Raw genomic sequence first — 142093 nt, 5'->3', positions numbered from 1 at the left:
CTTCGCTCTTGATCAACAAAAAGACAGTTTGGTTTCAGAAAGATGGGATGGTGCTCATTGTGTATGGAGTTGGAGACGTGATCTACCAACTACACTGGATCCGTTGCTTCTACTACAACACATCGATTCTTTAAAGATATCTCACCAAAAACGCAGATTACTTGATACTGCTATCATTGTCACTTGGTGGAACATTTGGACACGTTATAATTGTAACAAAGTTATGCAAGTACTTTTTTAGTTTTGTATACTAGATTTTAAACACGTGTCCAGCACTGGACACGAGACTTACGACATTATTAATATTAGATATTAATACATGTAACTCATAAAAGCTTATAGTCGAAGATATAAATAGATAATAAGTTTTCAATTTAAATGTCAAAAACGTTAAGCTAATAAAAAGAAACTAATGTAATAAAAAAACATTGGAAACATATACCCTCCTTCATCATTTGAAAGACTTCTTTATAGACGAAATTTGTTTAAGGTGTCAAATATTAACACCTTAAAGCCATTTCTCGACTTAACTCGAGATATTGCAATGTACAATTGTTCGTGTGTGAAAACCGGATTTTGTAGATGGAAACCAATTTTAATAACATTGTAAAAATAATTATTTTAATTATTTGTTTTTTATTAATTAAATAAAATTATGTAAAAAACTAAATAATGACATCAGCGAAAATCAATTTGATAAAATCGAACGATATGATTGGTTAATAAATCATTAGTTCAACTGTCTTTTAGTATATACTAAAATTAAATTAAATAGTACAATTACTATTAAAATCTTAATATATTTACATTAAATTTAATTTATTTATAATTAATTATATATATATATATATAATAGAACATATTATTGGATATATATTAGTTATTATTTAATTGGATATATATTAACTATTATTATTTATTTATTATATTAAAATTAGTAGGTAAAAAGTGTAAATTTGTGATGGAAAACAAATAAGTGTAAACTAAAATCAAAATTGAAAACAAAAGTCAACATTAAGAAATCGAGAGTTGTGATTGGTCAATAAGTTATTAGAGTTCCTGTGTTTTTGTATAATAAAAGATATATATAGTAAAAATCGAAAATGCACTACTTACAATTGTCAGTCTTAAACAATTGTCAGTTTTTTTAGTAAGCTATATAGCTTAATTAAACTAACGGATGTTACATAAACATATATATTCTGAAAATTAAAGCAAGGAAAGTTGAACTATAATAAAAAGAAGAACATGTAGATGCATGCGAGAGAAACACTCGAGAGCAACAAAAGTCTACTTTGCTAAAAGTAGTTATTAGTAATAAAATTTGATAGAAAGAAGATATAGTGTATGAGCTGGTAACGTATTTTTTTAAATTTTATTCTTTATAGCTTGTATAAACAATCATTTTGCTACTAGTGTTATTATATATATTTTTTTATTTTCTTAACGAAGTGTTAGTTGGTTAGTAGTTCAAACCCTATCAGTGATATCCAAGCAGACAATATGCTAGCGGTTGGAACCCGAAGGCACCCTTGGAGACCAAGGGTGCGATAACACGGTCCACACGCGTCTGAAATGGTAAATGTCCGAAATCATGGGGAATTGTGTATTGAGATTCGATCTCTGGTCTCCAAGTCAACATCGTCTCCCATAGCTAAAAGCCTAAAACCCCCAAAGAGGGCCCCAGGTGGCCAATACCTAAAACCAAGTGGTTACTAGTGTTATTATATACATTATATATTATCTAAACGATCCTATAAATCTTATTTACAAATCTTGGAACTGAGAGTTTCAAGCATGTTTTGTGACTTTTATGCGTGCTGATTTGCAGGTATGATTTTACCTTAATAATTACGTACAAAGAAGATTGTTTAAGGTGAAAGACTCTTATATATGGTGTATTTTAAGTTTTGTATTTTCTTAGTTATAAACAGTAAAATAAAAGTTTTAGATTTGAGTTAAATTGTTAAAATTTAAGTTAGACTTATACAATAACATTCGACAACTATCATATCGAGTTTAATTGAACCATTAGTTTTTTATATTATTTTAGGGTCTACTCATTTCGATACTCACATCCAACCTTCAAATTATCACAAGTTTCGACTACTAAACCCTGTGAAGTAATGATATATCAACCTAAAGATCAACCTAATAATCAACATAAAGTTTTTATCACATAACATGTGTAATCTACTCATTATCATTCTCAATTTTTTCTATTGATTATGCCAAGTGTCTTCATCATATTATTAGGTTGTTTTGGTTAGGTTGATTAATCATTTTCCTTGTAAATATACATTCATAGAGATATAAAAATAAAACTAGACAAATAGAATAGGTAGCGTATATACAATTTGAGCTTTGAATAGTTAAATGAAATGGAATTGATGGAGAAGTGCTTTTAAGGAAAAGTCTAATCTGAAACCGTATGCATACCCAATCATCAAAAAGTCTTGTCCGCTTCTATTAATTTTAAAAAGGTCCTCTTTTTTTCCTTCATTATTTTGTTACTCGTAGTATTTAAATTTAAAAGTGACTTTTTCTCAATGGTAATTTCAGTAATCCAGTTTTTTTTTTTTTTTAGAAAGGCAGTAATCCAGTTGGAAAGACGGCTTTGTCTTTCTCTTTTTCACTTTTCACTTTTCAAATATATATTGGCAAATAATATGCACTCCAAGATCCATCTCACAGCTTTCACCATGAATCCCATTTCATTAATAAATTCACTAATTCCGCGAAACAATGAATCCAAAACACACTTATGATCTTGTTACAGACCCTTTTGCTTTGTAATATTTTTAAGACATATTTTAAGTATCCTTAACCTTAACTAAGTGCTAATAGTTTGAAAAGAAATTTAAAAATTGTGGACATCTTGTGTGCCACTTTAATTGTCTCATAACTAGGATCAAATTATATAGTCACTTGGCCCCCATTATGTAGGACATAACTTCTCTTGATTAAAGTGGCATTTCTTGCATCCACCACAAAGTGAATATGGGGTAATATCACACTAAAGTAGATATGTGATTGTAATCTATGTAACCTTAGTTATATATTACCTCTCACATACTAATTTTTTAATATTTACTTTATAATGAAACTAATTTTTTAATATTTACCTTATAATGAATAAATAATTGTGTCTCATACTTTTTATGGATTGAAATACTTAAACGTTAGGGGTTCTAACCCCAAATATATAGAGTATTGAAAATATAAAGCAGTCAAACACCTAAGTTTACATATGTAACCTCTTACATATTAATATTTTAATTAATTCATAAAAAACATGAGGATTTATTCATTATACAATATTTATATTAAAATATTACGAGTAGTATTAGTATATGAGAGATTTTATACTACATAAGTTTAAGTACATGACAACTGCACATTTACATTTACTTTTTATACGTGCAATTGTTTTCCGAAATATATATCAAAGATGAAGGAATTCGTTACGTCAATTATAACTGATGGTTGAGAGAGACCCGAAAAATTAAGTTGGTGACAAGTATTTGTCTCATGGATGGTGCACTAAAATTCATGAAAAAAAAGGCCATACTTTTAAGTAAATTAAAGTTGGAGCATGGTAGTTGAGATTTTCGATATCTTCCTTTAATGTAATGTGCAAGCAAATATTAGGGGCTAGTGTAAAAAAAAAAAAAATTTGGTAAATCGACAAGTTTTGGAAAGTTTCGGCCAATGACAAATCGACACGTGACATTGTAAAAAACTAGCCAGAACTAGTGATATAGCAAACAAAAATAGCCAAAACTTGTCAATTTGATAACATAGCAAAGGTAACCGGAATATAAATCAAACTTGCCGGAAATATAAAAAAAGTGACTATTTTTTGTATTAAAAAAAACTTGGGCTCAGAATTTGGGGGTCGAGAATTTCGGAAGTCGGAGACTCCATGGCTACTAACCCGAAGGTTTACCCCGCCTCAGTGGCGGAGCTATGTGATGACCACGGGTTGCCATGGCAACCCTCCAATATATATAAAACTCTATATTTTTAGTATTTTTATGTATTTATTTAATTTAAAGGTAATTGGCAACCCAGACAGGTATAAATTAATTTTATAGTACAACTTTTACGCTTGTTATTATTATGAAAACTATTCGGCGACCCCAGACTAGAATTCCTTGCTCCACCACTGCCCCGCCAAGATACGTCTCGGATCATCCGAGTCCCATTTTTACGAACATTTGTATCATCATTGCCCATTTAACCGGCTAAAAACTACTTTTTCCGGCTACCTTTTTCTTTAATGGAACAAAATCCGGCAACGCTACCAAGGAAAAATCCGGCAACAATACCAAGCTAATCACAAACAAGCAATTAATGACAATGTAAAAAAAAATATACATAAATATACGTATAAGCAACAGCAGTATAACTGGAAACCCAATAAAGAGTTCGCCGGAAAACAAACCGCCGTAAGTAGCAGAACCAGCAGTAGCAGCGACAGTTAACCATAAACCCAAGAAAGGGCTCGTCGGAAAACCACAGCCGCCATAGCAACAACAGCAACAACAGTAGTCTCATCGGAAAACCCAAAAAAAGGGCTCGCTGGAAAACCGATGCAACATGCAGCAGCACCAGCAGTTCACCGGAAACCCAAGAAAAGGCTCGCCGGAAAACCAAACCAACAAAAGCAACAAGAACCATATCGATTAAACCTGAAACCCCAAAAAAGGATCGTCGAAAAACCGAACCAACAAGTAGTCACATAGCCAACTACACCCTTGCACAAGCCAAAAAAAGTTTTGGCCGTAAAAAGTGAATGTTTATGGCCAGCAACGACCAGAAACCCCAAAAAGGAGTTTCAGATCTCACTGGAAAAGGTGATATATAACGTTAGGAGCATCAACAAGTTTTATCGGCATGTATTCCGGCAATAGAAGCCAAGAAAAACATAGATCTAGCCTCAAAATCGAAAACCCCCCCCCCAAAAAAAAAAAAAAAATTTAGGTTTCCGGCGAGTCAAAGAAGATTGACACAAGAACCCAAAAAAACGGTCACAAGTACACGCTACCAACGTTCACAATGATTGGCCAAAACATCCCGATATATATAGCCAAAACTAGCCAATTAAACTTGCCAAAACTAGCCGATACATGTGCTATATAGCCGATGAGCCGATGTTTGCCGATGGTTTTTGCCGATAAAACAATTCGACTACACCCTTGGGTGTAGTGCCAATACTTTGGCAAGTTTTTAACCAATATGGGAGCGCCACAGATTTACCAAAATGTAGCAAATTCTTGCCAAATGTTTTTTAAAGTATGTGGTGTAATGTCATTTCTTGCCAAAACTTGTTAAAAAAAAAGACAAAGCAAGTAAAAACAAACAAACAAAAAAGAATCTTTACTCTTGCCAATGTTTGCCACAATTGGCCAAAACTAGCCGATCAAACTTGCTGATTGATTTGACAAAACTTGTCAATGCATGTGCTATAGTGTTGCTAAATCGCAAAAACTTGCCAAAACAATTTGTCGATGTTTTTGCCGACTACACCCTTGCTGCTTATATAATTCTATCTTAAAGAGTTATTCCTTAAATAGTAACAACAAAATTAGTATAAAACTGAATCTATATATTTATATACACTTTTGGCAAGACGTCGTATAATTACAACATATATTACATCATATATAATCAGGCTTAATTAGCCAAGAATGCCACAATAAAAAAAACCTTTTTTACAACGACTAAGTAACGCTCGAACTTACATGTTTAATTCAACTTCAGACACATTGATGCTTATAAAGAAAACGAAAGAAAGTAGTACTCGAAGCCTATGGTCATAGCGGTGTTTGGTATAGTTGCAGAAATATGGTGATGCACTAAAGTGATCAATCATACTGGTTTGATAAAATGAATGATCTAGTACAAGTAGATGTCACATCTACGAAATCTTTAGCACCCTACAAAGTGGCAAGTATGTCATTTAACCAATAACTTGAAAGTAGACCAGATGACCATTCAATAGTTAACCAGTCGAACTAGATGAACCGAGGTTATACAACGAATCAAAACCCACATGGAAAATGATATATTTCTTTATTTCTTTTTTAAAAATAAAAAAATTATGAGAGAGAATATGAATTAATTACATTAATTTGTTATATTATAAAAATTTTAAAAAGATTATTAGACTAATTTTTAAGATGATATATAATTTCCCTTCATGCATTTAGCATAATAGTGCCAAAAATTTTTTATCTGAACACAACATAAACTCAATAATATTATATTCTAATTAATATCAACTATTCAGTTATAACCAAATTATTATAGTATAATAATTCATAAGCTAAACAATATTGAAAAAATAAATGCATTCAATGTTATACAAAAATTTTAACACTTTCACATAATATAAAGTTGTGTAGAAACCAAAGGAAAAACAAAAACAAATGAAATTGACCATGTGCCCCCTAGATACAGTTTGGTTCGGCTTGCTCTCATCTTAAACCGCCATCACTGAACCGGTAATATGAAAGAGTCTGAATGAACTAACCATCCAATTCAAAAACATTGCATTTAACATATCATGATGGTTGCATGACATATACTATGCATCTACATTACATATGTCCCGCACATAATAACACATAAACACTATGGGGTGGATTAATATGAGTTTTTCTTTAAAGTTTTTGGTTTCATTTCATGCATTCGTATAATGTAAAAGTATGAATAGAATAACAATAATTATTCTCATACATTATAGGCGAGCTTCTTTCTGAAAATTGTTTCTTTATTGACGGGAGTAATAAACTATTTACTTTTTTTTCCCTCTTATCTTTTCTATTGTTGAGCTGACTAATCTTTTCTTTTTCATTTTTTGTTTGACATTCAATTATTGTTAACATTCATCACACTTTTCCAATAAATTCATGATAGTAATAATTACATAAAGAAACCCTATTTCTTCGACGGCCGAGCCGTTCAATTCATTCCAATTGTCCCTATGTTCATATTGGGACAGCCGTTCAAAAAAAAAATGTTCATTTTGAGACAAATGTCACCGTAAAAGTTACATGGAAAACTCATAATAGAGCCTCCAAACAACAAAACAACTGATTAGGGTTGAAACCTTCATTATCTTAGATTTGAATCTAAATCTCCTCGAGCCAAACCTTTATTTCTAAATGAGTAACGGACTAATGGGAGTAATGATGTGTTTATGATCGTCTCCAACTAAGCTAAATCTTTCTTCTTTCTTTTATAAAAATAAAGTCAAGTAAGGGCAAAAGCCCAAAGGCCAGAGGACGGGTGTGGGGCATCTCATACTCTCTCATTCACACCTAACCATTACAAAGGACAATCCATTGACTGTTTTCCGGCCCGATCACGACTAGAACCAAAAGTCTAAAACATTATTATATTAAAAAAAAAACAAAGTTCGATTGTTTGGAAGAAATACGTTGTTAAAAGAAGTCCCATCAAATGATTTTTTTTTTAGCCGTTCTGATGAATTGTTATTAATACTCACAAAATAGGGCCCAATAACATACTATGAGTCAATGACATTTCGTATAGTCTTAAAAGGAGTCTTGTATGTCATTTGAGAGTCTTGAACATCGAGTAACTATATTTGGTGGTTCTTTTTCCCTGGATTGGCTAGGTGATGATTTTCCTGCAATCATAAATCATTATTAGTTTGGACTAGCATGGTACCCGCGCGTTGCGGCGGATACCATGGTTCAGGCTTCTCATGTCGTGATTACCAAAAAACGTAGGCGTGGACAATTAATTACGCAACATCATACAATAATGTATATATTGTTTATGGTAATTACTGCCAGATTTCTCAAGTGACTATCAAAACAATGAAAAAATATTTTAAAAAAATTTGGTCGTTCATATAATTTGATAAGAATGTAAGAGAAAATAGGCATTAGTTTACATGGTATTTTGTTTTCTTTAATTTGTGCGAGGGCATTTCTGACATTCCCCTTTGTGTAACTTTCAACAAATGGCTATAATTTTTAATATGTAGTATAGATAACCGAGTTATTGAAATTCTTTCATTGGGCGATCATACTACCAACACAAAAAAGGTAAGCCGTGGAACATTACGGCTAGTCTTAATGGGACAATGGGTAGTGTAACATTTTTTTTGAAATGTAATGGGTAGTGTAACATCAAACTCAATTTTCGCTTATGTTGAATGTACTTCACAATTAGGCTACTATTACAAGGACAAATCATTATCATTATTTTGATCAAATGTAAATTTCAAAATCACCGTCTTTTTAAACACATGTTTTGGAGAGAAAAATGTCACTTTATGTATTACTCATTTTTTTTGAATTTAAACATATGGGTTTTGTTACTGACAGCCCTTAGGGTTGTCAGTAAAAACTAATTGGGTGCATTAAAATTTGTACCTTGCTGTTAGAAAAATCAGTGGACGGTTTTTAATATATAATGTACAAGTTTTTAAGCATGTAATATGTTGTTAGTGACAACCCTTAGGGCTGTCATTATCATTTTCCTAAATATATTTACTTTCCGTTTCTATCAACGTAAAGTTAATTTGAATCTTATTTCCGAAAAATTCATGCTGCAGTAATAATTAGCACATTTTAAATGAAGTTATTGTACTTTGAGAAACCTTTTCTAGACTTTTCTTTTAAAAAGCAAGATTTTATTTGATTATCGATCTAAAAGTTTAAAACATATTTTCAAAGGAAATGGGGTTAATAATGTGCATGGATGTGTTCATAGACAATATGATGACGCTTATATTGTGGTCCACTCTATAAACAAGCACAATTCTATTTTATTTGGCTTCACTCCTTCAAAGAATAATTAGTTTACTTGTATTATTATTTTCTTGAAAACATATGATTTTTGAAAATGGGTTAAGAAAGCAAACCCGTTTAGACGTTTAGCCCAACCCGTGTCTGTAATCTATAATGACCCTAAGCATTTCACTCTCTTCATTTCCCAAATTCGTGTCTAATCTATCTCTTCTTATTATTTACTGTATCATTTTAGACATATTGACTTGAAATACATATGATACATCTATTAAATTATTATTATTATAACTTATATTTTATAGCTTATAATAATGAAAAACAATATATATATATATATATATCATTGGAACATTATCTTCTAGAACTTGCGTGAGTATTATATTATTATTTTCTTACACAAGTGTTTAGTTTGAAATTAATATCATCATGATACCTCACATACTGTCTATTCTCCGCCACCTCACCACTTACATGGGCATTTATCTGGTACAACATATATAATCCTCCAATTTCTCACATTACATTGTTGACGTATCAAGGTGCATCATCATCAATTTTTTATTTTGAACAATCTTACTTGATAAACCTATAATATCTCTATTAACTTATTAATTATATTTCTCTTATTAGTTTAGCCAACCCTCTATTATTATACAGTTATCTTAATTACCAATTTAATTTATTTTGAAAAATTATAAGGTTTTTATTTAATTTATATGAGCATTATATTTTATATTTTGCGCATGTGCTATGTATTAATTTCTTATACAAGTGTTTGGGGTGAAATTAATTTTGTCATTACACCTCGCATGACCGTAACGTTTGTTATGCATGGTGCGAACATCCACCTAATCATGTCAAATGTTTGTTATGCATGGTGCGAGTTGCCACCACCAACCAAAAGGAATTGTAAAATAGTACGAGTACATTCTAACAAAGTTACTTCACATCTAACTAGAAATTCACTTATGAATAAAAGGAGAATCGATAGGCCAAAAATTGTAATTTATTTTCAGATTTTCGCGAAAGGAAAAATGTCAAGGGCTAAAATATGAATTAGATCAATATATTAAATGTTATGGTTATGGTTATAATTCAACATTTTAACCTTAAGAAGCCTAAAAATATATAAGGGGTTTTTTAAATTTATATAAATGTATAATTTAGATTTAACATTTTTTGTAATTGTATCTAATAATTAGACATGCAAATAGAAAGTAATAACACTAAAACATAAGATAAATCGTCAGAATGATTTGGGCTCGAACTTGAAAACTGGGTGTAAAGTACTAAAGTGTAAACCAGTTATTGCTAAACTCAACTCTATCTAATTTATGTACACAAATCATTTATGATCATTCCTTATTTATCAGCGAAAATAAAATATGCAGTTTATTTTAAAAGCTAATATTTGATATACTCGTGAACAAAACAACTTAAGGTAGCTCTTGATATTCACTCAGTGACATATTTTTTTTGCCAGTACAAATAATAACTGTCGTGTGGGTGGCCTAGAAAATAGCGACAGATTGTAACATGTCAGCTTCTTGAAAAAAATATGGGGATGTAGCATCCTAATGGAAGTAATGGTTTAATGGATGGATGAGGGATAGATGATCTATACAAGACTTTAATTCTAAGTTTATATGATAGTTCTCTATGATCAATGTGTTCCTCACTCGCTAAATTCTATCCACTTAATCCTTACTATTAAAATCGATCGCATACAATGTCTAATACAACAGCCATGTGTTCCAATGACCAAAAAGTATTCTTAGCTCAAACAAAGGGGGGGAAGAGAGAGAAATAATACTACCATCATGAGGTTTTCTAAAACAAGATAAACCCATAAATCTGAAATTAAAAAATCAGTGGCTACAATCCTGTAAGTTATTTTATCTTCTTCATTGCAGTAGATGTTCTAAATTCAGCATCGTCCTTGATGAAACTCCACCATAAATATGTGAGAGGTATGGTTGTCGCATGCCAAGCAGCATGTGCATCCACAAATCCTTCATATGGAGGGAAATCATATATTTCTAACAGCATGGCTAGTGCACCGGCCACTATTACAAACCATAGTTTCCAACGGGAAGGATGACCACTCACTCCACCCCATACTGCCCAGATCAATAGTTGTGCAACCCCCATGGCAACACACACTTTCATGTTCCATCCTAACAATTTTCATATATAAGAAGCTAATAAGGTCATGATAAGGTAAAACGGGACAATAAAGGGAAATATAATTACAGATTGACAGTAATATCAGTTATAAATAGACGGAAAAGATACCATAATCCAATTTGTAGTTATTGAGGTACAAAATGTGAGTGGTAACAAATGCAAGCAATGGAGCAGAAACCATTACTCTCGCAGCCTCCAGCCTCACATTAAAGCTTCTTAAAATGGCTACAATGAGCGAGTATCCAAGCAATGCAATTGCAGAGAAGTAGTCTAGCTTTTCCGTCATCTCCACATCTCTACATATTACAAAAATTTAAAAATTATATAAGATCAGTTTCATATGTACTACACAGTTCTACCCAAGACCACAAATCTTGAGTTGATTTAGAATTTATTTTGTTATTTGTGAAAGGCTAAGATTTACTACCACACCTATGACCACCTAAATTACACCAAAGGACATTTAGAAGTTGATTTAGAACTTTATCTTATATATTTTTTAATGTACCCATCTTCTTTGTTCATCTATACTTTACAAAATTTGTCCACATATGTCTTAGACTTTTAAACAGCTAATCACAACCTGACAAATACATATAAATGTATCATTTTTGCAAAATCAACCCCAAATTCTCATTTACCAAAAAGCTAATATTGATGCTACCCAACGTCGTCCATGCTCACTCCGATGAATTACATAAAGTTCATTCACAGTTGTAACTCAAATATACAAATCTACTTTCTGAACCAATACTTTTAACAGTTGGAATAATTTGACGACCCCCCATCATCGAGACAAGCACACACCTCTATATGCATCTGTACATATGTATGAGAACATACAGATCTATTTACTGATATAATTGAGAAAAGATTGGATTGGACTTGTGGTGCCAATGTATGAGGTGTCGTGGCAGAAACGCATGACTACTTGCTTGCTTTGAATTTTTTACTTACTGAACTAGAAGGGTTGGGGGAAAGATCAACAATTTAGGTTATTTTAATCAAACTATATATATGGTTGCATTAGAAGATCAAGTTTTCCTTAAATTAGAAATATACTATGTTTAATCTAACCACAGAGTATTCTAACTTAGCAATACCTGGTCTTGTAATGACACTATATATATAGTTTGAATTTAATCATCTAAATTGTTAATATTTCCACGAAACTAATACATTGTTCTACACATGAATTCGATAAACAGTTCTAGCTCCAATAAACTTTTATCAAAATTCCAAATGCAACTATATAATTAAGAATAAGGGCTATAACCTAGTCCTTTAAATGTCTTAATCATGTGATATATTTCTGTTACGATTGTTAGGTTTAGTAGGGGAAATCCATTAACTGACCGACTATGAAAAACAGCGCTCCAAAACCACGAGTTTAATGCTAACAGCGCGTATAGATGCCATAAACCAGCATAATCATAGTAAGGCTTTTTATCTGATTTCGTAGGCAGCTTGTAATGCAAAAGAATGAAGAAGGATAGCCACCCGTGAAAATGCATTGCCAGGTTGAGTGCAGAAAATACAACAGAAGCAGGCTCCTGGACAAAATAGAAGTTATTGCTTGAGTCACTTCTCAATTGAAGACCAAATAAGGTGGCATAGTCAAAACTGAACTCCACTATAAAGGTATTATGATGTGTTAGATTGATAATAACAAACCTGAATTCCAAATACTCGCTTGAAAGGCCATTTACCATGATACTTGACAGGCTCGTGACCAGATGCGGCTCTATCTTTCTCCCTATTGAGCATGCAATGGTACCGGCAATCGCTATGACAATCCCATTGTTTCCACCTCAAATACAGAGGTTCTTGCATGTACCAAGGACCATTAAGTGAGGCACCATCAGACGAGAAGTTGCAGTGGGGAAAGCATATATCACCTACACATCCTGATGCCTCGCAGTCTTTTAGGCAAGACCTAGATCAGCAAAATAATAGTTTCTTTTAATTTCCATAGCTTCTGTATTTCCATGGCTTTAACAGGGAAGATACCATAAACTTCAAGTATTTAAAAACACACTATGATTCACAATTTGTAAAAATTCATTAACTAACGGCATAAATTTATAAAACGGGTAAAAAGAGAGGGATCCTTGATCAGGCTACTCGGGGAAAGTCGAGACTTTGGGTTCTGAAGTACAATTCCTAACTGGTGTTCCTATACATTTTCCTTGCCATCTGAAGATGTTTCCCTAGTGAGCTTTAAACCCGTTTCTCTTGTAAATAAAACTTTGTGTTAAAGACACATGTGTTCGCCAAACGCATGCTGAAATCTTTGCAGAAAAAGATGATATCAACCAGACAAACACTGAACATAAACTATGAGTTTTTCCAACATACTCTGGAAGTAGAAAAATGATAACTCGTAAAAAAAAAAAAAAAAAAACCAACAGGTGCAGTCTTTCACATAATTACCAGGATTGCAGCAAGGCCTTAGAAAATTAATATCAAGAGTTCAAGATGACAAGCCTTCCATCAGCCAAAGAGAATAAGAATAGAAAAGAAGGGAACGAAATTCCAACATAGTTAAAATAGAAACATCATCAAGCTGGTCAAAACAAGCTGTACCTGTACGAGGGATCAGCATCACCTACACTTGCATGAAGAATCCCCACAAAACAAGAAAATGACAAAAATAAGCTGATCCAGTAGCAACCTACCATCTGCTGAGAAAGTGATATTTTTTCATAGTGTTAGAAGGAATAACACATCATTAAATAGTCAATGAATTATAGATATGAAACACCAAAAAGAATGTTATCCAACATGATAAATCCCAATTCAAATAGCCCACCCGTGTTATATTATATACACAGGTGGAGTACAGCCTACATCCCGCCTAAACTAAGGGCAAAAACAAATTTATAGTGCATTGATGAAGTAAGATTGTAAGCATCTCATGTGCTTCATATCCATCACATGTCATGACAATAGCTAAGATTGTACATTCTCGACCTGGACCTTTAAATCTTCTGATGACTTCCCACGGTTTCTGGTGGTAGTCAACAGTGGTTAACGAGCACAGAAAAAGGGGAGGGGGGCTGTCACATGTTGTCTTTGCAAAATTAATCAAGCACAAATGCACAATAATGATAAATCATGAATAGCAATCAAAATTTCAAATCGCTTGAGTCATAAATTACTAGGAGATCATAATATTTTGACTAAATGCATTATATAACAGTATTAAGTATAGCCTATAGGTACTACAAAAAGACTAACGGAACAAATCGTAATATCACACTTAGAAATCCTACCCATCACATGTATTTATAGGAAATCAAAAAAAAAAAAGATGTGGTTGTCTTGATTCATAAGTAAACATCTTGAGACTTACTCCGATGATTATACAATATCCTAATCAACTGATTTGACCTGAAAAACAAATTAAATTAAAAAACTAAACACACACTCACTCGGTACAAACTTTCCAGACCTTGTCATATATGAATAATATATATTAAATTTACAAATATCTATATCTATATATTGGACTTGATCTGATGATGGTGATGAATGGAACAAGACCTGATTTGGATCATATAACAGCTGTAGTGCGGACCTACTAGCCCTAACTAATTATTAACTGAGATTAAAGAGAAAATAACGGTGCGCAAAGGCTAATTTGCGAGTTGAAGTGATTCCAAAATACAATAAATCGCCTAATAAGGAGAGACAGGTGCAGGAATATTATATATATATCTATCTAAATATACAAACTGTATGAAGATAAAGTGTAGAGAAAGAATAAAAATGAAGAAGAGATCTGAAGGGAGGGAATACCTGATTAAGAAGAAGCAAGTTCCGGGGGAAAAAGAGACTCCTTGTCAATGCTATCTGTGTGTGTATATTTTTTTAGCAGTTCAAACAACACAACTTACTTCTGATCTGTTAAAACTTACCTCTTTTTCTTTTCTATCACCTTTTTATATACTATTTTTTTATGGAAAAAATAATCCGTAAATTTTACCTAAGTTTAGGTAATGTCACTTTAAAAAAGTTATAAATTAAACCTTTAAATTTAATAAACATACATAGCCCCTTGAATTTTACATAATCTCCCCTGAATTTTACATAATCTCCGATGTTTTACCTAAGATACGTACTGCATATTTTACCTAATCTTCCCCATTTTTATTTAGTTTCTTTATTTTTTTTTTGAACCGTTAGTCGATATTCGAAATTAAGAAACAACTCACCGTATAATTATCTTTTATTACTTCATAAAAAAAATTCCACCCCCAATTTTTAAAAATATTCTGTAAGAAACTAATTTTTATGATATAGTTGGTCTTAATGAAATTCTTTTAAGAAATAGTTATACGAAATTAAACTTTTATTTTATTGATTTACACCTACATTCTTATTTTTGCTAAATCTGTTTTCACTTTCATGGTTACATTTACATCAATCTACACCATTTTATGTCGTCACCACTAGTAACAATCGTAGTAACCACTAGACTGTCATCAACGTCACTACACCGCATTATTCGGTACCGTGCTAGTAAATTAAAATTAACCTTTCTAATCTAAAAAAACCTAGCCACTCAAAAACAAAAATACCAAATACAAGAGTATATTGGCAATGTTATAATATTATCGGACGAGTAAAAAAAGTTAGTTTCACAACAATTGGTTCACTTATCTTCTTAGACTCAACATGTGGGTAATAAATCGAGCTAATTAAACGACAAGGCTTTAACAGTGTGAAGTTAACTCACTTGGTAGGATTGTTTGCCCCTTGAGTAAAGACCAAGGTCAATCTTTAACAATGATATAATTTACGATTATTTGGTTCATTTAATCTCTATATAGGCTAAATTATTACATTTAAAAAAAAATTCTAAAAAAGGAAAAGACATTGTTTTAGAAGAATTGGGCGCACATATCACTTTTCTTATAAAAAAACTTTTGCTTTATTATTTCACAAATACTACTGTATATCAATTTATGTTCTGCGGGTATTATGTTATCATTTTCTTACATAAGTGTTGTCACGACATCTTGCATTTTGTGTTTTGTCGTTCCATATCTCACCTCTATCCATCTAGTAACGTACATTAGTCTAGGGTTAATAGTGGATTGATATCTTGATCTAAGCAATTTCATTTTTTGATGCTACGTTTGGTTGTGGAAAATATTTTTTAGCTTTCCATTTTTAATTTTTTAAAAAATGAAAAGGGTTTTTATTTTCTAAAAACAAATAAAAAAATTTGAAAACGTGTTATAACTAGAAAACTATAAAACATGTTTATGTGAGGGGATGGGGAGGGAGGAAATGAAAATGGAAAACAAGAAAAAAAATGTTTTCGAGTTTTCTATGAAAAATTATAAAACATTGTTTTTTGTCTTTTTGGGAAACGTTCTTATAAAACTATTATTAGAACACGTTTTCTTAGAAAACAAAAATGGAAAACAATGAGTGTTTTCTACAACCAAATGCACCCTAAATTTTTCTTTTTTAAATGATTTAGTGTTAATAGTTAACCATTCAAATGGTTAACCAACTCACTTAGCTGGATTAGCAAGGGGTATCTTCTAAATCCATTATGTGAACCCCGAGGTGAATTCTTCACAAGGTCTCGGGTTCGAGTGTTGGGTTTCTCGTCTCAAGGTATTTTTTATGAGGAGTGAGTTGAATTTTCAGCAAACCGCTGGTTAAAATTGTTTTTAGCACGTCTGAATCGAAACTAAATTTTTTTTTTTAAAAAAATCTCTTTAAAAGGTTAAACCTATCAAAATTTTGGAGGATTAGAGATTAAACCAGATAACTTAAAAAGACAAAATCTTTGCAAATGATCGTTTAACTTTTATAACTTAAAGGTTAAATCACGTGAGGAAAAACTTAAAAGGTCAAAATATCAAAAACTAAAACTTAAATTAACCCATAAGGCCATAAACATCCGATTCCAACTCTCCTTTTTCCCTTCTACGTAATCAATACTCAATAGTTAGGTTTATCGATTCAATAGAAAATGAATGATTTCTGTCAAATAGTTTGGCTTTTCAAAAGTTATACTAATTGATATACACGATTGTTTGAATTTACCTAATACATCAGATACTAAAAATTGATACATGAACAATTTCAAGTGCGATAATTTTAAGGTATTGAAACCAATCAAATATATATAATACCTTATAAAGCAAATTGGATTCCTCCCTTAACTTAATTAAGAACCTGATAAGACAAAAATGCTCTTAAATAATTTTCCATGCTAAGCACCCTCTCACGTGATATACCAACTATGCCCTTCAACCATTTCGTCTCTAGCAAAATAAAACCCTATCAACGCCACCACCAGATTGTCTTCCCCACCACCGCCGCATTGCGCGGATACTATGCTCGTATATCTAATATAAATATCCCCTTAAAATCACGTGAACCAATTTATTTTGTCTATGATTCACTGAAAACTTGAATTATCCAACCCACTTTTATATCATGCCTAGTTTTAAACGGATCTCTTAGCTTGACCAGAATTAGGCTACGCAAAGGAGTAGGACTTGAGCCATGTGACACCATATAAGCATGTAAGAAATTCTTTACAGAAACTAGAGTGAGACAAGGACTTCCACTTTTCGAATTTTTGGGCAAAAGGAGCAGTTGGTACCTAGAAAGAGGCGTTGGGCTCCAAAGTTTTTAGAGAAAATGAGGGGTTTTCTTTTGTCGGTGAGGAGGAAATAGAAGTCCAAGTAGTGGGTCAATGTAGATAGCAACTCAAGGATTTAATAGGGGGTGACTAAGGGGTGAGGTCGACTCACTCTCGGCCTAGCAGTTTAGTCTTAGGGTGTGTTTGATAAATCAGAATGATTTAGTACTAAATGATTCAAAGTCCTAAATGATTCAATAACTCTTAATGAATATGATTCTGAGTGTTAAAATGTTGTTTGATAACAGTTTTGGATGAACACTACGAATAACATAAAATTATCATATTGCCCTTCAATCGAATAACATAAATGCTACAACTTAAAAGTAAAATACAATATCACAAACATAGATTCAACAATCTAGTTTAATATATTATCAACTCCATCAATGCAGTTTGATATATTATCAAAATATCTTCATTATATTGTTAATTATTAATACCAAAGTTCTTTCCAAAATATTGGTCATATGAACAATCAGTAAGAAAAATAAAGTGTATATCAAACATATAAAAAACCCCTCCACAAGTACCAATCTATATTATATTTATAGTATATATTATACTGAGTATATATTACATTCTTACTTTATAAAAAAAATAAAAAAATTGTAATTATTCATTACAAAAAGATATAAGAACAACAAGATGATAATGATGTGAAAAATCCCATCTTCATTATTTATTATTACTCGTATTGTAAAAAAAATAAAATCACAACATTTTGCTGTTAATTTCTTCTATTATCATTCTCAATCATCAATTGCCCTTTCTTATTATTATCAGATATAGATGCAAGATTTTTTTGGGTTTACAAGGAAATAGTTATTTATTATTTTGTTATTATTGTAATTAAGAAGAGAAAAAATATTTTGTTAGAAATAGAGTAAAAAACAGAGAAATGATTGTTGAGATGAAAGAAGAAAAATCCCACTTTATGTGAAATCATGATGAAGAAAAAGCCATAGAGAACCAAATTGTAGTGGGCAATAAAGGAGTTAGAGGAAAAGAAGGGATGTTGATAAGGGTATTAGAGACAAATGAGGCTGCTGAATGGGTTTAGGGAGTGTTTTAAGAATGAACTATTCAGCATAATTTAAGTTTCGTTCAGCACCATTATATCATTTAGAGGTGTAAAACAAACGATCTGGATGCTGACCGAATCAGCATTCCATGCGGAATGATTCCATTACGTACGGATCAAACACAACCTTAGCGTTTATGTGAACTTTCCCATTAGGGTTTGATCTTTGATAGCTTAATCATGTATTGAGATTCGATCAATGAATTTGAGTTCACATAAACATGTACTAGAATGGAACTGGGCCACTCTAGCACGTTTAAGCATTTGACAGCCTGCTGCCACTTAAAGCCCAATAATAAATTGTATGGTTCAAAGTACATCCCAAAATTACTTACTCAACTTGTCCACATTTCACACAATCTACGTGATGCGATCATCGATTTCCGAGTGTTTTTATTATTATTATTATTATTTTTTTTTTAAATCTTTGAATCAACTTCTAATCGTCATATTTAGCTTGTTCGGGAAATATTACGCTTGCCTCGAACTTTGATATTCCAAATATTAGAAGCATAAGACCAATAACCTCAAGGTATAATATTCATTTAAGATTACGAGCATAGTGTCTGCACGTTACGGCGGCTAGAAGGTGATAACAATATAAAAGGGAGGCAGTGGTGGAGATCGAGGGAGGCAATGGAGATCAAGGGAGGCAACGGAGGGTGATAGAAGGTCCGAGGTCGATGAGAGTATAATGATTAGAGAGAATGGGAGAAATGTGGTATATATATAAGGGTTTTGTATTTAATTAGGGTATTTTGGGAAGAAAAAAAGTGTTGAATTCAAGAGATTCAATACTCTTTATAAGGGAATATAGATAGTGGTGATCAAATGTTGAATATTAACTAAGCCAATAAATAACTCTATTCGGTGCGGTTTCCAATTAAAAGTCATCGTTTTGAACTTGAGACATTCAATGATTTCATCAACTACTAATTAGAATTAGGATTCTCGTGTAAACTTTTATAAATAGGTTGACACTATAGGATTTTAACAAGCCAAAGTTTTGATTGTATAAAATGTAGTTATGAATGAAATAAAAAAGTTTTACGACATGCACTTTATAAAATTTACTTTTTTAATCTCACAATAATCATCCACATGTAAAAGAATGTTCTTTTTAGAGCTTTTGGATGATAAAATGTCAATTTTATACATGAACTTAATCTATACACATTTAACTATAGAATAAATAATAAATGTGATTAATTAAGTACAAACTACAAAATAAATAAATGACAGGGAAGTGATAAATTCATTATAATGTCTAGTCATTCACAACAATGCATGTTTTATACTATACAATGCATGTTTTATACTATTGTATATTGTGTCATATAATATGTACTGAATTACCAAAAGATGTTATAAATTTATCACTATTATAAATGATTAAAAGGAGTTTTATGGAAATACATATATTATTTTAAAACAAACAAACATAAAAATAAAAATACTTTGAATACTAGAATTGTGACAAGGGAATAATTGTTTTTGTGATATATATGTTCATTTGTTAAAACAGATCAATAGAAAATCAACTACCTAAATTAATTTACCAATTTTTTTTCTTTTCTTTTAGACCTTTTTAACAAAAAATACTAATGCTTGTCACACTTAACCTTTGAAAGCTAGCCGGTGGCAATATAAGGCTGATCTCATAAACCGTTCCATTGTTCAAAGGTGCCCAAAAAAAAAGAGAGGCTAATCTCATTAAGAATTAGCCAGTCAATCATAAGTACACAGATTTTGTAATCTAAAAGTTACAGAGACACTCCCGGTTTTACTTAATTAAGGGTTTGAGTGTTATCCTTAGGGATAGCAAAACCCTGGGGTTAATTTTCCCTCTGAATATTTGTAATGGCTTATGATAAATATTTCGTTGTCTAAAATACGTACAAGACTTCACCATTATATGACGAGGTTTTTCCGATATCTTATCTCATATGTGAAGATTAATCACATCTAATTTTTACTATTAGATGTGATTAATTGAGTTAACTAGCTTGCACAGTCCAGATAGACAAAGACCAATCAATTATCTAAATATCACATTTCAACATCAATTTGATTTATAAAATAAATTAAGCAAGATCCACAAATAAAAAACCAATTTTTTTTTTAAAAAAAATAGTATTATTTAGATAAGTAAAGTTGAATCTAAGGGTTGACTAGGAATATTTGGATACATACAACACCAACTCCCAACAACTTTTGGTGATAAACTTGATAGATATTTGCATGCCATATGATATGATCCATAGATTAGCAAGCTTCACAACATGAAAGCATCATTAATTTGGTGGACCATTTCGCCCCTTTACTCTCTTTCGAAGAAACAAAATAATTAAACAAATGTAATTAAACCCGTGAATGGTTGTTAGTAGCAGCTAGCTGTAATTATTTTATGCTGCCATCTGCATGTATTAAAATGACCTGACAGAACTTTTAATAGTTTTAAAGAAAATACTAAACCCAACCCTTAACTAACTTTAATTTGCACATATAATAACGCTAGTACGTAATTTTCAACCTTTTGATGAAACCACAACCTGATATATTTTTGTGTTCTAATAATTTTGCTACATATTACCGAGGGTTAATTTGATGTTTATATAATGCATGGAGAATTTTGACATGTGTAATAATGGGGCGATCTATTAGGATTTCTGACTCGAAGAACCCATTTTAGAGACCCTAGCTTTATTGTTCGTATACCACCAATCCACCACATAACTTCTGAAAGAACTTTTTAAAAACTAAAGTCGATCATAAAAGTCACAATGTTATAAGCAGAGAGTTATTGAATTGAGAGTCGTGTTATATAATGCATGGAGAAATGATAGGAACCACAAAATTAAGATCTAGAAATTAAATTTTTTTTTATCTAGCTATTTTGTCTCTTGAAATTTATTAAATATAAATATTCCCGGTCTGTAACATCCGGAGGCCGGAGTCAAGCCGCCCCAATCTTGTACTCCCTCCGTCCTATTAAATGTGTCCAGTTTTGAATACTCAAAGTCTATTTTTTATAAGTTTGACCTTAAATATTTTTTATTGGATTATATAATACTTGACAAAAGTTATACCCAATGAAAACATATCTAAACCTCAACCTATTCATATAACCTTCATCAAGTATTATGCAATACAAATTAAAATATATTTGATCAAAGTTGTAGAAAAAAGACTTTGAAAATTCAAAACTAGACCTTATTAATGGGACAGAGGAGTACTTACTAAAACATTTGTACATAGTAATATATGTTATAAACTACCGTCGGTGGTAATTTGTACATAGATATTTAATTTGTCTCGTCCAAAATTTAAAACATTGCATGGTATGCATGTACGATTATTTAATTTTTAGCGTATATCAATCGATCTATAGAACATAATTAAACCAGTGTATTATTAATCAGTAGATTTGTGCTTGTATATTATATATGCTGGCTAATCAAGAGGATGCCTTACGTACCACTATTTTTATTATTTCCTTTGTCTTCTGCTATTCTTTAAAAGGATTTGATAAGAATTTCATGTGTAAACGAATATAAACTATATCGATCATTAGACATTAAAGTTTAATTATGATCAAATGAAGAGATTTATATATTGAAAAAATAAAAAATATTGTTATAAATAAATAGAGGAATAAGTTGGGAAAATTGGTGTTCATTTAGCCTTTTGTAACTTTTGTACTTGTACTCCCCCTAATTGGCGGATGTAATTGTGAACCTTTAAAAAAAAAAAGTCCTAAAAATGATTAAAATACCAAGTTGATCTATATCTCATTCATTGCGTGCAAATAATGTCCAATACCCACATTAAGGGATGAAAGGGCTTGATGCCAACCTCAATAAATCTATCAAGTCCCACAAAGCATGCCTCGTGATATTTTATCAAACCCTACATGTCGATTAACTGCCACTTAATTTTTTCTGTAAATTATTTGATTATCTTTATTTTTTCTATTCATTGCCATGTCACGACAATGAAATCTTATAAAACCAAAGGTGCTTTACTGAATTATATACGGAATATAAAACACATTTAGTGTAACACATTGAATGATGTGTTATTAAAAATTAAAATTAAGTTTATGTTATACAGATCACTAAGATTCGCGCACTGCATTCTAGTTATCTTTGGGAAGGAAAAAAAATACACATTAAAACTACAAAATAAGTTAAAGAATGATAATATAAAACGAAATCCCACATGCACGTTGAAGTTATAAGAAATATATAAATATATATATATTGTTAATTATATGAGTTTGTGGGCTTTATTGTAATTATCAACTGACTTTAAAATTCTGTACAAGTGACGTCACGTACGGGCGAGTTAATATTGCACCTATATATCAAACTATGATATGTATATATTATTACATGGTTATTTTATTATTTTTTTTAAACTAGACTTTTGCCCGCGCAATGTTGTGTGACGGTGAGGGTAGTAATGGCGGAGATGGTGGCGGTGGCGGTGACGATGGTGGTAAATGTAAAAGTAATTGATGTTAAAAGTGGTACTGTAGTTATTTTATGTGTTAACGGATCTATACTGTAAATTATTTCATTAAGGGTTTTGTAGGTATATAAGATAAAGATATTTAAATTGATGAATAAGGGAGAAGGGTATTTTTGATTTTCAAAGGCAGAAAGTTTTTTTTTTTTTCAAAAAAGTGGTTAATTTGTTTTATTAGATAGATATAGATGATCTTGAATAAAATGTTGAAACGAATAATAGTAGCGAATTAATTTTCACAACTTATATAATTTGTATGTAGAGTATTTACAAAACAATACAACTTAAATCTAAAATATAAATAAGTTAAGTTAATTAATTTATACTGTAATTGAAAAGTCTAGTGGCCAAAAAGCGATTGCATCGATTAGTTGCAGCTGGAGCTACCTTATGTCGAGAGGGTCTAACTCACGGAAGAAAATTCATATAGTTCCGACCTTTGAGAGGTGTTGAGAGGGGTAATAAAATAGAGGGTTTTGATCATTTGAAAACTAAAATTTTCGTGAAAACTATAAAACTGTCAAAACACATTGTGATCTGAATTTAACACAATGTGTTTTTAATATGTTTTTCGAAAACACATTGTGTTAAGCTCATATCACAGTGTGTTTGAACAATTTTCCGATTTACAACGCTATCAAAAACACACCGTGATTTAAAACTTAACACAACGTATTTTAGGTTACACAATAAAAACACATTGTCTTTTATAAAAACACATTGTGTTAAATTCATATCACAGTGTGTTTTGGTCAGTTTTATAGTTTTCCAAAAAGGAATTAGTTTCAAATGAAAATTTCACATAAGACAGATTTTAAAATAATAAGAATGAAAGTCAAGGAAATTGATATGCATAAAAACATGCACGGAAGAAACTTTGTAGGTTGGATGATGTAATGCATAATGTGACATATTATATGATAAACTTTGCGTGATTAATTTTTTTTTCCACATATATATGTCATGAGTTATTATGTTTATAACAAACAAAATCTCTTATCTATAATATACTGGTTTTCAGGCCCGTCTATTGGATGGGTAGTCTCAAAATATAAAATTTTATAATAATTATGAAACAATAAGTGTTCGACCAATATCACAACTTAATGAATACGAAAGCTAACGAATAAACATATGAAAATTACCTTTATATAAATATTGATTCCAGTTTACTTTTTTTTTCCAACTTTAGTTAGATAAAAAGAGAAACAAAAAGTGTATGATCAATATCACAATTTAATTAATACGAAAGTTAAAGAAAAAACATATGAAAATTAACTCCATATTAATATTGATTCTAGTTTATCTTTTTTTTCAAATTTAGTTAAATAAAAAAGAAAACAAAAAGTGTAGAATATATAACTTGAAAAATACATACCAATTCATCAACAAAGACCATCTTGAACATTTTGATTTTCTTCTGATAATAATAACAATAACATAAGAATTTAATAATAATAATGATTAAATATGAACAAATTATATAAGTAAAAAAACTTTTTTGGTAGTTGATCATAGTTTTTTGCCGTAGATTTTTTCTTAAAGTTGAGAATATTGGAGGATTTTTTTTTCTAAGTGATATATATAAAACTAATAATAATAAAGATATTTTTATAAGTTTTTTGTATTAAATTTTGGCCATTTTTCTTAAATAAATATTAAAAAATAGATGATTAATAAGGAGACAGTATTAGACTAAAGGAGGGGGATTAGGGTGTCAAGTGTACCCAACCTCCTCTTTTAGTTATAATAGATTATAAAGTAAAAACCTCTAGATTTTCAACATTAAACTTAATATTTTCAATATTAATTTTAAGTAATTCCCCAAAATGTTCATCCTATCTATTTTATATTTACCTAAAATAACTATAATACTATTTATTTCTCCTTAAATCTCAACCAATAATTTTTTCTCTCACCTCCATAAATCATTTATTGCTCCAATTTATTCAAAAAATTTTATCTAAAAAACCTTACATCGATAAATTATAAGAATTATATGAGTGTTTTTTAAATTTCATGCTCTTTCATTAGAGATGTCATTCCATATACTTTTGACGAATTTTTAAATCTGAGGCGGAGCCCGTACGGCTAAAGCATTTGACTATCATATTATATGACATATCACACTCTATGACCTAGCTATCACCCCACCATCTCACCGCCGCAATGCATTGGTACTTACTCTCGTATATATAAATAAAATAAGATTGTGATGACATCTATTTTTTAAGAAAATCTTATTTGGCATCATTAGGCTTTTTCATATTAACTATTTATTTTTTATCTAACTAATTTATGTTCCCATGGGGCCGGAAAAATCACAGAGACGTACTGACATCATCTTTAAAATTTAATTTTTAGTCTCTCCATTTGAAAGTTTTAAAACTATCAAGCCTATGGTAAAATAAGCCTAATGTATAATAATATTTTTTTTTATAATATAGTAAAAGTTTAATCTTCTCTTTTTATTCTAGCAACATTGATAATTTGCCACTAAAAATATAGACATTTTTATCTTTCGGGTTTTTCTATGCTTCATTATGATAATAAACATGTATTTACAAAACTTGTTTAAAATACCCGGGTTGAACCCGGGTTAATTAGTTAATACATAAATAATTTGATGATATGTTTATTTATTAATATTACATGGCAACAAATTCATGTAAATTTACATATATGTTGTTTTGTTATATCATAACAAAATAAAAATATTAGAATATATAAAACTACACATGACTTAATATTTATATATCAATGGTACATGAACAAATTTATCAATAAATTCACATCAAGCTCTAGTTTCAATCTATTCGGATAATGATATGATGTGTACATGACGACAAGAAGTTCGTTTAGTTAAATGAACAAATATATTTTTCATAAAACTATTCAAGTTTTTTATTTTCATAATGAAAAGATCTATTTTAAAATTAATGTCTTGATAACCAATGACTTTCAGAAAATACACTTATGACAACAAGCATGGTGCCTGCGCAATGCGGCGGCGAGCCGACAATGACAGTGGCGGCGACATCTATTGGCGTAGGTAAAAGTATTTGATTTGAAGGGGTTAGTGAGATATTTTATAATATAATAGACTAATGGTGTAATTTAATATTATGAGTTGATGGTGATTTAATTCATTAAGGGTATTATGGTCAATTCACATGTCTCATTTATGTAAACTTTCAACATAAGGGTTATAGTTTTTATATAGTAGTACGAGCATGGTACCCGCGCAATGCGGCGGCGGTAATGGCAACGACGTTATAGTGGTGTTGGTGACGCGTGGTGATAACATCGACAATTGGTGTCAAGTGGTGTAAATTGATGTTAATTAAGATAATAGAAATATTTTATAAAATAAGGACCTAGAATGTAAATTTGCAAGATAAAGGTTTAGGATATAAATTAGTTCATGAAAAATTTGGTAATTTAAAAAACCCTTCCATAGTAGGGTGTTTATTAACGGCAGTTCAGTAATTTCGCATGTAACTTTCTTGTAACACTTTCTATTTTGAAGGGTGGATAATTTTTAATAAGAAGTATAGATAGATAAAGATAATATTTGTATGTATTATTTATTAATTTTTTTATTTTTAAAAGAAAATTAAAAATATACGATCCATATTTTTACCCCTTATAAAAGAATTAGCCTCTTTTTATTTTAAGTAATTCTACATATGAATTACCAGAATTACCCTTTATTTTTTATGTTTTGCCCTTAATAAATTACGAGAGCAAGTACCCGCGCGTTGCGGCGTGAGATGGTGGGGTGATACCTAGGTCATAGAGTATGATAGGTTATAGGAGTTGATATGTCATAGAGTATGATAATCAAATGCGTTAGCCATACGGACTCCGCCCTCGGATTTAAAAATTTGTCGAAAGTATATCGAATGACATTTCTAATTAAAGAGCATGAAATTTTAAGAACACCCATACAATTTTTATAATTTATCGATGTACGGTTTTTGAGATAAAAGATTTTGAATGAATTGGGGGAATAAATGTTATGGAGGAGAGAGAAAAAAAATGATTGGTTGAGATTTGAGGAGAGAAAAAGGGTATTATAGTTTTAGATAAATATAGAATAGATAGGAGAGACATTTTGGAGAAGTACTTAAAATCAATATTGAAAATTTCAAGTTAAATGTTGAAAATTTAAAGAAAATCTGCTTTATAATATAGTATAGATAATTTACACTCTAAACTTTTATTTTAATAATAATCACGTTGTACCAAAATTAAAATAGGACCACATTGTAAATGGATCTGTCCTTGTTAAAAATTTTGATCTTTACACAATACGTAAATCACCGACCTAATTAAGAGACCTAAAATCATGCATATATATCTATTTAAGAGCTACGTAACTTTTAATCGTGGTTTATCGACTTTAAAGTGTTAAGCAGATTTAGTTCCTTTAATTTTAGGCCTAATCTCGTGACTGGAAAAATAAAATATCTTCAACTTTCTTAAAACCAGAGACAATAACGTAATGATAATGAATATTATATGATAAGGAATAATTATTGATACGTCATATTTGTAATTGACTTAAATAACTCAAGTATTTATTTTAGTTAACTACAATTATAACAATAACAATTTTATACTATAAAACCGACATATTTTCCACATATTCTCACATATACTATTTATTTTTATTATATTCGTACGTGGCGTTTAATAATATATAGCAACTTTAGTTTTAAATAATTCATAACTCTCAACTATAAAAGCTCCAGCCCTGTGGTTACACCTCTGCATTAGCTTTTAATATTTTCCAAATTCAAAAATTAACCTCTCACAAGCAAATAACAAAAACGGATGAATCAAGCGTTTCGTGATGCAAGCCCCTCCATGTTTATAAACGTTTTCACACATTCAATTCAAAAAAAATTATATAACATTATTCTTGTGTTTTTATATCTTATAATTAGTGACAGAAACTCAAATCAAAGAGATATTTATATTCAGCAAGTAATTAATTAGTTTTGGTCATGAGGAAAAAACTAAGAGGAAGATCTGCAGGAGGAACAATTGGATCTGATGTGTTTGACTCGTTGCCGGATGATCTTGTTATATCTATTCTTTGCAAGCTCAGTTCTACGGCCTCTTCTCCATCAGAATTGATTGTTGTTCTTCTTACGTACGTACGTCTAATTAATTACGTCTTAATTCGCATTTGTTTTTTTTTTTGTGTCAAGTGTTTTCTAGCTGGAAGAGTTTGAACTAATTGAGTTTGTATTTTTGTGATGTATATACAGATGCAAACGCCTAAATAAATTAGGCTTAGATCCCTTAGTTTTATCAAAAGCATGTTCAAAAACGCTCTCTATCAGAGCTAATAAGTGGTGTGACGGGGCACACCGGTTTTTGAAACTCTGTGTAAAGGCCGGCAACATCGAGGCATATTATACACTTGGAATGGTAAGTAAATAAAATAGTACTCTATTTAATTAGTTATTTTTTTAGTTTTTACTTAACATACATTAAATTAAATATAGGGGCGGTGCTTGTATAAAGCGTCGTGTCTTTTGTTTTTTGGTATATCTAAAAAAATTTGTTTTTTTCTGTTAATTAGATCCGATTTTATTGCTTGGAAAGTCGAGGAAATGGGGCGTCATTGATAGCAAGAGCTGCGATTAAATCACACGCTCTTGCGTTTTACTCGCTAGCGTTGATTCAATTCAACGGTAGCGGAGCGTTGAAAAATGACGACAAGGACCTTCGTGCAGGGGTTGCTCTGTGTGCCAGATCAGCATACCTTGGCCACGTCGATGCTCTACGAGAGCTCGGCCACTGTCTCCAAGACGGTTACGGCGTACAAAAGAACATTACCGAGGGCCGTCGCCTTCTTGTCCAAGCCAATGTTCGTGAACTCGCCTCTCCTCTACAAATCTTCAACAAGACCCAACCACGGCCCATGGTTAAAAATAAGACCGATTTTAATAATTATGATTTATTTACCGACTATGGGTTCCATCTAACAGGACAAGAAATACACCCGGCTAATAACTTCATGGTAGAATGGTTCGGGTCTAGAGAAGATTCGACCCTGGGTCCCCAAGGTCTTAAGATGTGTTCATACAAGGGTTGTGGGCGACCCGAAACTCGAAAAAATGAGTTTCGAACATGTTCGGGTTGCGGGAAAGTCAAGTACTGTTCGCGCGGGTGTCAAGCACATGACTGGAGGGTGTGTCACAAGGTTGATTGTGCACCCATGGAGGAATGGGTTGGTCATGCCATTAATGACCTCGCCGATGAGGAAGATATTATAAACGATGATAATGTCGCTATTGACGATCAAACAAACGAGACTCGACAAGAAGCCGTTGAAGAGATCCTTGTCTAAATGTATCATGATTAGTTAGCTAGATTTTTTTTTCTTATGTTACGAAACTTACGATATTATCACATCTTTATAATTCCTTGGTACATATGTTTATGGTGAATATGAAAGAAACAAGGAAACAGAAATAATTTAACCTTTTTAATCTTTTTTTCGAGTCTATGTGCAAAGTAGATATGTCGCGGTCTTGTGTTTCAAGTTTCGATTACTAAACAATTTACAGAGCCACACTGTTGTCTTTAAAACTTAAGACTATACCTATACGTAGCAGATGCGTTCATAAGAATTTAAGAGTTCAGGTTGGGTTATAACTAAAAAAAATTTTCCTTAGCTTCTAGCAAATTCATACAGTATATATATATATATAAATTTTATCAGCACGTCTTCAATAGAGCTTTTTACAAATACTTTTATAAAACATTTTTACTACTTCATAAAATTTTTGCATAAGCTTTTTGTCATTAAAGTTAAAACCTTTTAGCGACAGGTTGAATAATTTCAAGTCTTTACAAGAATTTGACACTTATTCTTCTTTGTTTTATAATTTAAAATGACTTTTTTTTTTAACGCAACAATCTTATTAAATAACGACCATCTAACAAGATACTAGAGGCCAAAAAATACAAATAAAAATTGAGAAGACAACAAGCTAAGAATCTTAAGATACAAGGAAACTAGAAACCTTTTTTTTAAGATTTAACTATTGTAACAATAATTTGATAGCTTTTAAAAAAAAATATTTAACCAATAACTTAACTATTGAAGATGCTCTTGTAAATATTGGCTAAACATTAAGAAAAATATTAAATCTTGTGTTAAAAAAAGAATGGCCCGGGTTTAACCCTCCCCAAGGACCCCAAGGCCTCCCTTGAGCTGAAAAAATATATCCTAACTCTAGAAAAACAACAACACGGGAATAGTTTTTTGTTTTGTGAATAACAAATTTGGGATCTTCTTTACATACTCAATTCTAACTCTAGAGAAAACTTATTTTAAAAATCTATATTTTCATTTTTGGGAACAGTTGCTTACATTAAGATTTTAATTCAAGTCTTAAATTGTTTTTTTGAATAACAATTCGTCTATTGATAGTTCTATTAGGCGCGTATTTTGAGATAAACCTGAGCCGGAAGAACGGCTTGAAATTCTTAAAAAACTTATATCTGTTAATGAATACAAATATTTGTAACAAGTAGGTCTATTATTTCTATTAATATTTTAATTAATGGAAAACTATTACGTGGTTAAATTATAGCCTTTTATCACCAGACCAAAAAAAAAGATCATATCGCACTTGCTTTTCGGCTATTTTCGCTTGTTTTTAAGTGCATTTGGAGTAGACCGAAAACACCTTTATTTCCAAAATATCATTTCCAAAATATCAACTAGCGTGTAAATTTTGTCAACCCAACATAAGTCTTTGCACTCTATCTCCAAAATAAACGAACTTTTCATGAATATCACTTTCTTTTCGTTCAAGCAACATGATTGATTGAGTTAAAAATGTGTATCTTTCTTACTAAATAGGTAAATGTGTCAAATCAACCTTATCTTTTGTTTCTAGCTAGTCTCCGCCTTGACATTATTTTAAAATTATTAAAAGTAAAGTAACTCCCAATGTCGTTTTTCACGGGTTTTGGGTCTCAATTATCGTCTTCGACGGTGTATGGAGAAGGTTGAGATGTAAAGCTTCCAGGTTCTACCAAAGGTAAAAAAGAACCTCCAGCCTTGATGGACAAGAGGATCAAATATAGATCACTACTATAAGGATAGCTGGAAGCCCACCCATACTCAACCCCGAAAACAAGATCTGAGTCAACCTTAGAGTCGGAAGGTGCGCCAAATGGAAAATGCCCGAACAAAACGACTGAGACCACTGGCCGATATGCCTAGGATAGCTGGCAAGTAAGTACAGGAACACCTCTGAAAATAGAGACAAGAGCTCCAACTAGGGATGAGCAAAAGACCCGGAAACCCGCACCCGACCCGGAACGAAACCCTAACGGTCCGGGTCACGGGTTGGACGGATCAGGGCGGGTGAAACCAAAAACCAAAAAATTGTGAAAGAAACCCGCGACCCGCCCGAACCCGACCCGACCTGAACCTTCACGGGCCGGGTCACGGTTCCATTTTTCATGCTCTCGCGGGTCACGGGTTATCCTGGTTCAGGCCGGATCGGACCGGGTTTTGATTCGTGCATATCCCTAAATTTAACAACTAATTCAACCCAATTGGTTTTTTATTATTTTAAAACTATTATTTAACTATATTCGTAAATCAAGAAAATAAAATAAAGTAAGATCAGCAACACATGTACATTAAAAAAATATATCTAAAAATACAAATATCTAAAGAATTGAAAGATTCTAGATGAAAATTGATACGATGCAAATCAGCCTAACTTAGATCTAAAATCCGCGAATTGCCAAAAAGCGAATCGTAAGTCTCAATTACTAGAAGATTTTAGTTTATTCTATAAAGTATAATACTCGTACAGTCGTACAACATTTATTTTGCTATGATTTTTGCTGCTATGTAACAAAGAAAGTACGTGGAATATAATTTTAATATCCTTCTAATCAATCAAATAGTCGATCCGATGTATATATACAAAAAGTATCTATTTAATGTTGAATAGATATATAAGATGTAAAGTTGAAAAAAAGGCACAAATGACCAATCGTTAGAGGGTTTGTAGTATAAGTAATCAAATAGTATGAAATTCTGGCTGGGGTGCATATTCTAGTTGTCGGCCTTATTGTTGGCTTGTTACCTATTTCATGTCAACGACTTTTATTTCGACTACAAGCAACATATATGTATCTCTCAAATGTGTAAGTCTGAAAATAATAAATAAGAATTAGAAAACAATAAATAACATACAAGTTTCACACATAGTTACAAATTTTTACCTTTTGAGTTTCAGCCACAAGAAAGATGAATTGTGCACTTTTTTTTTATTAGATTTTAACCTCTTCGTTTGTCTTTTTTCTTTCATTTTGGTTATGGAGTACCCGGAGCTACCCATTGGTTCCCAACATTGTTACTACCATCATGAGCCGATAAAGGCTAGAAATCACATGTTCAAAACTTATCAAAGACAAATAAAAAAACTATATCTTGTGATCCATGTGTGGAGATAGTAATTTACCGGACATGACTCTATATGGTGTGTATTCTGGTACTAAAAGGGTATATGAGACAGAGTCTTTTCTATGGGTGTTCACAGTCTAAGAACCGGACCGGACCGGACATGTGCATGGACCGAAAATCGAGAACCGTTTTAGGAAAAACTTGGAACCGAGGATCGGACCGATGTCTTCGGTCCGGTTCGTGCTCGGTTTATAGTCGGTTTTTCGGTTTAAAGGTTTGGACCGAGACCCGAGTCAATTTAACATAAAAATCGATTTCTAAACAAGAAAATTTGATAGAAAACCGGAACAAGAACCAAATCTAGATCCACCTTTCACAATCGTGTCCATGTGTTGGGGTAAATAATTTTGGTGTCATAGAAAATTGAGTTCTGAATGAGTAATGACAACACTTAGGGTAAATAAATAAATAATGTCTAATGAACAAGTATATCAGTATACTACCAATAAAGAGAAAGAATTGAGTAAATCTTAGGAAATTGCAAAAGAAACATATATATAAACTTAAACTATATACGTGCAGCAAGTACATATGACAAATACAAATTGCTCAACACTATTTTAATAATGATTGTAGCACCTCAATAAACTCAGCCTAACTCACATGAACGAATTGTTTAACTTATGAACTTATCATAGACAAATTAATGTCAAACACACGTACTACTATAATTGAGCATGCAAACTTAATTAGTAGAATGACTAATATCCAGATCCCATTTTTCGGTTCGGTTCGAACCGAATGTTTTCTCGGGTTAAACATGGATCGAACCGAAAACCGAGTAACATGAAATAAAGAACCGTGGACCGGACCGATGACCTCGGTTCTATTCGGTTTTGGTCCAAAGTCGGTTCGGTTTCTTGATTTTTTCGGTTTGGACCGAGATATGAACGGCCCTAGTCTTTTCACCCCAAAATAATGAATAATATAAGATATAACACATGATTATTATGTATTAAATGGTAAAGTATCGTATCTATTTAAAAGTAATATAAATGCAAAATATAATATTTCATTATTTCTATATACTTTTGTAATGAAGCTTATCTTAAAAAATTATACATATCAATATTAGATAGTTAAATATTAAATTAATTTAATTAACAAGCTGAGCTCATAAAAAACCATACCCACCGAGTTGGACCGACTATGTACTACTCCAGCTTGAGCTTGCTCGAATGTAACTGATCTACATATAGGCCCGTTTACTTTTTTTACTTTTATGTTTTTATTTTTTACTTAATAAACAAAAATAATCATCATGATCGTTTTCCATAATATTAGCGTGCGTATGTGCCTGATTTGAGAACTTGACACTTGCGTCTATTAAAACTGCTACAATGAAGAATTAGAGTTGACAATAATAACAAAAAATTCCGGATTCATAATTAAATTGTGTATTTCATTATTATAATTTATGAGATGGATCGACTTTAGTATGGATGGCAGCGCAAAATCGAAAGTATGTGAGATCGATCTCTACCTTTTCATTGTTCGAAAAGTATAAGATGAAGTGTAGGTTAATACCTGTATATCTGGACGAACGTTTTATTGTTCTGAGCCATGATCACCTGGCCGGTGTCAAGAATATATGGTTACCTTTTGTTGTATCTTTTCTTTATTCTTTTCTTCAATGTAGTTTCACATGAACATTTTGCACTACTTAGATGCTAAGGAATAGTTTGATTAATATCTTTTGATCTGTTCACTGCAAGCATAATGCAAAAATTAAATATGATTATCTTATTTATTCCATAATTTGCCCATGAACTAGAAGTAAAAAAATGTGCCTATTGATCACTGCGATCAAATCTCATATATGTTTCTTGTATAAATATTACACCATAGTTCTACACATCTATTCAAGTCTAATATTAATTTTTTCATTCAACATTATGCACATAATTGACATTATTGGAATTTTTGGTTACTTTTTTGTGCCATTTTTAGCTTCATTTGCTGCCATTCCATGTACCCATGCTTCATCTCACCATTACAAAACACTGATTGGGGGAGGTTTCACCAAGCCTAATGAACAAGCACTCTCCGATATTGCAATCTATGAGGCGGTTTTAGCCCTCCATGAAAATGCCTCTATTAAAGCTTCACCTGATGTTCTTGGCATTAAGGTGTACATATCATCTCTTTAGGCCGCATCCTCGATATAATTAAGTTGATACTTTGATTTATCTTCTTGTGATCTAAAATAGTACCATCAGTCAATTATATATTGATTTTTTTTGTTGTTTTACTTTGAAGGGTGAAGATACTGAATGGGTTAGAATTGAAGTTGACCATCCTGAACCCTCTGCTGATGATTGGGTTGCTGTTTTTTCCCCAGCTAAGTTCAAGTAATATTTCAGCTTTTGGTTCTAATTATGTCTTTGGGAATAATAAGCCTACAAATGCTAGTATATGCATGTTTCTATGGCAGTGGATCATTTTGTGCTTTTGAAGACTACACAAGAATACAGTCTCCTTATATATGCACTTCTCCTATAAAGGTGACAATTCTTGCAATCCATTTTTGATCTACATTGAAACATAGCCATTTTCTCTTATTAGGACCGGAACTAAAATGTAAATCATGTTCATCACAGTTCATGTTTGCAAATTACACAAATCCAAGCTACACAAAAACGGGCAAAAGTACACTAAATTTGCAGATTATAAACCAACGTGCAGATTTCTCCTTTGCATTGTTCTCCGGTGGCTTGTCAAAGGTCCGTACTTATAGTCATTGTTGTCGGCCTACTAATAAGATTCCATTTTCATAAATTACTAACTCCTTATCAAATAACTGGCAGCCGAAGTTAACAGCAGTCTCGAATACTATAACATTCAGAAACCCGAAAGCACCTCTTTACCCACGTCTTGCTCATGGAAAGTCTTGGGATGAAGTGAGTTTTGACCTTGAATAAAGAAGAGTGAAAAAAGAAACATTTATAATTTGGATATATAATCTATGTCTAAATGACAGTTTCGTGTTTGAAAAAGATGACAGTGACATGGTCCAGTGGCTACCATATAGACGAAGCAGTGCCATTCGTCGAATGGGGCATGAAGGGTCTGCGTAAAACGCGTTCGCCCGCCGGAACACTAACATTCACTCAAAAGGATATGTGTGGTAATTACTTTTCCTTCTTTAATTTGGATCATATATCATTTTAAGATGTGTTATATGTTACTATATACATTGATGAGTTGATGACTAATGACTTGTATGCATACAATCCTAATTATCACCCTATCGTTATACAGGAGGAGCTGCACGTGGTGTTGGATGGCGCGATCCAGGATTCATACACACCAGTTTCTTGAAAGACCTTTGGCCCAACATGGTGTATGTTATTTACTTGTTATTTCAGAATGTTGAAACTTAGACTAAGCTAAGAAAACCAGTTGGATCTATTGGATGGCCGGTTCAAGTTGGATCAGTCCCAAAATGTTTTCAGCCAAAACAAATCTATTTTTATTTATACCTTTTGCGATTTAAGTGGAAAAAAAATCAAATCAGACAATTAATTTTTATGTGGATGTCCTCTAGACTTGTACAAGTTTAATTTGAAGTTGTTTTGCAGGTACACATACCAAATGGGGCACTTGTTGAAGAATGGTGGTTTCGTTTGGAGCAAAATTTACTCATTCAAAGCATCACCCTATCCTGGCCAGGATTCGTTACAGCGGGTAGTTATATTTGGAGATATGGGAAAAGGAGAGCGGGATGGTGCTAACGCGTATAGCAACAAGCACCCTGGTGCACTTAATACTACTGATACACTCATAAAAGATCTGGATAATATCGACATCGTTATGCACATAGGAGATATGTCGTATGCCAACGGATACATTTCTCAGTGGGATCAGTTTTTGGCTCAAATGGAACCCATTACTTCAAAAGTCCCTTATATGGTTGCCAGGTCTCTATTTTCGTCATGTTTAAAGAATTTCAACTAATGTCGCCTTCTAGTATATGTTGAAAAAGGTACTCAAAATACCTACATTAATTTGGTTTTCCAGTGGAAATCATGAACGGGATTGGCCAAACAGTGGATCGTTTTATAACACCGATGATTCAGGTGGTGAATGTGGTGTGCCGGCTGAGACTTTGTTCTACGTTCCAGCTGAGAACCGAGCTAAATTTTGGTATGACGTTAAACTGTCTTTTGTAAAATAAATTTGGTGTGACGTTGATCATATTATGGCTGAGAACGGTGATTTTTGTAGGTACTCAACGGATTATGGAATGTTTCATTTTTGTGTAGCCGATACAGAACACGATTGGAGGATTGGTACAGAACAGTATGCTTTCATTGAAAAATGCCTGGCGTCTGCCAATAGACATAAACAACCGTGGCTAATATTTATAGCTCATCGTGTTCTCGGCTATTCATCTAACGACTGGTACGGAATGGAAGGCTCCTTCGAAGAGCCCATGGGTCGAGAGCACTTGCAACATCTATGGCAAAAATACAAGGTTGACATTGCCTTTTTCGGCCATGTACACAACTACGAAAGAGTTTGCCCCATTTATCAGGTACGTATTGCTCAAAGTATACTTCATTATTATTTGCCTATCAAGTGGAGAAATATAACCCATACATTAAGGAAGAGATGATATTTGTACCACGAATTTTGATAACGAGCAGCTAAATTTAAATGCACCCTCCATCCCACTAAACTTATCCACTAGTTAATTTTCAAAGTCAAACTTTACAAACTTTGACCATAAATATTTTTGTTTGTATTATATAATACTTGATGAAAGTTATATGAATTGATTGCGTTTTAGATGTGTGTTGCGTTGGTAGGATTTTCATCAACTATTATATAACACAAATAAATATATTCATGGTCAAGTTGGTAAAGATTGACTTTGAAATATTAATTGGATGCTACTGTTAGAATAATGACTCATTAGACAAATAATTGCTTTTCATTATTGTCATCTTAATATATATAATGAACTTTTCTTGTATATATATTCTGTATTTGCATAGAATCAATGTGTGAACGATGAAAAATCTCACTATTCTGGAATGGTGAATGGGACAATTCATGTGGTTGTCGGAGGTGGAGGGAGTCATTTATCCGATTACACAACGCTGGATACAGTGTGGAGCATTTACAAGGATCGTGATTTTGGGTTTGTGAAATTAACGGCATTTAATCAGTCTTCGCTACTTATGGAATACAAAAAAAGTAGTGACGGGGAAGTTTATGACTCCTTCACTATCACAAGAGAATATAAAGATGTTTTAGCTTGTGTTCATGATGGCTGTGAAGCCACTACACTCGCAACTTAATTAATTAGGCAATTTCAATTGTTCAAATATAAGTATTTTTGTGTTGTGCTGATAATGCAGTACTATCATGAGATGAATAAACATGTTTTTTCATGTAAATTGAGCTCTACATTTTGAAAAAGATATCATATTAAGGTCGAATATATGACGGCGATAGATTGAGCTAATATGTGAATCGACTTGCTTTTAACAAAACTAAACAAATTTGTGTTGACCAACATTTGGACCCTAGCAAGGATTTGTTTACCATTCAAGTTGAAAGTTTGACACCACCAGTTGTACAACACTACAACTTGTAGTCGTCATGGTATAATAACCAAAAGTGTACCTAACTTGTCATTCTCTTCAAAGTAAAGTGGCAAACTGGCAACACACTCTTCAGCAATATTTCTGGATATAACCAAAAAAAAAAAGAAAAAGAATACAAATAATTGGTGATATATAGGCATAAGTTTACCTTTCTTTTTTTTTTTGAACGGCAGAAAAAACCTTATTCTCTTGCATAAGTTTACTTTTAGACACAACAATTGAATTGGTCATATAATTTGTATTATTAAGCACATACTCCCAGCAAAAGTCATATTCAAAAAGATTTATACATCGATCATACCTCAGATTAATACAATATGATACGGATTGGGGAGGGGATCACCCTATCCAAACTTGCAAGCAAATACACGTTACATATTAATTATAACTCATTACGCACGAATATATATGTTAGCTCGTTTTTAGCATATATCGTTGAATTAGTGGAACCTGACTAATTTTATAATCCTCTAATTATAGAAACTTTGTGAACTTCTAGGTATTTCTTTGGATCCATTAATTATCGACCTCTGCAAGTACATCGTGATATATTAACCATCGTATTGCATTAATGAGTAGCAATAATAATCAAACGGGACAATACATATTATAACCATATGTTTATGCTTGTTAGTTAAGATTTAACGGAAAATATAAATAAATAAAAATACGCAAATATATAATCAAATTGATCAGTTATACAAAGATAAGCCAACGGAAATATTGAATATAACTTACGTAAATAGTAGTCTTTTCATTTTTTTTTCTTCGTTTGATCAAGTATAACTGTATAAGTTATACAATTTGATTCAATCTAGTTATTACATGTATTTATGTACACATGGGTGGTTTTGAAAAGAAATAAAAAACTGGGTTGACCTGCACCGACCCGTTTGGACCCGCACCCGTTTGACTCCCATTTGTGGAATGACCCATTTAGACCCGCACCCGTTTCGACCCATTACTTAAACACGCCCGACCCACCCATTTTGCCAGTTATAAAATAACTATATATCTTATTGCAACACTCACACACACATGCATTAATATATACATAATACTGCTTATAACATGGAATTAATATGGTTCTCCTTTATAATAATGTTAATGTTAATGTTATTCCCCATGAACCTGTAATTATTATCTATAAGTAGATTATGAAGTCTTCTTTTTTCGATATTATGCATGAAAGAGTTTGGCAAAATGTCAGCAATGAACCATTTGGTCATCACATTGTTCTTCTTGTTGATATCAAATGCTTTTATTCATAGATCAGTTTGTCATGCTTCATCATCTTACTCTCAAGCCGAAAGCAGTTATTTTGATAGTCATCTGCATGTTCTTACCAGTGAACAACCACTCGCCAAAATCGCCATTCAGAAAACTGTTCTTGCTCTCCATGAATCTGCTTTCATAAGTGCTAAACCTTCGGTTTTGGGATTGAAGGTAACAAGTGTTTCACATTATATATGTGTTGTACATTTAACTTAGATACTTAGAATTAGCACTCTAGTAAGCTTGATTTTTTACATTAATAATTATATAATGTAGGGCAAGGACACTGATTGGGTGAATGTTACACTTGAGTACCCTGAGCCATCTGTAGAAGATTGGGTTGGAGTCTTTTCGCCAGCAAAGTTTAAGTAATATCCCCCTCCGTCCCATTTTAAGTGTCTTTTTGAGTCTTTTTGCTTTAACTTTGACTGTAAATATTTTTGTTTGTATTATATAATACTTCACGAAAGCTATACCATTGAAAAATTCGTTTAAAATCCAATTTATTCATATATTTTTTTTTATCAAGTGTTATAAATTATAAGCACAAATATTTGCGGTCAAAGTTGAAGCAAAAAGACTTCAAAAGGTCAAACTAAGTGACTTAACATAGGGGTAATCTATCAATGCCTTAAAAATATACTTGCATTTTAATAGGTGAATGTTATATTTTCTGAATAACTAAATGAATGTGGCAGTGAATCAAATTGTTACTCTGAAGCTGGTAAATCACCTGAGGCTCCATACATATGTACAGCGCCAATTAAGGTACAATCTGGACCAGTCTTGAAACCAGTTGAACGTTTTAATCTTACTAAATATATATGATATGTCTTATGACAGTATATGTTTGCAAACCATGCCACCGCCGATTACGTCAAAACTGGAAAAGGTTCTCTGAGATTCCAATTAATTAACCAGCGTGCAGATTTCTCCTTTGCATTATTTACAGGCGGATTGGCAAATGTCAGTGAAATCACCCTTTTCCTTTACATTTCTGATTCTATAAGTTAGTACTGAATTATTTCTAAAACTTACGTATTTTGAAAACTCGCAATTAATACATGGGAGTAATTATGTTTTTGGATTGCAGCCAAGGCTGGTGGCAGTTTCAGATCCTATAACATTTAAAAACCCAAAAGCCCCTCTGTACCCGCGTCTTGCTCATGGAAAGGCTTGGGATGAGGTGCATTTCTTTCTAATGTATCGTACTGCTTTGCATCAAATTTTATTCTTTATAACACGTTTTATGTTGGGTGCTTGTCCAGATGACAGTAACCTGGACCAGTGGCTACAACATTGATGAAGCTACTCCACTTGTTGAGTGGGGATGGAAGGGCCGTAGCAAGAAGCTTTCTCCTGCAGGAACATTGACCTTCACACGTAGCAGCATGTGTGGTACGATGTCTAATTTTGATCGATAAAATGCATTCAACCATTGACCATGTACTTTTTTAAAAAGCGGAAATATTACAGAAAAGATTAACATATGGACATATTTTTACTTCTCTACAGGTCCACCTGCACGTACTGTTGGATGGCGTGACCCTGGTTTTATTCACACTAGTTTCTTGAAGGAATTGTGGCCAAACATGATGTATGTTTGTGACCTTTGTACTTTAATACACCTTAGTATGACATGTTCTAATGTTGAGAGCTGTATAATATTATACAATCACAATTTCTCTTATTGTCATCTTAATATAGTTTCTCTGGTTGTGACAATACTTTTGCAGGTATGAATACAGAATGGGGCATCTAATAGCCAATGGGTCAACTGTTTGGAGTAAAAAGTATTCATTTAAATCGTCTCCATATCCAGGACAAGACTCGTTGCAACGTGTTATTATATTCGGAGACATGGGGAAGGTACTAATTAAGTAAAAAAATTAATTATAAAAGTCTTACTTGTTAGTATCAATGTTAGCTGATTTTGATAAACAATAATCATTACTACATATGACTAATAATCATCTGCATAAATCTGCTATGATAATGTCTTTTAGGCAGAACGCGATGGGTCAAATGAGTATGCCAATTATCAGCCAGGATCGCTCATTACTACAGACCAATTAGTCAAAGACCTCGACAACTATGATATAGTTTTCCATATAGGAGATATACCATATGCAAATGGATTTCTTTCACAATGGGATCAGTTCACGGCACAAGTCCAGCCCATTTCGTCAACAAAGCCCTATATGATTGCAAGGTTCAGTCTCCATAAGTGTAATCATATCATTAATGTCCAGTTTTAAACAAAGAATTTGAAAATGACCATGGTTCTCATATCATTAATCCTGCAGTGGCAACCATGAACGCGATTATCCCAATTCTGGATCGTTCTATAACACTGCTGATTCAGGTGGAGAGTGTGGAGTTCCTGCTGAGACCATGTACTATGTTCCTGCAGATAACCGAGCTAAGTTCTGGTAAAAAAAAATGTGTATATGAATACAAATGATATAGATATAGATATAGATTGTTATCAAAAATCCTGACGTGGCTTCAATATTTATACTTTTTAAAGGTACGCAACAGATTATGGAATGTTCCACTTTTGCATAGCAGACTCAGAGCATGACTGGAGGCAAGGTTCAGAGCAATATGAATGGTTAGAGAAATGTCTGGCATCGGTCGACAGGCAAAAACAACCATGGCTGATCTTTGCTTCTCACCGTGTTCTTGGCTATTCTTCTAACAATTGGTTAGCCTATGAGGGTGCCTTTGAAGAGCCCATGGGTCGAGCAAACTTGCAGAAGCTATGGCAGAAATATAAAGTGGACATTGCATTATACGGGCATGTCCATAATTATGAAAGAACATGCCCTGTATATCAGGTACTACTCTTCCTTTTTTAACTTTTATTCTCTTGATGAAGTGAAAATCATATTTATAACTTTATTGTTTGTTCCACCTTGTGGTGCGTGTGTAGAACCAATGTGTCAAGCCGGGATTGTCACACTATTCTGGTACAGTGAATGGAACAATTCACGTGGTAGTCGGAGGAGGAGGGAGCCATTTGTCAGATTTCACGACAATTGCTACAGCTTGGAGTTTATTTAAAGATAAGGATTGGGGATTTGTCAAACTAACGGCGTTTAACCATTCTTCACTTCTTCTCGAGTACAAGAAGAGTAGTGATGGTCTAGTTTATGATAACTTCACAATCTCAAGGGATTATAGAGATGTCTTGGCATGTGTACATGATGGTTGTGAAGCGACCACTTTGGCACTTTAGTAAGTTCATTGTAAGTTAAGAACTTCAACAGCACTATTAGGCCAGAGTCTTTTAGTTTAAAAGAATAAAAGCTTGTTGTTTGTAGGTGTTTTTTCACTTGTAATTCTAACTTTATTGCTGAATAATGAAGTTCCATATGTTAGTTTGGTAGTATATGATCTTGTTACTACAATATACTCGTATCAATTTGTGGGCCTGTTTCAATTATTTTCAAATTTCATCACATCAAGATGCGGTGCAGTGCCGGCTCTCGGGGTAGCCTAGGGCCCGTTTATCATTGGGGCCCAAAAAAGATGAAATTGGCATGTGAATTGATCACCTGACTGAAGCCATTCCTGTTTTATGCCTAAAAAAAGTTACTGTCATAGCAGAGCACATAAGTTTCATGACTTAATCACCTACAACAACATAGGCCCAAAAAATTGGGATTTATCTTTATTGACAGAAGAAATTGGGATTGTAGTTTAAGACTCCAAAACAATTTATTTTATTTCATTGTTTCCAGGTATAATATGTTTATTTAAAATTATTGTTGAATTGTAATGATACAAAGAATGAATGAATGTGTGTCTTGCTATTTTTTTTTCCACATAGATTGCTATGAAAACCTTAGGGGTAAAGGTGTAGTGCCAAATTTTGGCTCTTTGACAAGTTTTTAGCCAATAGAAAGATGTCATGTGGATGTGTCAAAATATTGCCAATTCTTGCCAAGAAGAAGCCAAAAGTGAAGGTATAACTTGTCAATTTGTCAATGTTTGCCAATTTAGCCATGTGCCATGCCCCTAGTTCACATGGAGAGAGCCAATACATGCCACAATTGGCTAAAATTAGTCGATGTAACTTGCCGATGCATGTGCTATAAGCTTGCCAAAGAGCTGATACTAGCCGATCCTTTTTGCCGATAAAACTTGCTGACTACACCCTTGCCCCTTAGTTTAATCTTTAAAATATACAGAAACTTTACTGTGAAAAATTCGAGGAAAGCTTCACGTTTTCTTTTATATGTGGCGGCAGCGATTAGTGGTGGTAGCGGGACGATGGTGGTGGCTACAACGATTGGTGGTGGTGGCAGCGACGGCGGCGAATAGTGTAGGTTATTGGTGTAATGTGACTTTAATGAATTATTGAAAATCAAAATTCAAATAAAAAGTAATTTGCTTTATAATATTGATATTGTACAGATTATGCTCTCAGTTCATTTTAATATTATTGGATTTTTCTATAATAAGATTAGTTTATGGTTTTATAATCATTTTAATTTTAGAGTAAGTTACATTTTTCGTCTCTGAAGTTGGCACATTTTTCACTTTTCATCCCTAAAGTTTAAAAATTACAGTTTTGACCTTAAACTTAGCCAATTTTTTCAATAATCGTCCTTTGGCCATACGGTGTTAAAAAATGGCTGTTAACTTGTGCATGTGCAAAACACGTGAGGGTAGAATGGTCTTTTCCCCTTAAGAAAAAAATAATAAAAATTTGTTAATGATATGTAGTGACAACTAGACAAACATCATCATCACCACCCATTGTATTTTGAAAAACCCCACATTTTGGATCTCTTCATCGAAAAATCCGATCATTTAGAAAATCAAAATTCTCCATGAATGGAATACTCCATAATCATCATCAAACTATTTAAAAATTCTCATTGTCCCATTCGTATAAGAAGATAACACCAAAACACCACAATATAAAATTCATTGAATACCATAATGCATATTAAACGAAAACAAAATCATAGTACAAATAGTATATATATATATGTGTGTGTGTGTGTGTGTGTAAATTAAACGAATACCATCACAACCCTTACGAATACCATCACAACCCTTCTTCCTTGCGGCAGATCTGACCGTAAAGTCGTCAACCCTAACTCCAGATCGCTGCCACAATCATCAGCCACACCACCCATATATAAGTCAGCCGGAATAATCGTGGTTGGGGTAAGTGGCGATCCCGTCTTTTTCCGTATTATCTTTTTGAAATCACAACCATAACGATAGGATTCATATGGCCATTTCCATTTCAGACAGAGGTATAAGTAGCCAGATCCATCATGTGAGAGTTTTCCGGCAATGGTCAGTTTTTCGGCAGCGACTTACATTTTCAATTTTATGGGTTTTCATGAACGTGGATTACGGTTATAAATTATGCTTCAATAACCGTCAACATCTTCACCTCCGTCCACCCTATCTTCACCGCCGTCTCGCACATTGTGCTCTTCCACCATCACCATTTTTGTTGCTTTTGTTTGATTTTGTTTCAGGATCCGTATATTTTCAAGATCTATGTGGTGGTGGGTGGCGGTTGTGGCCTAAGTTTAGTGAAGTCAATATCATTTTAATCAATTTTATGAATAATAATATGTATAAATATATAGTGAGCATCTAGATATAGACATAGTTAGATTTGGGAAATAAGTGTTTTGTATATGATATGAATCTGGGTTTTGTGTGGTTGGATGAGGGAGAAGATGAAAAAATTGAAAGTGAAAGGCATGAAAACATGAGGGACGAAAATTGTGATTCACTCAATATACTAGGATGTTGTTAAGGGAAAAAGACCATTCTACCCTCACGTGTTTGGCACAAGCGCTCGTTAACGGCCATTTTTTAACACCGTATGGCCAAAGGACGATTATTGAAAAAATTTGTTAAGTTTAAGGTTAAAATTGTAATTTTTAAACTTTAGAGATGAAAAGTAAAAAACGTGTCAACTTCAGGGACGAAAAATGTAATTCACTCTTAATTTTAATATAATTGGATATGGTTATATTCTTGTGACACAAAACGGAATTTAAGATATAAATGAAGAACAATATATTTTCTACAAACCCGTCATGTACCATTCGGATGGCCGATACGACATATAGGGTGGTACATTTTCTTTATGTGGTCCTTTACCGGCCACGTGTTTCATAATCTTTGACAATCCGATTAATATTTTCAATTACTATTTTATTGCAGTATCTGTTTATACGATGAAATTTGGATTCTTCGGGCGAGTACGTGTGACTTTTTTTTTTTTTTTTACTTCTTGTTACTCATCTACCATTCTTTTTATAATGGAATATTTGATATATTATATTATTCTACAGTATTAAAGAATTCATTGTGTGACATACACATACTATTAACAGTTATAAATAGGCAAAAAGCAAGTCTCTAGCTAATTAAACAAATTAATATGGCAACAATAATAGTATTGCATAATTTGTTGATAGCAGTAATAGTGTGGTTGTTGTTTTTGGTATCAAATAATAATGTAGGTCATGCTTCATCATTATCCTCATCTTACTACTACTACTCTCGTCTTGAAAGCAGCGGTGGTGTTGACCTTGATCATCCTCATTATGTTGCTCCCACCGATGAACAACCACTGTCCAAAATCGCTATTCATAAGGCGGTTCTTGCTCTCCATGAATCAGCTTCCATTCGTGCTGACCAGTTCCTTTTGGGACTTAAGGTAGTAACTACGTACGTACTTATATAAAAAAAAAAAAAAATCTATAGACTGTAGCTAAATATATATACTTTTATTACTTTGTGTCTATAGAGAGAACATCCAAAAAGAGAGTCATTTTGATGAACCTACCCATAACAAAAAATTTACATGATTAAAAAAAATGCAGTGCAAAAGAGATACTCGTATATATATAACAATTTTTTTGAACTTTTTACCAGCATCCCACTTAACCTTCTCGATGGCTGGAGCCTGGAGGCTAGCCTATATCATATCATTGCCAGCATTGAGACCTTACTAATTTGTAAAAAAGGATAACCAACCATTGTCATTAAAATGCATGAACATTAACACAACCTTAAATTATAAGCATTATTTAAGTTCCTTTTATTTCTGGTGATATATATATAGGGTGAGGATACCGAATGGATCAACGTAGAGTTTGAGTACCCTGAAGCGACTAACGATGACTGGGTGGGAGTTTTTTCACCAGCCAACTTCAAGTAATGTTACTGTCTATTATTTCTATTAGACGTGTATATTATTATTATTATTATTGTAATGTATATCTATTATGTAATAGTCCGAGGTAGTCAAGTGTAACTTGTAATCTTATATATTCTTATCAATGAGAAGGGGAAACCCAAGCAATTAGTTATCTTACATTTCACATTAATTAATTTAGAATAACTACATTGATGCATCTAACATCTTTATGTATATTTTGTGCATAAATAATGTTTGTTACTAATCGATCAATTGAATATTTATACGACAGTGCATCATCGAATTGTGAACCTGAAAGCGGTGCCTGGCCAGAACCTCTATCCTTATGCACAGCCCCAATTAAGGTATGTTTATGATACCTTAATTAATTAGCTTGGAATCTTGAAAGAAATATATATGCAACTATTATTTAGTAATATATTTGTTCTACTAAGATTCAATTATATGAATGTTGTTTTTGTTGTTGTTACAGTACAAGTTTGCAAACCATTCCACTGCCAATAATTATGTTCAAACAGGAAAAGCTACACTGAACTTCCGGCTTATTAATCAACGTGCAGATTTTGCCTTTGCATTATTCACAGGCGGGATGGAAAATGTGCGTGAAGTGATCTTATTAAGATACAGTAGTATATATGATATTTGGACTTTGTTGATCCTGCATAAGTGCCTAATTATGTTTTCTTATTTACAGCCAAAAATAGTGGCTGTTTCAGATCCTATATCCTTTGCAAATCCAAAGGCCCCTCTATACCCTCGTCTTTCTCATGGGAAGGCTTGGGATGAGGTACATTGCTACTTGATCAATAAATGTGTCATGTATATGATGATGACGATGATGTTTTATGTTGGACGCTTGTGTAGATGGCGGTAACCTGGACTAGTGGCTACAACATTGATGAAGCAATTCCGCTGGTTGAGTGGGGTTGGAAGGGTCATCCCAAAAAACTTTCTCCAGCAGGAACATTAACCTTTACTCGTCACAGCATGTGTGGTATGATGTCATATTTTATACAATATAATGTATAAGACCATCTAATTTATATCAAGTCGTGGAAATATAACCTCAAAAATAAGCATGTATGTATTTTTATGGCCCTGCAGGTGCACCTGCACGTACAATTGGATGGCGTGATCCTGGATTTATCCACACTAGTTTCTTAAAAGAATTGTGGCCCAACACCATGTATATTGTAACCTAAAACTCTTTAGGAAATATTACTGGAGTACTATTTTCTCGACTTTTTTTTTTTTCTAACTTTCTGACTCAACAACATTTTTCCAGGTATGAATACAGACTGGGGCATCAGCTGTCCAATGGATCAACTGTTTGGAGTAAAACATATTCATTCAAATCATCTCCATATCCTGGACAGAACTCGGTGCAGCGAGTCATCATATTTGGTGACATGGGAAAGGTACTAACAGCAATAATATATTCAATAAAATTTCACTACATTGACAATCAATCTCATAACACTGTGTCTTTTAGGCAGAACGCGATGGGTCAAATGAGTATGCCAGTTATCAGCCCGGATCCTCATTACCACAGACCAATTAATAAGTGACCTTGACAACTATGATATAGTTTTCCATATAGGAGACTTGCCTTATGCAAATGGATATCTCTCACAATGGGATCAGTTCACAGAACAAGTTGCGCCCATTTCATCTGCAAAACCATATATGATTGCAAGGTTTGTAGCTCCAAGTATTAAGCTGTACTTTATATGTCTAGTTTGAAAGAAAGTTTAAATTAATAACCTACGTTTTTATTCTGCAGTGGCAACCATGAACGTGATTTTCCTAATTCTGGATCCTTTTATGAAACTCGTGATTCTGGCGGTGAGTGTGGTGTGCCCGCTGAGACCATGTACTATGTTCCTGCAGATAACAGGGCTAAGTTCTGGTAATATTACCATACTACATAACCATTTAACCTTTTATAGATTTTTTAAAAAAACTAATGCACGAACTCAAATTTCTATGCGTATTATATTTAGGTACTCAACAGATTATGGAATGTTTCATTTCTGCATAGCAGATTCGGAGCATGATTGGAGGGAGGGCTCAGAACAGTATGCATGGATAGAGAAATGTTTTGCATCGGTCGATAGGCAAAAACAACCATGGTTGATCTTTTCTGCTCATCGTGTTCTCGGTTATTCTTCAAACAGTTTGTTAGCCAATGAAGGTGCCTTTGAAGACCCCATGGGCCGAGCACATCTACAGAAGCTATGGCAGAAATACAAGGTGGACATTGCCTTCTACGGGCATGTCCATAATTATGAGAGAACCTGTCCTATATATCAAGTATTACTCTTCCTCTATCTTTATAAGTCACGACTCAAGAATTTTGATTCAAAGATTAAAATGCACATAACTTATTTTTCTTTCTTTTTTTGTGCTTGTGCAGAATCATTGTGTCAACTCGAAAATATCTCACTATGAAGGTACTGTAAACGGGACAATTCACGTTGTTGTTGGTGGAGGTGGGAGCCATTTTTCAGACTTCTCCGAGGTTAATACGTTTTGGAGTTTGTATAAAGACCAAGATTGGGGATTCGTTAAACTAACGGCGTTTAACCACTCTTCTCTTCTGTTTGAATACAAGAAGAGTAGCGATGGAGAGGTTTATGATAACTTCACAATCTCAAGGGACTATAGAGATGTCTTGGCTTGTGTTCATGATGGATGTGAAGCTACTACTTTGGCAACTTAATTATCTAAATGCTACATTCGCAAGTTTCAGCAACAGTCACCTAAATCCTTTATGAATTAGTTAATTTTTTCCCATACATAAAATGTGATTCGATTCACATGTATTGGGTGTTTCATGCTGAGATTTTGTATGCTAACTCTAAGTTTCCTCGTCACAGGTTGCATCTTGTGTTAATTATTAGAGGTAAGACTTGCCTTGTACTTATGGGAAAATCAACTTTGTAGGTGTTGTCATTTGTATGTAATTCAGACTTATTAGTGCTAAATAATGAAGTTTCTACCTAGCTCATCTGTGTATATTAGTTTTTCATTGTGTCGATCTCATTCTAAACCATAGGAAATACGAGTAATCGGTATCTTAATTATAATAGAATTAAACCATAAACTACAAGCATGTAGTATATAACTTTGTGGAAGAAAACTAATTATACCACGCTTGATGATCGAGTTTAGACCGGAAACCATCATAACAGTGGTATGTATGTTAAAAAAATACCATAATAATTAAGGCTAGCTAGCTATAATCTTGTGGAGTTGTGGGCTAATTCACCATATTGTTTTTGATGAAACCCTATTGAGCATGATCACGTAAAATGGATAAGCACAGTCCTAACTTAAAAGTAGACTCTTAAATGGATAAGCACAGGCAATACAGGTTTTAAGGTCTGATTCATTAAAATTCCTTGAGCATGATCACGTAAAATGATTCACACGTATAATTTGAAGTAGCTAGCTAGGCATATATATATGGTTCCTAAGTGCATTTTTAGCCCTTAAAGTTATAGAACATATAACCACCATAAGTTCTTGAAAGATATGAGACACCCTGAAAACTATTCCCTAGTTTTAGTTAACACTAGAGTTTTTCTACAAATTGATAAAGCAAGACAGTGTGACTTTTTTTCTATAATAACCCATTTTGGATGGAGGCACAGTTGGTTGCTTATATATTTTCACAAATAAATTTTGATATTTTTTTTATGGTAATATATATCTACGTCAAAATGTCTCTAGCTAGAGTCATCTAAGGCCACTTTTGAAATAAAACTTTAGTCCCGTTTATATTAAACTGTTGCTTGAATTACGAATGTGTGAATTATGAACTGGCTATATCTTCTCTCTATATGAAAAATAGGCTAGCTAGCACATCACAAATCTTTAGTGTGGTTATTTTTGGCTCTACAGGTCCACCTGCACAAGTGCGGATAAAGTTGAATGGCGTGATCCTGGTTTTATCCACACTAGTTTCTTAAAGCAATGGTGGTCCACTATCAATCTATTTCAGTATCATGTATGTTTTCGGTTTTTATATTTTTAAAATAACTAGATGTCTAGATGATGTATGTGTATGTATGAATTATCACTTCATATAACAAATACTTAAATATTTTGATGTTTTTTATTATACTCCCTACTAGACAAATTTCCGAGCAATACAGCGGTGTGATGGCGATGGTTGTTGGCAGTGATGGCGGCGACGGGTGGTGGTGACGGCGATGGTGTTGTTGTTATTAATATAAAAGTAGTTTATGTAAAAGTGGTTGTGTAGTATTTTGATAGTTTTTTTTTATATATTTTATTTTGATAGTTGAAGGATGTATGCTGCAAATGTATTATAAGTATGGATATTTAAATAAATGAATAAAGTAAGGCTCCATTCTTGAGTTTTATTTTGATGAGATAAGAAAAAAAAGGGTAAGAAACTTTTAGTTTTTGTATTCTTGAGTTTTTGTTTTAAAAGAAAAGGAAGGGAAAGAAAGGGGAAAAAAAAAGGTGTTTTGATCCCAAAACTTTCCTACCAATTTTAGCAAGATTTGGAAAGAAAAGTGGTGAAGTTATTATTATACCCCTCAAACTTATGGTTTTAATTACTACAAGGCTATAAATGTAAAATTGTATCTTTTTATCTTTTCTTTTCATTCACTTCTAACTCAAGAATACATTCAACTCTCAACTTTCTTTCATTTTCTTTCAACTCAGGAATGTCTTTTTTTTATGTAATTTTCAATCATTTCTTCTCCTATCCAATCTTTTTATTTCTTTTCTTTTAATAAAAACTCGAGAATACAGTGTTGAAGGAGTGGTTTGAGTTTATAAAAAAACAAATTTGAGAAATTTAGTGAGAATAAATGTTTTATAAAATAGTTTAGATTTAAATTTAGATTGTTTAGATTAGATTATTACAAACCAACACCCATTTTAAACAAATTATTAAGCATTTTTTTAAAAATATATTTAAAACACCGGCTAATCACCCCTTGCACAATCATGATATAAATAATTAATACTATGTCGAAAGAGTCCAGAGATTGACTAGGTTGTTTCCGAAATCATTGGCCGGTTATTAGATTGTCAAAGATTCTCCTACTACTAGTAGTGTAGTAGTGTGTACGTGAAACTAAACAACAAACAACAAATGTTGACACAATCCCAATCGAATACTCCGGATTACTCAAACAAAACAAAACTTATATCTATCTATCTGACTTTTCCAAGCTCGAAACAGAATATCTCTTTGGAATCTTCTCAAATCATAAAATCATACGTTCAAAACTAGTTAAACCCAAATAAAACTCTCATTAAATTCATTCTTGTATGTCGTTACTGAAATTGCCACAATGAAAATGTTGTATAAACTTGCAATATTCTCATTTTTATTTGTTGTTTTAGGATCAGCCCATTTAGTTATAGGTGATGATGATGGTGACCAAATAATCACAGAACAGCCATTGTCCAAGATTGCAATTCATAAGGCTGTGTTTGCTTTTCATGATGGTGCTTCCATTCAAGCTTATCCAAAACTTCTTGGACTCAAGGTATTATATTATATAACTTACATTATAAATGGCTTTTGTATGAGGTTCTAACAAAGTTCCTTTTTTTTTTAATCATAATATTTATGTATTGATTTTTTTATTTGGGTATGTATCCAAGTTGGTATATCAGAGCATCTAGATTGGTGACAGTGGAATAACCCGGTTATTACTGTCATATCAGCACCACATTGTCATGACACTGTACTTTGACCATCCTAAATACATTAACATGTATTAAATTTCTGACTAATGCTAGTTGACTTTTCATTTGTTATAGGGTGAGGATGTTGAATGGGTGACAGTAGAGATTAAGCATCCGAAACCAGCTAATGATGATTGGATTGGAGTGTTTTCCCCTGCTAATTTTAAGTAAGTGCCCGGGGTTCAGTTATATTTCCAAAGTGATTGTGTAAATGTAGAGTTTAACTGTTAAATAAAAGAAGTTTAAATAATGCAGTGCATCAACTTGTTACTATGAGAATGATTCTAAGCAACAGGCTCCATACATATGCTCTTCTCCTGTTAAGGTGATTCGACTACTAGAGCTTTGATTCTAACAATTTTTGTCATATTTTTGAAAATATTAATTTTATTAGAATGTCTTCTTTCACAGTACACATTTGCAAATTACTCAAATGCGCGCTATGCAAAAACAGGGAAAAATACTTTAAAGTTTCAGATAATCAATCAACGAGCTGATTTTTCCTTTGCCTTGTTTTCTGGTGGATTATCAGATGTATGTATCGACAAAGCAGTTTTGAGTTAAATTTGAATGTTTGATGTGTTCAGCATCATATTTTGGTTCATATTCACAATTCTTCTTGTGTTTTCTTCTTTGCAGCCAAAATTGGTGGCATATTCTAACTTCATATCATTTGTAAATCCCAAAGCACCACTTTACCCACGTCTCGCTCTAGGAAAATCTTGGAATGAGGTATGTTTTGTAAATATATTTTTATTTCAATCCTGAAATTTCTGTCTTATATCTAAATAACTACTTTATAGTTGAATTGATTATGTATCTGCTGGCTGTTAATGCAGATGACTGTGACTTGGACAAGTGGCTACAACATAGACGAAGCAACTCCTTTTGTAGCGTGGGGACTTAAGAGTCAACAGTCTAAGCAATCTCCATTTGCAGTGAAGGGTCAACGCCCTTTGCTATCTCCTGCAGGAACACTGACATATCATCAAAATAGCATGTGTGGTATGTTCCTCTTCATCATCACCTCTTTTTAGATATTCATATAATCAAATGAAACTACGGATACATAATATTCTTTCTATTAAAAATTTGTATTAGCATTTTAAGAAGGTAGGGACTTCAAATTGGAATTAACATGAGAATATGTAATCATTTTAGGTAGATTTTCGATTTTAGGTTATGATTATTCGATAAATTAAAAGGTCAAGAATTTCTGCAGATTCACCAGCAAGGACAGTTGGCTGGCGTGATCCTGGTTTCATACATACGAGTTTTTTAAAGGATTTGTGGCCAAATACCAAGTAAATGTCTAGATTCATTGATACTTCAGGACTATTTCTGCATGATCAACTAAAATCAAACTTCATTCACAAATTGCAAATTGCAGGTATTTTTACAGAATGGGACATATATTACTTAATGGCACGTACATTTGGGCCAAAAAGACATATACGTTTGTGTCACCCCCTTTCCCTGGACAGGAATCATTACAACGTGTTGTTATATTTGGTGACTTGGGGAAGGTAAAAAACTAAGATTGCCACTTTTTGTTTGCCGAGTATGATAATTACGTCAAATCATATTCATTTGCTAAATTCAGGCAGAACGTGATGGCTCCAATGAGTACAATAATTATCAACCTGGTTCTCTTAATACCACTGACCAGCTCATCGCTGACATTGACAACATTGACGCTGTATTCCACATAGGAGATATAGTGTATTCAAATGGATATATTTCACAATGGGACCAGTTCACGTCACAAGTGGAACCCATTGCATCAGTTGTGCCTTATATGCTGGCAAGGTTGCTTTGATGAAGTCATCTTAACGGTCTGTTTAATTTTCATTTCTTGTGTTTTCTATCATTTGTTGACATTCTGTGTGATATTATCTTGCAGTGGTAATCATGAACGTGACTGTCCTGGAAGCGGATCTTTTTATGATGGTAATGATTCAGGTGGCGAATGTGGTGTCCCTGCAGAGACTACGTTCTATGTCCCAGCGGAAAACAGAGCTAAATTCTGGTAACAATCAATACATCTAAATAACGGTTGTAAAATGGGTGGTCCGGGTCAAACTGGTAGTTTTATGTTTACGGACGTGCCAGTTGTGTGTGTCCAAAATATTCGTTGTCCACTCTAACTTTTTGTTAAAGATTGGTGTGGCGAACTCTTATGATAATCTACTATATTTTTTTGACCCATCTGATCAGAAGTAAAGGGTTGATATTGCGACCTCTACTTCCGATGAAATCCCAAGCACTTATCAGTCCCTTAACATTAGAGATAGTGTTCTTTAAACAAAATGGTAATTTGTTCATTTTGTAGGTATTCGACAGATTATGGCATGTTTCATTTCTGCATAGCTGACACTGAGCATGACTGGAGGGAAGGCACCGAACAATATAAGTTCATTGAAAAATGCCTTGCATCGGTAGACAGGAAAAAACAACCATGGCTTATCTTTGCTGGTCACCGTGTACTTGGTTACTCTTCTGACAAATATTATGCAGCAGAGGGCTCCTTTGCTGAGCCCATGGGGCGAGAGAGTTTGCAAAAGCTCTGGCAGAGATACAAGGTGGACATTGCCTTTTATGGTCATGTTCATAACTACGAAAGATCTTGTCCAATTTATGAGGTAACAATACTCAATATCGGAGGGTTTTTCCCCCGAAACTTAGATTATTTAGTTAAACATATGCTCCTTCAGATTTTGGCTAATCACTTGATACCAACATCTAGACGCAAACCAAAGTTACATATTTGCCTAATTACCCCTTTCTTTTAGCCTGGTCTTGAGAGATTTATAAGTTCATCTTACAAACGTCTCTTTTTTGGCATTTTGATTATCTGAATACTACTACAACTTCAAATTGCAGAAACACATTATTATTACCATAGATATTTAGTTCTAGTTATCCAATATCACATAATCGCTATCAAACTGCACATCCATACCCTTATACATAAGATATACATCTTATTTTGGTTTATAATATTGTGTTCCTGGTGATGGTGTAGAATCACTGCGTGAACTCTGAGAAGTCTCACTATTCTGGCACGGTGAATGGGACAATCCATGTTGTGGTGGGTGGAGCAGGTGCCCATCTGTCGGAATTCACTGAAATTAATACTACTTGGAGTCTTTATAAGGATCATGATTTTGGGTTTGTGAAGATGACTGCATTTAACCACTCGTCACTCCTATTTGAATACAAGAAGAGCAATGATGGAAAGGTGTATGATTCCTTCACCATCTCAAGAGACTACAGAGATGTGTTAGCCTGTGTACATGATGGGTGTGAGGCTACCACTTTAGCATCTTAAATGTCGGTAAAATATTCTTGTGCATCTCGTATGGTACAACAGTTTGCATTGTTTGTTCTTTTGTCCCCTGATCAATGCCAAAATAATGCGGGGAAAAAAAAAAGCAAGTTTATGGTGCCTTATAATTTGCATTATATCTTTGTTTCACCTTGTTGAGATTCTTGGGAGAATCATGTCAGTTATGTATTTCTTTGATACGGCATATGAACTTTGAACATAAGTATACATACATTAATGATGAATAAAGCCCACAAAAAGGGGACTGACAAGCAGTATAGAAAAATGAAACCTGATTCAACAATGAAACCTGATTCAACAAGCGACAGGCATCACCAATTTAAGCAGTGCCACCTATATATCTATATATTTATATTTGTAGTTTGGAATCTGTTCCACAGTGTTGGCAACGATTCTGTATATTATGTGACTTGTAGGAAAACAACAGATAAGAAACTGGTTCCATCAACAAATTGGTTGTATTGTAATCACAAGTTAATGAAGTACAAAAACTGCTAATATACAGATGTACTTTGCCAAAACAAAGATTACATGTACTTGCTCAAAAACAAACATATGAACATAAATATAGTAGTCAAGTGGCCTTAAATAGGCTTGCTACACAGTTGTTCTATTCTATTACAAAATAACAAACGAGTACCCACCTCTCACCTTAGTTCCATAAAATAAGTTACAATCCATATTTTTTTCTGGATCTACAAAATCCAAAATCAGCCACAATCCATCTCTCTTTTGAGAATCTACATAAAGGGACTAATCTTCCAGCAGGGCATGCACAAGCCAACCATGGGTTCAACAGTTGTAGTCCTGTGGAAACAATGTGCTTATTGACAAGCCATGGGAGGGGTGAGTCAAACCTTCACGGTTCATGGGGTATGAATATTAAAATCTCTTTGACGTTATTGACATCAGATCATCAAACCATCCATTTCCAACTCATCCGTGCTGCTATCTTGTTCATTTGATGTACCCATAGATGCAAACAGATGTTCTATTTGTAGAGGAGAATGGCGAACCATATATTGGAATACAATCTGGGGATACAAAATATACATAGGTTAATTTGAGGAACCTCAAAACTTTCAATGAGGATTTACTGTGAACTTTTATTGTCTCCTACGGTCTATATGTTCTATTTTGGTTTACCATGAGCAGTTATACATGATTACAAAGCTGATTACTTAGTTTCAATAAACCAATTGTTATGTGAAATTGTGAAAATTAATGCAGAGAGATATTTGGGATACTCAGGCCTTTAGATTCGTACATACCTTAGAGTAACTATCTGCAAAAGCACGTGCACGGTGGACCTTTCCTACATACTGTAGATTAGCCTTCTCCAGCTTCCCATCCACAAATGTTAACCCACCCTCATTAACAGCAAAACGTAGGAGGTTTCCTGAATTCAACCCTGTCTGCAAAATCAGCCAACCCAAGTGAATACACAATAAGGATATGAGTTTGTCTAATTAACTCAAAATCATCTATATGTGAATTGTCTTCTTCTAAGATATAATACACAAACCTCTTGTATGAAAGTTGCATTCAAGCATCCAAGTACAACAGGAGGATCATCAGAGGTAACCAGTTGTCCATTATCTTGTAGCTCCAAAACCACCTATTCATTTATAAACATAAAAGAAAAGTCGTCACTAATCATGGAATAAAAAAGAAGTTTTGACGGAACTTCTAAAGATGTCTATGGAACTGTAACTTATGTGTAAAGAACCAGTTATCCTTATTCATAAATCTACAGCAAATTTTCTAGGCCTAGAAAATTTGCAAGGGTTCCTGTTCTAAAATGTTCCATATAAATTGCAAGTAGTTTCTAAGCATACGACTACCTGTCAAAATTCACCCTACTTTGTCATTATCAAAGTGTTCTAAGCATTTGATTAAGGAAAACACAACTAATGGCCCATCAAACTGTTGCAAACTTATAGGACCCACGGAGTATGAATAACCAAGAAAAACTCCAAAATAAGTAAGAACTGCAACCGCTCCTCCTTAATTTTATTTCATGAAACTAGCATGAATTCTTACATAGACACTGCCCTCAATACACGTCCAAAGGGAAAAACACTTGAGAAAATTCAATATTTACCAAGAATAATAGATGGAAAGATTTGGAAAATATGGTTTATGATAATGTGAAAAGTTATTAAGATCATCTAGCTCTTTAGACTGATCCATTGGTTCATAACAAAACCTCTAAAGGATCCATAATAGAAGCACCTATTCATGTTCAATTTCTACAAGAAAATAAAAAAATAAAATGTGCTTAACGTAAAACCCACATGCATGCAAAGATAAATGCCAGAGCATGAGTACCTGTTGTTGATTTGGAACCTGTCCTTTGTTATCCGTATCAATGACATACTGACTACACATCTGATCCTTCCAGACAAGAGCCAATGGTGTATTTCCTGTTTGATAATGTGCATGCCTGCAATAAATAGAAAATCAGCATCCAAATTTGAATAATCAGTGAAACCAGATTACAATAACCTAAAAACATTTATATTGCCAGTTAAGTACCCACAAAAAAAAAGAAGCATAAACATTCAACGCTCTGATTTAAACACAACAGTAAAGATCAAATATATACACTAAGAATCTTACTTGTTATAAAACAACAGCCCATCTTTCACATACGGTACCGACCCTGTATAAGCTGTTTGGAGTCCCTCTTGATCACAATTATCAACAGACAAGAGACTAAATCTGTATCTATGGTAGGTAGATGGCTCCTCACAAGCCCCTGACTCAATGAGCTTGCTGTTCATCCAGAAAAATCTAAACTCGGCAGTGCATTCATAAAATGAGATCCCTGCCCAGCACACCATGTCTATAACATAATACGTTTGATCCAACTGTAAAAAATAGACACAAAATCATCATATGATCACAACACAATATAACAATTAACAAAATAGCTGCAACGAAACCACAGTTTCATACTCCGTAACCATACAATACCTCGTGAAAGATGCAATCAAGTATACAATAAGAATGAGCAGACCGGGAACCTTCTTTAGTTTTTGCACCGTTAGGTAAAGAAGATGGAAAACGATGCAATTGGGAACCATTGCGTAGTCTGCTGACAGTCGTGCCATTTGAGGAAACAACAAAACATCGTTTTCCAGATGGCCTTGCAAACACATACCTGCAAAGTTTCATTCATAATGAGAGAAAGAACCAAAGTTTCAAACTTTCAACCCTGTTAAAATCACAAATCCCTGTAAGTACCTTCAAGCGTATCTATAATAAAGCAGATGCCCACCCCTATTTTAAGATTTTAACGGTAGCAATAAAAAAGTGGCGAGCCTCTGTTTCATGCTCAAAATAAAAGCAATGTGATTTGGGTTCATTCTTTTATCAACATTTGATTGTGCCTGCTCATCATTCTTTACCTCTATGGCTCTATCACAACCCCCCCTGACCACTGGCCCAAATAAGCACCAAAAAACGTCACCGCCCACCAAAAAAGCCAGCCACTTTGCATCATTATTTAGCCCTAATTACACATCTCGACTGTCTACTCTATCAGTCTCCCGATTTCGGGAAACTTTAATATAAGCGATGCAGGCATGAATACACAATAGTAGAGGAGGGGCAGTAAAATATATCCTAATTTTAACTGGTTTACTAACTAAATCAAAAAGATAAATAAATAATTGAAAACAATGAAATAGAATTATACGGAAACCCTAACCAGTCATGATTAAGGCGATCAGGAACATCAATCATCCATTCAGGGAGCATGAGTTGACTAGCGTACCACCGGCGAGCTTCATAGCCTTTGAGTTTAGCCGCTTGACGGATATCCATATCGGTAACATCTCGGACATCCGATTCGGGTTCTTCGACTATAGGTTCAGGGTGTGATTCGGGTTCAGGGACTGATTCAGGTTCGGATTGGTGGTTCGGGAAGGATAGGATGGAAGAAGCGAGACGGCGGGCTTGGAGTTGAGCATGGGTTCGGTTTTCGGCTTGGCGTTGTAAAGAAAGTTCGCGGCGTTTTTGTTGGTCGGAGATTGCTGCCCGTTTGAACGGACGTCGTATCTCATGTGGCGCCATTGGTAATGGCTAGCTGATTAATTTTGGGGGTTTTAAGCCTTCTTTTTAAATAAAAATAATAAAACCTTCTACGGAGGGGCTTGATACGAAAGTATATCACTGCATTCTCGACATTTTTATAAAACAAAAGAAAGGAGAACATTGGATAGGGAAAGAAAGGATAGAAAATTATATTAGAAAAAAACATTCTTGGGTCGAAAGGAAAATAAAGGGAAAAAAAAACTCCAGCACCCCCTTTCCACCACCTACCGCCCTGAACAACCCTTAATCATAATCAATATATATAGAGAGAGAGCGTAGTAAATAATATATCTATACACAGTACCATATTCACCACATACCTTCAAAACCAAGTAGTCCCAATTCATAAATCCAAAACCTAATACCTTTATTCCCAAAATAAAACCTTTCAATCAAGAACTCATCGTTGAAAATATGTAGAAAATTTTGTTATTCAGACCTAATGCCTGAAGATTGAAGCAAGAGTATATTTTGGAGAAATTTTGTGATTGTGTGTGTGAGATGCTGGTTGAGGAGACACTCATAGAATTCTTTCCATCCAAATCAGGCCAATAATGGCTGGAAAATTTTTGGATGAAAAAACCCTACCTTTTCTTTCCCTGCACTTTCTTTTCTTTTGAGAAAAAAATCTCAAGAATACAAAAAGGTAAAATTTTTTATCTTTTCTTTTCTTTCCCTTCAAGAAAAAAACTTAAGAACGCAGTGTAATAGTCGGTGCAATCTCAAGTTCTCAACGACAAAACTTAAGTTGCAAAACAATTTTGAAAAATGCTAACACTCCATTGAGTTTTTTTTTTTAACATGATAAGAAAGGAAATGGTAAGAAACTCATTCAAATCTTTATTCTTGAGTTTATTTTATAAAAAAAAAAGATAAGAGATGATAGGAAAAAATAAGTGTTTTAAGACCAAAAATTTTCTTGACAATTTGACATAATTTGGCTAGAAAGGGAATGATATATATATTATATATTTTATATATATATATATATCTATTACTCTAATAAAAGAGTAGTTATCCAAGCATGATAAGCCATCTCTTTTAACTTAAAGCTCTCTTTAAAATTTGACACATAGGATTTATCCTATGTGTAATTTTGATATTTTTTACAATTATATATATAAACCCAATAAATATAACAACGTATACAAAATTAATAAGAGAAATCAAGTACAAAAATAAATCCCTTTCATAAAAGTGTGACTACGTTATTTTTAAGGTTTATTTATTGTTATTTTCCTTTCACTTTAAATCCAAAGCAGCAATAGTTATTTAATTTTTATCTATCAAAATTTTAAAATTTAAATATACCTAATTTTAATCGGTCAAATATTACCTTAAATATATTTTAAATTTGCCAAATATTTCTCAACAAACATGATGGAGTACAATGTGAAATGATATATGCAAATAAGTTTCTACAACGGACACCAAGATTTAATGAAAATGAAAGCGAATTAAGAGGTTGATTAATAATAAGAGTTGTTATTAACAATACCTTATAAATAATTATGTAAACTTATAAAAACTCGCGCATCGCGCGGGTCAAGTACCTAGTATATATATATAATTACTACTTCAGCCTTCATTTTACATCTAATATTTCTTTCAAAAATGCTATATTTGTAAAATTATATCTTTTTTTCTTTTCCTTTCTTTCCAATAAAACTCAAGAATATAATTAACTCTTTCTTTTCTTTCCATTTTTTTCATTTTTTATTAAACTCAATAATGCATTATATCTATACACTTTCTTTCTCTCTCCTCTCCTATCCAATCTTATCGATTTTCTTTCAATTATAAACTCAAAAATGTAGTGTAAATGAAGTTCTCAAGAATTCACTTAAAAACAAAAAATTTATACAATTTTATATCAAAAGTTCACTCTTAATAAAAATTGTATAACTATTTAATGTAACTTAACAAAAGCCTTGAAAATGTTAACTTAACAAAAGCCTTGAAAATGTTATTTAGCGATATTAAGTTGTGGTTTTTTACACAATAAATAAAATATTAAATCGGACTTATGGTAATAAAAACACATAGTTCTTCTATAAAATATTAGTCTTTTTAACACGGTGATATACAAGCATATTTATAAAACTAATATCATTTTTATAAAAAAAGACGAGTTTCAAAGTTGTTTGACAACAACTTATATATTAATTATCGTGGTTCCACTTTATTAAATGTTGCAAACTTTATCATTCTTTGATTTTACTCGGCCAAAATATAGACCACAAACTTTATCATCATTTTAAATTTACCTCGCCAAGATATAGATAAATTATATAAACTTGTCTTGAAGTTAGATCAACTATTAGAATTAGATGTATCGAAATCAAAGTTGAATATAAAATATCATCATCAATTCTAGATATATAATCGGTGTTCTTCGATTTTATTGCGCCATAAAACACAACAAGAATGAATCCTTTTTTTTGACAAGTGAATTTTACCTTAGACGCATATAATGCGTGTTAATCGCACAACGAAAGGGTCTCGCATTAAGCGGATCTTAAATAGCCTTTCTCACCATACTACCTATTTTATTGAAAAATACCGTCAAGGGGAACCTACCAAGGCTCAAACTCGAGACCTTGGAGTAAACTCCCCCGGGGCCCCGCATAACAAGTTTAGTGAAGCACCCGGCCTGATTAAATCATGACTTGAACCTAAACTTACAAAATTTAATAACAAAAAGGTTTATTATTATACCTTTCAGATACTTTCAAATATTCAAAAAAATTTAGAAATCACGTCCATAGTTGGAATCCAAAAGTTTGGATATCCAACTTTTATGGATAAAAGAATTGTATTTTCAAATAACGAGATCGAATACAAAGAGTTTCGAATACCTTACTGAAAAACTATCTTTAATATTAAAAAACAATGGATAAAATTTGGCATCAAAGGTTAATCATTAGGGAAAAAATTTTCACCTAATAAACACATAAATACATACATAATTATACATTAATTAAAGTTTAAAAGGCAGAAGGAAAGCACATTTGAAGTTCAAATTCTAAGGGTGATGGCATTGAGGAGTGGTTACGGTAGTGAGTGGTGGGATGACTCACTTGCACACCGCCGTCGACACCTAACCACACGGGGGTGGAGTGATTTGAGTGGTGGAAGCACGCGAATGAAAAAGTGACTAGTGCAACTATCGAGGGAGGAACGACTATTTTGACCATTCTAATCTAACTTTTTTTTTTTGTTTTTTCTTTCCAGATTTTCTTTATATATATATATACTAGGTTTTTTACCCGCACGATGTGCAGCTATTTAAAACGATCATTCAACAAAATTTTGGCCAATATTGTGTATTTCGTAGATATATAAATAAAAATAAAAAACAATGTTTGAATTATCGGTATCTATATTTGGTTCTAACGAAACTTTAAATTAATATTTAAAGATTTTTTATTTTTAAGATTGCATACATTTTGTATAGTTAAAATAAATCTATAGTAACTTGTTTATTTTGTTAATCTTCAAATTTATATTGAATTTATTTTTAAATCTTTTCATTGAACTTAAAAGTTAATTAAGGTATTGTATTCTCGTATTTTAAATCATGTTTAATGTACATGAAGAATAAATGTGTCTCGAAACTTGTTTTGGTAATTTTAAATAAAACTCTTTAAATTAATAAATTATTAACCATTAAGTGACTGAATTGATAAATGACTGAATGGATATATAACGTTTGTAGTATGAATTAAGTCAATACAATTGTTTTTTTTGTTTATTAAGTCAAAAAACAAACACGTCTAATGACTTAATGAATTATGTATCTTTGATTAAGTCATGACTGTGTATATTAAGTCCAAAACAAATGCCACCTAAGTTTGTAAATGTTGTTTGTAACTATATCATTTCTCAATTCTATAAACAACATAAAAACGAAAAATTATTATGTTAGTTTCTTTATAATTTTATAATTTAATTAAACAATAGTTGTCAAAGAAAACAATGTCAAATATCTTCCCAAGAAAACAATGTCAAATATCTTCCCAAGTTCCATGTATATCAGTATAAAGGATATACATTATCCTTCACATTCTATACCATCATCAAAAATATCGATACCTGTATGATTGAATAATTGTAAAGTCTAGACACAAAGAAATTTTACAAATAAACGATAATACAAAATTAAATTAGAATGGAAAAAAATATTTGCTACTTGTCAACTCGTTTTTTAATTGGCACAAAAACTTGCTTTTTGACTCTTGAGATTTTACCCCAATCATATAAAAAGAGATGAAACTTTGAAAAAGAAAATTATCATTCGAAACAAGGTTTGAAATCATATTAAATTAACTATATAATTGTAAAAAGAACAATAAAAAGTTATCTAAATATCAACCATTATTGCAGATTTTTATTTTTTTTTAATAAATAGCCAAACTTGTTAGTGAAAAATATATCTTAATGAATCTAAATGTGTAATGTATGGATTAGATATAATCACATTAAAGTTGAAACCAAATTTTGGTGAATATCAAAAAGTCATAAATAATAAACTAAAATACGTAAAATATAATTCCAATGAAAATATAAGGATTTCAAATTTGGTTAAAGAATACTTAATTAATAAGTTTGCTTAACAGTTTATTTTCACTTTTTTATATATATATTTTCTATATTTTATTTTTATTTTTATTTATTTGTTTTATATAAATATAAGATAAAATATTATAAAAAAGTATGAAGATATCACATAGGATAAATCCTATGTGTCAATATTTTAACATAGCTTTAGTTTAGAAGAGTGCTTGGATTTGCTCGGTTAACTACTGTTTTAATAATTATATATATATATACTACATATAGTACACACAAAATTCAACACACACATACAATCAACACACACATTTTTTAAAATGGCAAACAACCAAAATATGACTCTTTGAGATGCTAAAAATGCGATACAAACTCACTTGAATAACGACGACAGACATTGATCTGCCGTAAACAATGTCATTCAGAGCATATTTGAGAACAAGACGGCTTACCAAGCCGAAATCGACCGAATTGAAGCTCCCAATCGGGTTCGTACTGCTGCCGCAAATGAGTATGTTGTATATCTTCGACAGAAGATCGATTGGCTGAATCAAGATATTTTTCAGCTTACCACCGCCTCTACGACGTTGACAGTCACTCTAAACCACATGGTATTCTGGCAAAGCAGTGTCAATGGTGGTCGGTATGTAATTATCATACTGACCCGGGGGAGGAATACGTATCTCCTCAACCTGGCAACGCTGCCGAGTCTCCTGAACCATATCGGTACATTAATCGCAACGATGACGACAATACGGTGGACTCAGACTATCCAGAGTGTTGGTATTATGTAATGTTTTTTTTTTTTTTAGTATTATGTAACAATTTTTTAATGTTTTTTTTAGTATTATGTAAGTTTTTTTATGTTTTTTTTTTCATTATGTAAGGTATTTTAATGTATTTAATGAATTATGTAATGTTTTTTTATGTTTAACGGAATTTGGTTTTTTTAAATAAAAATAAAATTGTAGTGCGTGGTGGATGAGTGATAAAAATGCCAACAAATTTTGGGTGGGGTGAGATGTGAGTGAGTGATGGTTTTGAGGTAGTATAAGGACATAAGATGATTGGTTGGAAGTTAGCGGTGAGTGAATAATGAGCGTACCGGATGCCAAAACACTAAGCTTGAGATTCAAATCGAGAACCAACCGAGTAAAAGCTAGCTTGACCCGAAACTCATATCTTTTCAACTTCGGTAAACCCGGGCCATTTAGCGAAATATTTAATTCGGTTAGTTTGTTTGGGTTGGCAGACCAACTTCCACCAAAAAACAAACTAGGACGGATTTTTCTATGCTCTGTTAGCTCAACACTTTACAAATTGATATCACAAAAAGATCTCTCCATAATCGGCATTCTTCAGAAATTGCAGCTCATTCTGAATACAAACGAACAGGTAAGTTTCCAATAATGGACATTACTTTGTCAGCTTATCGCAACACATCATCATTAGTCGAAAACAGCCCACAATTTTCTCAAGAAAGACATTTGCTTTCTGGGTCTTATTTGGTAAATTTAAGGAAACACAAACCACATGCTTATGGACTCACTTGTTCTTTTGTTGAACAAGGATTACACCCAAAACCCAAACCAAAAAAAAGTAATTATGATGTAATAAAGAAAGATACCCATATCGAAGAATCTCGAAAGATTAATGGGTCTAGCTCAGGACTATGTGGGCAGATTGAAAAATTAGTACTTTGTAAGAAATATAAAGATGCACTTGAAATATTTGAATTCTTGGAAATGGAGTGTGAGTATGATGTTCATGTTGGTAAAAGTACTTATGATGCTTTAATCGATGCTTGTATTAGTTTGAAATCGATACGAGGGGTTAAAAGGGTGTTTGGGTATATGATTAATAGTGGGTTTGAGCCGGATTTATATTTACGGAATAGGATATTGTTGATGCATGTGAAATGTGGGATGATGATTGATGCGCGGATGTTGTTTGAGGAAATGCCTGAGAGAAATCTGGTTTCTTGGAATACGATATTGGCTGGGCTTGTGGATTGTGGGGATTTTGGTGATGCGTTTAGGTTGTTTTTGATTATGTGGGAGGAGGAATCGGAGGCGAGTTCAAGGACGTTTGCTACGATGATGCGTGCGTCTGCTGGAATGGAGATGATATATCCAGGACGGCAGTTACATGCTTGTGCTATAAAAATGGATGTAAGTCAAGACATATTTGTGTCGTGTGCACTAATTGATATGTATAGCAAGTGTGGAAGTATTGAGGATGCTCAATGTGTTTTCGATGTGATGCCTGAGAAAACAACTGTTGGTTGGAATTCGATAATTGCAGGCTATGCCCTTCATGGTTATAGCGAGGAGGCTTTGGATCTCTATTATGAGATGCAAGATTCTGGTGTTAAAATGGATCATTTCACTTTCTCGATGATAGTGAGAGTGTGTACAAGATTAGCTTCATTAGAACATGCCAAACAAGCACATGCTGGGCTTGTACGTCATGGTTTTGGGCAAGACATAGTTGCCAACACTGCACTTGTTGACTTTTATAGCAAATGGGGAAGAATTGAAGATGCACGCAATTTGTTTGAGAAAATGCTTCATAAGAATGTTATATCATGGAACGCCTTAATTGCTGGATATGGTAATCATGGCCGTGGAACTGAAGCCTTAGAATTGTTCAATCGAATGATTAATGAAAGAATGATCCCAAATCATGTCACCTTTCTTGCTGTTTTATCAGCTTGTAGCTATTCGGGTTTATCAGATCAAGGGTGGGAGATATTTGAATCAATGGGCACTGACTTTAAGGTAAAGCCACGAGCCATGCATTATGCATGTATGATCGAGTTATTAGGCCGTGAAGGCCTCTTAGATGAAGCTTTTGCTTTGATCCGAGATGCACCATTCAAGCCTACAGTCAATATGTGGGCTGCGTTGCTGACAGCTTGTCGGGTCAACAAGAATCTGGAGCTCGGGAAGTTTGCAGCTGAAAAAATATATGGGATGGAGCCTGAAAAGCTTAGTAATTATGTTGTTCTTTTAAACATATACAACAGTTGTGGAAAGCGTGAAGAAGCTGCTTCTGTTTTCCATACTCTTAAGAAGAAAGGTTTGAGGATGTTGCCTGCATGTACCTGGATAGATGTCAAGAAACAGCAATTTATGTTCCTGTCTGGCGATAGATCGAAATCCCATGTTCATATTGTCAGGAATTTGAAGAAATTAATGTTGGAGATCGGTAATCATGGCTATGTTCCAAAGATAAGCTCTTTGCTTCCTGATGTGGATGAACGGGAAGAACAGATGTCACTGTATCATAGTGAGAAGCTTGCAGTTTCTTATGGGCTGATTAACACAGCAAATTCAACTCCGTTGCATCTTGTGCAGAGTCATCGGATTTGTGATGACTGCCATCTGGCACTAAAGTTGATTGCTAAAACAACAGAACGAGTGATTGTTGTGAGAGATGCTAGTAGGTTTCATCGCTTTGAAGATGGGAAATGTTCTTGTGGTGATTATTGGTGAATGAGATTCCAAGCTCCTGCTATGATTTCTTTCACATGTATTTATATAACAATATTATACAATGTTGTATACCCCAATGTTAGGAATTGTAGTCAGTTTGTTTTGTAGTTCATAATTACCAGTAAATAGCAATCCATGAGCAGTTGTAATTTTATATGTAGTTGCTGGATGATTTCGCACCTTTAGGTATGTCTGCGGTTGTTGTTTCAAAGATGTGTCTGTGAAAATGTCCGTAGTTATAAAGTGTAGAATAAGAGACATGACAAGTTTTGGTGCATCGTGATATTTGCATTTTGATTAAAAATTGGAGTTACATCATGGTTAGTACTACAAATGATTTGAATGTGTTTACCAAACTGTAGTTATGTATTATATGCAACTCTTAGCTAGATGTTCTGAAAAGCATGAATATTTTGCTCCTGATTTTCTTCCCTTTTGCTGGAAAATGATACCCCAAGCTCGCCACAATTTTATTGCACACACTTTTTGTGTCCATTTTAAAAGCAGGTATGAGGTTAAGCAGTTTATGTTACATTATAAATATTTCCTGGGTCCCTGATAAAGCCCACATGTAAGTTTTAAATCAGTTCCATTTTTGTTCAATCAAATGAAATAGAACCTACAAATGCTTTAGTTTATTTTAACCATTTATTACTTGGATCTTGTTAATTTTTCTTATCGAGTACGCATACCTGACCCTGCTTGATAAATTGTCAACAATGAATAATCTCTTCAAGTTGCTCGTGTTGTTAGTTTTGACTTCTGCAGTATTGAGGGGTTGTCATGCTTCATCTGACTCTCATCTCAATACAACTGATCATGACCACCATCCTCAAGATACCACCAATGAGAAACCACTGACGAAGATAGTGCTTCACAAAGCTGCTATTTCTCTCCAGGAATCCGCCTGTGTTATAGTTAACTCCCTAATTGTTGGGCATAAGGTAAAACAAGGGTGTATTTCATATTTACCTGTGACTTTAACCTGTTGCTAAACATTATAGTTATTATTGTTTCTTTAGTATTTTAATGTATTCATCTCTATATCCAGACCCAATCTCTTTGTTTAATTATCTCAAATTCTCAACTTAATGACCAATTGTCAGGGTGATAATACTGAAGGGATCAACGTGCAGCTTCATTCGACAGAACCAAGTAATGGTGACTGGGTTGGAGTTTTCTCACCAGCAAACATCAAGTATTAGTTTATCCATTAATTAATACCTCAGCCACAACGTATTTTACCTTTATATTAGCAATTTCTCTCCATGTTTGACTTGGAATTAGTCATACCATGCATACATACTTTTTCTATAGATGTGGCAACAATGGGGAGTTGGGCAACATGGTAAAACAGATTAGGGTCAAAATGAGTAAATCTTGGTATGGGTCAAAGCGGTTTGGTACACTTTGGGTGACTCTTGCCCTGCATGACCCTGTTTCCTTTCAAGCTTCTTTTTTTTTTCTTTTATATTACTTGTTCAACCTGTTATAGATAGAACTTAACCTAGACTGACCACATGGATTGAAACTTCCACCTCTAATTGTTTTTGCAAGTTTGCTTCCACTCAGAGATATTTTGTTCTCAACAATTGAATGAATGTTGCAGTGCATCAGATTGTTCCTCTGAATTTGGTGACTTAGTAGACAGTCCATCCATATGCACACCCCCAATACAGGTAAAATGGTAATATTTAGGATTCTTCTAGCTACAGAAAATATATATATTTTCTTCTAACTTAAATTGCATTACCTGAAATAGTACATGTTTGCAAACCATTCCAACCCTGATTATACAACAACAGGAAGAGCTTCACTAAACTTCCAGATTATCAATCAGCGTGCAGATTTCTCCTTTGCACTTTTTACTGGTGGATTGGACAATGTAAGTTTTCTTAGTACATGAGCTCTTGAATTGTTGATCATACTACAGTCTCACTTACCAGTTTTATTTACTTCTTTTTTGTATCCACAGCCAAATTTGGTAGCCTGTTCTTGTCCTATATCATTTATGAACCCAAAAGCTCCACTTTATCCACGACTTGCTCAAGGGAAATCTTGGGATACGGTAAACATCTACTTGATGTAAAAATATTCATGCTTTACAAAATGGTAAAGATATTTTACTTTGTAATATTCATATGTAACTGAAGTCCCATATAATACAGTGGTAGGTTAGTATAATCTTTTCTGTTATGTTACTTGTTGTCTTCTAAATGGTAAGATTATCAGATGGTTGTGACATGGACAAGTGGCTACGACATTGATGAAGCCACCCCATTTATTGAATGGGGTTGGAAGGGGCAACACTCAGATCTTTCTCCTGCAGGAACGTTGACTTTTTCTCGCCGTAGCATGTGTGGTATGATGTCACGTTATCGTAATATAAGCAGTAGTAAAAGTATGCATACATACATAGAATTATTACAAGATTTGGGTCCTAACTTTAATCATGCTGATACCATCCCACAACTTAATCTCCTCTGCAGGTCCACCTGCAAGTACTGTTGGATGGCGTGATCCTGGTTTTATACACACTAGTTTTCTAAGAGAGTTATGGCCTAACACCATGTACAACTACAGGATGGGCCATAGGTTGGTGAATGGATCTATAATTTGGAGTAAAATGTATTCTTTCAAATCATCTCCATATCCTGGACAGGTCTCATTACAGCGTGTTATTATATTTGGAGACATGGGAAAGGTAATTGGTGGATATTTAATCCAAAATTCTCTCTTACATAAATTAAGATATAGGTGTATAAAATGACAATACAAACCGATTCAGATGATTTTTTTTTCAGGCAGAACGTGATGGCTCAAATGAATATAATAATCATCAGCCGGGATCACTCATTACTGCAGACCATTTAATAAGTGAACTTGATAGCTTTGATATAGTATTCCATATTGGTAATTTAGCATATGCAAAAGGATTTATCTCACAGTGGGACCAATTCACATCCCAGGTTGAACCTATTGCATCAACAAAGCCTTATATGGTTGCGAGGTTTGGTTTTAAACTGACTTTATGGTCATTTCTAAATTATGTTGTGGACCGAAAGCTTACTTCTAATCCTGCAGTGGCAACAATGATCGAGATTTTCCCAATTCTGGATCCTTCTATTTATCTTCTGATTCAGGTGGTGAGTGTGGTGTGCCTGCAGAGACCATGTTCTATGTTCCTGCAAAGAACAGAGCCAAATCTTGGTAAAGTATATAATTTTTCTTATTTATCTTATTTTAAATGCTACATTAATGCATGATCATCAAAATTTTGGTTACAGGTATTCAACAGATTATGGCATGTTTCACTTCTGTATAGCAGATTCAGAACATGATTGGAGGAAGGGTTCGGAACAGTTTGCATGGATAGAAGAATGTTTTGCATCAGTAGACAGACAAAAACAGCCATGGCTGATCTTTGCTGCTAATCGTGTTCTTGGCTATTCTTCTAGTAGTCAGTATGCTATGGAAGGTTCCTTTGAAGAACCTATGGGAAGGGAAAACTTGCAGAAATTGTGGCAGAAATACAAGGTGGACATTGCATTTTATGGGCATGTCCATAGTTATGAAAGGACTTGTCCTGTATACGAGGTAATACTTTTCTTTATTCTTTCAAAATACTGACTAAATGTGGTGAAATGGGAGGGTCAGGCAGGTTGGGTAATGGATCAATATGTGGTTGGATCAACCAGATTGAGACTAATTTTGCAAAGCTGGTTATTTTAGTAAGATTAGAATCACTTAAATTGAAGCAGATATTAAAATGATTTTCCAATGCTGATTATGTTATATAATGAGAAGTAGTTGACCCAAATGATAAAGCTGATTATTGGGACATCAAGCGTCCATATTTGGATAATTAGTTCCAAAACGTTAATCCAAACACCCGCTTTGGCTCATATCGACTTATTGATTATTATTACATCCTTGTAACTATATATTCATTACTGTGATCATGTTATAGAATCAATGTGTCAACAAAGAAAGATATAAGTATTCCGGTACAGTGAAGGGGACGATCCATGTTGTAGTTGGTGGAGGAGGGAGTAAACTGTCAAAATTTAGTGAAATTAATCCCGGATGGAGTCTCTTCAGAGATTATGATTGGGGGTTTGTTAAACTTACAGCATTTAACCACTCGTCGCTTCTGTTTGAGTACACGAAGAGTAAGAATGGACATGTTTATGATAACTTTACGATCTCAAGGGACTACAAAGATGTGTTAGCATGTGTACATGATGGTTGTGAAGCTTCCACTTTGGCACCCTGATCAACTGACAAACACGATGGTTGTAGAACGTCAACTCGATAAATGCTTATATGCAGAAGAGGGAAATAACATGTATATTATGTAACATGATGAGTGATTGATACTTAATAGGAAAATTTGTTGTATCACAAGGTTTAGTCAATGCATGACAACAAGACTTTACTACATTTTTCATATATCACTAGGTCTCACAGATTATCATTTACTAACAGTTCCATTTCTTTGATAGTTGTATCATCTTTTTCACTTTTATAGTTGTACTGTGCTAGTACATAACTTTAGCCCTGCCTAGACAAAAGTTCGAATAACAAATTTGCATTTTCAACCCAACAACTATTCAAAAGTTGTACTGTTGTAATAACGCTTATTATGTCACACCATATTAAAAAAGTGGTCAGCTGAGTACCTTAACTAAACCAATCTTTTCACTGGTATGGCTATGCTGATTTTTAATGATCTATATCTATAATACTCTATTTTTAATACTGGTTGGGGTATACTTGACAGTCCTAAAATTCTCCTCTTTTAGTCTAATCCTCCATCTTTATTAATACTCTATTTTTTTAATATTTTATTTAATTTAATAAATGGCCGACCTTATTATTAATTAAAAAATCTTTTTATCTTTAAAAGTCTCCCAAAAATTATTTATCTATATGTACACCCTAGAAAAAACCCTCACATATTCTCAACAACAAAAAAAAAAAACCACGATCAACTACCAAAAGTGTTTTTTTTTATTTATATACTATAATTCTTACGGCAAAAATCATCATTATTATTATCTCTTTTAATTTACTAAACATTTAATTATTATGTTATTGTTATTATTATCTCTTTTAATTTAGTTTGTTTCCAATTATAGGTTCGTTATGCCTTCTTCTTCAAAAAAAAAATAAAAATAAGACCACATTAGTTCATCTTGAAGAACTTTAAGCCAATACATGTTAATCATCATCCATGACTCCGTGTTGTGCATGTATGGACTATTTCGGAGTGGAACAACCCAAATAATATCAAAACGTTCAAGATGGTATTTGTTGATAAATTGGTATGTATTTTTCAAATTATATACTTTGTTGCAAATTTTTTATTCAACTAAATTTGAAAAAAAAAAAGAAGGTAAATTGGATTCAATATTTATATGGAGTTAATTTTTATATGTTTCCTCATTAGCTTTTGTATTGATTAAGTTGTGATATTGGTCATTTTGATGGTTGCTTAAATCATATTAGCTTTGATTAATATATTTTAAGAATACTTGTCCATTGGACGGAGCACCGGTTACTAAAATACACAAAATATATACAGGGGCTTATTCGGCAATAACACAACTTAGTATCTAGGAATGTAAAATGGGTTAAAATGAAAACAATTTCTAGGGCTGTCTGTTTGTTTGTTGGATTGTGTGTCTGTGTGTGTTGTAAAGAAGGAATGACGATAGAGCAATCTATATGGGGGAATTTACCGATATTAATGAGAGCCAATTCAAAGGAATCAGTTGAAGTCATACTCCAAACACTTTGGCGAACCCGAAAAGTTGGCCTTGATTCATCTGACCGTGATGTCATCCGTGATATCCTTCACCTTCACGATGATTCTGACCTTGATCCTGTAAGTTATTAATACCATACGCTTTGACTCAAATTTATTTTTAAATGTTTGTTACGATATGTTAATAATAATATGTGAATTTATACTCATTTAAAAACTTTTGTATTGATGCAACAACTTTTTTTTTTTTAACTATAATAATGTAATACTATGCTTAGTAAGGTGTTGTTGAAACTTGAAGTATGATTAATCTTGTAGAGCATGTAAATTAAATGCTGCCAGGAAAAGTGAATTCTGTTAAGAGCTGGGTGAGATTTTATATAATTGACACAGTAGTAATTAACATTAAAATGTAATATTATGCAGCTTTTGGTATGTCTTCGAATGTTGATTCGAAGATGTGTGTATGAGAATACAAATAAGGATGACATACAGAAACTGTTTCCTGCTGAAGTTTTGCCTGAGATACAGAGATTATTGACACTTCTCCTCCAGAAGTTTCATTCACAGTGGAGAGAAGATCTATCTAAAGATCAGGTTGCATTTTTTTATAGTTATATATTAGTCTGGCTTGTTCTTTTACCCCTTTGTAGCATGAGATATGAAAACATCGAATCTTCAGATTCTGCGACCGGTAGCAGTTTGAAATCATAATATTAGATATTGGAATTTTGTGAGAGCAGTGTGTCTCACTGTCTCCTATCGACTAGCCTAGAAACATGGATACTTGATTCTAAAAGTGACAACCATGGGCAAGGTGGGTGGGTTGGGTAATGATTCAATACAAGTAATTGTTTGATTATGATCCAGAGAGGTCAGGCTGGACCGACAAATTGACATGTTTTGTCCTTTTGTATTGATATTTCCAAGTAGTGAATATATCAAACAAGATTCTAAAGAAAATATTGTTAAAGTTTCCCAATATGGCGGACACTATATTTAGTGGGGCGTTGAGTCAGTCTGAACATTTTGCATTCCACATATAGTCCCCAAGGCTGGGTGTAGAAAGTTCAGCGTGTCTGGTCATCAACATTTTGTGGGTCTTAATATGTTAATATTACATTCTAAATTTCAATATAAATAGTTGAAGAGGTTTTAAGGTATTTTAGAACACCAAGATGACCTGGTCAGCCCATTTTTTTCAGCCAAGTTTTGTGGATTCCAGATCAACCTATTTGTATGTATGCATTTCAAAGTTGTCACTTTTACTTGATTCCTAATTCTGTTCCTGACTTTCAGATTAACAGCAGCACAGTGCTGAATTCCGGAGGAACTGATGTGAACTTTAAGTTGGCTAAAGATACATTAGAGACGATGTTGAAGTCAATGCATTCTATGGCAGATCAACTCGGCAGCACTGTAAGTATAGTTTTTACTCTTACGCCACACTCAATGTATATTTATCTTTTAGAATGGTGGATTTTTGTTTGAATGCCACACTCTAAAGGAGCTAGGGACAGGAGGTTACCAATCCAAGTATACTATTTTGGTACATCATTATTTCCCATTCTTCTGTAATAAATTTGTATTGGTGTGACGAAATAGGGTGAGACATCAACATGACTTTTATCACAAAAGAAATTTGAGTTTTCTCCTAAGTTATAAGGTATGTGCCTTCCTTTTCACCTTCTCATATTTTGTTTCACTTCAGCATTGTCAATTTTAGTCTTTAATACCATCCTTTAACTTAAATATCTTTTTTTTTATTGGCTTGGGATGCAAAACTCGTGGACCATATAAGTAACAGAGTTAGAATCAAAATTAATAGACTGTATGAGGAACCTTATCTGGATACCGAAAGATTTTAGAGACAGATTTAAACTAGAGTACACCTTCTTGAATGTTAAATGAACATGATAGGCTATGATGATGGTTTTGTGGTGCACATCAAGGAATTTATATAATAATGACCTATCTTCTGATAGATACCTACATCTACTTCGGTAGACGAAGAATAATACGTCATCCGTCCCTTGAAAATTGCACATATTGATTTTGACCAGAAGTTTAAGTAAAATGTTTCAGCAGCTGTTAAATATCTAAAATACCTTTTAGTAAAAACTAGATGTGTTAATTTCGGTATTAGGCCCATATAATTATTAATGGGTTGATTTGAGTTATGGACTTATGACTTATCTCAAATTGGTCACATAAGTTATATTTTAACACATCAATTATTCATAGATGGCTTGTCATAAATGGACAAAAAGCGTTTGCACCTCAACCAAACCGATTTTGACGCATACCATAGAATTATTCATATCTAAGAAAACCATGTTGACATGTTACTCAACTCAACACATTACCCATCTAACCTACCTATTATGCCACATCTAGTAGACCACAGTTGAATCATTATGGCCAAGATCAATCACATATTGAAAAACATCGCAATTTTCATGGGGTATGTTTTATTAAAAAAAAAACTTGTTACTTTATTAATGAACTCTAGAAGTTTGGATCCTGAGTTAATAGTTGTTCTATTCCAGGAGACCAGTCAATAGAACTAGCAGATTAAATTGGGGCCAGAGAGTTCAAATATAAACTGGGGTAGAAGAAACATCCAATTGTGTATCTCAAGACTGTTTTTCTGGACGTGAGGTCTACCTTCATTCAGCTAAATGTAGTTCAGCTTAGATGATAGTGACTCGTCACTAGTAGTTAATTGTCTAGATGTGTTTGTTAGCATATGACTCAATTGTCGTGATGTATACTTGTCCTTAAATCATGGAACAGTTGTATTATAAATTTTGTTTGAACATGCACTTTGTGTAGTCGATCTGCTCATAGGATCTCAATACCATGAGTCCATGACATGTTCAACACCTAAAATTTCCATATTTGGCAAAAGGTCTCTTTGTTTGGTAGAAAAACTGGACCATCATGGTTAATGTGATTCAAATAGGAGAACATGAGTTGCGGGTTAGCCTGAAGTCTGGTATGTCAATTTGCTTAAAGTTTTTTTAAAGTAGTTGTATCGTCATGTTTACTGTTTACTACCACCATTGTCGTTTTCACCAATTTGTATTATACGGTAGCCTTGTCCAAATATTTATCTATTTTTTGTCCAAATTACTTAAGTAACTAATGTACGGGTAAATAGTAAGTGGTGCATCTGGCAGCTTTGATCGATTTGCTGATGCACAAGTTTTAGGCTATATATTTGAAAAAATGTAAGGGTAAAGCTAAGCATAGAATTTATCAAATATGTTGAAAGTATTTATAAAGCTTAAACATGTCAAAATTGATACATAAATTTCACTAATTATTTTCTTACATCTTCACCGATAAACCCGTAATATGTTTTGATTTTTTTTCCTTATAACATATTTAGAACTATGAAACGTATTCATATATATTTTTGCTGCTTGAAGCAAGATTTTATTATTAACCATGTTGTCCATGACCTATGTTGGATTGTTAATGAATCATGGGTTGGACCACTCAAATTCTAGAACCTCTAAAAAGTGGTTGCTTTGACTTTTGTAAGTGGGAAATGGAATTCTCTTTTAGAATTGAAATAAAGTTTGTCATTTTCTACAAGTCAAAGATGGCCTTTCCACATTGTAGACTGTAGTAGTCTAAAGACCTTCACCAGATGGGCAGATACAACAACGTTAACCATTCTTAACTTGTGTGCCATCCCAATGTTTATCCATCTTCGGATACGCTATTTCAACTATATTATATTCGTATTATTTTTATAGAAAGGTATCATTTTTTTGATATATTAAACCAAGTGGTACATTGATTTTTTAGTTTTCTGATGATATTTTTTTATGTAATCAGAGTTTAATCTTTTAGGTTAAATATCATGAAACGTATCATTTGGTTGATATGGTTGTAACATGAAATCAAGTGGTCGATTTATTCTTTCATGTTTTAGCTCTTTCTCTTTTTAATTTTTGAACAATATTTGAGAATTTATTCCTTAAAAAAACGATACAAGCATGATATGTCATTATCTTAAGGTGAATTTGGTACCAGAAATGGATCCTAAGAAATCGAAATAAAATCATATCATTTATTTGGCTAAGTAAAGAAATGAAAATACAAAAAAATGGGATGTCTCGGAGAAATGTTTCTCTATGATATTTTATTTCCATCCAATCTATTAAGGAAGTGACACCCGAAAAAAAAAACTTATCGGTGAACTTAAGACTCTCTTCAACGGCAAAGTGCTTTTAGCTTATTGGGCATCTTTCGTGTCAAGCCTGACGCCCAACCATTGGCGCTCTTGCGCGTTGCCAGTGTGCTCATCTCGGTTTGTTGGTGGGCACATCAAGCTTTAAATTTTTTTTTTTTTAGTTTTGTACAAGATTTATTATAATTATAAAAAAATCAGGTTATAAAACTGAGGTCTAAAACTAAATTAACTAAGTATTGTTTGGTATGCTTGTTGATGTGGCACGAGTAAACTGGAAATGGCCAACAAACCGAAACTATTGGAGATGGTCAATATGAAAAATTGGTAAAACATAGTCATGTAGCTGGGATATTAGAACATCAACTTATGTGACATTACTTTCAAGCTATAACAGAGCTAGATTTTTATTGGCTTTTCTCTTAAATAAGTTACATGCATCTAATCTAATAAAATACATAAATACAAGATATAGAAAACAACTTGTTGATGTGAAGTGTTTCGGTGATCCTATAAGCAGCCATACCATAAATCTTAAAAGAATTGCACTTGCCCAGTTTTTATATGAAATACCTTTTATATGATAAAAAAAATTTAAATAAAAGGAGAAAAGGTTACTTTAAAACAAGTGGCTAGCACTTTGTTCATATATATATATATCATAAAATTTTCCTAAAAAGCAACTAATTATACTATTTTTCTTCATATATTATGATCTAATCATATGATGTTAGAGAATATGTGAATGTCACATTTTAAAAGAATCTACATTTCCAACCACAATTTGTGATCAAGGAAAAAGTTGTTTTTCTAAAAGAAGTTGGTAACAATGACATCATATATATGGATCACACGGCTTTCTTTTCTTGGAATATTTGTCAATTTGACAACTAAAACTAACTAGTTACCATTAATCAAATAATCCCTACGTTCAAAGTTGACTTAATAATACATACTGTATAAAATTAATTACAAGTCGGCTGTTTACAACAAAAAGTTCAAACCATCTTAAAAGAGTAAAATATCTAGAGTTCAACGGTAATCAGGCAAATATTCGTTTTGGCTGTAGACATTTGAATCAATCATCTCCACTAATCTGAATACGAAAAAATCTCTTTCATATAAACAGTGTGAACGGGAACATATATAATCACCATTAGCGTGGGTTTTGTCGTAGGACCCGGTGTAATGAAACAACGTGCCAGATATCACGTTGTAATATAATCGTGTGATGGAAAAGTAATACGAGTACAACAGAAAGACCAAACAAAAAACCACATTAATCTGACTGACAGCCCCACATGATTCCATTCCATTCCATCACTAAACACTTTTTTTTTTTTGTTTCTAATATATATAAATCCCCTTCTTTCCTAAAATAAAGAATTTCAAACATCCCACCACCTATTCCTCTCCGGCCAACCACCACCCCAACATTTGACGGTCAACCGCAATCTTAATTTTTCTGTCTCACACACACACAAACACAATTAAGGAGCTCAAAAAAAAAAATCTGATGGCGGCAGCAGCAGCAACAACAATAGAAGGACAAGACAGGGTTTTAGCAACAGCACAACAGATCGTAAAAAGCCTCAACGTCAACAATAAAGCAACAGAAGACATGATTCTCATCTTATCAAGTTTCGATAACCGTTTATCAAACATCACCGATTTAATCGGAGACGAAGAGTCCGGTTTCACATCGGCTGAAAAAGTCATCCTCCGACAAGATTCCGCTAATCTCGGTGATGATACCGATGAGTATTTAAGTGCTGTTGATGCTATTATTAAACTAACTGAAACTTTAAACATTGAATCATCACATAATAATAATAATAATACTGAAAAAATCGATATAATTGACCGAGCTGAAAACGCTCTCCAGTTAGCTATGTCTAAACTTGAAGATGAGTTTTTACATTTGTTGATTAAGAGTAGTGTTAGTTTAGATATAGATATGTTGTACGGATCCATACGTAGAGGCCCTTCCTTTGAAATTGATGATGATTTTGAAAGTGTTAGTAGTAGTTATAGAGATAGAGATGCTGTTGTTGATGATAACGATGGGGATGGGAATGGGAGTGGGAGTGCTTACTTTCATGATAGGGGATTAAGTTTAGGAGGCGATGTTTATGTTGATTTGATACACACGGATGCTACACGAGAGCTCAAGGCGATTGCCGATAGGATGATTAAGGCCGGTTACGAGAAGGAGTGTTGTCAGGTTTATAGTAATGTGAGAAGAGATGTGTTGGACGAGTGTTTGTCGATTTTGGGAGTTGAGAGACTGAGTATTGAAGAGGTGCAAAGGATCGAGTGGAAGGTTTTGGATGAGAAAATGAAGAAATGGATCCAAGCGGTCAAGATTGTGGTCAAGGTTTTGTTGTATGGGGAGAAACGGTTATGTGAGCAAGTGTTTAGTGAGTCGGAGATGATTAAAGAGATTAGTTTTGTTGAGACGACCAAAGGGTGTGTCATGCAGATGTTGAATTTTGGTGAGGCGGTTGCGATTGGGGTAAGGTCGTCTGAGAAGTTGTTTAGGATTCTTGATATGTACGATGTTGTTGCGGATGCCGTGAGTGATTTTGAGATGTTGTATACCGATGAAGCTGGGGAGTTGGTTTGTGAGGAAGTTAAGGTTGTTTTCAATGGGTTAGGTGAAGCGGCGATTGGGACGTTTGTTGAGTTTGAGAATGATGTGAAAGGTGAGAACTCGAGAAGGGCTTTACAGGGAGGTGAGATTCATCCCGTGACTCGTTACGTTATGAATTATCTTAAGTTGTTGGTTGATTATAGTGACTCGTTGAATACTTTGTTGCCAAATAGTCAAGATCATCGTGATTTGAGTTCTAAAGAACTTGATGACATCGACAGTGGTGATACTATGTCTCCTATTTCCTGTCGATTGTTGTCCTTGATTACTTCTTTGGAAGCTAATCTTGAGGAGAAATCAAGATTGTATGACGATAATGCACTAAGATACATATTCTTGATGAACAATATTCTTTATATTGTTCAGAAAGTTAAAGACTCTGAGCTCAGAAACCTTTTGGGGGATCGATGGATACGCAAACATCGTGGTCAGATACGTCAATGGCACACAAGTTATCTTAGATCGGCATGGGGGAAGGCGTTAATGTGTTTGAAAGATGACGGGATTGGTGTGGGATCAAGTAGTGCTTCTAAGTTGGTTCTTAAAGATAGATTTAAGAACTTTAATGCATGTTTTGAAGAAATATACAGGGTACAGTCACTTTGGAGAGTCCCCGATGGTCAACTTCGTGAAGAACTTCGAATATCTATATCTGAAAAAGTACTTCCTGCTTACCGGGCATTTGTGGGAAGATTTGGGAGTCAACTAGACAGCGGAAGACACGCCGGAAGATACGTAAAGTATACCCCTGACGATCTAGAGAACTACTTGTCGGATCTATTTGAAGGAAGACCTGCAGTTTTGAACAACATTAAAAGAAAAGGTACATAGTATACAGTCATGCAAAACCCTTAGCGGGTATGTTTAATTTCCTGATTCGATCATGAACTGTTGTTTTGGTCGTCATCAATGTTGTTGTTTGTGTCACAGGGTTTGGGTAGAATGTAGTGAATTACCCGCCTCAGTATACTGTAATAATTTTGTGCATGTATATTAGATCCTCCTAAATATGTAACTTATCTTACAGTCCATGTATTCATTGTCATGAATGCATTGCCTAAAATTGTGTTATGATATATTTGATGATCTTTTGGCATTTGTTGTTGGATTGGGGGTTTTAATTGGTCAATATCAGGAGCTAAGAACTTGTCGCCTTGTCGGTATCTTTACAGCTTCAGTTACAAACTACTGTTGATAGTACCCTTTTCCCTGTTACATTCCACTAGCTTAGTGCATTCGTTTTTATTCTCTTTGGGCATTTTTTTTAGTCATACTTTGCCTTCCTAGAATCGTGAATTTGGTGTTCTTGATGAGTACTTGTTTGATTATGGGATTTCATAGTATCTGAAATTCTGAATCGAAGCATCTACTTTTGTAATTTGTAGAATTACCTAGTATAAATTCCATAAGTATCGATTGCTGGATCTATGATTGGTTCTGTGATATTTACATGTTTTAACAATTGCTTTTGCAAATCTTACTTGTATCTTATAGTGTGCCAGTAGCTTGTGAATATGTCTAGTGAAGTTCCCAGCTGATTGGGGATGATGTTTCAGAACTTTAGAAAATTAATTATAAACAAGTGGAAGTTTTGTATTGTGAACCCAATGAAGTAGTCGAGTATCTGCTTAATTGCAGATTTACTCGTTCCTAGGAGACTCTCTTTTTCCCACTTCCCATATATTAATGTCATCCCACTCCCAGTATCATTAACTCATGTAGCCAACTAGCCATATAGGTGATATGGTCCATGGATACAGTTCATGCATTACATCCACCCAAGTAAAAAAGCTTCATTCATTCTAACATCACTTACATGAAAACCAGATTATACGAAAACAGAAAATTTACAAATTAACAATACTTCTTGACAAAAATCCTTACAAAGGAGATTTTTGACTGGGTCTTTCTAACAAATAAAACTTGAGCTGTTATCATTGATCACAAGTCTTTTTTGACTAAACACGGGAGGTTTGAGGGATGGGTAAAATACCGTCAAAGAAATCACCAAAATATCCCCTGGGCTCATGTACTAACCTTGAAATTATATCTCTCAGTGTTATCAACCCTACGAGGTTTTCTTCTTCGTCAACCACGTATATACGATGAATCTTCATAGAATCAAGCTTCATTATGACATCTTTAAGTGTATCATCTTTTTTACAAGTAATCATACCACTCATTAAAGGGGATTCCTTGTGATTCTCCTCCAAGTAGCTTTTAACAGCTGTTAGGAAGTTCTTAGCTGTGATGGATCTGCAGTAAAAAGGCCCAAATTCATTATGAGATACCTGTCAATCTGCCATTTTTTATATATCCTGTTACTTATGAGTTGGTAATTTTAACCCATTTTACTTTTGAATTTGATCAGTTTGTTACTTTGTTCTATCTCTAATGAGTCAAATTGGTAAAGTAACAATAGAAACGGGTCATATGAGTGGAAGGTTTCGCAAAGTGTGTTTCTATGTGTTAAACATTAAATAAGTTCAAATATTATTAAAGTTACAGATAATTTTTGTAATCATATTAATACGCTAGTAATTTAACCTTACCTGCATTGACCGATACAAAAGTCAACCTTTTTAAACTTTCAACCCAAACCTGGTATTTGACATGTTACCCGACCCTTCCAATTTGCCCACCTCTCGATATCTTTCTATAATGACGATTGGCAAAGTCTCTTTTACCAACCTGTAGTCTTTGTATATATCGGGGGTCATCAGTAGGTATTGAACATCCCTGATGCTTATATTACCAATTGCTTTATTTCCTCCATTAGCAACAACAGGCACCCCACCAACTCCCTTCTCCTGCATGATTTTAAATGCCTGCAGAACTGGTTCATCTTCTTCTACCTTTATACACAGGTGAGGAATGTCATATATATATTAGAAACAGAGTTAACTTTAATGCGGACGATTATGGTCTGGAGTTGCATATACCTTTATAATCCGAGTATGTTTCATAAGTGGGAGACCAAGCTCGTATAGTTTCTTAGATCCCCAGCTTTTGAACCACTGAAGATCTGCACATTCCTCCAACATATGGAATACTGCAGATTGGGTGATGATATTCTCGATCTTCTTGTCCCCTAAATCAACTACTGGTATACTCTTCATTCTGTACTTAGATAGTAGTAGAAGCATGGTAAGAAATGAGTTAGATGGCTGCAAGGCCAGAAAAGGCGCCCATCGAAACGTTCCTGAGATGTTTTTAACCTATAGTACATATTATTTAGATGAGGTAAAGACTTTCACATCAGGTAAACTTATAATTAGTATATACCGTTTCATTTGTTTAAAGTTTAGAAGCAAACCTTAGTGTTTTTATAGAAATCAGAAGACGTTAACAATTCAAAAAAGTCCCCGGCAGTTTTAGGAGACCCAGGCTGCGAGCTTATATATTTTGGGGAAGACATTCCACTGGCTGCTGCTGCTACAGCAGGTCCTTGAGAATCCTGTAAAGCTTTAGCAAATACATCAGCAGCATCTACACCCTCAGTCTTCACATCTATCCCCTCTGTCTTTTCTGACTGCATTACCAAATAAACAGTTACATAACTGGTTAATAAGAGGCAGCATATCCCAGCATTTTTTATTTTCAAAACACAGTTATCTAGTTAACCTATAATGTGATGACACAAGTGTGCACACCTGGTGCAAGATCCAAACGGCAATGCCTGCAAACTCGACTATCCCAAGATATCTATCAATCCAACTAGCATCTTCTGGTGCATCAACATTCACAACAGGTGCACTGAGAAGTTTATTTTGGGACAGCAACTGGACGGCTTCACCCAGACTGGCATCTGATCTAATCTCAATTACTGAACAATGGATATACACATATGAAAGAAAATCGCCATTTCAGTCTAGCAACTTCCGACTATACATACAATTACCAACTAACTATGTATCTGTATATAAGTGTATTACATATGATAGTTACACACAACTTTAAGGCACAAGGATGGTCATAGCAGATGTTATACAGTATATTTTGTGTGAAAAAGGCGACACATGTTTTATATTAATCTATAACCTCATTAACATGAACGAGGATCAAAAGCAAAGATCACTGACAACCAGCCTCCTGGTCATGTTACAACCTGGCGTGCCTTTGGTCTAGGAGTGTCGAACCAAGAGGTCGTCATATCAAAAGATCTCAATTTGAGGCATAGGTGTTATGGTTAGAGCTGACAATTTCTAACTAAGGATCTCTTAAGTTATGGTGTCATATTCGGATAGGTGGTATACACCATTTAATTCAAATCATGCATATTTGTGATTGGGCCAATGTTTTCCTGATTTTAGATTTTATTGTATTGTACCTGATTAGGATCATATGATTAACACCGAAATATAAAAAAAAAATACCTTCTGATGCAGAAGCTTGAGGAAACTGGGAAACAGGGATGCTTTCGAAACATGCATTAAGCTTCTCGGTGGGAGAAAGTTGTGGCTCTTGTATATCCCAAAGGTCTTCCACTTCTAACCCGAGTTTTGCCTCTGGGCTCTTCGGACTACTTCCTTCTTCCGCCATTTTTCTTCCTACAATTCCAAATGGGTTGTTGTTATTTTCGCGCACAAAAATGTGAAATGGAAATGTGAAAATGTGGTTGGTGACACGTGGATGGAGGATGCGAGTCAAAGGTTTTTCACGAGATATACGATTGACCAGCCATGATCCGAAATTTATTGAATTTAGAAAAATAAAACTGATTTTTATCTTTTAACTTGTGCTATTAATAGAAGTGGTTATTTATAGGACAAGTTATACTAACAATTCATATATTCACAAGAACCTTTCTTATATGACAATCATTAATCTTAACTTTTACAAGTACTATTTTTCATAACACTTCTCATACATATTTCAAGAACGCGTGAATCTAAAATGAGTTATGTTGAGCTAATTTTGTACGTACACGTACTTATTACTTATCAAATAACCCAATATTACCTGGGTTGGAGCTTAATGGGTTGGGTTATTCGGTTTAGGAATTGTTATTTGATTAATCCAGATAACCCAAAACTTAAGCCATTGAATCAATGGAGCTGGAACAATTTACCAAACCGGAATAGTTAAAAATCAAATTTGGCCAAATTACTAAAACTAAATAAACCAACCCGACCAACCAAGAAGCAATTTAATCTACTTGGTCTGTTTGATCATCTATATTTCATCCTATCAAGGCAGTATTTGGCTTAGCTTATGTTATGTTATCGTATTTCGGTTTGGCTTGTTATGGATAAGATCTGCATTTTGTGACTTATAATTTGGCTTATAATCCTGTCTATTAGATGTCATATTGAGTATTTAATCGATAAGTAATAATTCGTTGTTTTAACAAGAAAAAAAACTAGAAATAAGGTACAAAATATATAACCTTGTCGAAGATAAACCTAAATAGACTTAACTTTTTTTCGAGCTTTCAATTGTTATATAACTTAATGGTAAAACTTTGCTCATATTTTACACAACAAGATGTTAATTATGGACCGTTATAAATTTTCGAATGGAAAAACCCTATGTTTGTCTTTGTCATCCCTTGTGATTGTAATTAAATTTTTGGGTAAAACACTAGCAAACATGCTAAACTAATCTAAGCCAAACATAGTAAGTAGTAGTGTAGTCCTATAGATTACATGGGCTTTTTAGTAACCCTTTCCCTCGTCTTTCAATTTTGTTAAAAAAAAAATTAAAAATTTGATCATCGAGAGAAAGTAAGATATGTATCGTAATAATTATAATGGAATAATGGGGGCGATGGATAAAGAATGTTGCAACCTTCTGTCTGATCTTCCATCCAAAGGCTTTTTCTCATCCTCTGTTATTTCTACCAATCTGGTATCTTATTCAACCCTAAATTCTTATGTATTTTTTTTATATCTTTTTTGTAATTGTTTTCTTTATATATATTTTTGTCAAAGTGACAAGAAAACATAGATTAGTTCAATTTGGTGGAACCTTTTTTTCCCCATATTAAGCTGTGTTTTATGTTCAAGTGCCACTGGATACTCTTTATTAAGGTTTTGATGTTAAGATTATGCCCGAATAGGCAACACAGTCGCGGCCCAAACTTAACTGTATTATCGAGTTTTTATTAAAATAAAAGAAAAGAGAAGATTGGATAGGGGAAGAAAGGATAGATAATTACATAAAAAAGAGGCATCCTCGAGTTGAAAAAAAAGAAAAGAAAGTTGATAGTTAAATGTATTCTTGAGTTACAAGGGAAGGAAAAGAAAGGATAAAAATATACAATTTTACATTTATAGCCTTGTAGTAATTAAAACCTTTATATAAGTTTGAAGGGTATAATAATAATTTCACCACTTTTCTTTCCAAATCTTGCCACTTTTGGCAAGAAAGTTTTGGGATCAAAACATCATATTTTTCCCTTTCTTTCCCTTCCCTTTCTTTTAAAACAAAAACTCAAAGAATACAAAAACTAAAAGTTTCTTACCTTTTTTTTTCTTATCTCTTCAAAATAAAACTCAAGAATGCACTCGTGCTCAGGCCGAGTCGGGGGAAAAATATGTCCTTAGCTCTAATTCAATTATATAAGCAACTTTTTATATATATATAAATGATACTTTATAACAATAACAAATTCATAGTATTTATAATTCAGTCATTAACTAGTTATTGGAATCAACACATTATACTTATACATATGCAATATATGTAGAAAAAATTTATCAATTTTGTGCCCCCTTCAAACATGTGCCTTGGCCGGAGGTCGGGTTTGCCCCCCCCCCCCCCCCCCCCCCCCCCCCCTCCAGGCCTCCCCTGAGGCAACATTTGGTCAGGCATCCTGATATTCTCATAAGGGGCCTCCAGTTCGAACTTTACCAGATAAACATATTGGGGGTGTCTAAGGAAAAGGTTCAGAACGGTCACGAGGATACCTTGACCAGACTACGTTTATCTTAGTCAAAGACTCACCTTCCCTGAGAAACTCCAACAGGGAACTCTTGTTCTTTTCCCCGTTTACTGAACATGAGTTACTCTTTGGTTTTCACCATTTATGCATTTCAAAAGAATAAAATTCATGTATACATTATATGTACTGATGCAGGGTGGGTCGCGTGTCTATGTCACAGATCATGATACATCACCCCCAGGTAACTTTCGAGGTGTTTTGTCTTTACAAACATGTGAATTATTTAATGAGAAATGTATTGTTAGACTAAATTACTATGTTGAAGTTGTAATCAAAGTTGTGGACATTATTTTTACCTGTGGCATTGCCTCATACATTGTTTTCATGGTTTGTAAGCTTGTTATTTGAAAATGCAACCATTTTAAATATTAACTTGAAATTTGACTAGTTGTATTTGACTATTTTCTGTATCATCCAGAAAACTAATAAAAACGGATCAGATGAACATACTTATTAGATCTTTAGTGCTTAAACAACAAACTAAAGCTGGCTCAAGTGGAAAAGGTGTGGCAACAAAAAGGGGCTCGAGAAAGCGGTATATTATTAATTTGTTTGTTTAAAAGAAGATGGAAAGTTTGATTCCTGATTTCATTATTGGGTATCTGTTTGCAAAACAAGTCAGAAAGTGCAAAAGAGGGTTGTGGGTTGAAACTGATACTTTTTGGTACAAGTCAAATTAGATTGCCCCGAAACCCTTTTTGAGCAAAAAAAATCAAATTTTTTAATGACAATGTGTCAATTACTGTAGTGTAATTTACAGTCACTATATTAGTGTATCAAAAATGTTAAATGTATTTCAATGAAGGACATTTTATACATCAAAAGTACACTTTTGGTTAATTTTGACTCATTTGATTCATTTCTCTTTAAGATGATACTTTTTTATTTTACATGTTTGACACTTTGACCCATTAGAGATTTAAAAAATAAATAAAAATATAACCCTACTCAACCCATTCAAATGGGCTGAAATAGCCACCTCTGCTAGAAGTCCCAACAATCTCATTGTTTCCTTGTTGTGGATGTTTGTTTATCATCTTCTGCTCTTTTATTCCTCTCCCATTTATCCAGGGGTTCAGAGAGAGCTGTGGATGGTAGGGCTTCTACCAAGAGGGCAGCTTCCGAGTCTCAAGGTGAGTACCAGATGAATCTCATTCTAAATTAGATTTTTGAGTTCCATGCATAATATGTGGTTCCATTTGCGATTAATATAGATGCTACCAGCATAATAGAGGACAAAAGATAAAGGGGAAAAATCAGCTTAAACACATTTGGATCTGTTAATGTTAGTACCAACCTAACAAGGATTATGATTCTAATGTAATTGCTTGAGCATCTAGTGACATTTGTTTGATAATGCAGAGGAACCAAGATCACATGTACCTGAAAATCTTGACACATTGACTGTAGAGAGAATCCGAGTATTTTTAAGAGAGAGAGGCCTTTCCATAAGTGGGAGGAAGGTAAGAAAATTTGATACTGAAGTATAAAGACTATTTGATAATCATTGTCATGGTATCACAAGATGTCTTGTTTTAATTGGGGTTTTGGGTTTGTGCAACATGCAGGCTGAACTAATTGCACGCTTGAGGTCTGCCCTCAATTGAGCATGCTCCTGGCCTCGGCATCTATGACCTAAAAAATAGGCTATTGTTGTGTGAAGGAACAGGTTGATCGTAAACGCAGCAAGGGGTTAGATTTTACACATTTATAATGGCCATTTTTTTTGTATCTGTATGATGTTTGGCTTGTGCTTGTCTTCAATAGTGGTAAGATGGTCGCTGTTGTCCCAAGGCAGTTCGTGTGAGGACTGGTTGTAGTGAATGGAGTATGGATTGGTCTCAACAGTAGGTTATTTGGTTCGTTACCATCACTAGGAAGTGGGTTATTTAGACACCATTTCTCAACCTACAAGTTTAGTTCATTCATATTTAATAGTTATGCATTGATGGTCTAAAACATTAACTTATCAACTTTTGGGTACTTTAAGTTTGATGGCTGTAAAGGATATTTTCTTAATTATCATATTCTATTGGAGGATTTGGTGTTAATGAGTTCTATTTTCAACTTTCTTTGAAGATATCAATTGTTATATATGTTTTAAAGAGTTTATAAATGTGGAAAGGTCAAAAGGAATATCGAAACTTATATTTGAACTTCAGCCTGGGGGTGTAATCAAGGAATTATTATGTCAGACACAGGCTCCATTACCAAATTTGAAACTATTATTTAGCTATGGCAAAGCCTTTATATACGAGCTTCATTAGCTAATCGATATTTTCAACTTTCAAGCACATATAAGGAATTGAAATATCAGTTCAAACTTTTGAGTTACGAGTTGTTATGATTAGGTTGTATGTTAATTATGTAGAAAGATATTGTTATCTTGACTTTCTAATTTGTAGTAATAAACAAAAATTAAATTGTATTTAACATTAGCTCAACGGCTGAAAAGCCTTCAGACGGATTAGTAGAGGGTTTTTTCCCATCGGGTATTTGAAATAAACATTTCTACTTCAAGGGTGCTCTCTAGCGCAAGCCCAATTAAGACAATGTATGCTAGACCTCTTGCTGTCGAATTACTACACGAAGTTTTCAGCGAGAAAACCTAAAATTTATTTTAAATTAGTTTAAATATTTGATTAAATGATGATATGTTAAATAGTTTACAAACTGAATTCAATCACGTGTTAAATACACGTAAAGATAACTATTTTTTAAAATAAATAAATTATAAAATAAATGCAAATATTCATTTCAGTCTATTAGTTGAGAGTGGGATTTTGATTCTTGAAAAGTCTTATAAACTCAATTTAAAGATATTAGAAAAAACGAACAAATTATTGATATTTTTAAAAACACATTTTATATATATATATATATATATATATATAAATATCTGTAATTTAATTTGTATTTTTCAAAATGTGGATATAAATTATTATTTGGATTGGATTATCATCGTCAATTGAAACATAAATAAACTTTTGAATTTTTTATTGAGATATATATTTAATAACTTACTCATTAACAATCATTAAAGAATTAAAAATGTGATTAGTTATAAAAAGAAAAACAAAATAATGTAAACTCAATTAAGACTTATAATTTCTATTGTAATAACAAGTCATTAGTAACTTAAAAAGTACAACTATAAGTAATCTAGGGGGAAAAACGAAACATTTATTATAGACTCATCCTGCAACATAACTGTTAAGACTACGAAAAAAATGTGAAAAAACTTGTGTCAATTACAGTGATCAAAAACACGAGAAAAACTCAACCAACAAAAGCCGAGCCCTTGATTTTCACTTTATTTACAACTATTAATTTAATTAATAATTAAAGTTTGTGTGCGGCTCACTTTCATTAATCTATAATTATGCTATCAAAAGTCAAAATTGAAGTAAAAATAATTTTTAACAAATCAAAAATTGTGATTGGTTGATATATCATTAGAATAATTATCTTTTAGAAGAAACTTGGGCAAACAAAATCTTCTAACGTTGCAAAACTTGCAATGTTTTATACAAAAGGCCCAATATAAACCTTGAAATAAGGCCCAATCTAACCCAATCCAGTATTAAGAAGAAGGGGTTATAGTTACATCTACATATATCTATTTCGAAACCCTAATAGCTCCCATTTGATTGTTGGGGCGGCCTCCGAAGAACACAAACAAACACACCATACTCCATCACCGTCAGCAGCCATGGTTTGTTTACAGCTACCTTTCTATCTCTCCCATTTAGGTTGTTGTTGTATTACTTGTATATGATTATTAATAATTTAATTTTAATGATATCAGGTAAAGTACTCCAAGGAACCAGAAAACCCAACCAAATGTATGCTTTTTCTTCTTCTATTTTTTTATTTAAGAAAAAAACTTACTAAACATATGTTACTTCTAAATCTGTTATTGAGATAATTAATTTTAGGGAATTTATAGATATGCTAATTGATTGATTGTTAATTTTTGTTATCATCAGCTTGCAAAGCAAGAGGATCTGATCTCAGGTGCCATTTCAAGGTATATTTTCTTCATTAATTTTGTTTATTATATGAAATATCTTGCCTTGTTTTTTTCCCCCCATTTTAACATGAAATTGTCTTGTATTTATATATGTCTGTCGATGTAACTAGCAAGCTTTGTTTTTTGTTACAAAATCTGATTGTATTGTAAGCTATGGTTTCAAATCATTTTACTTGACATAACTTGAAGAATTTACTAGTTGTTCTCATAAGGCTCTGTTTCAATGCACATGGGCTTTGATATTTTAAATTGCACTTATATGTGTGTTTTAATGAGGCTTGTATCTGTTTGTTTATGTTCTGATAAACTGTTTGTTATTTAGAATACTCGTGAGACCGCCCATGCTCTACGTAAGATGTCTTTGATTAAGGCCAAGAGTTACCTGGAGGATGTTCTTGCCCATAAGCAAGCCATCCCATTTACCCGTTTTTGTCGTGGAGTTGGACGTACTGCCCAAGCAAAGAACCGTCATTCCAATGGACAAGGACGTTGGCCTGCTAAGTCTGCCAAGTTTATCTTGGATCTGTTGAAAAATGCTGAGAGTAACGCAGAAGTATGTATTCAAAACTATAATTATTTCAATTTAAGTCGTTTTTATTTATACTGCCGATAATTTATGCTTACCTATGAACTATCATAGGTTAAAGGGTTGGATGTCGATGCTCTTCACATCTCTCACATCCAGGTAAACCAAGCACAGAAACAGAGACGTCGCACCTACCGTGCTCATGGAAGAATCAACCGTGAGTTTTGTTCCTTTCAACTCTGTTCCTTCCTTGAATACCCACGTTGCTTGCTTTTGTTTTGGCTTGGTTGAATGACAAGTTCATTTGATATAGTTCAGGTTAACATGGGTGTTCTTTGTTGTTGGATGATTAATGGAATTTCTGTTCCTGTGCAGCTTACATGTCCTCTCCTTGTCACATTGAACTCACATTGTCTGAGAAAGAGGAGCCCGTGAAAAAGGAGGTGAGTTCATTAGTTCGTTATTATTAAAGTTACTGTTTAATGGCAAGCAATTGTGGCCAAGTTTTGTAGCTAACTGTGATCTATTTGTGGGTGATGTTGCAGGTTGAGAGTCAGTTGGCACCTAGAACCAAGAAGAACCAAGCTTAAAGGCGGTGTGTACATCGTGTTGAGTGGGAGTTATAGCTTGCTGGTAGAAAGGAATATGTTTTTGTTTTCATTTATTGTCTTGAAACCGTGTATTTTGCATTCTGAAATATTTCTTTCTTATGTTCTATCATGAGAAGCTTGTGGTTTATGAATTTAAAATATTGAATGCGACTCTTCAGACTTAAATAGCCAATTTTGGTTTAGGGCTTAGTAAAGTATGTTAATGTCTATTTACTGTAGTCATTCATGGCTACAAGTCCTTTACATCTTATCTTTGTTTAGACTCCTTCCAGTGGCATGATCTTTGCTGAAGTCATTAGCTCTCTGGGTAACTTTGATGCATTGTAGTTTCTTTTGTATTTCCAGTATTTTGAGAATGATTTTTAGTTAAGCAGCCCTCTTTCTCATCTTTTAAATGTTTGAAGAGAAATATCTGCGTTCATGAAGATACACAAGCGGTTCTACTCGAGAGAATGTGATTGAAGTTGGTATTGTCTAATAAGCTTAGTCAAGTATTGTGATTATAAGTTTTTGTTTTCATCGTTTAAGCTCTTGTTTAAAATGGAGTTGTACCATGTGTTACATCATTTATGATTGACTCGAAGTCTAGAAGAGATTGTTGTGAGACTTTTGATAAAATTTAAGATCTTCAAAGTTAGTTCTCAGTTGGATTTTAATCCATATAGTAACACAAAAAGGTGAAAGAAATAATGGCTAAAGAGTTAACCTATACTGAAGCAGCTCTTGCTGACATACAATGCAATAACCATAGGTCTCTTCCTAAGCGCATGTTTATACCATCTTACAAACGACTCACAATCAAGAAGAGATTGTTGTAAGTCACACTGGCACAGGAAAACATCTCAAAACTTCCAAGCTAGTTCTCAATCAGATTGTGATCCATAATGAACATCTCCATTTTGCACAACAAAAAATAGAGGCAAAAAGGATACACACACTAGATGGATAAAATGAGATTGAAGTTATACTGTTGCAGCTCTCACTGTCCTGTTAAATCTATTAATCTAATCTTTGAATATACAAGTAGTTTTCCTCGATGACAATACAAGAACAAAACCCCTGTCTAGAACTAACTGTATATGGTTGTGAATCTAACTAGAAATTATCAATTTGATTATATTTGGTAGTCAGCATTAAAAAATCAAAGTCTAAAGACAAGAAAACTTGTCACCGACTTAAATATGAAGCAATGAAGCAACCGAGCAACCGAGAGTAAGGAAAAGAAGCATACTAGTGATTCCCCTGAAAAATTTATATTTCTGGCGAAAAGGAGGAAAGTTAAGAAATTATCAGTGCCAATTACAAACGAAGAAGCAAGACAATTCAATATTCCTGAAAGTGTACAGAGAGATACTTCAAGGCTGCACGGCTTCAAGCAGTTTCTCGTATACCTGTCTAGTTGTCAAATCTTCCACCTGCTCCAAGATGCATAAATAATAAATAAGACAGTCTGTTAAGTGTCAACCAGCTTTCATGGAAGCATATCAGGTACAAGAGCATATTAATCAAAACTAGTAGCAACGGACATTTATATACGCTGAACAAACAAGTGAAACAACGGGATTGTGAGTTCAAGTCCCAATTGGACAAGGATGTATTAGTGTTTTAGCCATTAAAAAAGAACTTAACAAACAAAACTAGTTGCGAAAAATATCCTACATCAGATAGTTCTGTTTCTTTTGTCATCTCGGACAAAATGGTACTAAGTGATTGCATAAGTTATATGTATGATATTAAATTTCCACAGAGGTGTGGCAGAAATTCCTGAAGGATCTCAGAGAAAATTCATTCCAAGGATTGTGGATTATAATGTTTCAACTTACCACGAGTAGTTTAGACTTGCTATTCCACCCTCTTTGGAGGGTCATCTGACTTAGTCTCAAACCTAAAACCTGGAGGAAATACCAAAAATATAATCGGCTAAACCATTCAAATGAATTAAGTATTAGGGACGGGTAAGGGAAAGGAAAGGAACAAACCTTGCCCATAAACTCCAAAAGTTCATTGTTAGCTTCACCACGAGCTGCAGGTGCAGCCACAGTGACTCTAACATCATCAGCATTAACTCCTGAAAAAGGTTTGGAGGCAAAGGTAAAGTCAGAGACATCACATAAGAGTATAAGATGGGAAAAGGTAGCAGATGAAATATACGAGTAATTTACTTGTAACTGCTGAACGTTGGGCACGGTCTTCGACTTCTATAGCCACTTGAACAAGTCCTCCTTCTAACTGCGAAATGCATGGTGGTACAGGAGCATCCTGCAGCATTAAACAAATCACGGTAGTATAAGAACACTTCCTCTTGCATTTACACAGGTTTGATGAAGATGTGTAGTAAGTCCCACTTTCCTAAACTATATCATTTATAGAACAAGAGAAGGGATAATCTGTTAAGGTTGTCCACCGCTAATTCACATCAACACATTCAGGCAAAAGTCTAACGAGCTCGACTGAAGACACGTAAAAATGGAAGAGTATGACTGTTGTGGGCTTGGGGAGTTTACCTGGGGGTTAGTTTCTGCAGCAATTGTACTAAGTGCACCATCAACAACATATAAGAAAGAGGCAGATTCCAAGTCTTCTTCAGAGCGGTAGCAAACGAACAGTCCACACCCCATACAATTCATGCGAAACTGCTTTTCTAATTTCCCTTCACCCCTGCAATGAAATCTCTGTTATTTGTCCCAACAAAGCAATATACATTCTCCAGAAAGTGCACTAAAGATGTAAATCAAGCCGTAACCATTTTCCAAAACACCAAATAGAACTTAAAAAGCTTACCGCTTTAGGAGAATTTTGCCTGCCTCATTTATGTTCAACCTTGTAAGATGCTTCTTCTTATCCAGAACGTATGCCTTGTCAGTTTTTCGTTTAGGCATCTTCTGCAATTGAGTATCTACAACCATACTTCAGCAAAGGCAAAATATATGTAGACACGACAAAGTAACACATAAAATAAGTAAATATAAACCCTGCACTGCATTACATATACGGCACTAATAACTAACAAAAATTCAAAATAAGAACAAAAGAGTTTGAAATGTTACACATTAAAAATTACATCTTCAATATGTATTTATATTGATCTTACAAAACAAAAAAAACTAAACGAATTGCTAGGTTTTGTGCTAATAAAATATACTTGGGGGCGCTAGGTAAGAAAACCGAGAACTCTAAATTCTCCCCAAGCAGGAATGACCTATGAAAAGTCAGTTATCAGCCCGACTTTCTCCAACTAGGCTACTAAGTAACAATGGAAGCCGCCTCTCGTGCTATCGACCAAACAAAAAGGAAAAACATAATATAACTAGCTAGCTAACTAACTAACTAACTAAGCATCAAGCAAACACAAATTATCCAATTGAAATAAACCTAGGGCATAATAAACTATTATATGAGGTTGATTTAAGGTTTGATTTCATTATAGTTATATACAGAATACTATATACGTAATAATAATGATAAATCCTCCTAAAAAGAGATGATTTTTAGGCTAACTTTTAATTAAAGTAAAATATACAAAAGAGAGAGGTGGTTGTGTTATTTGTATATACCGGTAATGAGGACATGAACACTACAGTGTTTGCAGTAATAAACGAAGAGATCGGAATCAGGGCCATCTGGTAATGCATCCTCGCTTGAATACGTGTGAGTCGTTCTCTTCGGCATATTTGATAATCAGCCAGCTCCGGTCAAGCCTGTTCAGATATGGAAGTTTAGGAACAGCCAATTCAAATATCAGGCTGTTTGGGTTTTCTGTTGTATACTTTATTTATAAAAAAAAATATTAATCACGGGAAGACCAATGTAGTTTTCTATTTGTACACGGTTGACCATTATATTTTTTTATTGATGAGGTTTACCCATATACTTTTCTTTTTTGTACACGGTTGACCAATATTACCGACTATCACAGGTAAACCGATCAACTTTGGGTCAACCGTGTAAAAAAAAAAGTATGTGGGTAAACCTTATCAATAAAAAAATATAATAGGCAACCGTGTACAAATGAATAAGTAAGTCGGTCTTCTCGTGATTAATCCAATTTTAATCAACGTTCGTAAACATGTACTTTTTAATCAACACAACTATATATTATATTGTCAATTGTTTCCTTACATTCTATCTTCATAATTATGTCCATCTTATAACTATACACTTACACACAACTCAACATCGTTTTAATATAGATCATTTTTAAACCACACGTTAAAAACGAAAATAATATAATTCATCTCGGACGTACAACGCACGAGTCTTAAGACCTCGTTACAAAGAAAAAACAAGTTTTGAGGTCGGACACCAACATTTATTATTATTGGGTTGCAATGATATGCAATATCTACAACGTCAAAATGTTCAAAATTTTTGTATTTTGGGTTTCGTATGAAATATTTGGTTGTTATTCCTTTTTTAATAAGAAAGATTCGCATGTATTAAGTATGCGGGATCATCCATAAGATATTTTTTTTAGCCATACATCACTACTTATTTTTTTTGATTAATCACGAAAAGATCAACGTACTTTTCCATTTGTACACGGTTGCTCATCATACTTTTTATTGATGAGGTTTACCCACATACTTTTTTTTTGTACACGGTTGACCCAAAGTTGACCGGTTTACCTATGATAATCGGTAATATTGGTCAACCGTGTACAAAAAAGAAAAGTATGTGTGTAAACCTCATCAATAAAAAAGTATAATGGACAACCGTGTACAAATGAGAAAGTACGTTGGTCTCCCCGTGATTAATCCCTTATAAAAAAGGTGAAAGAACATGAGAAATTTAAGCACCTAAGTTGGATGGAAAAACACCTCATATATCTTTTTTTTAAACCATAAAAATTATGGAGACCAAACATTTATTCAAAATATTAAAATATTGGTATGTGAAAGATAAATTTGGGTACATAACAACCCATATTCATTTTTCTCTTATAAAAATAATTAAAGGTTTAAGATTTAACTTGAACCTTAAAAGGTAAGACCTGGTATTACTCTTTCTGGTTTTACTCTTTAATTTTGGTATCAAAATAGCTACTTTAAAGTTTAATTTGTGCCACATTTACTTTACTTTACCAATAGTTGTTTATTAGAGTTATTAAAAGGTCGGAATCTATTAAATACGTGTGTAATCATAAATATAGTTATGTTTATGTTATAAAAGACTACAAATAACAAAATTGTCTTTTTCAGGCCGGGTCTTATCGTGGAAAACTCTAACAGATTGCTTTGGGACTCGTATTTTACCCACTAAAACACCCTCGTTTTAATTAAGTCTTAAGTATTTTGAAAGTCCTAATCACATGATGACAATACCTATTTTTAGATTTTACTAAAAAAATATACACAAGAAGATACAGCAACTTAAAACCGCAAAAAATGCATTTCCTTAAAACCAGATTTGGTCTTACTTACAAATTCTAACTTTTCTTTATTTTTAGGGGTTTATTACCTTTACACGGTAAACTCAATCGAAAAATGATAATTTTGTTATTTGAACTTTTTATCAACATAGACATAAGTATGTTTATGATTACATACATATACAATAAATTCTGACCTTTTAAACTCATTTGAAAATCTAAAAAAAAAAGATCCAACGGGCTGCTTTAAGACTCAGATTTAATCCACTAAAACACACTCGTTTTAAGTAAGTCTTATATCATTTGAAAGCCCTAATCACATGCTTATCAAAATGACCCGATCGAATAATGACAATTTTGTTATTTGCACTACTTATCAACATATAAGTATGTTTATGATTACATACGTATACAATAGATTCCGTAAAAAATGCATTTTTAAAGACCAGATCTGGTCTTACTAATTCTAACTTTTTCTTTTCTTTTCTTTTTTTTTTTTTTTTTTTTGGGGGGGGGGGGCTTTTACATGGTAAGACCCGATAAAAAAATGACAATTTTGTTATTTGAGCTCTTTATCGACATAGACATAAGTATGTTTATAATTACATACGTATACAATATATTCCGACCTTTTAAACTCATTTGAAAATCCAACAAAAAGTTCCAACGGGCTGCTTTGGGACTCGTATTTGACCTACTAAAACACATCCATTTTAAGTAAGTCTTATTTATTTTGAAAGTTTTAATCACATGCTAACATTACCTATTTTTAGATTTTACCTAAACAATATACACAAGAAGTTATAGCCACTTAAGAAACACAAAAAATGTATGTTTTTAAGACCAGATCTCATCTTACTAATTTTAACTTTTTCTTATTTTTGGCGATTTATTACCTTAAAGGATAAGACTCAATCAAAAAGACATAAGTAGGTTAAAAAGTCATAGTAGAAGCTTTAACTAGCTATTTACCCTCAAATTTGACCTTGATGTGGTCTTATTTTATAATTTTGGTATGACTCTAGCCTACTTTGAGGGCTTTTTAAGTTTCGAATGGTCATGTTTTTATAACATCCAACATATGGCTGAAAACCAGGATGCCATGAAAGCACAATATTATTAAACGAACGTAACCAACAACCTTAACAAACGGATTTAAGGAACGACATTAACAAACTTAATGGACAGAATTAACAAACAAAATTTAGGAACATCATTAACAAATGATCAAAACATATTGCCAGGGAAGAAAACGAATGATTTCAATTGAATAAATCACCATTCACTATATGAAGCGTTTTTGTTGATTGCAAATTTAACAAGATTTTGCAAAAATGAATTAATCACTGTTCACTATAATGGTTGTTGATCTAACTGGGTTAGATCAATTATTGGAGTCTTTGCCTTTGAAGTAAAATGTCATGACTTTGATCCTCATGCCCAAGATTGGAGATCCTTTTCTAACCAAAATGCAGAACTCTATCTACCTTTCACAGGGTAAGGTTGCCGGTTCTAGAACTCAAAACTCATACAAGTCATTAGAGAGTTACTTTACTATTCACCACAATCCTATTTCAATGGTTGTGTTTGTATTTTTTGGGACACCCTTTGAGCCTACTTTTAATTTTTTACTCACTCGATACCACATACCAAATTTGCCTATTTGTAAACGGACTGAAAATTGCCGAATTTTGGATTGCATAGATATTTTAAAACAAATTGTACTCAAAGAAATTCCAGTATTACTGCAAAAACATCAAGTACATAATAGTCAAAACTGGAATAATAATGCTGACAAACGGGTTTTCCATTAGATGGAGGATACATTAAAATAGAAAACATTGAACATAGCACATAGGAACCATCATGCGCCACAGCAGCAACCCATACAACATTGATGAACTCTGAAATTGCAAAAACAGTTATCAGAGAATTGAAGGAAAAGGATGAGAAACAGATCATAAGAAATGGAAAACTTGAAGAACAGATTGTCTATGTGTGGAACTTACAGATCTTGTTGAAAGCAACAATATCACAGCTCTGAACATACTCGTTGATTGGTTCCTCACAAAGTCTCTCTTCAATGAGTGTGTCAACAGACACCAAGTCATCAACAATGGTGAGCATGATCTGGAGCTTCTTAATACCATATCCAACTGGTACCAATTTTGCTGCAAATTATAAAAATTATACTTAATCATCTAACAACAATACTGATTCTCATTTTCTTCCAGGATTTATACATTAAAGCAACAACATTATGATTTTAATTGAAAAGGTAAGACAAACTTACATGCACCCCAAAGCAAACCATCAAGATGGACGCTTCTTACAGCCTCCTCAAGCTTTACCATGTCGGTCTCATCATCCCAAGGCTTAACATCCATCAAAACTGAAGACTTGCCAGCTGATAATATAAACACAAACAGAGAAGCAAACAAAGCCAATGTCAGTAAATTTCAAAAAAAATAAAATAATGGGCAAAACGGGTATTGCGTAAGTTAATAAGGTAGATAAAAGTTAGCAACGCATCAAAGACAAAACTCACATTCTTTCTTCTTTCCGGATGCCTTCAACGCAGCTGCGCGATCTTCAGCAGCCTTCTTTTCCTCCTCAGTCTCTTCACCGAAGAGATCAACATCACTGTCATCATCCTCATCCGCTGCAGCCTGAAGAACATACATCAAAACACATTTTCCATTAATGAATATAATGGTCAAAAACTATAAAGTACTATCAACGAAAGAACCAGGATCCTGATGCACATAGAAATCGCAAGACAAAAGTACCGAACTTGCCTTGGTTTCAGCAGCTGGAGGAGTTGCAACAGCCTCTTCTGGGAAAGAAGCAGAGCCCTCAACAGTAACACCACTTCCTTCAGCAGATACACCACTGCAACAAGCAGAATCGTTCAAAAACCGCCAACAATAACAATAACAATAGTAATAATAACAGAGCGCCACTACTTATATAAATACTCAACATGGTGTACAATAAAAAAAACAGCTACGAATCCAAAACTTACGAAATTCTCAAAAGTGCCTCGATATGGTTAAACCAACGAGAAACATTCACGTATTGTGCCGACGGAGGTTTAGGGAAGGCGGCGTGAACGGCAAGATCATCCTTAGAAGCTTGGTATCTAAAAAACAACAAATGTCAACTACTCCACAACACACAAAGAATATAAAAAAAAAAAAAAAACAAGGCAAACTAACCCAGTGATGTAACTACGAGACAAAAGGTAGTCATCGAGCTTCTTGAGACCAGCTTCCGAACCAACATAGAATGTGGGTGCCATTGCTAATTATTCTCTCCTAAAATGAGACATATAAATCAATAAACCTATATATAGTGTTATAAATATTGTATCTTATTTTGGATATTATATCAACATAAAGTTCTCTATTTCCCTTTTATGAAATATACAAAAACTAAGATTTATAACTATGATTTGTCAACAATTAATCAACCACTGTATTTGGAAGTGAGCAGAAAACTTGTAGTAATATAATATAGATACAGATCAGAAAAGTATAAATATATTTATGTACAAAAATCATATAATGAAGCAAATAGCAAAATAGAAAAGATGAGGTTACCTGATTCAAAGAGATCGGAAGAGAGTTGGGGAAGTCGGCTGAGTCAAACACATTCAACTGAAACCCTAGACATGATTTATAGCAACGCTACGAGGGGGTTAAAATTTCATTATTATTTTACAAGTATAACCCAAGTAATATGCCTAATTACTCTCGACCCCTTTCTATTCGATTACTACTTTCACTCGTAATTCTTTAATCAAACAAGTTTTAAAAACTTTAAGCTGCATTTAATCTTCTATTTTTAATCTATCTACTAGATTTTAGACCCGTGTCCGACACTGGACACGGGTTTACGATATTATCAATATTAAATATTCATACATTTAATCCATAAAAACTTATCATTTTGAAGATATACAATTCTAAGTGTTATACTTTGCAAGTTGTAGTACAATAACTACATGTTCGTCACTGTCATTATTAACCGATACATATTGATAGGATTGTTTGTCGCAGTCATTCCACAAGGCACATGCTACAATATTTTTTCTATTATATAATTTTTTGAAACCAATTGTACTCATAATGTGATATTATTATGAAAAATTATTAAGAATTAATATATAAACATACTTGTGATCATGTACTTGACATTCAAGTATATGTGTTTGATCATGATACGACCCATAACATGAATATGTTTATTTTCAATCAATATCTTATGATAATTAGATAACAATTAAGATTGTTTTCATACTGTTTGATAATAATTAGAACTTTAGATTTGAGTAACAATTGTAACTTTAAAAAAATTAAATATAAATACTTTTTGTAACCTTTTTTTAAAATTTAAGAAAAAACTTCTCAAATTGATGGCTAAAAATAAATATAAATTAAGTATTTAGGGTTAAAAAGTGTAAATTATTAATGGAAAACAAAAAAAGTGTAAATTAATGAGACTTTTTCTACAAATTAATATAAATATCAATATAAAAATATATTTGGATAATGATTATTAGGATTTTTAATTTATAGTTAATCTAAATGATGACATACGCGAGAGTCAATTTGATAAAATTAAGCGATTTGATTGGTTAATAAATTATTAGTTCAACTGTCTTATAGTATAGATTAAGATATCTATATCTATACTAACCTTTTTTTTTTTTTTTGTCTTTTTTAACATTTAAATTTATATAAAGCAAACTACTTCTCCCCCGATTAAATAATTAAGATTTTAAAATGATTATATTATCCTTTTTTATTATTCACTAAATTAAACATCTTCATCTATATACCTATAATACTCTTAATAAAATAATTTACAACATAGAACCTCCAACCTTTAAATAATCATATTAACCCCTCTTACATCAATTAATTTATAATCACTACCACGCCACCACCACCGCCACGGTGTCACTGCCATCACTGATGTCGTCGCTAGCACGATCACCGCTGCATCGTGTGGACATCCATCTAGTCTTCTAGAAAATATAAGGTGTTTTTCATTCCTAAAAGCATAGTTGTCGATTCGTAACTTTTAACTCTACTCGAAAACATGATTTTTTAACTCATGATTCAGAACGTGACTTGACTCAACTCGTAAAAGTCATGACATTTTTATATAGTGGGATGTTAAGCTTAGGTGTGAAACACTCACATATTATTTCTTTAATCTATAAAATTAATGGGGGCCCAATCAGTTATTCGTTAATCTAAAAAATTTAAAAAAGTTGTTTGTGAGATGTTCCACACTTAAGCTTAGGTGTCAGACAACCTTCTATTCACTTTTCCTTTTACTCTATATAATACATAATATCGTATAATTATATATGCAACGTCTTTATAAACAAAATATAAGTTAATTATCCTAATACATTAACCAAAATATTATATATTTAATACTTTTGAGTCATAAACATTCAAGCTTATCTTCAAATTCGTACTAAAATGATCAAAAATACATATATAACTTACAAAATAGTGTAACCACATATACAAGATATAACATATAACCATACTATCAAGCTACAACAATCATAAGTTTGTGAGTCGTATTAACTCGGTCCATGTTCAAACCTAGCGAGTCGACTCACTCTTGGTGTAAATCGACACTCGTAAGAGTCGACTCGTGACTCGTAAGAGTTTAACAACTATGCTTAAGATAAATTAAAATTTTGAAATCGTCTTTAAATTAAAAATGTTATTTTTATTTTTTATATAATTAAAAACATTTTAAATCTACTTGGACAGATGGAGACGGGGCGGAGGTGACGAGTAAATAAATGTAAATGGAAGTTTTCAAAATTTCATATAAAATTTTTTTAACCGAAAAAGTTCATATAATTAAATTTGCTTGTTCGGAAAAAAATGTTGATCTCCCAGCTCTTGTTACAGTTGTCTTCAATTCAATACGACTTCTTTTTTTTTTGCTCATTTCATACTGTATCTTCGATTGTCGCCCAATCAAGATGTGTTTGACAAAGTAGTTGAAAACTTGAAATTGAGGCTTATATTTATTGTATTTTTTAGAAAGTTTTAGAATTTTGAATTCAAAACATTTTTCCAAATAAATATAAGATGCAAAGATGACTATTTATTATATAGATACTTTATTTTAAAAGTTTTTAGCTATAAACTCATCAAAACCCTTTTACCCATTTACATTACAGCTTTAAAGAATCATACTTTAAACTGAAATCTAAAATTATCAATGATGAAACAATGATTCTTATAATTGTGATTCATTATAGAATAATACATAGTAGTAAAGTGAAACTTTATAAAGGGGTAAAAAGAAGTTTTAAAACATGAAAACATCATAGTTTATATTTAGAGCATTCACAATGGTCAAGTCATCCAAATGACTTTTTTTTTTTAATTTCACCTCATATTTTCATTTTCTTTTTTTAATAATCTAATAAGAATAGTAATTAAGATGTATTTTTTCTATAAATTAAAAGGTGATAAAATTATAGTATATTTAGGCTCATTAGATTCGTTTTTACGATATGTTTTCAATTATAGATTTTGTTTTTATAAAAAAAAATTAAGTGTGATTATCAAACAAACTATAGAAAAGCAAGGTTACAAATGAAAGTTTTAAAGAGATAAGATGAAACTTTATATAAAAAAGTCTTTTTTTAAAAGCTTGAAGATCTTTAACCTTTTGCCCAAAAAAGTTTTTACTCACCATGGCATCATCATTTTACAATAGTTTTCTTTTTCTAAAAAAAAGCTATCTTTCAAACATCATTGGAGATGCTCTTATATATTTAACATATCTAACATGTGGTTTTTAATTAATTCAGAAAATATTAAAATTTCTGTAACAATTAAGATTTGAAAAGAAAAAAAACCCTAATAAGGCGGTGAGGCGACTACATACCCAAAACGCCTCAATATCGTCCCCGTACACTGTGCCAGGTGCCGACTTGAAGGGTTCTTCTCCTCCACGACTAGAATCTGTCACCCACTTTTGGCCAACTTTTCCAATTTCGAAAGCCAACTAGCCATTCGATTGGTAGTATTGATTGCGACGTGACTGAAGACCCCCCCCCCCCCCCCAAGAGTCGCCTCACTCCAAGCTTTTTGAGGGGCTACTTGATGCTGATGTGACGTCAAGTGACGAAAGTCCCCTTAAGGAAGTTGCCTCACAATATACTCTAAAATGTAAAATGCCATACCTTTGTGAATCAGAAATACATGTACATTCCAATAAAACAACTTGTGTAGCTTTTGCTCTATCGGGCATTTGAAAGTATACGATCTACGGTAATATTTGAATGCAAGTGTATCATTTTTTTTTTAAAACCATGAATATCATGTGTATCATTTGATGAAGGAAAGTAGCTGAAAAGGTTTTGCAATGCGGTGCTTATCGTTTAATTTGATGGGTACTTGTGTCTTGTGCTACTCGGCATATATGCTTTTCCAGTGCCATGTTATTTAAGTATGGTACAAATGGGTCACTTTCAGACTCAGATGCATACCTGCAGATATACCACTATAATACCAATACAATTAATGACTTGATGCTCTTTGTAGACTAGCTAGTATCTTGTTTCCCATGGACTTAGGAGTGGTGTATGCGTTTCTTTTCATGTTAGGATGGTGGAGTTGACCTTCTTGTTGGGCCAATCGTTACTTTAGTATATACATAGCCCCATGTTAGAAAGGGTACAAAACGGTACAATAATATTTTTTTGACCGTGTTATATTAATAAAGCAGATATATACTATGAGCTAACCACAATTGGCGAGTATATCTTAATAAGTTTCTTAAGGACCATCTATTGGAACATGAACTCTTTTGGTCCATTGAGGCAATTTTGACTTGATGCATAACTTTCTTCATTAGGCATTAGGAAGAATCACGTCCAACTCCAAGAAGAGAAAACTTTAACATGGCATGCCGAGGGTCCCTTCACAGTTAATTTAAATGAACCCTGTTAACAACTCAAGTGTTTATATCACAAATTTTGCAAGTCTATACCATTGCTGTAGACATACCAGTTAAATGCTATTGTGCGATGTATCAAAAGTTCTGAAAAAGCTATCCAAGCCTTCGCAACTAAACCAGTCTTTACTCATCTACAAACAAATCAAGATAAGATGGAGACAAAGCCAAAACAGAGAGCGAGCTTTCAGTAAATGCATAACTGGTTTAATGAAATGTTTATTTATTTAAACAAAAGCAAAGTCTGCATTCAGATTATCATCCAAATATTAGCATCCATATATCCATGACACTTGTTTGAACTTAAATCAGGTTATGAAATTAAAAAATAGATCCATTTACTTTCAAATGTCAAGAATGAGGGGGTATGGTATATTTCTGGATAAAGTAACATATGTGGCAAGGGAACTTACAAAATATGGGTATCCATCAGATATGCTAAAACTTTCAGGAGCATTTTCAACAAAGAGCTTTATATAGTAAAGAACAAAGAATCCACATTCCACCCCGTCTCTTTGCTGTGGAACCTGACAAATTGTTTATTTGAGCAGACATAAGCTAAGTGAGAACTCATAAACTAGACATTTTTTTTTTGGGTAAAAAGGTATTCACCCTGGTTCATGTTATATTAATCAAACAAATAAAAGTAGGCGACCTGGAAGCCATTCCAGATCGACTAGACAATATAAATGCACTAAATGTGCAACAACCAAGAAAATTCAAGATCGACTAAACAATTTACATGCACAAACCGTGCAACAACCAAGAAAAACAAGTAACTAGACCTTACAGTAACTCGTCAAACCTCTAATTACAGAAACACAAGGACTACACTATGCTAATCAATGACACAGGTAAGTCCCAAGTCCCAAGCACTTTCTCCACTCTTGAATTCTTCCTTTTAAACTTAGACCTGCTAATGAGTGGAAATGGGTTGCTTTGCTAATTTTATGAACTTATTGGGCCTATGGGGTTATTGCTTGTGGAATTGGGTGGATATGAAGAAAAATATGTCTTTATGAACTAATACCAAAGAATCATGGTATACCTGTGTATTACCCATCTAACAACGGGTTCTATTGGATCAACAGATCAAGTTTATTGACGATACAAATAGGGATCATAGATTCATATCCTGACCCATTGACAGTGCTAGATTGCATCAAGAAAAAATAGACAATTGTTAATTACCTTAGGAACCAAAAAGGGCATTTTTCGCAACAGTCTTATATCCTCGGTCCTCTGTGCATTTTTGTAGATGTCCAAAACAAATCTGACATAAGCAAAATAAAATGTAAAACATGGTTAAAGTGGAAGGAGAAAAGGGGTGGGGTTCAGTTTTTTTTGTTTGAATGACATATTATTCTACTCCTACTCCTACATTACACGAATGCTTGGGATGAAACACAAGACTATAAGAAAGCAGACTACTCTATATGGATCTTACTTTCTTATTATTGGTTCAAGTTGCTGGGAGTGACCAGCTTTCTCCAGTGAATCCAAAAACACAATGCATGGAGTATTGAATCGTGATCCTATGCTTTCACCAAAGTGGCAGAATATCAAGACACTCCAGTGACCCCTGCCGAAATGACATCTTGAGATGACCACATGCCAACAAAGATATACCGAACTTAAGAGGTGAATATGCATTTTGGATGGTGACTCGCAATCATCAGTGTTTAGTTGGCTTCGATAAATAATTATGCATCTATACTTCTATATCTATATTATAATAGAAATAAGATTTTATTTTGGAAGTGTTGAAAAATATGTAATACTTTCACTTAGTACCCCTTAAAAAGTTTTCACATACACTACCGCTTAACGCCTTAACATTAATGATTAAATGACACTATCAATCATTTATTTTTTAAAATATCTCCATTAACCCTTTACATCAATTACTTTTACATAACTAGCACGGTATCCGCGCTATGCGGCGGTGTTCGTTACGGCGACAGTGTGGTGGTGGGAAATGATTGTTGGTGGTAGAGGCAACGTTGAGTGGTGTAGATAATTGATGTATAAGTAATTGATGTAAAGGGTTGATGAAGATATTTTAAAAGACAAAGGATTGATAGTGTAATATAATCATTAATGGTATTTTAGACATTTTCCCCTATGTAACTTTCAACATAGGAGTTATTTTTTTTATAATATAGTATAGAAGTATAGATTTAGAAGTATAGATTATTAACACCACTCGACACCGCCTCCACCATTAACAATCGCCTCCACCACTAACAATCGCCCCCACCACCACAACGTTGTCGCCACGATTACCGCCGCATTGCGCGGGTAACATGCTAGTTTGATTATCACAGAATCACTTTCAAATTGGAAATCTAAACACCTTCTAATTATTACCTACTTAAGAATTACCCACCATTTAACAATGGGAAAGATCACATAGGTTTTAGAAAATATGTCCTTCTTCCTGATCCAGTTCAACACCTTTTCTTTGTTGAAGTCATCCAAGTACATAGCAAACCATAATGGATCAAGGCAAGTAAATGAACTCTTTCTATCTTCCGCAAAGCTAACCCATATTTTTCTACAAAAATAGACATTGGTGAAGAGAATACAAGACTATTTACTGAATGCAGCAGTTTATTTAATTTTATAATTTTAATTTGAAGGCATAAAAGGTTTAGCTCACTCCAAGTAACTGTGGACTTGCTCGGAGTCCAACTTCTTTGCCTGGTTTATCCTGTTGCGGCGGGTCCCTCTTGTTTGACGAGCAATGGTGTATGGGTTATGGTAATCTTGAGAGTCGCTGAGCTCTTCAACTACTCTTATTTTACTAGAATGGCTTATGTTGCTGTTACAGGTCCCTAGTTTGATTACACTTTCTTCCCTAGTTTGATTTACCATGCTGCTGCGGGTACTTCTTCTTTGCCAAGCAATGGTGGATCGATTATGGTAATCTTTGGAGTCGCTAATGTCTTCAACTACAATTTCTTTATCAGCTTGTTTTTTTACTATGCTACACGTTACTCTTCTTTGAAGAGTACTCAAGCATGATTTAAGGTATTCTCCGGATTCATTAAGCTCTTTAACAACACTTTTGCTGCTAGCTTCACTTATAATGGCTTTGGGAGTTGATCTTCTTTTACAAGTAATGGTACATGGAATCTGGTAATCCTGAAAGTCGCTACGCTCTTCAACTACTCTTTCTTCACCAGCTTGGTTTGTCATATTGTCACGGGTCATTTGTCTCTGATAGTTGATGGTGCATGGATTAAGATGATTCTTAGAGTCACTAAGCTCTTCAACTACTCTTTTGTTGCTAGGTCGGTTTGTCATTTTGTCACAGGTCCTTTGTCTTCGATAGGTAATGATGCATGGATTAGGGTGATTCTTAGAGTCGCTAAGCTCTTCAACTACTCTTTCGTTGCTAGGTTGGTTTATCATATTGTCATGAGTCCCTCTTCTTTGAAGGGCAATAGTGCATGGATCAAGGTGTTCTTGAGATTCGCGTAGCTCTTTAAGTGCACTTTCTTCGATAGTTTGGTTTATCATATTGTCATGAGTCCCTCTTCTTTGACAGGCAATGGTGCATGGCTTAAGGTATTCTTGAGATTTGCTTAGCTCTTTAACTGATCTAATTTTCATAACTTCGCTTATAATGCTGTTACGAGTCCATCTTCTTTGACGGGTAAAGGTACATGAATTATGGTAACCTTTAGATTCACTAAGCTCTTCAACTGCTCTTGGTTTACTAGCTTCTTCTATAAAACTGCTGGTCCCTCTTCTCTTACCAGTAGCGCAAGGAGTGTGGTAATATTCAGAGTTACTTTCAACTACTGCTTCTTTACTTGACTTTAAGTAATCTTGTCTGCGAGTAGTTTGTAAGGTAATCACAGGCAAGTTAACGAAAATAATGACCGATTAAATTGCATAATACTTTCATATGATATGATCCTGCGAGGACCAATTAGAAAATTCTTAAATTCATATTTGCATTTTGAAACCGGTTTCTACCAGAATAGGAGTACTATATGTAACTATATGCATTTTAAAAAGTTATAAGTATATGGCTGATAGTTCTGATCTATACTGTACTACTATATGTAATCACTTCCATCTTTTAAGTAACACCAATTAAAAAAATGCCAAGTCACCCATATTCCCAATCTACCCAAAAAGTGACACATGACCCCTTTTCAAGCCCGATGCAAAAGAAACACAATAATTAAATCTCCCTTAGCACCACCACAACCATCATCTCAACAGCCACCCAACACCCCAGCCATCTCTACTGGATTTGTTTTTAATTTTTAGAGTAAATTACACTTTTCGTCCCTGAAGTTGGCACGTTTTTCACTTTTGATCTCTAAACTTTAAAAATTACAATTTTGACCTTAAAGTTGGCCAATTTTTTCAATAATCGTCCTTTGGCCTTATGGCGTTAAAAAATGGTCGTTAACGTACGCACGTGCTAGACACGTGAGGACACTAATGTCATTTCACCTTACATCGAGGGACGAAAAGTGAAAAGATAGCTACCAAAGGGACGAAAAGTGAAAAAATAGCTACTTGAGGGACGAAAAATGAAAATCATACAAATAAATTTATTCTTCAATTCTTTCTTTTCCGATCATCTTTTCCGATGGAATTTTCCGACTAGACATTTATTTCCCCTTTACCCCCAAGCCTCTCCAATCATCACCACCTAATAACCACCAACAACAGTCGCCGCTACCAGCTACCGCCGTCTGTAACCAACGCCAGCCACCGCCGTCTATAACCACCACAAGCCACTGCCACCCACCGCCGCCTATAATTACCACCAGCCACCGCCACTACTATCAACACCAGCCACCACCGCCTACAATTACCACCAGCCACCGCTGCCTACAATTACCATCAAACACCGTCGTCTATGGTCACCTCCGACCACCGCCGTCAACATTCACCGCCAACCAACCGCCGCCCTTTCAATTAAAATCAAAATTTAGAAAGAAAAAAAAAGATGACTGGCATGTTTGAACTATAATTTGTTTGATTGGTTGTGTTTTGAATGTCATGAATTTGAGTAAATGATTTTGTTTGCGGTTTAGATTTAGATTCAAAGTCGAGTTTTTATTAGGTATCATCGGAAAAAAAATGTCAGAAAACATCGGTAAAAATGATCGAAGAAGATGATCGGAAAAGAAAGAATGGAAGAATAAATTTATTTGTATGATTTTCATTTTTCGTCCCTCAAGTAGCTAGTTTTTCACTTTTCGTCCCTCAAGTAGCTATTTTTTCACTTTTCGTCCCTCGGTGTAAAGTGAAATGACATTAGTGCCCTCACGTGTCTAGCACTTGCCTACATTAACGACATTTTTTAACGTCGTAAGGCCAAAGGACGATTATTAAAAAAATTGACCAACTTTAGGGTCAAAATTGTAATTTTTAAAGTTTAGGGATCAAAAGTGAAAAACGTGCCAACTTCAGAGACGAAAAGTGTAATTTACTCTAATTTTTAAAAGGGTATATTCATCTTTACTCTTTAACAAACTACCCCTTAAGAAATTGAGCTATTCCCAAAATACCGCTAATTCACACATTTTTTTATCCCCAATCGTTGCCACCGCCTTACAACCACTCGTCGCCGCCGCCGCCATCACCACCAATCGCCGACGCCACAATCATTGCCCGCTACCACTATCATCTCCGCCACCACCACCACCGCCTCCACCCCCACCATTACACCACCGCATAGCGCGGGTACCCTTCTAGTAATTTTTAATATCTTTATTTTTATTACTTTATAAAAATTTCTCACCCACCATTTTTAAAATTAATTAGAAAAAAGTTAGTTTGAAATGACTCAATTGGCCTTAATAAACCCCTTTTGGAAAACTACATAAAAGAATTACCCAATATATCCTTAATAAATTAATTTACACCCAAAATTCATACTTTCTAAAGTATCTCCACTACTACCTTTACATCATTTACATTTACAACAACCTACACCGCTCAACGCCACCGCCACCACTAATAGTGCCCGCCATCACCACCAATGGACGCCACCAAACCGTCGTCAATGTCGATAAATGTACATATTTTACTGTAGAATGTACAACTAAATAAAACATCTATTGTTGTGGATGGCTAAAGGATATGGTCAGAACATCACTCCCCCTAATTAAAACATTTTCACTCAATACACCTAAAATACTCTTAATGAAATAATTTTACAGTACAAATCTCTCGATTCCTAAAATAACTTCACTACCCCGTTTTACATCAATTACTTTTACATTAATAACCACCTCACTACACCGCTGTCACCGCTCCAGTCATCCCCACCAACACCTGGCTGCGCCACCAGCACACCGTTGCCGCCGCCACCATCACATTGTTGTCGCGGCTTTGCACAGTACCCTCTAGTTTTTTTCTAAACTATCAGTTATCACAACATCACTCTAGCACTATTTTACTCTAAACACATAAACGAAGAAGGTATCCCTAACCAACTTATCGTCTTTTGACGGAGATGTACACGGCGTAACGGGTCATTCCCGTGGCAGTTTCCAAACCTTTCCCTGACCAATGTTACAAGGTAAGATTCGACCTCTCGCAAGGACATTAGCTCGCATTACCAGTAAGGCACCTTACTGTGGTTTCAGGGGCACTAGCTATTCTAGTCTCAACTACATAATAAAAGAGACTGATTATAAAAAGATCAGTAAAGAAATCCATTACAATTTTATAAAAAATAAATAAAGGGAGCGGTAGGTAGAAATAATAGTAGTGTTTTTGTTTTTACCTAGGAGGTGTAACTTTCATTTTGGGGTGTACCATATCACAGCTTCTACTTTTATTTAAGTTCCGCCACTTGTCCTGCAATGTGATAATATTATTAAAAAAAAATTCCCACACAAAGGAAAGAATAATACATAATAAGAAGAGAGAAAACCTTGAGATCAATATTGGAACGATTAGCAAGTGAAGTAGCAAACTGAGGATCATCGATAATTGACACCCACTTTCGACCGTGTTTTTTCATACCATCTAACAACGCTTCTACTTCCTCAATTGTCCATTTTACATTCTTCCTCATTCTATTTTATAATTTTTTTATTAGATTTTTTCAGTTCTATACTTTTATAATATAATTTATCCCAAAGACATATCTAGTTTTCTTTGTTTGTGGTTAAAGAAGAAGAAAGAGTAGAGTAGAGTAGAGTAGAGGGGATTCTTTGATTCTTTCTTTTTTGTGTATTAGGAAATGGCAGTAAAAGTGAGTTGGGTGACAATGAATATTTCGGGTAATGTTTTTGTCATATTTACACTACTAACTTATGTATATCATTAACTTATGATCGTATACCATTAAATATCCTTTATATTTTTTTTATCATATTTTTTTTTATGTATTTTTACCGTTATAATAATTGGAAATTGGTTTTTATATGATGGTATAGTTTTGCAGGTAAATACCTCACGTTGTTTTTATGGATTTTTTAGTTACAATTGTGTTTGAGAAAAGTTAAGATTTATAATGCTTTATCTATGTTTAAATTAGAGGGATTGCTTAAAGTATTTATCTAACACAAACAGAGCCAGAAATTTTTATACGAGGGAGAAAAAAAAAAAAAATTCTTATATCATACTAATTGTAATTACTGTATTTCATTGATTCATACTAATTTTTCTACAGAGACACAAATAATATTAATTTTTCTATGTATTTAGTTATAGTTATAAAATTATTGTAAAATTGCAAATGTTCCTATAAATCAGTACATGGAGTCCAACTTTCAACACCCTTAAATTGATGGTGTCATACAGTTATACATTTGATGTACATATACAGTTTTCTATTTTGAAAATACGACCTATAAAGCTATATTATATTAATTAGAAAAGAACTCTGAATACTGTATATCCACTACATACATATACACATTCATATATATCATTTATATACATACATACATACACATTCATATATATCATTCATTTAGAAAGCTGCTTCTTTCAGATCCTTTCAGGTCCGATGAAAAGAACATATACTATATACAATCATTCAACAACAATCACTTTCTATAAAAATTGAAGATTCACATCAGTAAATCAAAAGGACTTTGGTATATTAACTCGCGATTTCAGATTCAAATCTCAAGGCAGTCATCAGCTCCAACAAAATCCGACTAAATCGGATAAGATTTCCTTTCGATCTCAACCATCATCATCTTCTTCATCTCTTTATCATTATCACCTAAATCTTCTCTTTTTTGATTTTTTTTAAAGGTAAAAGTTCAAATATACCATAAATTTTTATAAAAAAAATATCAAAGTTAGAGTGGGGGCAGTTGCCCCCATGCTAAATCCGTCCCTAACGACAATGTATACTTATTTATGCAATTGATGGATATTTGTCAAACCACGCCATTGTTTGGTTCTCACTTTTGACGGGATTTCCGGGGAAGGGCCAATAAATATATGTGGAAGTTTATTTTAACATAGACGTTAACAAAAAAATTTGATATATTTTTGATATACATAATATAACTTTTATCTTTTAGGATGTGGATGTAAATTATTACATGGATTGAATTAGTATCATCAATTAAAACGTATATAACTTTTATAACTTTTTCATTAGAGATATGTATTTACAGAGGTTAGTTATTGTAAACAACTATTAATGTAAAACATCTAAGACATAATCTAGCATAATAACGATGTTGGTGCATCAAAAAGTAGCTTAACTGCTTAAGTGAGTATATATGAATTTAAATGGAGAGTTGTGAAGTATAATAAAGCATGAAAATAGTGATGTTTGTGCATTGTAAAGTAACATATGTGAGTATTTAAATGGAGCGTTGTGAAGCATATATCAGAGTATTTAGTGATAAATGAATGGTTGCGAATCATAATAAAACATGAAAATAGTGATGTTCGTGCATTATAAAGTGGATTAAGTTTAATCAAAGAAGTCGATTTTAAATGAAGTATTGTGAAGCATAGTATAGCATAGATATAAAAATGATGTGCATCATTCTTATACATGGGTGATTAGGTGAATGATCCAGTTTTTAAGGAAGTTTTTGAATGTGTACATTTTAGATGAAATTTGTTTTATGTACGGTAAAATATAGTTTATCTTTGAATCAACTTTAGATAATGGTTTTTATGATTTTTTTTTTTTTTTTTTTTTTGTCGCCAATCAATCAACATATAAAATTATAAATGGCTTGTTTTAAATGTCGTTAAGACTTGGTTGTAAATGTACTGTTGTGAAGCATAAAATTCTCATGAAATGTGTAGCTTTTGATTCATCATTCTTTTTTGCATTTTTTATTTTTAGTTGTAATGATCTGCTAGTATGGTGGACCGGTGGTTATAAATACAAGGAAGATGAGTAATAATGCAAAGGAGAAAGAGTGACAAGATAGGAGGAGGAAGATGATTATTAATTTTGAAAATAGATAGAAAATAGGACAAGAACAGGGGGTGTTTGGTAGAATCAAATAGAATGAAAATGTAATACATAATAAATATAGTGGAAAAGATAATGAGTATTTGAAAAGAGAATGGATTCTGTCGTTTGGTATAAGAATATATGAAAAATACAAAATTTTAAAAAATATTAAATTTAATACATATAACATCATTAAAACAAAAAAATTTGGGTGAACGTTAGGTAAAACATACAGTACCTATCTTAGGTAAAACAGGGGGGACTATGTAAAATTCAGGGGAGGTTATGTAAAATTCAAGGGGGGCTATGTATGTTTATTACATTCAAAGGTTTAATTTGTAACTTTTTTTAAAGTGGCAGTACCTAAGCTTAGGTAAAGTATGCAGTACGAATCATTTTCCCCAAAAAATTTTCCATTCTCATCCATTCTCTACAATTTATAGAGAATGGAGGGAATGAAATCAATTCCAACTTGTCGATTCTCTTTCTCATTCAGTCATTCTCCATTGCAACCAAACATGAGAAGTTTTTTCCATTCATTTTCCACCATTTCTATTCCATTGTACCAAACACCCCCTTGGTGTGAAATAACGTACAAAAGAATAGGAGATAATAAAAAAGATCTGAAATTCCAAATACCCAAAACACCCTTAAAATCATTTAAAATTAATAATTAACTTCAATGACACATGTCAAGATGATGGTGTGTCTTACTTGTTGTATGATAATACTTATTTTATTTTACCTCTCTCTTGTATTTACGAGCATAGTAGCCGCGCAATGTGGCGACGCTGGCGGGGACGGCGGTCTAGTGGTTTCGATGATGGTATTATTGGTGGTGGTGGCGGTGTCAATTGGTTGAAGTGTTATTTAATTCATTGAGAGCATAAAATGCCAAGGACAATTTCGGTATTTCAAAGACAATTTTTTCTAAAAATAAAAATAGGCTTTTTGCTTTATAAGGGAGTAAATATAATATGATAATAATTATCTCCTTTATTTATAAAGAAGCCTTACTTCTAGAATGATATTTTTTAAAAAATCCGACGTGGCAAGCCTTCACCCTTCCTTGCACAAACTTTATAGATGCAATGACATTTATTTCCTTATTCTTTCTAGAGTCGTTCAAAAGTTTTCAAAAAAAAAAAAAAAAACTCTTTTCAAGTTTTTTTTTATCTTCTCCCTTATTATTCATTGCTGTCATGGATGATGTTCTCCAAATTAGTGAGTAACAATAACAGTAACAACCAAATTTTATGCCCTAAATATGAATTCCAAATCAAAATTTCGTTCCCTAAATCTTCAGATTCAATCAACGAACGATAATAAAAGTAACAATAACAGAATTGAATCCGACTTCCGTTCCACCATCGCTTAACTCTGGTAAGCTTTCGCTTCTTTTCAATCACCATATGTTTACCAACTGATTTTATTGGATTTTAGGGCTGATAATAGTACGCATCATGTATGTAAATTATGCTATGAAAATATGATACCCAAATTTGATATATTGACAAAACATAGTTTTTGGCCTTTTGCTTCAAGTTTTTTTAATATTTGGTTCTAAATATTAATAGTAACTACTTCACTATGTTCAAGTTTTGATATTTATTTTTATATGTGAACCCATAGTGGTAGAATTTTTGATGTTTTACTCAATCGTGAATTTCATGGTAGCTCTGTTGAAGCACACACCCGGATGATCCAATATTTCAGCACATGTTTTTCTGCACACTAGGATGATCGAGCATTTCCCAAGCCCAATTCCAGACTTAAATTGGCCCAATCCACATTTATTATCTTTGCCCAATGTTTCTGCACGAGAGCTTTTCACAATGTTTGATAATTAACCGGAGTTTATACATTGATTTACATTATAGTCTAATAACTAAAACTTTCTTTATATGCATTGGCTATAATATTTGCTTACCGTAATTATATACATTTTACTTTTGAAATTGATTTGGAGAAATCACCAAATTCCAATAAGTGATCTTTGTCACACCCCTAAATCCGGGGGCGTGACGTTCATAAGATCACAACACAAGATATAGTGAACGACTACAAAACGCGTCGTTTTTGAAATACATTTAGAAATAACATTGTTTTGACAAAGTTGATAATACAATACTTGAAACGAAATTCATTATTTGAAAACATAAACAATATAATAAAGATGGAGACTTTAGCAAATTGATAAATCAATTCCTAAGGTCTGAGATATGGGGCAGCTTCCCATAATGCATGCAAATAGAAAGCTTTCCAAGTTATAGCAAATCGTCTAATTACCTGAAATACATGCTAAAGAGTGTCAACATAAAGTTGGTGAGTTCCATAGGTTTTTATATAAAAATAAGTATCATGAACCACAAGGATTTTCGTAGCCATTGTCTAAATACAAAGCTAAAGGAAAGTACGTATACATTGAACTAAGCTCACGAAACGAAACTCGACAGTGGTGTGCCTCAAGTAAGTACTTGTTCAGAGTACTCAAGTTTTCCAAATATATAACATCCGTTCGACCGTGCAGGTCAAGTTGGAGCTACCAACCCGGATGGGGAGTGTCAATCCCAAATAGTACTATTCAATATATCTACGTTTAAGTCCATAACTAATCGTTTCATGATGGTGAGGCCTTAAGTGAACAATGCAACTTAGTACAATCTATGTATACGGTTTTTAAAGTACTTGCGTTCATCGTAAAAATAAAGAGCATGCATTTCACCCCAAAAATAAATAAGTAAAATGGGGCTATGAAAACTCACCGTGGGGAGTAGTGAATGTGATAAAATGCAAAAGATACCCGAAGCGTGACGTTAACCTAATGCATAAACAAACACGTATTTTCTCTTAATAATGTGTATAGTAAAAATTATTAGTTTGAAAAGTTTTCATCACCCAAATAAAAAGTGGTATATATATTATCAAAGCAAATTGTAGTGTTAACAAAAATATTTTAAAAATCTTTAAATATAAATTATAATATGATAATTGGTTTTTTTTATTATAATTATTATTATTAACTAGCTCCACATTTATAAACATTTAAAATTTGTGAGTAATAAAATACTACACTGCGTTTGGATGTTCGAAAATTTCGGCGGCTTGATATACGTAATCTTATTTCTTTCTTTTATGATGTACTTTTTGTGTTGAGGACTTTGTATAATTTATGTAACCAAACAAGTTGTAAAAGTATTTGTAGTAATAAGTTGTACAAGATTTAAAGAATACAATAAATATTTTGTTTATCATTTTTGTAAATCATTTATATGCATTTACTAGTATTTATATCCACGAGACTATACATGGGTATCGATATCTCGACACCACTGAGTAGGTATGTCATGTATAAAATACACTCGTGTACTCGGGCCCTGACGGTTGCATATTGACCCCTATTAGTTAGGGATTTTTTTTTGATAACAGGTATTGGGTTATCCTTATGTACATTGAGTTTTTTTTTTTTTTGTATATGCACTCCCAACCCGTCAACATTAATATTTTTCCAAAACTCGACTGTACGTCAATCTTTCTAAAAATTAGATTTGGAGTTTACGAATACAATTTTTGACACTGTCTTTAGTTCTCAACAGGATAAGCCATCCACATCTTATTAAAATATCATATTCATTTGCTTCTTAAAGTCTTTCAAAATGCATTTCTGACATATCATAGACAATATAGCTTTTTCTTGTTTCATCCCTTTTCATTCTGACTAAGAAAAAGACTTTACTATTTTGTCATCCCATATATATATATACTACTTCCATTGAAATACCATATGCAATAATATAACAACAATATATTAAAATTTAGAAGTAAAGCTTTTCAATGACAAAGTGAATATGGAAGTAACGACACAGACTCTTTCATTCAAGTAGTATAATACTAATAATAAACAAAGACTTTGTTCTTTTCTTGTTAAAGTTTTCTTGCTTTTGGGTGATGAAAATAAAGAAACAAGCTCAAATAATTCTTTAAATAATTATTTGAACACTTTGTGTTCTTGTTGTTACCAACTTATATTAAACACTCCATGGTATTAAATATCATAAGAATAAGAAATGATAAATTTTAAGTGAGTTAAAGTAACAATTACCCAAGAAGAGATTTAGTGATTGGAGATGGAAAAAGGTGTTATGGTGGCGTGATGGTGGTGCAGGGGTGGTCTGATGGTCGTGTTTCGTCGTCGGTCAGGCGGTGGCTGTCGTCTGCGGTGGGTGGTCGACTGGAAATTAGAAAGAGATGAGGGGGAGAGTATATTTTTGTTGTATGTATTCTATTTTCTTACTATTGGGGTAAAGTAACTTTAGAGGGAGACCATAGAATAAAGTATATGTATACATCGGAAGTACATATGAGCTGATCCTTTTGTTTCTATCAAGTGGGTATAGGGTTGAGTAGGGGAATGAGCCGTAAGTTGTGGTAGATATAGGTTAGCTTGATTGGATTTTCATTAAATTATTATGTGTATTTTTATATTTGTCACAAACATTTATTTGTATGCATTCTTAATAATGAAGCTAGACATTTAGGATGTTGGAACCAAAATGAATAAATTAACATGTTATGTAGTATCGATGATTACTACTGCTATCTCTTAATTTACATTAAATTTGTTAGTCATTAAAAATTGTCATTAGAATCAATATAACTATTTCTAATTTGGTTAGGTTTTATTTATTATTTCCATGCCAACGTATACGCATTTATATATATGTATGACTAACATGCATGTTACGCATATGTTCATATATTGCAAAGGTCACGTAGGTTCTTACTAAAATGGATGTACACTAAATAGGTTCATGCCAAAAATAGAGGTACATATAATGTATATTTATTTAAATGGATGCATCCAATAATTTATATTCTAATTATAATGTATCTGAAATTTGGCGGTTGTCACATTCTCCCCATGTTATTGGAATTTCAACCCGAAATTTAAGATGTGTTGTCGGTATACATATTTTAGAAACAATTCAATGTATTGTGGAAGGTATACATTAAAGCAATTTGCACCATATCAAAATCGTATTTTTCCTTTCAAATTGTAACATCCGTGAACTTTGACCCGTTTAACTATTTATGTAATGTGATTAACGATATTAATGAAATGACGAGATTAAGTGAAGTTGTGAAATTTAAGACTAGTTATGCTTATCGGGTCGTATGACCACGTGTTCGTTAATGTGAAACTAGACGATACGAGTCGGTAAACATTTAGTTAGTGATTCAATTGGGTCAACCCATGGACTTAAACCATGACCCATGACCCACAAGAATAACCCCCCCCCCCATTCATTCTATCCACTCACTCTCTAACTCTCTTGCAAGAAAAACACACACAAACACTTATCTCTCTCCCTCTCATGAAATTCTTGCATCAAATAAGGTTAGTGGGTTAGATTAATCATAGAAACATCCCCTCCCTTGTGAAATCTTCTTCATATCTCGAATTTGGAGTTTATAGTGCAAGGAAATTCACTCTTTTGGGTCAAACTCGGATTTGACTTGTGGAAGGTTATTTGGTAAGTCAAATTCATCTTAAATTCATCATTGTAGGTGTATAAATGTATTTTTAAGCTAAACCCATGAGCCTTGGTCGAATTTGAGTCCGAAAATGCATTAAAACGATTTAGGGTTATACTAGGGTTTTGGTTTGGGTTGAAATAATTTGGAAGTGATTTTGATGTTGTGGGTCAAAATTTTGGTATGGGTTAAGTGTAAGTAGGTGTAATAATGTTTAAGTATGCTTCAAAACAAGTTTCAAGCCTTTTCTAGTCGAATTGAAGGTCATAGTATGGGTTTTGGTTGTGTTTTGGGTGTATGAGCTCAAAAATCTGTTGCTGAACTGATATGGGGTGGAGTGCGACGCAGTGGCCAGGCTGCGACGCAGTGGGCTGAACTGGTTGGGCTGTGACGCATCAGAAACGCACTGCGAAGCAGTTAAAACCACGGAATCTGAAACTGCGACGCAGTTTCCTTGATGCGACGCATTAGGACCCCTCCAGCCAAAATACTTTCCTAGCTTCTTTTCTAATGTCCTAGGATCGTCCCGACCTTTCCATAATGTCCTTTTAAGACCTTATTGGTGCTCTGTACGCTGCAGACGAGCTGTTCAAAGTCACGAGTCGTTTTGAACCTAAAACTAGACATTAACATAAACTATATAAGGGTATAACTTATGGTTGAGAACGAGGTGACCTTGGGACGACTTCATATGGATTTCAAACTATTTTATGACCTATTTAATGACCATGCTGATTCTCGGGAGTCTTTCAAAGCCATAAACCAAAGCTAAAACCTAGTTAGAAAGTCGTCTTGATGAATGATGCACGTTTTGTATACATTATTAGGTTGTGGATGCGTGGAGCACATTAATCACTTATAATCTCATCTTAGCGTGACCTTAACTCCTTTTTCCAATCAAGGTGAGTTCGTATCCCCCCTACTCTATTGAGATTCGGGCTGAAAAGTGTACATTGCGTGTTTACTTGCTAAGTTTAGTTGTTTGTTGATTTAATGTCGATTGATGGATGAATTGAATTGTTATGTGTGTGTTGGTATTGAGAATGTTATATTAGGATAGATGTACATTCATGGAAGTCGACTTCGTTTTCAAGGGGTTTGAGATGTGGAGGGTTAGCCGCTGGTACACCCTGTATACAAACATCAAGGACTCCTTGAAAACAAGCCCTCTTAAGTGAATGTGCGTATAGTTTGGTTAAATGGAATTGATTTGGATTGATGGTTGTTGGAATCGCATTTGTGATGGTCTCGCCTTTGAAATGATTTGGTTGATGATGAGACGTTCATGACCCCGGGTATATAGACGTATATACACCGATGTTTTTGAGATGCCACATTGGTCATGGTGATGACATGTGAGTATCGTTGCATAGATGGCACGATGGCCATACATATCATACGTATTTTGGTTTGGCATGCTTATCATTTGTGTCATGGCATTGGCATTGCATTTGTCATTCTTTTACGCATATTATGTTGTGATGCATTTGTTGGATGACGTGTAAGATTACTTGTATGCGATGCATTGTTCTTGCTTTATGATATGTGGTTATTGTCGGTGGTTCCTCTTGGACCACCACTACGAACTCACCAACCTCGTGTTGACTTGTTAGTACACTTTTCAGGTAATCAGGTGAACCAAGGACGTGATGCATGATCTTGTGTAGCTTTTGGACTCGGGCATGGACTTCATGGATCAAGGATTCATTCGCCCACTTTTGATTAATGCTTAGGATCGATAGCCATCTCTAGAATTCTCTTTTGTAAACTTTGATGGTCATTTGCTCCTTGTGCATTATATGAATATTTGACTTGTTATGGATTCACCAAATTCATTATTTTCATTTAGTTGCCTACGATAATCCCTCCTTGTGCTATGTGATTTCCGTAATATTTCGAGCCCTAGCTCGGGGTGTTACACAAATATTAAATGCTACGTTTATAATACTACTGTCCTACCATCCCTATATATAGCACATATTATTCACATAATTTACACACCATCATCCCATTCATACTACATTGTTTGTGAAACACAAACATACTATGGCAATCGTCAACAATGTCTTTTTCATTGATCAAATCAATGCCATGACCGAGTGTAACACCCGTCGTTTAAAAATAAGGATTTCCAAAAACTTTTGCCTAACGGCGTTAAAAGAAGCGGAATTAACTTTAAAAGTCCAAACCCGTAAAATCTGTTTGGTTTATTCATTAAATGGTGTTACTAGCCATATCATCAAAATAAGTCTAAATGGAAATTCATCGGTTGCCCAACATTAAACAACCGAGTACATTATCAATACAAGTCATTAATATTTAAACATAAAGCAAATATCTAAAGCGAGCAACCACTATGAGTAAACTATAGCTAGCTTCAAGATCATCTACCCATGCCTCACATCTACCTGCTCACTATTGTTGGACCTGAGGGCACAACACATTTAAAAGAGCAAGTGTTAGCTAACGAATTAGCTAAGTAAGATAACACATAAATTATAAAACGTTTGTCCATTTAAAACCTTATATAAAAGTCATATTAAGTCGTTAAGGCACATATCCTCAAATATATCATCACACTCACATATCATATCATCAACATCATTCATATTAGGATGGGTCATCCTAAATGTGCCTAGTCATCTTTTGCATCATCACATATCACATTTGAACATCTTTATAATTGTGACAAAAGTCACGCATCTCATATAACATATGCATCTCGTTAAGTGTGACATAAGTCGCACCCGACTTGATGAACCACCATTCAGTAGTACATCAATGTCGTTAAGGAATGGCAAGCCAATCCAAGAGTAATCCGTATGTTCAATGACAATGGGGCTGGTAAGACCTCCCGTATTACTCTTCACGTTGTACCATGTTGCAAGGAGCCACCCAAGCAACCACATCAATGCACTTAACCGGGCTAGGGCAAGTACGGGTTAAGCTTAAAACTTTCACGTTAAATTTACGAGCTCGATTTCACATCACATATAGTTTAGGTGTTTACACAACCTAAACAATCATCACATATATACATCTTTACGTTTGGGCCCTTAAACGTGCACGTGTCATGGCAACTTAATAAGTCTAGTGAACTAGATGAACAAGCCATGTAATCATGCACATTTCACATATCATCATCATACATCACATTTCATAGCATTTCATTTCATATCATCACATCGCATACATTGTTACATCACGTACATCGTCATATATCATTGCATATCGTATATCATTACAACATTGCATAACATTTATCATCTTAGATCGTACATCATTTCATATCATATATTAAGCATACATAACATCTCATAGCAATACGTATCATTGGGGTAGCATTTCAGGCTTTTATATGCATCTACATAGCCCATATCACCTCCCGTATAATCCCGAATACCCATAAGCAAACAAGATACCATTTTGGATGTTATTATATGAAAACTATGTTTATGTTGAACCCTTAGCGTGTCAAAGTGGTATATCTTACCTGATGACGAGCACAACGATCAATAAGCAACTTTAAAGTGTCTTGTATGTGTTCCCGACTACCTATAATCATTAAATGATTATTAACAATCTAATCACCTTCTTACTTATGATCATAACCAAGCTTTAAATACTTGACCCATGTCAATGCTTGACTCAACAAAGATCCGACCATTAGATTAGAGTTCACTAAACTCGACAAAACTTGACCTTCGCTCACTATATTAACCATCTGAGCACTTTTAGGTTTCATTCATCTATAAGTGATATTACCATTGGAAAATAGACTCTCCCACGATTTCGTGGATAGCTTATTCGTCAAAAACGGAGTTACGGTTCAAAAATTATGGTCGTTTAAGAATGTTAACAAAAATCAGTCCCTAACGGGAGTTACGAATATTTGTAACGGGAGTTATGCACCTAACGGGAGTTATGAAAATTTGTAACGGGAGTTACCGTGGAGGTGTTATCGCAATTACCCAGCTAACGGGAGTTACACAACCGTAACGGGAGTTACGACGACCAGACGTGAAAAACAACTCCAAAACCTAACCAAACATATCTCCAACGGCTTTAACACAACTCCAGGTCTTATGAACATCAAATACACTTAAAATAAGACCAAAATCACTCATTGAAAACACCAATTAATTCTTGAATCATATACCAACTTTATACAATCGATTTAAAACCCGTAATGCCCTAAAATCGATTATAAACGTAATTGAATCCAACCCAAACCCTAAAACCAGAAATCAATGGGTTGAAAGGACTTATTATGCATAAAATCAATGTGGCTGGTCATCAATTACCTGGAGATAGCAAAGGGGATGCAAAACTTGATCAAAACACCATCGAATCACCTAAACGACGATGAAATCGAATAATAGAATGCTATGGAACCAAGGGGACAGCTAGGGCTTCAAAGGAAGAGTATAATCTTTGTGTTATGAGTCTAGTGATAGGTTACAAGACCCTTAACCCGTTTTTGAGTTTAACCCTATGTCAAAAGTAGTCCCTAAGCTTCCAAACGACTCATATTAAGCTCAAAACACCTATAGGGAACACTTGCAACACATTAAACACTTTAAGAACCTCTAAAGGCATTTAAATATACCTTTAAACACTTATACACATCAATCATTAAGGCATTAAAGCCTTGCATTTAAAGCATATTAAACATATAGACGTATTGAATCATCTAAAGACTTAATAGACACGGAATTTTGACTTAACGAGTAAAGTCAACCGTTAACTAGAAAGTTCGGGATGTTACACCAAGGCTGCAACAATTAAGGTCAAAATCATACGCCTGTGGACACAGACGTACCCAAACAAATTTAATTAATTTTTTGAAAACAAATTTATTTACTTTTTTTTCACAAAATAATTTGAAAGGAAACAAACTTTAGTTTTAGGGTCCGTTTGGTTATGGAAAATAAAAAGGATTTTTATTTGACCAAATTTCTCGATATTTGACCGATATCGACCGAGATTCCCGATATTCCATGATTGACTAGCGTTGGCCGATATTTGAGCCAATACCACCCATTTCGTCTCCTTGAGCATCCGATCCTGATACTGAGATATCGGCCGATATGACCGATATATACAACACTGTTGACCAGTGAGGACATGAAATAATTTATACTCGTAGTATATATCCTTTCACTTATGAATTGGCAACATTATCCATCTTTACATCAATTATATGTATATCAATAACCTACATTAATCGTCATCATCATTACCACTAGTCTTCGCCACCAACCTACCATCACCCGTCGTTGACACCAAACTGAATCTGCAACCACCATCAAAGATGCATCGTGGGAGCAAGAGCATTGATTCATTAGATAAAAAAAAATGTAAAGATAACCCAATAGTTTAAGAAGTTAATTTATGGTTAAAATTTATAATTCAATATATGATAAAAAACCACCATCATAGATGCATCATGCGAGCACCGATTTATTGGATAAAAAAATGAAAAGACAACCCAATAGTTTAAGAAGTTAATTTTTGGTTAAAGTTACAAATTTATAATTCAATATATGATAAAAAGGTAAATTTGTCATTAGTTTTTCTAAAGGTTCAAATTTGTCACTAAATAATCTTAAAGGGAACAAATTTGTCATTAAATCACTTTAAAATGAGCAAATTTGTCATTAATTTTTTTTCAAAAAATTAATATATTTTAAGTTTTACATATTATGAATAAACATTAATAATTATTTGTTTGGGTGCTAAACAAAACTAAAAGATATAACACAAAAATTACGAAAATAAGATTATTATTATTATTATTTTTTATTTTTACAATAACAATATATGGACACAAAAAATAAAATCTAAATTAGTAAGCCTGGAATTTATATTCGATTAGCATGAAAGATATTTCAAGTAATCAAACTTAACTTTTTAGTTAGTCATATTTCTTAATTGTTTTGTGTTATGCACATAAGTATTTTGAAAGATCAAAATTGAATAATATATTAAGGTTAAACGGTTAGGCCATATCCTTATTTCAGTCTATATATTTTTGTGATATACTAAAGGTAAATTCAAGAGAGGACGTAAACCGCTTAACGTTAAAATTATTCGTTCTCCATCGTTCGAAATACTTAAATGCATTAAAAATATATGTTTACTTTAGCGTCATTTAGCTCCTAACTGAACATTTAGTAATGTTTATTACAATATGCAAAACTTATAATATATAATTCTTAAAAAGAATGATTAGCAAATTTGTTGGGGTTATGATTTTTATTAAAAAAAAAAAATTAACTGTTAAATTTTATTAAAATAAAGAAAAAAAATTTCCGACAAAGACGAGTACATCAAGATAATGAATTGTAAAATTATTTGTTTACTTAAGTTTGTTTTCAAGGTAAAAAAAATGAAATCATAAAATTTGAAAAGAAAATTTATTTTATTTTATTTTCCACTAAGGTCACGTTTGGTTCACCGAATTTGATGAAATTGGAATTGAATTTCATTCCTTAATGCGTTTGGTTGCACAAAGAAGAGAATTTCATTCCATCGGAATATAAACATTCCATCATTTAATGAAATCTCCATTTTTTAGGGATGGAGTTCCATTCCTTACATCACTGAATTTTCAAAAAATCAAAAACATTCCGTCAAATTCTATTCCTTTCTATTCCAATTTTTTCCATTTCTTCCCAGATTGATACAACTCACGTATATATATATATATATACAACACACGGTCGCTAGATCTATTTCTTCTCCACATCAACAATTCTCACTCACCGATGGCGATCCACCAAAGCCAACCGATATCCACCGCAGACCTATTCGGAGATCCAATCGATTCCCACCCATCGTGGTTCAACCAATCAGCATTCCTAGACCCAGGTTTCAACTCCGAATCCTACATTAACGATCTTCGAACCTTCGTCCCACTCGAAACTCTAAGATCCGAACTCCAATCGTATCTCTCATCACTTAAACACGAATTAGTGGAATTAATTAACCGAGATTACGCTGAGTTCGTTAACTTAAGTACTAATCTTGTTGATGTTGATGCTGTCGTGTTGCGAATGCGTGCACCGTTGATTGAATTCCGTGAGAAGATATTAGGGTTTCGCGGAGCCGTTGAAAGTTCGTTGGTTTCGTTGCAAAGTGGTTTGAAACAACGAGCTGATGCTTCTGCCGGTAGAGAGATTTTGGAACTATTGATTGATACTTCTCATGTTGTTTCCAAGGTACATTCTCAAATTTCTCCTCTATTATATATATATTTTGCAGCATTCAGATAAGAACACTATTTAAAGTTTATTACTTTAATGTAAGTTAGACTTAGTTGTAATAATATGAGTGTTCTTATTGTAAAATTCGAAGACTATTAGTTGGTTTGATGTTTTTTCTTACAATCCTTAAGTAAGTTTGTTCGTATCGTATAGGATAAGCACCTATATATAGGATTAGTGAGATCTTGTAGAACAAGTTGTTGAATCTTAAAATTGTTTAGGATCACAAGTAATTCTTTTTTGTAGTTAAGTTTATTAACATTGTTGATAAATCTACTCCCAGCTATGGAAAATTGCAGTTATTGTTAGAAATTGTAGTGATATCTGTTTTGAGAAGTGTTTTGAATATTTATGAGAGTGGTGTTCATGTGATGCGGTGGCAACGGATAAATTCCGGTAGTTTAAAATTTTATATAGAAAGTTTAATTAATCAAAATTTAAAAAGGCGGCAGTGATTAGCAGTGGCTGCTGGGTGGCAGCAACCGGAGAAGGCTGAGGTGGTGCAAGAGAGAAATATCGCGTCACTTTCTAATTAGGTTGGGAAAATTGGTGATTTTTCTAATTTATTGGGAAAAGGTTGACTTGGCACTTTCTAATTGGTATCACTTGCTTTTAAAATGTATTTTTGTTTGTTTGGCCCGCGCGCTTGGGGGGGGGGGGGGGGGGGGGGGGGGCTTTATAAAATTAACCCACAAGTACTACTGTTCTAGTGATTTTCTGCTGTCAGCAAGGGTATACCTTTTTTTTAACATAGTGAAACACTCTGGATATCAAATATTACACTTTTATGGGACTAGGAGGTGGTGACGGAGTTTTTGAGTGCTGGAAGTATGATATATTTAGATATATTATATTTATAGAATTTGAACGATAATGGCATAATACTACATTGATAATGTTCATGGTTCACAAGGCACTGTTTTTACCTAATGTAACTGCATTGTCATGGGCTCATCTAATATTTAGGATGTATGAAGTATTGAAGTGGGGTTTAAGGGGTGTGTTTGGGATTGCATTCTTTACAAGTACTCAAAAGGAAAGAAGTGTTTTTGAAATAAGCATTAGTTTATCAGTTTAACTAGTGCGACTTTATCCTCAAAGATAAGCTGAAAAACACCCTCTGTTTCTCCTCTAAGACACAGTTTTTTGGTATGTTGTTATAAGACATAACTACAAGCACTTCAGGATATGCAATGTCAAACGCCCTTCTGATTTGAACTTGTTAGGAATAAAACTGCACACACACACAAGAATCAGAATATAACAAGAAAGGACACGAGAGATTTAACGTGGTATCTCACACTAAATTGTGTGAACTAATCCACAGGGGAAAGAGGTTGTCTTATTGATCTTCCACACAATACTTGTACAAGAGACAAGAGTATTTATAGGCTAAGATTAGGGTTGCTAAACTTGCTCCCCAAGTTTCCTAACAAACCGGGCCTAATTTAATTAATAAGGCCTGCTGTAATTTATCTCAAACAGAAAGAAGGCCTGCTGCCTTTAGAGCTGATGGAACTTTCACAATCAATTAAGGCCGGCTGCCTTAATTCCGACTTTCAGTAGCCTTTTAATGGGTTGGGCCGTAGACAACAATAACCAACAATCTCCCACTTGGTGTCTTCGGACCTCGAACTGCACCATCTTCAATCTCTTCTGTACATCTGTATTAAGAACCAATCATGTTCTTCAACGCGTCCTATTTACCCCCTGGCCTCCTCTTCACATAACCTGAAGGCCCGTTAAAGCTCCCACTGAGCTTCAACCCATCAGTCATGACAATCTCTGCCCCTGACTCGTTCTCTGTCTCCACCGGCTCCCACTGAAACGAACTGCCAGCTCCTGAGAAATCCTGAGAACAAACACTCTCCCTTAAAGCAGATAACAAGCTAGAGAGACTTTAACAGCTGGAATATTGGTTCTCTTAACCCACTGTCTGGAAACTCTGACTAAAGCACAACACAATGCTCCCACCGTCATAAAAACCCTGACTGGTTTCTCTGAACCTTTCCTAGCACGTTCAACCTGAATCTGACCTGTAACTCTAGGTTTGCCATCTGCAAAGCAAACCTTCTTCTGCCCACGAGATTCTGTGAACCGGATTTTAATTTTTTTCTGAACTGGGATGGTCACTCCCTCAGACGATAAACTGACCATATAAAGCGAACCTTGCTTACCTCGAGCCACGACTAGATTTCCCTTGAGAACCTTCCACTGCCCGTTCCCGAACTTAGCCTCATGCCCCTGTCTAACTGCCCGATAAAATCAACTGCTTTCTCAGACTTGGAATAACCCGAGCATCCTTCAAAGTTCATGAACTGACTCGAGTTTTCAAATCTATGTCAACCATGCCCTACACATCAAGAAATTCATGTTCGCCGGTCTTACCATTCAAAATCCCAACTTTCAGATTTCGCAGTGCTTCACTGCTGTGGGTAGCATTAAATGAAGCACTGAAATCTACAACCCAGGAATCCACACTACTCTCTACTCTGCAATCAGCGCCTCATCTGAGCTGTAGTCTTCTGTAGTGTTTAGTTCTTTGTTAATTTCCGGACATTGATTCCTAAAATGTCCAACCTCTTCTGATCATGCTTGTTCAAGGAAGCATCTCCACCGACCAAGAAAACAAGCCACATGTTTTCTTTCACCTTGATAAACAAGACGAATCCAAAGCAACCTGCTTTGACGGATCCTTACTACCAGTTTTTCATGCAACACGGCGGTCTCCTCTTATCATGAACAAGCCAATCAAGGCCCGCAAAGAACTCAACATTAGCAGCACCCTTCTGACGAAATTTGATCTGATCTTCACTACCCATAAATTCTTTCTCAACAACTATCAACCAAATAAAGAAAACAACTGAGCCTCCTGCTTCTTCTGTCCCTTTTTTTCCAGCTAAGAGTGACTTGGTTCAAAGCCTCCTGCTTGATGAACTTTCCTGTCCGCTTCTTCTGCTCTGGTTGGAATAAATTATGCCTGAAGAATAAGCTGTCTTGCTTTTCCGTTCTTATACTAGGCACAAAAGAAAGAATAAAACTTGGTTGAAGATACCTGACCAAAACAGTCCCGCAAAAAACAACCCTGAAACAGCTCCTGCTGTGAACAATCACTGTTTTTCTGCTGTTAAACACACTCCCGAAACAGCCCCTGTTGTCCCGAAAACGAGTTCTTCCTTCTGCTATTTCACGAACCCCCCAAAAAAATCCCAATCTGCCAAACCAAACCCTAATCTGCCCAACTGAGCCCTAATCTGCCCAGTTGAACCCTAATCTACCAAATTCAGACCTGATCAGACCTAATTCTGCCTAAGTCAGACCTAATTGAGGCTGTTCTGGGTGACAGCGACGGCTGTGGTGGCTGGTTTTGGCCGGAACCCTAATCTTGGTGACGGCTGGGTAGGTGACGGCTGTGTGTTTAGTGTGAAACCTGCTCTGATACCACTTGTTAGGAATAAAACTGCACACACACACAAGAATCAGAATATAACAAGAAAGGACACGAGAGATTTAACATGGTATCTCACACTAAACTGTGTGAACTAATCCACGGGGGAAAGAGGTTGTCTTATTGATCTTCCACACAATACATGTACAAGAGACATGAGTATTTATAGGCTAAGATTAGGGTTGCTAAACTTGCTCCCCAAGTTTCCTAACAAACCGGGCCTAATTTAATTAATAAGGCCTGCTGTAATTTATCTCAAACAGAAAGAAGGCCTGCTGCCTTTAGAGCTGCTGGAACTTTCACAATCAATTAAGGCCGGCTGCCTTAATTCTGACTTTCAGTAGCCTTTTAATGGGCTGGGCCGTAGACAACAATAACCAACAGAACTTAGACCTGTTCTTTACTCCCCATGTTCCACATCTGATCCTTGTTACCCCAATTTGTTAATTATAAATAATGTATTTTGCTGTTCCTTGATAAACTTTTAGTTGTGATTTTTACACCCTGTGGGCTGAAAGAATAACTTTCGAGCATTGTTACTTAATAATGAAACAGCAGAAGAGTTTGGCATTGTCGTTGTTGGAATCGTCCTATCTCACACACATGCTAGCTACAAATGCTAAAGCTGTGAAAAAAGTTGCTTGTGCAATAAGCAATTATGTTTGAACAAAGGGCATTTCATTTGCACAATTGCATTTTTCTTAAATAGCATCTTAGTCTTGGTATTTAATCTAGTTATAGACGCAGAGTGACACAGATTCCACACTTCACTACATGCTAATGAATAGCTGCTTCTCGATTTTCTTGAGAATGGTGAAATGATCTACTTTAGTTCAATTGTCACTCAATTTGTGTTGCGCAATAATTATCTGTATACCATGACTCAATTTTAATGGATCAAATAAAGGTTGGGATTTATCAAGTTTTGTTGTTAATACAGGTTGAGAAACTAATCAAAGAGTTGCACAGTGTGCCTGTTGATGGATCAAATGGAGATCTACACAACGCAGAAAAGAGCCATCTAAGTAATGGTGTCTCTATACAACATGCTGAAATTGGAATGAACCTCAGGGAAACCCAAAGCATGCTTTTGGAGAGAATCGCTAGCGAAATGAACAGGCTAAAGTTCTACTTTGCTCATGCCAAGGTCTTTCCATTGCATTCTTGTTATATTAAGTAACTTGTATTGCTCTTTCTTGCTCATTAAGTTTATGGAAGCTTTGTTGATTGTATTGATCATTTCATCCTTAGTCTCATTAACCCACCAAAGAACTTGAAATTTTGCTAAATAGTGTCTTAATGACTTACACACACTTTCTCTGTTAATGGCAGTACAGAACCTGCCTTTTATTGAGAACATGGAAAAGAGGATACATAATGCCAGCTCATTGCTGGATTCAAGCCTGGGGCACTGTTTTGTAGATGGATTGACACACAAGGATGAAAATGCAGTGTACAACTGCTTACGTGCTTATGCTGCTGTGGACAACACCCGAAACGCTGAAGAGATATTTCGTTTAACTGTTGTGACTCCATTGGTTAAGAAAGCAATTTCTTACACTTCATCTGGAGCGGTTGGTGGGTCCACTGGGGATGAGCTTGAAGAAGACTATAAACAACTAAAGCACCTCATTGCTGAAGATTGTACATTTTTGTTGCAGATATCTTTTACAGGTAATCTACTAACCATTATTTCTATTATGCCCAATCCATTTAATAAAGTGTTGTTTAACACATGTCGCAGAGAGAACTTTGGTGCTCAATGTTCTCATCTAACCTCACACATAGCCAACATCAGATCCGTACTTGAGAAGTATAAAGGTTATTTTAACGGTCATATATATGTCTTCAACAATTGCAGAGAATTCAGGTTTGCATGTATTTAGCTTCCTTGCTAATTCAATCCTTAAGGAGGTTCTTTCGGCAATCGAAAAGGGAAAGCCGGGGGCTTTTTCTCCTGGAAGACCTCCCGAGTTTCTTAAAAATTACAAATCAAGTCTCGGTTTTCTGGCCTACTTAGAAGGTAGTAAATTTAGTTCCATTTTCCTGTATCTGCATTTGTATATGCTCTGTTAGTGTCTGGGGTGGCAACTTTGACCATTATTTGTAGAGGTGGTTATTGAACTTGGGGGGGGGGGGGGGGGGGGGGGGGGGGGGGGGTGTTGACAGTGTAATAATGTGTTAAACCTATAAAATCAGTTTATCTGAAAGCTTATATAATTTATTAGAGTAATGTACGGTGTTGTAAACTTGTAGTAAAATTTGACATCCAAATATCTGTAAAATTTGAACATATTGGTAAATAAGGATTCCAGGTCAACTCGGGCAGCACAAACTTTTCCTCTTCTGATCAAGGGCAGCTACGTTTTTTGTGATCGTAACTTTTCTTTGCCTTTCAAGGTTACTGTCCATCCAGATCTGCAGTCACCAACTTTCGTACAGAGGCTGTATATAAAGATTTCATGAGCAAATGGAACACTGGAGTGTATTTCTCGTTGAGGTACTACGTGAAGCAAGTGTACGGCAATAAAATGATGGCAAATATAGAATAATTTAGCTGTATGTTTGCAGGTTTCAAGAAATTGCTGGTTCTTTAGATTCCGCACTTGTCGGTTCTGGCCTCACCCCAATTCAGAAGTCAGATTCTCAGCAGGGAATGACATTAAAGCAAAGTGTTGCTCTTTTAGAATGCCTAAGATCCTGCTGGAGAGAAGATGTTCTTGTCATATCTATCTCTGATAGATTTCTTCGCTTAACTTTACAACTCATATCTAGGTTATTTTGCAATCAGATTTGGATCCATTTAGATTTTTGTAAGACTGTTATCTCTGACATGAGGGAAATTTGTTTTGTAGATATGTGAACTGGGTTTCAGCTGGACTGTCTGCTCGCCAAACCCGTAACTCAGGCTCAACCTCTCCATTGGAATGGGCACTTTCTGCTTCTACGGATGATTTTATTTATGTATGTGTAACATTGCACTCATTTTTATAATATTAGGGTTCATAAGAATGTTGTGACAAAAGCTTTCGTTGTATCTCTCAGATAATTCATGATTTAGATCATCTGGCTGCCGAGGTTTGTGGCAACTATGTTGGGCACGTGTTTGAGATTCTAAGTTCCCACTTTACTGAAGAAGTGCTTGATCATGTTAAACAAAGCATTCTGCAAGGTGGAAAATCTCTTAGAGATCTTGTCCCTTCTGTGATTGATTCCATCATTGAAACGTTAGTTGAAAAGTCCAGTGAGGTACTTTCTAACATTTGTGAGGCATCTTTAACATTATGTCATGGATACAAATTTATTGCAAAATTATTATGTTTAATTAACATGTTTGGGCACATAATTCAAGGAATTGAAACAACTACAAGGGGTAGTTGCTGCTTACAGAATGACTAAAAAACCACCTCCTGTTCGGCATTCACATTACGTGTCAGGGGTTTTGCGTCACTTGAAGGTAATTTATTATTTAGGTATATTCTGAAGAGCATGAATATTTCATTGGTGTTTCTTGTCAATGTAATTGTAGGATAAGCTTTTGTAAACCTCTTTCAAGTAACACGTCTAATGGTACACAGGTTTTTCTAGAAGGTGAGCGAGCCACCACATATTTGACAGACGACACAAAAGATAAACTCGTACAAAATGCTGCATTCAAGATTACTGGTTGTTATCATGAGGTGGCAGCTGGTATTGTTAACATGGTAAATAGCAAGACATAATGGAAACATGTATATGAACTGATTAATCTCTGGTAGTCTTCACTGACAATTCTTGCTTTATTAAACAGGTAAGGAAAACTGAGACTTCACTTCAGCGAATACGTCAAGGAGCCCAGAGGCGAGCCGGAGCTAGCTCAGATGTCACGGAGCATAATGTTTCCGAAACAGATAGAATCTGCATGCAGTTATTTCTCGACATTCAGGTGTGCATACTTGAGTACTACATGCACTAATTTGCATAACAAAGTAATGGAAGTGGCAATATGGAGCCATTTATCTAGAAATGGGTTCGGTTAAAATGTAACTGGTCGAACAGGTTGGAAGTTTTTTGAAGTATTTAATATAGTTTTCATAACCATATACAACACATTTATTATCTCTAAAAATCAAGAAAAAAGGACGGAAATTGTTTGTGAGCTGACTCTATTTGACCTCGACCGTATTGAAAATCACCTCTTTTGGCCTGAAATTGTTTTGACCCTTACCCAAACCCTGTCGGTCCACCCATTTTGTCACCTTTAGTCATGAAGTGATTGTAGACCTGTTATGAACTAATGATAATATCATTCTTTGTCTATACACCTCAGGAATACGGGCGTAACCTTGCAGCTCTTGGGATTGAAGCAGCCAAAATTCCTGCATATCGTTCTTTGTGGCAATTGGTCGCCCCTCAAGATAGACAAGCAGAAATTTAAGCTTCTAGTTTAAAGTCTTTTGGTTTTTTTTTTGAGGCGCCCAATATACCGATGGTTGCATATTATAGTAGCTGGAGAGCCATATGATGAGCACATTTATGTTGGTTAATGTCTTTTTTGCTTTCGTGTCAGATTGAGTTGTCTCATTACGATATATATAGGTTTTGGTTGACTTTACTAATAATGTGTCAAAGGCAGTTTTGTAACTAGTGTTTTGATCTATCAATGATTACTCGTATTATATATTCTTGGTATATACTTTATATATTTTTTTAATGGTATCTTTTTATTTATTTACCTAATCGTATCTTTGATTAGCTGGCGTTGTAGGCTTTTTTTTTTCTTTTTTTTTTTTTCATTCTTTTGAACACAGTTGTATTCGATGGGAACAAAATCCAACGTAATGTGTATTGGAACTAAATTGTAATAGAAAATGTATGTTAACATCAACATGCTATCCAAATGCAAGTACCATCTTGCAACAAATACATGACCCAATTTCAGTACGTTGCTACCCAAATGCAAAAATCAGCCAAAACATATATAATTATATATATGACCAAATTCCCCAATAATTTTAGTACGGGGATGAGAATACAAGGGTGTCCGGCGGCACCTAAGTTTAGGTATGAAACATTCGCATCTAATTGTTTTAATCCATAAAAATCATGACGCTCAATTATTTATTTATTAAATACAACAAATATTAAAAAAAATAGTATGTCAGGAGTTCTATATCTAAGGTTACTTTTGCCTGTATTAAAAGACTTTACGTCATGGCTCAAGGGGTTATTTTCATGCCAAGGCATTGTAGAGCAAGCATGAATGAACAATGGAGATCATACATAATACTTTTGCTTAACTGCATTATCCCAGCTCTAAATCTACTATAAATGAATGTGAAACAACAATTAACATCTTATCCGGATGGTACAACAATGCATCTAAATTAATCATAAAAGACACTGTTAATTTAGAGTTCAGTGTGTCCTGGGAACCAAGGGAGGCCTGGTTGAGCACATGTTTTAATGTCTGGAACAGGAACAATGGGACCTAAAAAAAGGCGCCACAAGTCCAGGATTATGGTGACGAGCATAGCTGCCCCCAAGGAATCAACAGCTACTCTTGGTAAGTCCCACAGATCCCCCACTTTCTCGTCGATTCTATAAGCATGAATTACACCAATCAGAAAGCGACATGCGTTACTTCCATAGGAACAGACAAAGGAGAAAGTTCTTACCTTAAAAACATCGGGAAGCTTACAAGAAAGTAGATGGCATAAAACAAAGAACCAACTTTATACATTAAACTCCGGTCCACAAATGAATAATAAGGGAACTGCACATGTTTACAACAAATTAAAGAAGATTCAGCTTTCAATCAATATACGAGAGTATATGATATTAAATTTCAGTTTTATGAAGATAAATATGTGCTATACCAGACACCTTGTCGTCTCATGAAAAAAAATTTCACGATTTTGGTTGATAGTTTATCAAACCAATACTAAGAAAGAGAAGAAGTAATGGATCCAACCAACTGATCATTTTCGTAGTAAAGATGACTGTGAGCACACATGCAACTTAACATGAAAAAATGTTTTGGGGAGTAGCAGTAATTACTAATCAGCCACTTAAGATGTGGAAAGTGCGAGCATGTGCAAAGGAGGTAGCAGTAATTAGACACAACTAATAATAAAGTCCCCAGGTAGTAGAACAAGAGAGAGGACATACATTTGAAATAGCCACGGTCTCGAGGAAGGCAATAAAGTATGAAAGAGCTAGAATCCATGCAGATTTAATAATCCATTGTGTTTTCACTGGCAAATGAGCAACAGAATGTTGTAGTCTACGAAGTGTTAGATTTGATGTCACATGGTAAAACAAGAAGCAAACATTCGTCAATAGAAAGGTTGTGTGGGGAACCTGCAAATATATCAAAAAATAAAAAATAAAAATATATATATATAATCACATAGAAAACAGAATTTGTGAAGGTATAGCAGACTAAACGGTTAGCAATACGGCTTACGTTATTCATTTTCCATGAGGGGAAGGTGTAGGAAGCACCAAGCACTGTGAAAAAATAATGAGTCCAAAAGTAATTCCCAACATAGCTAAAGATAACTATCCATAAACTTGCCTACACCAGTATATCATATAAATGTCAGAAGCCTTATAGCCATTTACTCCATCTAACGAGTCATTATTTGTCATGATTTTGTAAACATCTGAATTAGACCAATTTCTGGAAACTTTTGCTTATGAAACCAATTTTGGCAAGTGGAACTGTAATAAGTTTGCAGAAACCAAGTAAACTTTGAAATATCAAAAAGTACTTGCCTTCACCCAATACCGGTCCTTCCAGGGAAGACTACGATCGGCCTGATACAAAACATGGCAGTAAAAGAAAATTGTAAATATGTATAATCTTGTTTAACGTTTGGTTCAAGAAGTTTTAAGAAAATACGTAGAAACCATACATTACAGAAGCCTAATTTTATTTTTACTTTTTACCTTTCCAACTACAAAAACTGGTATAAGAAAGGCAGGGACCACAGAAACGAGTCCTAGAAGCAAGTATTCCAATTCCTTAAAATCCTGTTAAATGTAAATCATATGAAGCAAAGAAGTATCAATAAAAAGATTATAATCTTCATGAAACCTTTTGATATTTCCAGATTATAAAGCTTAGAAAAGAAAACATTTAAATTAGATTATCTTTTACTCATCCACTCTCAGATCAAGTTAAATCTATTAACTCCTTATGGGCCTAAAACCAAATTGTGCCACATTTGAACTAAAAAGTAAATAGAGTTATCTTTGCAAAAGGTTGAATTTCCGGCACCCAAAGCGACCTATCACTTGAAAGTTAAATCAAGCACTCAGCAACCAAGCTTAATTGGTAGCCCAACTAACGGATCCATGGGGGATTTTACAAAAAACCATCTATGGAACCAATTAGGCTACACAATCTATTCGCATATATAAGTTGTCTTATGATCGATTTTAAAAAATATTGTTGGTTAGAAATATTAAGTACATTCAGAAACAAGACACCAAAACAAAGAGCCACCCCTCAAATCTAATGAAGTAACCAAACTTTTAAACATTACAATCATTTGTATCTACATATAACCACCGCCAAGGTGGCCTAGTGGTCAAGCGTCTTGATGTCCTCACAAGAGGTCCCATATTCGTACCGCCAAGGGAAAGGGTTCGGACACGACAACGGGGATACCCAATCTGAACAAGAAAACTGCTTATGTTCATGTATCTATATATCTAATCGTCAAAACATATTTCATGTCCATGGTTTTCACATTTTGCATTAAAAAATGAAATATATATGAATAAATAAATAATAATAATAATGGAGTACCTCATAAAGCTTGTAAGGGACAACAATACCAAGGCAAAGAGTGAGCCAAAAAGGTGTGTAAAAAAGAAAAAAAAACTCCCCCCATCTCTTGCTTTCATTTTCTGCTAACCATAAACTCCATCTGCCACTTCTACTTTTCCCATTTCCTGCTTTTTTAATACTTCCTGCATTCATTCATTCATCTAAATATTAACAAATGAAATCTTCTTTAAAAAGTAAAAATTTTGATAATTTTGTGTTAAGAACTCAACTTACCACTGCCCATATCTGGAGTCAGATTCAAAGCTTTTGTCTGATTCTCCAATGTTGTAGTGTGGTGTGATATGGTCAAATCAGAGCTTGATACTTGAAGTAAGTTACATATTTACTACCTGGACTATACTCTTTTCTTCATTTTTAGTCCCTTCCTCCTAGGGGTGTTGAAAATAACCAAACCCAAATAACCTGACCCAACCCAAATGGGTTTGGATGAAACGGGTTGGGTTATTTGGTTTGTGGGTCGTTATTTGGGTCAACCCGAATAACCCAAAGCTTAAACGGTTTGGGTTGCGGATGAAAATTTTATAACTTGGGTTAACCCGAATAACCCAAATAAAATGTGTTTACATATATACACACTAATATAACACATTAAATTTATTTAAAGTATATATCATTTGAATATTAAATTTTGATTCATAAACAAAATCAGGATCGTGCAAAGTTAAATAATAATAGATGTTTAAAAATACACTGATAAAAGATGATAACAATATGAATATAAGAAGAGTCATATATTGTCAAAATTTGTTTATTTAATATCAATGGTTTTTATATTTTTATATAGTTTATAATTTTTTTTGTTTTGTCTATGACTTTTATTCTAATAATATAATCATCTTTTCATGCGAGAATTCCAAAAACGCACAATCAAAAGTGTTTCAACACTTTTGGATATAAAGAACTTAATCAATATATATAAGTATCGCTGTTATTCAAGTTTTTTGAAATTAAAATTATATTGTTGCAATGTTGCGTAGCTATTGTACGTAAATTCAATCACATTTTATTTGGGTTACCCAAAACCCGATCCAAAAAACCCGAACCCGAACAACCCAAACCCGGATAACCCAATTCTTATTCGGTTTGGGTTACGGGTTAATTTATAATTCTTTGAAACCCGAATAACCCGAAACCCATTTAACCCGACCCATCAACACTCCTACTTTCTCCCCTCCAGACTGAACAATTTATTTTATATTAGAAACCAAATTATTTAAGTAGTGTGCTAAAGAAAAAAATGTAATTTATTTAGTCTGTAGTATATAATACTTTAACTATTATTATTATTATAAAAAATATATCAAAATCTTTAATTAAATTATTGTAGGATCAGATCATGATTCCATTGATTTAATTTTCATTTTCCATATATGTATAAACCAAGAGGGACCCACAATGCAAATTTCCAAATATCAAACATATTCCAACATCTTTTGTAGCCAGGCATTTGTACAAACTATGCAGGCATAAATTGAGTGACCCCATATTTGGTCACCATAATTGAAATAAAAATAGAAATAATGTGCACAAACATGAAACATGAAATAAAAGAAGAAAATGTCACGTGTCAATGCCAGATTTCTAAACATGTTTTTAAGCACACTAAATTAATTTAAATACATATATCATTATTCATAAAATTATAATTAGATGTAGAGACAAACCTTTGTAACAGTAATTGGAAAAGAAGCACCAGCTGGAATACTACTGAAATGAAAAATAGGACTGATGTATGAACTATGAACATGAAGCATTGATGGGCTGAATTCATTTTATTTGGGCTGGGCTAATGAGTAGTTATGTTTTGTATTAATGCATTTTTAATATATATTAGTTTCTCGTATAATGTAGATGTAGATGGATCACTGCTTAAGCGGGTCGATCCATGGGTTTGCTTTCTACAATGAGATCTTCCTTTGACCAGCAAAGTATTATTGGTTGAAGTAAAGTATTAAAATCGTAAGCAAATAAACATGTCGTTATGTCATATTACTTGTATTTTTAATTAGTCCCATTGAAATTAAGCTCAAAGATAGTTTCCAAATTCAAATTGTAAAGGCCTAATCACAAGTTGGCACATTAAAATCAAATCTCTTATTTATATAGACATATGGAAAATAATAATCTTTCTAATTTATCCTCATAATAATCCTTATGATACATGTAAATTCAACGAGATGGGTACCCGCGCAATGCAGCGGCGGTGACGGCAACGGATGATGCTAGTAGCGGTGGTGGTAACGATGCGGTTATTAATCTAAAAGTAATTGATGTAAATGGTAGTGTAGTTATTTTATGGTTAAGAGATTATCTTTT

The 142093-nt window shown here is 33.6% G+C and overlaps 18 protein-coding genes and 1 pseudogene across 21 annotated transcripts; 12 read left to right on the top strand and 7 right to left on the bottom strand.

The window, feature by feature from the left end:
- Positions 1-10479: 10479 nt before the first annotated feature.
- Positions 10480-14889, bottom strand: LOC122589648 (post-GPI attachment to proteins factor 3). 3 transcript variants are annotated; one of them, XM_043761966.1, is made up of 6 exons: positions 14781-14889; positions 13566-13663; positions 12654-12915; positions 12336-12532; positions 11088-11275; positions 10480-10969 (listed from the first exon to the last, which is right to left on the bottom strand). In XM_043761966.1, exons 2-6 carry the CDS (start codon positions 13658-13660, stop codon positions 10683-10685), a joined length of 1029 nt encoding a protein of 342 aa, XP_043617901.1. In that variant the 5' UTR covers positions 13661-13663; positions 14781-14889; the 3' UTR covers positions 10480-10682. The 3 variants fall into 3 exon arrangements, with proteins under 3 accessions (XP_043617901.1, XP_043617903.1, XP_043617902.1); XM_043761968.1 differs by having other exon boundaries at positions 12480-12532; XM_043761967.1 differs by having other exon boundaries at positions 13566-13660.
- Positions 14890-28051: 13162 nt separating this feature from the next.
- On the top strand, positions 28052-29787 carry LOC122588568 (F-box protein At5g50450). Its single transcript, XM_043760707.1, has 3 exons — positions 28052-28427; positions 28546-28708; positions 28863-29787. The coding sequence occupies exons 1-3, from the start codon at positions 28279-28281 to the stop codon at positions 29631-29633; spliced, it is 1083 nt and encodes a 360-aa protein (XP_043616642.1). The 5' UTR covers positions 28052-28278; the 3' UTR covers positions 29634-29787.
- A 4891-nt stretch (positions 29788-34678) lies between these two features.
- Positions 34679-38175, top strand: LOC122589021 (probable inactive purple acid phosphatase 27). Its single transcript, XM_043761254.1, has 11 exons — positions 34679-34912; positions 35043-35134; positions 35218-35287; positions 35384-35506; positions 35591-35683; positions 35781-35910; positions 36045-36126; positions 36365-36703; positions 36804-36929; positions 37011-37320; positions 37784-38175. Exons 1-11 carry the CDS (start codon positions 34679-34681, stop codon positions 38087-38089), a joined length of 1905 nt encoding a protein of 634 aa, XP_043617189.1. The 3' UTR covers positions 38090-38175.
- A 1426-nt stretch (positions 38176-39601) lies between these two features.
- Positions 39602-42993, top strand: LOC122588313 (nucleotide pyrophosphatase/phosphodiesterase-like). Its single transcript, XM_043760426.1, has 12 exons — positions 39602-39844; positions 39950-40041; positions 40372-40441; positions 40517-40639; positions 40767-40859; positions 40942-41071; positions 41189-41270; positions 41410-41542; positions 41680-41885; positions 41980-42105; positions 42204-42513; positions 42609-42993. Exons 1-12 carry the CDS (start codon positions 39602-39604, stop codon positions 42912-42914), a joined length of 1914 nt encoding a protein of 637 aa, XP_043616361.1. The 3' UTR covers positions 42915-42993.
- A 3107-nt stretch (positions 42994-46100) lies between these two features.
- LOC122588312 lies at positions 46101-49879 on the top strand (annotated as a pseudogene).
- A 2166-nt stretch (positions 49880-52045) lies between these two features.
- LOC122586869 (probable inactive purple acid phosphatase 27) lies at positions 52046-56155 on the top strand. The gene is made up of 12 exons (XM_043758882.1): positions 52046-52420; positions 52698-52789; positions 52878-52947; positions 53034-53156; positions 53262-53354; positions 53462-53627; positions 53845-53926; positions 54013-54148; positions 54226-54431; positions 54526-54651; positions 54955-55264; positions 55648-56155. The coding sequence occupies exons 1-12, from the start codon at positions 52223-52225 to the stop codon at positions 55951-55953; spliced, it is 1908 nt and encodes a 635-aa protein (XP_043614817.1). The 5' UTR covers positions 52046-52222; the 3' UTR covers positions 55954-56155.
- Positions 56156-56505: 350 nt separating this feature from the next.
- LOC122586870 (snurportin-1) lies at positions 56506-60089 on the bottom strand. The gene is made up of 7 exons (XM_043758883.1): positions 59687-60089; positions 58951-59137; positions 58594-58844; positions 58303-58417; positions 57497-57589; positions 57243-57386; positions 56506-57005 (listed from the first exon to the last, which is right to left on the bottom strand). Exons 1-7 carry the CDS (start codon positions 60049-60051, stop codon positions 56880-56882), a joined length of 1281 nt encoding a protein of 426 aa, XP_043614818.1. The 5' UTR covers positions 60052-60089; the 3' UTR covers positions 56506-56879.
- A 5813-nt stretch (positions 60090-65902) lies between these two features.
- On the top strand, positions 65903-68301 carry LOC122589157 (pentatricopeptide repeat-containing protein At5g50390, chloroplastic). The gene has a single exon (XM_043761405.1). It carries the CDS (start codon positions 66054-66056, stop codon positions 68139-68141), a length of 2088 nt encoding a protein of 695 aa, XP_043617340.1. The 5' UTR covers positions 65903-66053; the 3' UTR covers positions 68142-68301.
- Positions 68302-68860: 559 nt separating this feature from the next.
- On the top strand, positions 68861-72603 carry LOC122588311 (probable inactive purple acid phosphatase 27). Its single transcript, XM_043760425.1, has 11 exons — positions 68861-69085; positions 69248-69339; positions 69751-69820; positions 69904-70026; positions 70117-70209; positions 70374-70503; positions 70631-70845; positions 70946-71151; positions 71226-71351; positions 71429-71738; positions 72112-72603. The coding sequence occupies exons 1-11, from the start codon at positions 68861-68863 to the stop codon at positions 72415-72417; spliced, it is 1896 nt and encodes a 631-aa protein (XP_043616360.1). The 3' UTR covers positions 72418-72603.
- A 1202-nt stretch (positions 72604-73805) lies between these two features.
- On the top strand, positions 73806-76811 carry LOC122589186. Of its 2 annotated transcripts, XR_006322237.1 has the most exons (6): positions 73806-74031; positions 74338-74508; positions 75211-75330; positions 75517-75577; positions 76312-76375; positions 76461-76811. XR_006322237.1 is itself a non-coding variant. In XM_043761436.1 (5 exons), the coding sequence occupies exons 1-4, from the start codon at positions 73852-73854 to the stop codon at positions 75532-75534; spliced, it is 489 nt and encodes a 162-aa protein (XP_043617371.1). In that variant the 5' UTR covers positions 73806-73851; the 3' UTR covers positions 75535-75577; positions 76461-76811. The 2 variants fall into 2 exon arrangements, 1 of the variants encoding a protein (XP_043617371.1); XM_043761436.1 differs by lacking the exon at positions 76312-76375.
- A 2658-nt stretch (positions 76812-79469) lies between these two features.
- LOC122589962 (exocyst complex component EXO70B1) lies at positions 79470-81864 on the top strand. The gene has a single exon (XM_043762291.1). It carries the CDS (start codon positions 79632-79634, stop codon positions 81597-81599), a length of 1968 nt encoding a protein of 655 aa, XP_043618226.1. The 5' UTR covers positions 79470-79631; the 3' UTR covers positions 81600-81864.
- A 700-nt stretch (positions 81865-82564) lies between these two features.
- LOC122590050 (SNF1-related protein kinase regulatory subunit gamma-1-like) lies at positions 82565-85310 on the bottom strand. Its single transcript, XM_043762385.1, has 6 exons — positions 85145-85310; positions 84422-84594; positions 84085-84300; positions 83711-83986; positions 83460-83623; positions 82565-83024 (listed from the first exon to the last, which is right to left on the bottom strand). Exons 1-6 carry the CDS (start codon positions 85308-85310, stop codon positions 82727-82729), a joined length of 1293 nt encoding a protein of 430 aa, XP_043618320.1. The 3' UTR covers positions 82565-82726.
- A 1218-nt stretch (positions 85311-86528) lies between these two features.
- LOC122588310 lies at positions 86529-89747 on the top strand. The gene is made up of 6 exons (XM_043760424.1): positions 86529-86618; positions 87850-87914; positions 88133-88249; positions 88786-88847; positions 89077-89177; positions 89283-89747. Exons 1-6 carry the CDS (start codon positions 86529-86531, stop codon positions 89319-89321), a joined length of 474 nt encoding a protein of 157 aa, XP_043616359.1. The 3' UTR covers positions 89322-89747.
- Positions 89748-91304: 1557 nt separating this feature from the next.
- On the top strand, positions 91305-93049 carry LOC122587135 (60S ribosomal protein L17-2-like). Its single transcript, XM_043759224.1, has 7 exons — positions 91305-91429; positions 91523-91559; positions 91704-91744; positions 92070-92300; positions 92388-92490; positions 92649-92716; positions 92819-93049. The coding sequence occupies exons 1-7, from the start codon at positions 91427-91429 to the stop codon at positions 92861-92863; spliced, it is 528 nt and encodes a 175-aa protein (XP_043615159.1). The 5' UTR covers positions 91305-91426; the 3' UTR covers positions 92864-93049.
- Positions 93050-94097: 1048 nt separating this feature from the next.
- On the bottom strand, positions 94098-96636 carry LOC122589082 (UPF0235 protein At5g63440). Its single transcript, XM_043761326.1, has 7 exons — positions 96439-96636; positions 95666-95780; positions 95389-95542; positions 95047-95143; positions 94864-94952; positions 94708-94776; positions 94098-94299 (listed from the first exon to the last, which is right to left on the bottom strand). The coding sequence occupies exons 1-7, from the start codon at positions 96551-96553 to the stop codon at positions 94240-94242; spliced, it is 699 nt and encodes a 232-aa protein (XP_043617261.1). The 5' UTR covers positions 96554-96636; the 3' UTR covers positions 94098-94239.
- Positions 96637-99974: 3338 nt separating this feature from the next.
- Positions 99975-101941, bottom strand: LOC122587204 (elongation factor 1-delta-like). Its single transcript, XM_043759306.1, has 8 exons — positions 101855-101941; positions 101471-101569; positions 101278-101394; positions 101051-101144; positions 100801-100921; positions 100546-100659; positions 100262-100423; positions 99975-100156 (listed from the first exon to the last, which is right to left on the bottom strand). Coding segments are annotated over exons 2-8 (693 nt in total). The 5' UTR covers positions 101554-101569; positions 101855-101941; the 3' UTR covers positions 99975-100154.
- A 3990-nt stretch (positions 101942-105931) lies between these two features.
- Positions 105932-113319, bottom strand: LOC122588309. The gene is made up of 9 exons (XM_043760423.1): positions 113176-113319; positions 112529-112653; positions 108922-110100; positions 108649-108816; positions 107707-107841; positions 107451-107532; positions 106673-106786; positions 106313-106393; positions 105932-106224 (listed from the first exon to the last, which is right to left on the bottom strand). Exons 1-8 carry the CDS (start codon positions 113317-113319, stop codon positions 106316-106318), a joined length of 2025 nt encoding a protein of 674 aa, XP_043616358.1. The 3' UTR covers positions 105932-106224; positions 106313-106315.
- A 14632-nt stretch (positions 113320-127951) lies between these two features.
- On the top strand, positions 127952-136608 carry LOC122589624 (conserved oligomeric Golgi complex subunit 2). The gene is made up of 12 exons (XM_043761932.1): positions 127952-128444; positions 132878-133084; positions 133275-133611; positions 133799-133960; positions 134338-134437; positions 134509-134712; positions 134793-134901; positions 134983-135186; positions 135290-135394; positions 135516-135641; positions 135728-135862; positions 136247-136608. Exons 1-12 carry the CDS (start codon positions 127992-127994, stop codon positions 136352-136354), a joined length of 2250 nt encoding a protein of 749 aa, XP_043617867.1. The 5' UTR covers positions 127952-127991; the 3' UTR covers positions 136355-136608.
- A 588-nt stretch (positions 136609-137196) lies between these two features.
- Positions 137197-140048, bottom strand: LOC122588625 (cycloeucalenol cycloisomerase). Its single transcript, XM_043760781.1, has 8 exons — positions 139991-140048; positions 139736-139899; positions 138871-138954; positions 138697-138738; positions 138386-138496; positions 138088-138279; positions 137595-137692; positions 137197-137517 (listed from the first exon to the last, which is right to left on the bottom strand). The coding sequence occupies exons 1-8, from the start codon at positions 139998-140000 to the stop codon at positions 137328-137330; spliced, it is 891 nt and encodes a 296-aa protein (XP_043616716.1). The 5' UTR covers positions 140001-140048; the 3' UTR covers positions 137197-137327.
- Between the last annotated feature and the right edge of the window lie 2045 nt (positions 140049-142093).

Source organism: Erigeron canadensis, chromosome 2, assembly GCF_010389155.1.
Source record: "Erigeron canadensis isolate Cc75 chromosome 2, C_canadensis_v1, whole genome shotgun sequence".
NCBI lineage: Eukaryota > Viridiplantae > Streptophyta > Magnoliopsida > Asterales > Asteraceae > Erigeron > Erigeron canadensis.
Note: the sequence above shows the minus strand (reverse complement) of the source record. Positions and strands in the feature narration are given on the sequence as shown.

Excerpts from the sequence above, each read along its gene's own strand:
- LOC122589648 (XM_043761966.1), bottom strand. The coding sequence starts at position 13,660 with ATGGTAGGTTGCTACTGGATCAGCTTATTTTTGTCATTTTCTTGTTTT. Across the intron at positions 12,916-13,565 it reads GATGCTGATCCCTCGTACAG|GTCTTGCCTAAAAGACTGCG; the intron begins GTACAGCTTGTT and ends TTGCTGATCTAG. Across the intron at positions 10,970-11,087 it reads TAACTACAAATTGGATTATG|GATGGAACATGAAAGTGTGT; the intron begins GTATCTTTTCCG and ends GAAAATTGTTAG.
- LOC122588568 (XM_043760707.1), top strand. The coding sequence starts at position 28,279 with ATGAGGAAAAAACTAAGAGGAAGATCTGCAGGAGGAACAATTGGATCT. Across the intron at positions 28,428-28,545 it reads TTGATTGTTGTTCTTCTTAC|ATGCAAACGCCTAAATAAAT; the intron begins GTACGTACGTCT and ends ATGTATATACAG. Across the intron at positions 28,709-28,862 it reads CATATTATACACTTGGAATG|ATCCGATTTTATTGCTTGGA; the intron begins GTAAGTAAATAA and ends TCTGTTAATTAG.
- LOC122589021 (XM_043761254.1), top strand. The coding sequence starts at position 34,679 with ATGCACATAATTGACATTATTGGAATTTTTGGTTACTTTTTTGTGCCA. Across the intron at positions 35,507-35,590 it reads TCTCCGGTGGCTTGTCAAAG|CCGAAGTTAACAGCAGTCTC; the intron begins GTCCGTACTTAT and ends AATAACTGGCAG. Across the intron at positions 37,321-37,783 it reads GAGTTTGCCCCATTTATCAG|AATCAATGTGTGAACGATGA; the intron begins GTACGTATTGCT and ends GTATTTGCATAG.
- LOC122588313 (XM_043760426.1), top strand. The coding sequence starts at position 39,602 with ATGTCAGCAATGAACCATTTGGTCATCACATTGTTCTTCTTGTTGATA. Across the intron at positions 41,072-41,188 it reads CACACGTAGCAGCATGTGTG|GTCCACCTGCACGTACTGTT; the intron begins GTACGATGTCTA and ends ACTTCTCTACAG. Across the intron at positions 42,106-42,203 it reads GATAACCGAGCTAAGTTCTG|GTACGCAACAGATTATGGAA; the intron begins GTAAAAAAAAAT and ends TACTTTTTAAAG.
- LOC122586869 (XM_043758882.1), top strand. The coding sequence starts at position 52,223 with ATGAAAATGTTGTATAAACTTGCAATATTCTCATTTTTATTTGTTGTT. Across the intron at positions 53,355-53,461 it reads TAGGAAAATCTTGGAATGAG|ATGACTGTGACTTGGACAAG; the intron begins GTATGTTTTGTA and ends CTGTTAATGCAG. Across the intron at positions 54,652-54,954 it reads GAAAACAGAGCTAAATTCTG|GTATTCGACAGATTATGGCA; the intron begins GTAACAATCAAT and ends TTCATTTTGTAG.
- LOC122586870 (XM_043758883.1), bottom strand. The coding sequence starts at position 60,051 with ATGGCGCCACATGAGATACGACGTCCGTTCAAACGGGCAGCAATCTCC. Across the intron at positions 58,418-58,593 it reads GGGCTGTTGTTTTATAACAA|GCATGCACATTATCAAACAG; the intron begins GTAAGATTCTTA and ends TATTTATTGCAG. Across the intron at positions 57,006-57,242 it reads TTGCAGATAGTTACTCTAAG|ATTGTATTCCAATATATGGT; the intron begins GTATGTACGAAT and ends TTGTATCCCCAG.
- LOC122589157 (XM_043761405.1), top strand. The coding sequence starts at position 66,054 with ATGGACATTACTTTGTCAGCTTATCGCAACACATCATCATTAGTCGAA.
- LOC122588311 (XM_043760425.1), top strand. The coding sequence starts at position 68,861 with ATGAATAATCTCTTCAAGTTGCTCGTGTTGTTAGTTTTGACTTCTGCA. Across the intron at positions 69,086-69,247 it reads CCCTAATTGTTGGGCATAAG|GGTGATAATACTGAAGGGAT; the intron begins GTAAAACAAGGG and ends ACCAATTGTCAG. Across the intron at positions 69,821-69,903 it reads TATGCACACCCCCAATACAG|TACATGTTTGCAAACCATTC; the intron begins GTAAAATGGTAA and ends TACCTGAAATAG.
- LOC122589186 (XM_043761436.1), top strand. The coding sequence starts at position 73,852 with ATGACGATAGAGCAATCTATATGGGGGAATTTACCGATATTAATGAGA. Across the intron at positions 74,032-74,337 it reads ATGATTCTGACCTTGATCCT|CTTTTGGTATGTCTTCGAAT; the intron begins GTAAGTTATTAA and ends AATATTATGCAG. Across the intron at positions 74,509-75,210 it reads AAGATCTATCTAAAGATCAG|ATTAACAGCAGCACAGTGCT; the intron begins GTTGCATTTTTT and ends CCTGACTTTCAG.
- LOC122589962 (XM_043762291.1), top strand. The coding sequence starts at position 79,632 with ATGGCGGCAGCAGCAGCAACAACAATAGAAGGACAAGACAGGGTTTTA.
- LOC122590050 (XM_043762385.1), bottom strand. The coding sequence starts at position 85,310 with ATGGCGGAAGAAGGAAGTAGTCCGAAGAGCCCAGAGGCAAAACTCGGG. Across the intron at positions 84,595-85,144 it reads TCAAGCTTCTGCATCAGAAG|TAATTGAGATTAGATCAGAT; the intron begins GTATTTTTTTTT and ends TCCATTGTTCAG. Across the intron at positions 83,987-84,084 it reads ATTTCTATAAAAACACTAAG|GTTAAAAACATCTCAGGAAC; the intron begins GTTTGCTTCTAA and ends TATGTACTATAG.
- LOC122588310 (XM_043760424.1), top strand. The coding sequence starts at position 86,529 with ATGGGGGCGATGGATAAAGAATGTTGCAACCTTCTGTCTGATCTTCCA. Across the intron at positions 88,250-88,785 it reads AAAAGGGGCTCGAGAAAGCG|GGGTTCAGAGAGAGCTGTGG; the intron begins GTATATTATTAA and ends CCATTTATCCAG. Across the intron at positions 89,178-89,282 it reads TTTCCATAAGTGGGAGGAAG|GCTGAACTAATTGCACGCTT; the intron begins GTAAGAAAATTT and ends TGCAACATGCAG.
- LOC122587135 (XM_043759224.1), top strand. Across the intron at positions 91,560-91,703 it reads ACCAGAAAACCCAACCAAAT|CTTGCAAAGCAAGAGGATCT; the intron begins GTATGCTTTTTC and ends TGTTATCATCAG. Across the intron at positions 92,491-92,648 it reads TGCTCATGGAAGAATCAACC|CTTACATGTCCTCTCCTTGT; the intron begins GTGAGTTTTGTT and ends GTTCCTGTGCAG.
- LOC122589082 (XM_043761326.1), bottom strand. The coding sequence starts at position 96,553 with ATGCCGAAGAGAACGACTCACACGTATTCAAGCGAGGATGCATTACCA. Across the intron at positions 95,781-96,438 it reads TGTTCATGTCCTCATTACCG|ATACTCAATTGCAGAAGATG; the intron begins GTATATACAAAT and ends GTATGGTTGTAG. Across the intron at positions 95,144-95,388 it reads CTGCAGAAACTAACCCCCAG|GATGCTCCTGTACCACCATG; the intron begins GTAAACTCCCCA and ends TTAATGCTGCAG.
- LOC122587204 (XM_043759306.1), bottom strand. The coding sequence starts at position 101,553 with ATGGCACCCACATTCTATGTTGGTTCGGAAGCTGGTCTCAAGAAGCTC. Across the intron at positions 101,395-101,470 it reads TCTCGTAGTTACATCACTGG|ATACCAAGCTTCTAAGGATG; the intron begins GTTAGTTTGCCT and ends GTTGTTTTTTAG. Across the intron at positions 101,145-101,277 it reads GAGGCACTTTTGAGAATTTC|TGGTGTATCTGCTGAAGGAA; the intron begins GTAAGTTTTGGA and ends TGCTTGTTGCAG.
- LOC122588309 (XM_043760423.1), bottom strand. The coding sequence starts at position 113,319 with ATGAGGAAGAATGTAAAATGGACAATTGAGGAAGTAGAAGCGTTGTTA. Across the intron at positions 107,842-108,648 it reads ATCTTTCCCATTGTTAAATG|GGGTCACTGGAGTGTCTTGA; the intron begins GTGGGTAATTCT and ends TCATTTCGGCAG. Across the intron at positions 107,533-107,706 it reads CTTGAACCAATAATAAGAAA|ATTTGTTTTGGACATCTACA; the intron begins GTAAGATCCATA and ends TGCTTATGTCAG.
- LOC122589624 (XM_043761932.1), top strand. The coding sequence starts at position 127,992 with ATGGCGATCCACCAAAGCCAACCGATATCCACCGCAGACCTATTCGGA. Across the intron at positions 133,085-133,274 it reads TCTACTTTGCTCATGCCAAG|AACCTGCCTTTTATTGAGAA; the intron begins GTCTTTCCATTG and ends ATGGCAGTACAG. Across the intron at positions 134,713-134,792 it reads ACTTTACAACTCATATCTAG|ATATGTGAACTGGGTTTCAG; the intron begins GTTATTTTGCAA and ends TTTGTTTTGTAG.
- LOC122588625 (XM_043760781.1), bottom strand. Across the intron at positions 138,739-138,870 it reads CAGTTTTTGTAGTTGGAAAG|GCCGATCGTAGTCTTCCCTG; the intron begins GTAAAAAGTAAA and ends GTTTTGTATCAG. Across the intron at positions 138,497-138,696 it reads AGGACCGGTATTGGGTGAAG|GCAAGTTTATGGATAGTTAT; the intron begins GCAAGTACTTTT and ends ATACTGGTGTAG.